We start from the raw sequence: 101,424 nt of genomic DNA, 5'->3' as shown, positions 1-101,424 counted from the left end.
TGGTATGTTTTCACTCTTATTTAATTAAAGATATTTTCAAGTTTTGACTTTCCGTTTGACTCGTGGATGAGATTTAATTTCCAGCTACTTGTGGATTTTCCAGTTATTGTTCTGTGATTTCTAGTATAGTTTTGTTCTGGTCCAAGACCATGTTTTGTGTGATCTATATTCTGTGATCTTCCTTACTATTGCCATGCTCCCCACCCCTATGCACACTCGATTCCTCTTGCCTGCTTTATTTTTCTTCTTTTTTCTGCTTACACCTACCTAACAACATTTCTAAGATATATTTTTTATTGAAGTATAGTTGGTTCACAATATTATACTAATTTCAAGTGTACAACATAGTGATTCAACATTTTTATAGATTATACTCCATTTAAAGTTATAACCGAACTTCCCTGGTGGTCCAGTGGCTAAGAATCCACCTACCAATGCAGGAGACACAGGTTTGATCCCTGGTTTGGGAAGATCCCACATGCCTTGGGGCCACTAAGCCCGGGTGCCACAGCTACTGAGGCCGAGCTCTAGCGCCCTTGAGGTGCAGCTCCGAGCCCAAACGCTGCAACTACTGAAGTCCGTGCGCCTAGAGCCTGTGCATTGCAGGAAAAGTCACCAAAGTGAGAAGCCTGTGTACCATAAGGAAGAATAGCCCATGCTCGCTGTAATTAGAGAAAAGTTCAAGCAACAACAAAGATTCAGTGCAGCCAAAAAAAAAAAAAAAAATTACAAAATACTGGCTGTATTTCCCGATGCTGTACAATATGTACTTGTTGCTTATTTATTTTATTCATAGTAGTTTCTAGCTCTTAATCCTCTACCCCTGTCTTGACCCTCTTCTCTTCCCCCTCCCTGCTGGTAACCACTAGTTTGTTCTTGATACAAGATATCTTATTAATTTATTTTATTCATTATCTCTACTCCCAAGACTCTTGAGAGTCCCTTGGACAGCAAGGAGATCAAACCAATCAGTCCCAAAGGAAGTCAACCCTGAATATTCATTGGAAGGACTGATGCTGAAGCTGAAACTGCAATACTTTGGCCACTTGATTCGAAGAGCTGACTCATTGATTTATGACTCCCAGCATGAGTCATGTCAGCTGACTCACTGACATGCTGGGAAAGATTGAAGGCAGGAAGAGAAGGGGGTGGCAGAGGATGAGTTGGTTGGATGGCATCAGTGAAGGAAAGTTACTGGCTCAAAATAGCCTGGAGCTAAAACTCCCCTCCAGGTCCTCCCCACCATTCTATGCAAAACAAAGAACCCTCGCACCGAAGGAAAAAAAAAGATGTTAAAAGTTGATTACGCCCAGCTCCCAGCCAGTCCAGCCTCTGGCCGGTGTCCAGAATTCCTTTCCCCAGCCCTTTAAGAGATAACTACTCCAAATAACCTTGGAGAAGGACAGGCTCCCTTAAGACAGTAGCTTTCCACATACATGCCTATATATACCTACTCTTTTCTTGGGTTAGTGCCGCAGCTCGCTAATCTGACTGCTGCCCCTTCTCGCCTCGTTAAAGGTGATCTGTTCCTGTAAAGTGCCGGTCTCATTCTTTTTCCGAACCTCGCCTTCTCTAACTCCCTTGCCCTACATTTACCAACTCAATGGACTTGAGATTGAGCAAACTCTGGGAGCTAGAGAAGGACAGGGAAGCCTGGCATCCTGAAGTCCATGGGGTCGCAGAGAGTCAGACATAACTTAGCAACTGAAAAACAACTACTCCCATGGGTAGGGATTTCTTTTGCTATTGTTGTTCACCAATGTCTCCCTAGTTCCCAGAGCAGAGCCTAGCATGTAGTAGGCGGTCAGTACACATTTGTTGGATGTATAAATGAATGGATAAATGTTGTTGAATGGATAAATGTTCCCAATTTCCCCTGGACATATAAGGAGACCTTTGCTCAGAGATGTTGTTCTACTCGCGTGAAGTCACACAGCAGGACAGACAGAGCTGGGTCAGCCTGGGCCCATGGCTCTATGTTATACCCAGTTGATGGGAATGGATTTCACGACCAGTTCCTGCATAGCTACTGTGCGTCAGGTCTCCAGGCAGGACCTTGGCTGCATGGAGATCACCCTCGCGTAGTGAGACCACCCAGCCTTGAGCCCGTCTACCTTCCCCAGGCTCACACACCTTAAAGGATGCTCTTGACGGCCAGAGATTCTCTCCATCCTCTGGGCTGGTGCCTCCAGCCCATCCCTTCCTCACCCCTCCACCCTGACCCCCCATATCCATCTGGAATCTGATCCTCGTTGCTCAGTGGGTATGTGCTGGGCAGACAGGGTCTTCCCTCTCAGGTGAGCCTCCATTTCCCCATCCGTAGAATGGGAACAGCACAGCTACACCTCAGGTAGATGGGAGAGGTTCTGTGTGTGACATCATGGCACCTGGGGAAACTCCAGCCCCTGGGGTGAGCTTTCTCAGGAGAGGGGGGCTGGTCAGCTGCCGCCCTCCCAACTCAAGTAGGGCTGGGGCCATCCCCCTGTGCATGTGCTGGTGAAGAGTTTCCAGTGGCGGAGACTGAATTGCTTATTCTGAGACTGTGAGGTGAGAAGTAAATTCCATCTCTTTTAAGCCACTCTTGTTCTGAATCTCTATTAAAAACCACCCAGCCCAATATTCTAACATGTACAAGGATGTGACCGACGGGGTTTCCTTATTGTTTAAGCCAATCTGAGTTGCATTTCCTTTCACTTTTAGTGGAAAGCCCCTCAAAAGAGGAATTGGGGTCTTGCTGTCTGGGGTATATAATATGCTATGCTTACTGAAACAAATCATCACAAATGTAGTGGTTTAAAACAATGAAAATGAATTCTTTTATAGTTCTGGAGGTCAGAAGTTCAAAATTGTTTCATGTGACTGAGACCAAGAGGTCAGGAGGACCACTGAGTGTCTGAGGCTTTGGTGGGAACATCTTTTATTTTCTTTCTTGCTTTAAAAAATTTTTATTTATTTTTGGCTGTGTTGGGTCTTCATTGCTGTGCTGGGCTTTCTCTAGTTGCGGCAAATGGGGGGTACACTAGTTGCTGTTCAAGGGTTTCTCTTGTTGCAGAGCATGGGCTCCAGGGCATGCAGGCTCAGGAGTTGTGGTGCATGGGCTTAGTTGCTCCACATCATGTAGGATCTTCTCGGACCAGGGATCGAACCCGTGTCTCCTGCATTGGCAGGTGGATTCCACTGAGTCACCAGGGAAGCCCAGTCATGAAGTTTTGGGGGTTATGTCTTATGTAGCTATAGGGAGCCTAGAACCTCACTGTGGAATGTGGGAGTACTTAGCACCAATCACTTTAACATCTTGTTGCAAATGTCACTGCTTCCAGGAGGCCTTCCCTGATCACCTCTCTACATTAGCCCCCATCCCATCCCTTTACCCTATTTTATCTTATTTTAAAATAATACTTTGTTGCTACTGGAAATAAAATGAAAAACCAAACTATATCGCTTATTTCTGTATTTCTTTACAGGTGTATCATCTTTCCTGTCTCAACTGATGGTTCCTTGAAGACAGGAGCTGCTCCATATTTTTCACCCAGGGCTTGGTCTTTGTGGGAAGTCAAATGCAGGGGCTGTTGTCATTGTTACTTCTATGCATGAATTCAAACTGGGGGGAAATATGTGTGTGTGCATGGTCTGGGGTGTTGCCCTCCAGATGGATTTGCATGTTTTTGACTGTTTAAGAAAAAGAAAAAAGGAACTGAGAAAAGCCCCAGACACCTGAGCTGGGGACACAAGCAGTGGAAGCCGGCAGGCTCTGCCTGCCCCTCCTCGGGCTCCTGGAGTTAACTGCACCCATGTGCGCCCTGTATACCAACGCTGGGTGCCGGGACCTGCCGGGTACGGCCCTGGCCAGGCGTGGGCTGGGGGCCAGGGGTGGTCGGGACCCAGGTTGCAGTATTCCCACCTTGGGGCTGGAGACCAGGGTGTGAGGGACAGAGGAAAGGGTGGACTGGGCTCTCACTTGCCTTCCCTCTAGAAGGGTCCAGGGAAGAGGATGATGACGACTATGAGAACATGACGCCACCCTACAAGGACCTTCCTCCCAAGCCAGGTAAGAGGACCTCTCTGAGGCCAGGTGAAGAGATGTGCAGCCTGAGGGATGAAGGGTGGGGAGCAGGCTCCCCGGGGGGAATTAGCTGGGCGTAGCAGACACACATGGTCAGCCTGCTCATGCTGGGCACCATAATGGTGGGAGCGCCCATGCCTCCCTCTTGAGGGTCTCTCAGTCTGACGGGGGAGGCAGTTGTGTGCACAGGGGTTTCCCTGGTGGCTCAGAAGGTAGAGAATCTGCCTGCAATGTGGGAGACCTGGGTTCGATCCCTGGGCCAGGAAGATCCCCTGAAGAAGGGAATGGCAGCCCACTCCAGTATTCTTGCCTGGAGAATTCCGTGGACAGAGGAGCCTGGTGGGCTACAGTCCATGGGGTCGTTGAGAGTCAGACATAACTGAGCAACCTACACACACACACACTCAGTTCTGTGTACAGTCTTGGGTGAGCAAGTCAGAGGGGGGAGGGAGTAGGAAATTGGGGAAATCCTGAGGGTAATTGAGGGCTCTGCCTGCATTAGTGGGAGAATTGGGGGTCAGACGAGGGTCATTGGAGTGAGACTTGAGGAGTGAATAGGAGTTTGTTAAGGAAAGGAGCTCCCAAAAGAACTGGTGGATGCAAAGCCCTGAGACATGAGTGCCAGGCTTTTAGAAGCTGTTCAGGGACCAGTATTTCCTCAATCTCTTTGCATTCGCACCCAGGACCCAAATTAGACTTGAATGATCCACGCCTGGCTGGGGACTCAATAAGAGTCCGATAAGGGTATATAAACATGGAGGCTTTAGGGATTCCCTGGTGGTCTGGTGGTTAGGACTTGGCGCTTTCACTGCCACAGCCTGGGTTCAGTTCCTGGTTGGGAAACTAAGATCCTGAAAGCTGTGTGTATGTGTGGTCAGTCGTGTCTGACTCTGCAACCCCACAGACTGTAGCCTGCCAGGCTCCTCTGTCCATGTATTTTCTCAGGCACGAATACTGAAGAGGGTTGCCATTTCCTTCTCTATGGTATCTTCCCAACTCAGGGATTGAACCTGCATCTCCTGCATTGGCAGTTGGATTCTTTACCACTGAGCCACCAGGGAAGCCCTGACGGCTTTGTGGTGCAGCCAAAAGAAAAAAAAAAGTGGAGGCTTTGAGGTTTCCCTAAACCAACTCCCACCAGGGTCCCTGAATGTCATTGGACAGGGTCGGGGCGGGGCTGGCATTCCAGGTGGATCCACGTCCCCCACTTATGAGTCTAGAGCGGAGTCAGTCTGGGAGGTCCCAGAGCACCATGGGGCTCGGTAGGAGTTAGGAGGTGCCCTGGGCTTGGCTCTTTTACTGTCCATCTTCAACTCCAACTTGGTCCCAACATGATCCCCAAGCCCAACTCCATTCCCCCCACCCCATCCCTGTCTTTTTTTTTAAATAGAAAAAATCACATTTATTTGTTTTGGTTGTGCCACGTGGCCTAGGGGGTCTTAGTTCCCTGACCAGGGATCGAACCCTCAGCCCTGCAGTGGAAGTGCAGAATCTCAGTCAATGGATTGCCAGAGAGGTCCCCCATCCCTGTCTTCAAGGTCACCTCTTCCCCAGATTTAGACCCCATCATCTCCAAATTCAGGCCTGGCTCCATCCCATCTCTATGTCCAGATCCAAAGCCATCACCAAGCCCCACACAACTACAAACCAGCCTCAGCTTCTCCCCTGTCCCCAAATGTAGCTACAACCACATTCTTCCCCTCAACCACATCCTGAATCGTCACCCCCCCCAACCACATCCTGAATCATCACCCTACTCCCCTGAGCCTTCTTTCAGCCCCATCCTCACTGCAATCCAAACCCTTATATCAACCCTAACCTTTTTTTAAAAAATTAATTTATTTGGCCAAGTCGGGTCTTAGTTGAGGCGTGGGGGTTTCTTCCTTGTGGTGCTCAGGCTCTAGAGTTTGTGGGCTTAGTTGCCCCATGTGTGATCTCAGTTTCCCGATCAGGAATCTAACCTGTATCCCCTGCATTGGAAGGCAGATTCTCAACCACTGGACCTCCAGGGAAGTCCCCTAACCTTAAAAAAAAATTGTTTATTTATTTGACTGCAACAGACCTTAGTTCTAGCACATGGAATCTTAACAGTTTCATTTAGCTGTGGCATGTGGGACCTAGTTCCCAGACCAGGGATTGAACCTAGACCCCCTGCAATGGGAGCATGAAGTCTTGGCTGTTGGACCACCAAGGAAATCCCCCAACCTTAACCTCACTCTATTCTCATATTCAACCTCACTTGTGTCTTTAACTTAGAGTAATCAACCGTCCCAGTTTATCCAGGGATGAAAGATTTCCTGGAATCTGGGACTTCCAGCTTTAAAATTAGGAAAGTCCTGGTAATTCAGGAAGCTGGTCATTGTATATTTTTCTCTTTTTTTGGCTGCACCAGGTCTCAATGGTGGCACAGGGGATCTTTCTTTAGTTTCAGCAAGCCAAATCTTTGTGGGCTTCCCTGGTGCCTCAGACTGAAAAGAATTTGCCCTCAAAATGTAGGAGATTTGAGTTCAATCCCTTGGTCGGGAAGATCCCCTGGAGAAGGGAATGGCTACCCACTCCAGTATTCTTGCCTGGAGAATTCCATGGACAGAGGAGCCTGGCTACAGTCCATGGGGTCTCAGAGTCGGACACAACTGATCTACTAACACTTTGACTTTTTTCTTTCTTTTATGGGATCTAGTTCCCTGACCAGGAATTGAACCCGGGCCCCCTGCATTGGGAGGACCACAGGGAAGTCCTTGGTCACTGGATCTTAACCCTGTCCCCATCCCTAAGTCCAGTTCCATTCTCATGCACAACCCCATCCCTAAGCCTCCCTTGCAATCTCAATCCTGTTTCCATCACTGGCTTCCATCCCAGTCCCATCCTTGGACCAGCCCTGACTCTGAACTTCTCTTCCCCAGGTTGGATGGCTCCACCAAGACCTCCCAGGACAGGTGAGCTGGGACTGGGGGTATCAGAGACCCAGCGCTGGCTTGGTCCTGCTCTGAGCCTGAGCAACCGTTCTTCCCTCCTCAGGAAAGAAATCGGAGAGGCCCCCACTTCCCTGTAAGCTCCCGAAGAACACGGGTGAGGATCCAGGGCCGGGAGCATCCTGTTCCCTTGGCTGAGGTCCTGCTGTGCCTGACTTCTGTCTTTCTGATCCCTTCCAGGCCTGGATGTCACCCCGGTCACCAGCTTGACGCTTCAGCTGGGTGAGCTGTTGGGATACCCATTACGACACCCTAGAGGGGCACTTGGAAGTCCTTACTCCAGTCCCCAGTTCTGACCAGAGAACAGATCAGAGGGCTTGGGGGGAGGCTGTTGATCCTGGAAGACAAAGTCTTTCAGCTAGGTCTTCTTTGCTGCCCAGGCTTTTCCCTAGTTGCGGCGAGCGGACGCTACTCTCCAGTTGAGATGGGTGGGCTTCCCTTGTTGCGGAGCCTGGGCTCCAGGGTGCGTGGCTTCAGGAGTTGGCACACTTGGGCTCTACAGCTGTGGTTCCCGGGCTCTAGAGCACGGGCCCAGTAGTTGTGGTGCATGGGCTTACTTGCTCCGAGGCATGTGGGATCTTCCTGGACCAGGGATAGAACCCATGTCCTCTGCGCTGGCAGCCGGATTCTCATCCACTGTGCCACCAGGGAAGTCTCCTCCATTCCCCAATTCTGATCAGAGAACAAGTCAGAGGGCTTGGGGGAGGTCGTTAATCTTGGAAGACGAAGTCTTTCAGTGACTTCTGAATAAACTTCTCTTGCCTTTCTCCCAGGCACTGATCTGACGCATCTTCCATCCCAGTCACCTGTAGCCAGTAAGTCCTTTGGGTGTGCTTCTGTCTCCCCTCCCATGGTGGCCAGTGTGTGTAAGCTCTGGAGTTAGGCCCTGGGAGAGAAACATTTCCTTTCCAGGCTCCTCCTTTTTGAGTTTAGACCAGACCCCTAGGGACCCAGGATGTCTACCAGGTACTCCTCAAGCCATACCTTCCATTTGCATGTAAGTTAGGGGATGCAAGTGTCCATAGTTTGGGCCCCTGGGGAGCAACTTGGGTGGGGGGCTGCTGGAGCATAAAAGACGATACATCCTAAATGTTAAAGAGAAGAGCTGGGTACTATTTATGATAGCCAGGACATGGAAGCAACCTAAATGTCCATTGACAGGTGAATGGATACTGCAGGTGTGGTACATATATATCATGGAATATTACTCAGACATAAAAAGGAATGAAATTGGGTCATCTGTAGTGATGTGGATGGAGCTAGGGTCTGTCATACAGAGTGAAGTAAGTCAGAAAGAGAAGAACAGATACTGCATATTAATACATATACATGGAATCTAGAAAAATGGTACAGATATATGCAGGGCAGGAATAAAGACGCAGGCATAGAAAATGGACATGTGGACACAGTGGAGGAAGGAGAGGGTGGGATGAATTGAGAGAGTGGCATTGGCATATATACACTACCCTGTGTAAAAATAGATAGCTAGTGGGAAGGGCTGTATAGCAGAGGGAGCTCAGCCTGGTGCTCTGTGATGACCTAGTGGGGTGGGGATGGGGGGTGGGGGGGAGGCTCAAGAGAGGGAATATAGATATACTCTCTATATAGTATATATATGTATACACTGTATATGTACTGATATATGTATATAGCTGATTCACTTCATTGTACACCAAAAACTAACACAATATTATAAAGCAGTTATACCCAATTAAAAAAAAAGGATAAAAAAGAGAAGAACTGGGTCCAGGTTATGCACAACCTCTCTACGCCTGCAGTTTACTTATTTGAAAAATGGGAACAATTAAACCTATGTCATAAGGGTGAGGATTCAAGAAGATAATAAGGGTGTGACAGGATGCTGGGCACACAGGATATATTCCACAAATGTTCTGGGCTTCTTCAGGGTTTGCTCTGTTTGGCATTCTCTTGCTGACCCCACCTGATGATCCAGCCACGACCTTAATCCTTTGCACCCCTCTGCTCCATCCCCTCTCTTGGAGAAAAGCTCAAGGGTCCTTTCCTCCCTGTCTGAAGCACCAGTGTCAGTGTCTCTGTTCCCATCTCCAACCCCCAGCAACTCCAGTGCCCGGGATCAGTCAGAAGTTCGGAGGTCTTATGTGTTACCAGGAGAGACTGCTGGTGTACCTGTGTCTGCTGGTGGTGGTGTCACTGCTCATGGGCTGCACCGGTCTGGTTGTGACTCTGATCAAGTGTGAGTAAAGCGAGAAAGGGGCATGCAGAGAAACTGGGCAAGGGGTACAGGAGGCCTTGGGGGCCACAGTCCATGGGGTCGCAGAAGAGTCGGACACGACTTAGTGATTAAACAAGAACAACAACAGCCAATGGGAGGGCTTGGGCTCACGTTGGACTCCTTCTCATAGACCAGGAGGTGGTGGAAGAACTGAGGATGTTGACCTTCCAGCAGATGGCATGGCGAGCGAATGGTGAGTGGTGTCAATCAATCCTTCCAGCCATGCTGAGCACCAACATGATTGGCAAATGCAGCTTCATCACCAACCCCAGCCCCAACCCCAACCGTGTTTGCCAGGCACTGTGCTAGGTGCCAGGGTGGGGGCTGGGTGCTTAGGAGGGTGAGCACAACAGAGAGTCCCTGTCCTTATGGAGTGTGTGTGCGCGCGCGCGCATACATGCGTGTATCTAGACCTCCACCGTGTTCCAATATGGTGGCCAAGAGTCACTGTGGTTGTCGAGTGCTGGAAATGTGGTCATTTTTCTGGGGGGTGATTGCAGAGAAGCATGACTTTTATTTCCTCCAGCGTTGTCACTTATTGTCCCAGCAAATCTACAAGGCAGGAATTCAGAACAGCTCAGCATGATACATCCACTCTTTGTGGGGTGAGCTGGGGTCATTGGGTAGCTGGGCTGGGCTGGAGGGTTCCAGAAAGCTTCACTCACGTGGCTGGTGCCTGGGTGCTCCTCTCTCCACATGCGTAACTTGAGCTTCCTCATAGCATGGTGGTGTTAGGGCTCAGCTTCAGAAATGACACAGCCACAAGTCCACTGCTCTCTGTTGGTCAAAACTAGTCACAGGACCAGCCTAGATTCAGAAGGAGGGTAGGTAATCCTGCCACTCCTTGGGGGAAGGACAAATAATTTGCAGCCCTCTTTAACTTACCATAGCAAGGGCAGCCTTTCTGCGCCTCCAGTTGAGGCTCAGACCCTGTTATGGTCTCTCCTTGCCTCTTGAACTTCTGTTTCATGACATTTATCATAAGTTAGTTATGTGGTGAACTGTCGGCTTCATCAGGAACCTTGTGGCCAATGAGGGCAGGGAATGCAGTGAATCTGTTAGACTCAGGAAATGGGGAATTAACTAGGTAAGGAGTTGAGAATCTTAGGCATGTGCAGAGGCCCTGTGGTAGGAGGCAACATTTAAGTACAAGGGAGGAGGATGGGTAGTTGAGAGAGGATGGTTGCTCCACTGAGGGTTGTGGCTCTGGGGTTGAAGAGAAGTAGGCAGAGTAGAAAGGTTTAGGAGGTAAAATTGACTGACCTTGGGGATGGGTGAGTGGGAATGGTGATGGGTGAGAGGAAAGAGTGTCAAGGATAACATCTGTGTTATCTGTCTATCTACTATTATCTATTTGTCAATCATCTATCATCTATCTATCTAGCTATCTATCTTCAACTATCTATTTCTTCATCAATAATCTATTATCTATTTATCAATCATCTATATATCATCTATCTACCTACCTATTGACTTATTTATCTAATATTTCTACTTTGTCTAATTGAAGTGTCATCTGTTGATGACCCTGGGGAGTATTGAAAAGTGAAAGTGAAGTTGCTCAGTCTTGTCGGACACTTTGCAGCCCCATGGACTGTAGCCTACCACACTCCTCTGTTCATGGGATTTTCCAGGCAAGAGTACTGGAATGGGGTTGCCATTTCCTTCTTCAGAGGATCTTCCTGACCCAGGGGTTGAACCCGGGTCTCCTGCATTGTAGGCAGATGCTTTACCGTCTGAGCCACCCAAGAGGGCAGATTTGTGTGAGAGTAGTGGGAACACATTCGTTGTAGAAGAGGCCTTCACTATGATTGGTGATATCTGAATATTGCTCCATTCCACACTCCCTCACCCCACACTTCAGACCAACCCACTCTAACACTGAAAAACCATCAGCTTCTCACTGCCCAGAGTCCAATACAAAACTTTTGGCTTGGCATTCAAGGACCCAAACGCCAGACCTCATCCCACTTGGAGCTTAAGCTCCTGTGAGATTCTCCTTGGCTTTTACTGCACTAGCCTTTCCCAACATGCTTGCCTCTGGATCTTTGCTTCCAAGGTGGCCCCTGACTATTGAGCCTCCTCAATAATACAGAACCACCATTTCCCTTTAAAACCTGCCTCCTCCAGGAAGCCTACCATCTCTACTCTTCCTCAAGCCTCAGGGATTAATCTCTCCTCTGAGTAACCCTAGGACTCCTCTTGGGCCCTGACCATGTTGCTTTCTGAGTTTCAGTATCACCCACTGGAACATGGGTATGATGGGGAACACAGCTCCTGCCTCTGCCTGGTGTGTCTGCAGTCAGTGATTGGTAGGTGGATAGATGGGGGTTTGGGTCTCTAACTGTTCAGCCCATTCCTGCTGACAGTGACCGGCATGGTGGGGTTAGCTGGCCTGAAGAAGGACATTGAGCGCCTAAGAGCTGACACCAACCAGTCCCTGCTGGAACTTCGGGGCTTATTAGGTAAGTGGGACTTGGAGAACTACCCTGAGCTGGGGGGTCATGGTGGAGCCAGTACAGAGCACAAATCCTTGGGAGTGATTTTCATTGCAATCTATGTGATTGGTTCCCTCCCAACCCCCGCTAGAGTTGAGCAGTGCACAGCCTGAACACTTGTACATGGCATACCATGTACATTACTCTGGTTCTAGGGCCACTCTGACAGAATCCTATCCTGTCCCCAGACTGTACCAGGGTCACCTGCCCTGAAGGCTGGCTCCCTTTTCAGGGTAAGTGTTACTACTTCTCTCCAAGCACCAAGACATGGGATGAAGCCCGGACGTTCTGCCAGGAGAATTACTCTCACTTGGTCATCATCAGTAACTCTGATGAACAGGTGAGCTGTCCCTTCCACACCCGTGAGAACCAGCAGGGCCAGCCTGCCTCTCTCCTAGGATTTACAGATCCTTCCCTGGCCTGAATGTAGAGAAACTGGAATTGTTTTTGAGTCACTAGAACTTTTAATATTGAGGTTACTGCTTGAGTTCAAATCCTGATTGTGTTGACTTATCCAATCTGAGTCTCAGTTTCCTCTCTAACATGGAGGTATAATAATGGCTATCTCTTTGGTAGCACTTTCTATTCTCTAGGCTCTATTCCAGATATCTTACACGCATTAACATAATTCTAACAACAGCCCTATAAATTAGGTGAGAGTCAGGAGAGGTTATGTTATGCTAAAATAACAGCCAGTCCCTGTAGCTCAATGGTGGAAGTGTTTGAGGCAAAATTTCTACCTGCGTGCATCACAAAGAAAGTCACATGGGCACTGTTATGTTTTAAGGTGATAGGAAAAGACAGTTTCATCTGTGTGTATGTACTAGGAGAATTGAAATAAGTGTAGGTAACTTTAATGACTTAATACTACCAAAGCTAGGTGAAAAGACCATTTGTACACAGTGCATATCATTACATATCAGTACTTCGCAGAGGACAAAGCTGAGGCTTATTTCACTCAAGCAGCTTGCTTGTTACAACTAGTAAATGTCAGAGCTGGGGTTTGAGCCCAGGAAGCTAGTTTTGTTCCTGACCATAAAACTCATAGCACTATTTGATTATCAGTGTTTGCCAGGTTTATTTTTCCCCATCCTTTTAATTTTAACCTGTGTCATTATTTTAAGTTTTCTTGTTGACAGCATATAGTGGGGTCTTAATTTTTTTTAAATTCAATCTGAGAATCTCTGGCTTTTAATTGGTATTATAAGATCATTTACAGATTTAAAAAAATTTGTTAATTAGAAGATAATTGCTTTACAATGTTGTCTTGGTTCCGTAGGGATGGAACCCAGGTGTCCTGCATTGCAGGTGTATTCTTTACCACTGAGCTATCAGGGAAGCCCAATCAGTCATAACTATATGTATATATCCCTCCCTCTTGAGCCTTGCTCCCCCTTCGCATCCTACCCTTCTTGGTTGTCGCAGAGCTCTAGGTGAGGCTCCCTGTGTTATACAACAACTTCTAGCTATCTTACATGTGATAGTGTATATATGTCAATGCTACTTTCTCAGTCTGTCCTACCCTTTGCTTCCCCAACCGTGTCCACAGTCCCTTCTCTACATTTATGTCTCCATTCCTTCCTTGCAGATAGGTTCATCAGTACCATTTTTCTAGAGTCCACACATATGCATTAATACATGATATTTGTTTTTCTCTTTCTGACTTACTTCACTCTTCATCCAGCTCACTGCAACTGATTCAAATTCATTCTTTTATGGCTGAGTAGTATTCCATTGTACATATGTACCAGATCGAGTTTATCCACTTATCTACAATGTTGATGCGAGTGTAAGCTGATACAACCACTATGGAGAATAGCATGGCAATTCCTAGGTGGCTCGGTGGTTAAAAAAAAAATCCGCCTGCCAATGCAGGAGGCATAGGAGACGTGGGTTTGATCCCTGGGTCGGGAAGATCCTCTGGAGTAGGAAATGGCAACGTGCTCCGATATTCTTGCCTGGGAAATCCCATGGACAGAGGAGCCTGGCAAGCTACAGTCCATGGGGTCTCAAAGAGTTGGACACGCCTGAGCTTTGATGCACACGTGACAATTCCTTAAAACACTAGGAATAAAGCTACTGTATGGGAACTTCTACCCACTGCAGTATTCTTGGGCTTCCCTGGTGGCTCAGCTGGTAAAGAATCTGACTGCAATGAGGGAGACCTGGGTTCCATCCCTGGGTTGGGAAGATCCCCTGCAGAAGGGAAAGGCTACCCACTCCAGAATTCTGGCCTGGAGAATTCCACGGACTGTATAGTCCATGGGGTCGCAAAGAGTCAGACGTGACTGAGCGACTTTCACTTTCCTGGTGGTACAGTGGCCAAGACTGCATGCTATCAATGCAGCGGGCCTGGGTTCAAGCCCTGGTCCGGGAACTGAATCCCGCATGCTGCAACTGGAGATTCCCACATGCCACAACTGTGATCCGGCACAGCCAAATAAATAAATAAAAATAGTAAATATTAAAAAAAAGAGAAAAAAGGAAACACTGCCATATGACCCAGCAAAAGATCATTTACATTTAATGTAATTATTGATTTGGTTGGATTTAGGCTACCATCTTATTTTTTCCCTCTGTATCTTCTCTGTTTTAAAAAAGTCCTTCTGTTTCATAGCATCATTTGTATTGAGTAGTTAATATAGGTTTTTTTTTTTTTTGAGATTAGATGATGTGAATGGGTCAGGTGTAAGTCATATTCCAACTAAACAACAATTAAACTCAGGTAATTAAGAAGTATAACTTTGCTTTAAATAACTCATTTCCTTCCTCTTTTGAGCTCCTGTTATACCAAGGTGGTGGAGATTTCATCTCAATCAGTTGGGATCATCTGTTTTTCTTATGAGTAGGGATGGCTTGGAGGGGAGTGCATATCTGGTCCTCAATATCTTTGTTCCAAGCTGGTATCCGCTGGGACATCCACTGGGTGAATGATCCTGGGCAAATTACTTAACTGCTCTGTGCCTCAATTTTCCCATCTGTAAAATGGGGTTAATAATCCTTGCTCCAGCGAGTCACCATGAAGATCAAATGAGATAACCTGTGCAAAGGGTGTAGCTCACTTTTCTAGTCATTAAGTCGTGTCCGACTCTTTTGTGACCCCATGGATTGTAGCCCACCAGGTTCCTTTGTCTATGGGATTTTCCAGACCGGAATACTAGAGAGAGCTGCCATTTCCTTTACTAGGGGATCTTCTTGACCTAGGGATTGAATCCGTGTTTCCTGCATTTGCAGGGGGATTCTTTACTGCTGAGCCACCTGGGAAGCCTGTGCAGCTCACTTATTATTTCAATCAACATTTCTTGAACACTTACTGTGTGCTAGTTGTTGTTGTTATCCAGTCACTAAGTCATGTCCGACTCTTTGTGACCTCATGGACTGCAGCATGCCAGGCTCCTCTGTCCTCCACTATCTCCCGGAGTTTACTCAGACTCATGTCCATCGAGTCAGTGATGCCGTCCAACCATCTCATCCTCTGCCGTCCCCTTCTCCCCCTGCCCTCAATCCTTCCCAGCATCAGGGGCTTTTTCAATGAGCTGGCTCTTCACATCAGGTGGTCAAAGTATTGGAGTTTCAGCTTCAGGGCACTATGCTAATTTGATGGGCTGAGCAGCGCTTTGCTCTTTCTGATTTCCTGATACTTCTCTGGGGTTTTACCCAAGAAACAAGGTCCAGAGTCCCTCTACTTTTTAGAGTTTTCATATCCATCTGGGGTTTTGGCCATCACTTCAGGCTCTACCAGAGAACGAAATGCAGAGCCCTCTTCCCGGCACCCACCGAGTCTACATCTCTGTGGCGTCTTTCCCATTGCCATCTCTCGTCTTTACCTTTTAGGGAGTCTTGGTCTTGAATAAGATTGAGTGCGTGAGATATGATTTGCGTAGAGTAAAATGCACAGATCTTAAGCGCACATTCACTGAGTTTTGGCATATGTAGGCATCTGTGTAACTGTCAACCCAGTCAAAATTTAGAATGTTTCCACAGCCCAGGGAGTTCTCTCATGCCATCTTTCCAGTCACCCCCACCCACCCCAGGAAACTACGTCTGGTTTCCTTACCATAGATCAGTTTGCCTGGAGAGGAGTTGCTTTATTTTTAATTTTTTACTTATTTATTTTTGGCTATGCTGGTTCTCTTCAAAAAAATTTTTATTGATTTATTTCAAACTTTAAGTTTTTTATTTTGTATTGGGGTATAACTGATTAGCAATGTCATGGTAGTTTCAGGTGAAAGGAACAGTGAAAGGACTCAGTCATACATATACATGTATCCATTCTCCTCCAAATCCCTCTTCCATCCAGGCTGGCACATGACATTAAGTAGAGTTCCATGTGCTATACAGTAGGTCCTTGTTGATTATCCATTTTAAATGTAGCAGTGTGTGCATGACCTTCCCAAACTCCTGAGCTGTCGCTTCCCTTTGGCAACAATGTTCTAAGTCTATGAGTCTCTTGTTTTGTAAGTTCATTTGTATCATTTCTTTCCAGAGTCCATGTATAAGAGATGTCATACAATATTTCTCCTTTGCTGTCTGACTTCACTCAGTATGACATTCTCTAGGCCCATCCATGGTGCTACAAATGGCAACATGTGGGGTTTCTCTGGTTTCATTGAGCAGGGGCCACTCTTCGTTGTGATGTTTGGGCTTCTCATTGCGGTAGCTTCTCTTGTTGTGGAGCATGGGTCCTAGGTGCATGGTTTTCTGTAGTTGCAGCATGCAGACTCAGTAGTTGTGGCACGTGGGCTTTAGTTGCTCTGCGGCAGGTGGGATCTTCCTGGACCAGGGATCAAACTGTGTTCTTTATGTTAGCAGGCAGGTTCTTACCCACTGTACCATTAGGGAACTCCAGGAGTTGCTTTAAATCATGATATATTATAAATATATGATAAATCATCTTTGATCCAAGTCCTTTCTTTCCTCCCAAAGGCCTGGGCGTTGGAAATACAAAAGCTGGGAATCTCCTATTTCTCCCCTCCCCCACGTTCTTTTTCTTAAGCAATGAATTCCTTTTTTGCCTGGATGTTGCTTAGGACTGCAGGGGTTGGGAGTGTGAAAGTACCAGGAAATCCAAGGTATCAGTTTTTATTATTAGAATGTTCGTTAAATTATCAGTTAAATGTTAAGATGTTGCAGTACTGTATGGAATACAGAAAAATAGTAGTGACAAACCTATTTGCAGGGCAAGAATAGAGATGCAGATATAGAGAATGGACATGGGGAGAGTGGTCCTGGGGTGGGGAGGAGAGGGTGCACTGAATTGAGAAAGTAGCACTGACATGTACACACCACCATGTGTGAAACAGATGACTGGTGGGAAACTGCTGCATAGTTCAGGGGGCTCAGCTCATTGCTCTGTGATGACCTAGAGGGTGGGATGGAGGTGGTGGGAGGGAGGCTCCAGAGGAAGGGATTTTTAAAAAAATTAACTTATTTATTTTAATTGGAGGCTAATTAAGAGGAAAGGGATATATGCACACACATAGTTGATTCACTTTGTGAGGAACTAACGCAATGTTGGAAATCTCAGTTCAGTTCAGTTCGGTCGCTCAGTCGTGTCCGACTCTTTGAGACCCCATGAATCACAGCACGCCAGGCCTCCCTGTCCATCACCAACTCCCGGAGTTTACTCAAATTCATCTCCATTGAGTAAGTGATGCCATCCAACCATCCCATCCTCTGTCGTCCCCTTCTCCTCCTGCCCCCAATCCCTCCCAGCACCAGGGTCTTTTCCAATGAGTCAACTCTTCGCATGAGGCGGCTAAAGGATTGGAGTTTCAGCTTCAGCATCAGTCCTTCCAATGAACACCCAGGACTGATTTCCTTTAGGATGGACTGGTTGGATTTCCTTGCAGTCCATGGGACTCTCAAGAGTCTTCTCCAACATCACAGTTCAAAAGCAACAATTCTTCGGCACTTAGCTTTCTTTACAGTCTAACTCTCACATCCATACATGACCACTGGAAAAACCATAGCCTTGACTAGATGGACCTTTGTTGGCAAAGTAATGTCTCTACTTTTTAAAATGCTGTCTTGGTTGGTCATAACTTTCCTTCCAAGGAGTAAGCGTCTTTTAATTTCATGGCTGCAATCACCATCTGCAGTGATTTTGGAGCCCAGAAAAATAAAGTCAGCCACTGTTTCCACTGTTTCCCCATCTATTTGCCATGAAGTGATGGGACCAGATGCCATGATCTTAGTTTTCTGAATGTTGAGCTTTAAGCCAACTTTTTCACTCTCTTTCACTTTTATCAAGAGGCTTTTTAGCTCTTCTTCACTTTCTGCCCTAAGGGTGGTGTCATCTGCATATCTGAGGTTATTGATATTTCTCCCAGCAATCCTGATTCCAGCTTGTGCTTCATCCAGCCCAGTGTTTCTCATGGAGCCAAAGCAAAAACAATACCCACTTGTGGATGTGACTGGTGATGGAAGCAAGGTCCGATGCAATAAAGAGCAATATTGCATAGGAACCTGGAATGTTAGGTCCATGAATCAAGGCAAATTGGAAATCTACTATACTTCCATAAAATAAGATGTCACAGTACTTGCAGCATGTCAGACACTGTTTTGAATTCTTTACGCATTTTAATTCATTCAATCCTCTCAATAACTCTATGAGGAGGTAGTTACAATTATCCCATTTTCCAGAGGTGGAGGCACAGAGTGGTTCATAGGTTTTTCGAGAAAGCAGCATGACTATTCTTGCCGCATGTGCTCAAGTGGGAGGAAGGTTTTGATCTTGTTCTGTATGCCATGGGGATTTGGGATGGGTACTGGGGTGGCATTCACAAGCCCTGAATATATGTGAGACAAGCAGGGTGTGTGTAGAAGAACTGATGGCTGAATGAAGTTTGTACTTGCAGGACTTTGTGGCCAAAGCGCATGGATCTCCACGGGTGTACTGGCTGGGGCTGAATGACATAAATGTCGAAGGGGACTGGAGGTGGCTGGATGGGTCACCTGTCACTTTGAGGCAAGTATCCAGGGCTTATTGGGTCTCTCCTCCTCGTAGGTCTTTGTGAAGTCCAAACAAGCCGATTCTTTAGAATCCCAGGTTGAATAAAAAGGAACGAAATGGGTCATTTGTAGAGACGTGGATGGACCTAGTGACTGTCATACAGACTGAAGTAAGCCAGAGAGAGGAAAACAAATACCATATGTTAATGCATTTATGTGGAATCTGAAAAAATTAATATAGACGATCTTATTTACAGAGCAGAAATAGAGACACAAATGTAGAGAACAAATGTACAAATACCAAGGGGGAAAGGGGTTGTGGGATGAACTGGGAGATTGGGGCTGACATACATACACTGTTGATATTATGTATAATGTAGATAACTAATGAGAACCTCCTGCCTAGTACAGGGAACTCAGTGCTCTGTGGTGACCTAACTGAGAAAGAAATCAGAAAAGGGAGGGCATATGTATATGTACAGCTGATTCACTTTGAAGATTTTGGTACATATACACAGTGGAATATTACTCAGCCACGAAAAAGAATACCTCTGAGTCAGTCCTAAGGAGGTGGACGAACCTAGGGTCTGTTATACCGAGTGAAGTAAGTCAGAAAGAGGACACCAAACATCATGTACTAACGCATAGATATGGAACCTAGAGAGATGGAACTGACGAATCTATTTGCAGGGCAGCAGTGGAGATACAGACATAGGGAACAAACTTGAGGACACAGTGGGGGACGGAGAGGGTGGGATGAATTGAGAGAGTAGCTTGGGAACACATACATTACCGTATGTAAAGTGGGTAGCCAGTGGGAGTTTGCTATATGACGCAGGGAACTCAGACCTGGTGCCCTGTGACAGCCTAGAGGGGTGGGAGGGGGCAGGAGGTGGGAGGGAGGCTCAAGAGGGAGGGGCCATATGTACGCCTGTGGCTTACTCATGTGATGTATGGCAGAGACCAACACAATATTGTAAAACAATTATCCTCCAATTAAAAAATAGATTAAACATGAAAACAATAAACAAATGCACATCAACCAATCACACACACACATACACAAAAAATCCCAGGCAGAGCTGGACAAGGGAAGCATAAGGGTGCTTTTTTTCTGATAGGGTTTCTGGTGCCTGCACTTTTTTTTTTTCCTCCTTACAACATCTCAGCCTTTCAGCACAACTGCTCAAACATATCAAGTCCTCAGACCAATGGTTGAGGGGAAAAAAAGAGAGAAAAGATGCCATGGCTATTGGGCAAGAGGAAGAGGAAGATTTTTTTTTAAAGATGCATGCTTTTTAAAGATCTTTTATTTATTTATTTTTGGCTGTGCCACACGGCATTTGGAGTCTTAGTTCCCTGACCAGGGACCAAACCTGTGCCCCCTGCCGTGGAAGCTCAGAGTCTTAACCACTGGAGAAGTCCCAAGAGGATGATTTTGATTTGCCAAAAGAATGAGCAGGATCTCATTTGGGGAGGCATGCTTTGTATCAACTCATTTATTTAATTTTCTTAGTAGTTCTGTAAGGAAAGTAGTGTTATCCTCTCCATTTAAAGACATGGAAAGAGAGGCACAGATGGGTTAAGCGATCGTCCGAGGTCAGGCAGTTGGCGGGTGGTAGGGCCAGGCACCCTGGCTTCCAAGTTCATGCTGTCAGCCATCACGCTCTATCTTCTTAAGGAGAATGTGTATTTGTACTTAATTTTATTTACTAAAATAATTTAACCAATTAGCACATTAATTTTTGGCTGTGCTGGGTCTTTGTTGCTGCCTGCGGGGTTTCTCTAGTTGTGGCCCGTGGGGGCTATTCTCTAGTTGCAGTCTGCCGGCTTCTTACTGTGCTGGCTTCTTTTGTTTGGGAGCACAGGCTGTAGGGGGTGAGGGCTTCAGTAGTTGCGGTTCCGGGGCTCTAGAACACAGGCTCAGCAGTCGAGGTTGCACGGGCTTAGCTGCTCCCCAACATGTGGGCTCTTCCTAGACCAGGGATCGAACCCATGTGTCCTTCCTTGGCAGGCAGATTATTTACCACTGAGCCACCAGGGGAATCTGTATTTATTTATACTGTGTGTATTAAGTTTGTATTTATTTAAAATATAAACATAGCCATGTCTGTATTTGTATTTTGAGTAAATATTAACAAATTGTCCCTCATATGATTATACCAATTTATTCTCTCACCAGCTTGACTTACATTTGTTTTTTTTTTTTTTCCCACACACTCATCAAACTTTTGGAATTTGGTTGTTTTAATTGTAAGGTGAAAAATGGAATATTAATGTAGTAGTTTTTAAAATAAATTTTTATTGGAGTATAGTTGATTTACAATATTGTGTTATTTCTGCTGTACAGCGAAGCGAATCAGTTATACATTTACATATATCCACTCTTTTTAAGATTCTTTTCCCACATAGGTCATTACAGGGTACTGAGAGGCCAATGTAGTATTAATTTGCATTTCTGTTATGCTTGAGGTTGAGTGTCTTTTTGCATATTTGATAGCCATATATATTAACTTCTCTGTGAATTATCTAGTCATCTCTTTTGTGTATTTTTAAGAAATATTTATTTGTCTGTGTTGAGTCTTAGTTGTGGCGCATGGGATCTTTCCTTGTGGCACATGGAAAGATTTTTGTGTGTTTTTAATAGTGGAGTTTTGGTCTTTTTCTTATTGACTTCTAGGAACTCTTTATATATTAGAGATATTAGTGTTTTGTCTGGAGATTTTATTTTTTTATTAAAGATTCCTGGAGGGAGGTAGAATTCTGTGAATAGAGATGGCATGGGATGGTGTGTCCCTGCAGGTCCTCAGCTCAGATTCCTTTTGGGGGCTGGTGCAGGCACCCCCCAGCAGGGGGCATTGGCTGCTAAAGGCTCACAGTTACGATTTTTTCAGAGAGGTGACCTCGGCTGAATGGAAGCCTGTTCAGCTAGGAGGTTATGCCACTCCCATTGAAGTCATGCCACAGACAATGACAGGTTAAGAGCCGCCTGGACCCCTTGTTTCAAGTTGGAAAAATTTGGTTGTGCTATTCAAATTCCAGAGCTCCCTGTGGGTTCAGGCTGAGTCTAGACCAGGCTAAACTCACATCCTTGCTCAATTCTATCCCCTGCCTCATCCTTCTCTCGGTCCCCCTCTCCTGAGAACACCCTTTAATAAATCCCATGCACCTGAATTGCCAGATTTGGCTCTGTGGACACGGTGGTCGTTGGGGAGGGGGGAATGGAACAAATTGTGAGATAAAAGCAGAACAAAACGAGTAAACCAAACAAATGACATGTATACACTACCATGTGTGAAACAGATAGTTAGTGGGAACTTGCTATAACGCACAGGAAGCTCTATGCTCTGTGATGACCTGAGTGAGTGGGATGGGGGATGGGGTGGGAGGAAGCTCCAAGAGGGAGGGGATAAATGTATACTTATAACCGATTGACTTCATTGTACAGCAGAAACAATACCACACGGCAAAGCAATTATACCCCGATTAAAAAAAAAGGAACATGACCTAAAACACTACGTTACTTGGAAGGTTGAGAGGGATGTGGTTTAACAAAAATGTTCTTTGGAAGAGAACAGAAACTGACCAGATGCAGGAAGCTGATTCAGGAACCTGCAGAATTTCTGCTGAACAGGGCGATGGGGCTGAGTTAGCACAGACAAGCTGCTGGGGTGGCCGGGACAACACGACATTTTCATGTAATTCTGAAAGACTGAAGGAATGATTTGGGTGGAAGAAAGAGCCCTGAACCATGAAGGCTTTTCTTGTTCTTTTTTCTAGTATTCTTTTTTTTTTTAATTAATAGACTTTATTTTTCCTTTTATCATTATTTTTAAGTGGAAGTATAGTTGATAAACAGTATTATATGTCACAGGTGTACAACATAGTGATTTGCAATGATTAACGTTATAAAATATTGGATATATTCCCTATGTTGTACAATATATCCTTATAGCTTATTTTAAAATTTTATTATTTTAAAAATTGTTTACCTTTAGAAAGTAATTTTTATTTAATTTTAAAGATTTTTTTTGGTATGGATCATTTTTAAAATCTTTATTGAACTTGTTACAATATTGCTTCTGTTTTATGTTTTGGCCTCTGAGGCATGTGGCATCTTAGCTTCCTGACCAGGGATCAAACCCACACTCCCTGAATTGGAAGGTGAAGTCTTAACCACTGGACTGCCAGGGAAGTCCCCAATAGCTTTTATTTTATATCGGAGTACAGTTGCTTTACATTTGCTTTCCAGGTATATCACAAAGTGATTCAGTTACGCATATACGTATACCTATTATTTTTCAAATTCTTTTCTCATTTAGATTATTACAGACTATTGAGGAGAGGTCCCTGTGCTACCAACAAAGACCTTGCACCTTATTTTATACCTAATACTTTGCACCACTTTCTCCCCTAACCCTATATTGCCCCTCTCCTCTCCTCTCCCCACTGGTAACCTCTAGTTTGTTCTCTACCTCTGTGAGTCTGCTTCTTTGTTGTTGTAGTCACTATTTTGTTGTATTTTTAAGATTCCACATGTAAGTGATATCATATAGTATTTTTGCCTTTCTCTGACTTACTTCACTAAGCATAATATCCTCCAAGTCTATCCATGTTGTTGCAAATGGCAAAATTTCATTCTTTTTGCGGCTGAGTAGTACGTTATTTTTTAGAAAAATTGAGCAGAAGGTACGGAGCACTGTTTCCCACATCCCTTCTCTCCTGCACACATTTTCCCCCAGTATTAACATCTTGCATTAGTATAGTGCGTGTGTTACGATCGATGAACCAATATAGACACATTACTATGAACTAAGTTCATAGGTCAGATTAAGGTTCACTCTTAGTGCTGTAAAAATCTATGCTTGCTAGTAGTGTCCGACTCTTTGGAATCCTTTGGACTGTAGCCCACCAGTCTCCTCTGTCCATGGCATTTTTCAGGCAAGAATACTGGAGTGGGTTGCCCATTCCTCCTCCAGGGGATTTTCCTGACCCAGGGATCGAACCCACGTCTCCTGCAGCTCCTGGATTCTTTACCTGCTGAGCCATTGGACCTTCCCAAAATTCTATGGGTTTTGACAAACTCATGATGTCATGCATCTACCATCACAGTATTGTATAGAATTGCAGCTTCACTGCCTTAAAAAATCTGCTGTGCTGCATTTATTCACCTCACCCTATATCCACTTTCTCCTTTGTCCAGCTTTTGGGACCCACAGGAACCCAACAACCTCTATAATAATGAGAACTGTGCCAGCATGAACAAGGGTGGCACCTGGAATGACCTCTCCTGCGACAAAACTACGTATTGGATTTGTGAGCGGAAGTGTTCCTGTTGAACCCCAGAGCTGAGGCTGGGTGGAGGTCCATCCGTACCCCATGCCCCTCGGCTCTTGGAGGTGAGAACCTCCTGCCCTTCTGGAACTGACATGAACAGTGGGAACTGGCAGTACCCAGGATGGAACCAGCAGCCCGGACGTAGCAAGTCCTCTGGGGTGCAAGTCAGATCACTTCTGGGGTGAGGACTTGGGGCTTGTTCAGTTGCATGGTGTGTTAGTCTGTTCAGGCTGCTGTTACCAAATATTGTACCCTGGATGGCTTATACATAACAGACATTTTTTTCCCCCTCGAGTTTTGGAAACTGACAAGCCCAGGATCAAGGCTCAGAGAGATATAGTGTTTAGTGATGACCTGCTTCCTGGTTCATGGATGTCATCTTCTCACTGTGTCCTCACATGCTGGGAGGAATGAGAACTTTCTGGGGTCCATTTTTATTTTTTAAAGACTTTTTATTTTGTATTGGGGTATAGTCAACTAACAATGTTGTGATAGTTTCAGGTGAGCAGTGAAGGGACTCAGCCATACATACACATGTATCCATTCTTCCCCAAACTGCCTCCCATCCAGGCTGCCACATAACACTGAGCAGAATTCCCTGCACTCTACAGTAGGTCCCTGTTGGTTATCCATTTTAAACATAGCAGAGTGTACATGTCCATCCCCAACTCCCTAACTATCCCTTCCCTGCATCCTTCCCCTGGGCAGCCTCAAGTTCATTCTCTAAGTCAGTGAGTCTCTTCCTGTTCTGTAAGTAAGTTCATTTGCATTGTTTCTTCTTAGATTCCACATACAAGGGCTGTCATATTATATTGGGGTCCCTTTTATAAAGACACTAATCCCTTTCATGAAGGCTCCACCCCAAGACCTAATCACCACTAAGGCCCTACCTCCTAAGAGCATCACATTGGGTTTTGGGATTTAACATGGAAGTTTTTTGGGGGTGTGGGGTTGCAGGGACACAACTCAGTCCAGAGCAGATGAGCGGGAGGGATATCAGGTCTTAGTAATGGTCTCCCAGTTCTGAGTCTGGAGGGAACTCACCAGGTCCCTGATCATGGCTCTTAGGAAACCATATGGACTCCAGGAGCTCCAAGTCTGACATTATTTGAGCTGGAACTGAAAATCCTATGGCTCCTTTGGACCATGATCATGATGTGATGGGACTCGGACCCTTTACTGCCTACCTAATGTGAATCAACCTCTGGGAAGCCATGCCATGCTCACTGCTCAGTCGTGTCTGACTCTGCGACCCCATGGACTGTAGCCCACCAGAATCCCCTGTCCATGGGATTCTCCAGGCAAGAGTACTGGACTGGTTTACCATTTCCTTCTGGGAAGCAGGTGGGGCAATAATTCCTGACATGCAGCTGTTTCTATGTCTTGGGGGAGGTTTGCCCAACCTAGGTGGTGGAATCAGACCTCTGCCAAGACTTGAGCCGTGGAACTTCTAGAAAGGGAGACCAGCTGAAAGTTAAAATTCCTCACCTAGGCCAGGCCATGACTTTGTGAGATCCTCAGGACAATAATGGAGACATCTTCCTACCTGCTTGTGCCTTGAGGTGGTTTGTGAAGTTCTTTGATGAAGTAATTCATTTTACTATGGATGGATTTTCTTGGACAATTAGCTCTTCTTTAAAAAAATTATTTATTTTTAATTGAAGGATAATTGCTTTACAATATTGTGTTGGTTTCTGCCATATATCAACATGAATCAACCATAAGTATATACATGTCCCCTCCCTCGTGGCCCTCCCTCCCACCTCCTACCTCATCCCACCCCTCTGTCGTAGCAGAGTACTGGGTTTGTGTTTCCGGCATCATACAGCAAATTCCCACTGGCGTATTTTACATATGGTAATATATATGTTTCCATGCTACTCTTTCCATTAGCTCTTGCAATGTTGTTGTTTAGTCGCTAAGTCATCTCTGACTCTTTGTGATCCCATGGACTGTAGCCTGCCAGGCTCCTCTGTCCATGGAATTTCCCAGGCAAGAATACTGGAATGGGTTGCCATTTCCTTCTCCAGGGGATCTTCCCAATCCAGGGATTGAACCCGAGACTTCTGCATTGGCAGGTGGATTCTTTCCCACTGGGTCACCAGGGAAGCTCTCTTGCAATGTTAGATCTTTTCAAAATAATCAGTTCACTGTGTGGTCCTTGCCTACTGTGTCAGTTTGCTGGGACTGTCATAATAAAGTGTCATAAACTGACTTAAACAACAGAAATGTCTTTTTATTTTTAAAAATCTTTGGCTGCACTGGGCCTTCATTGCTGAACGTGGGCATCTCTCTTGTTGCAATGTACCAGCTCTAGAGTGTGCAGGCTCAGTAGTTGCAGTCAGACTTAGTAACCCAGAGGCATGTGGGACCTTAGTTCCCTGACCAGGGATTGAACCCGAGTCTCCTGCATTGGAATGTGGATTGTTAACCACTGGACCACCAGGGAGGTTCCGCAGTTCTGGAGGCTGGAAGTCTGAGGTCAAGGTGTTGGCCTGGTTGATTGCTCGTGAGCCCTCTCTCCATGGCTGGACTGTGGCTGTCTTCTGTGTCTTCAGGAGGTTTTCCCTTTATAATTTCTCTTCTCCTTTTAACGACCCCAGTCATACTGGATTAGAACACACCCTGGTGACTTCTTTTAATTTGATTATCTCTTTGAACACTATCTCCAATGTCTTAACATTCTGAGATGTCAGTGGGACTCTAACAAGTGAATTTGGGGTGACCCAATTCAGCCTGTGACGCTCATTAAATTCCAGAGGTGCGCCTCCTAGTCACTGCCAATCAACCCCCCTCCCCCAGAGAGCTGGTACTACCCCCAGTTGGGCACAGCTCAATACATCAGTCTCTTCAGATAGTCCCTGCATCAGGGTGGGTGTATTGATCAACAAGTGCCCTGAGTTATCAGCACAGTCATTCCTCTTATGACTCAGAGCAAGTGATTAAGGCGAGCAGAATCTGAGCAGGGCAAGTAGTGGGAGGAGGGGATTGGCATTCACTTCACTTCCTGTTCCCTCTGTACTGTCTCCTCCCATTTCCACACCTGCCCCTAGCTCATCTGTATCGAAATTAACCCTCTATACAGCCCTTAGAGTTGGACCATTAAAAAGCTGAGCGCCAAAGAATTGATACTTTCCAACTGTGGTGCTGGAGAAGACTCTTGAGAGTCCCTTGGACTGCAAGGGGATCAAACCAGTCAATCCTAAAGGAAATTAACCCTGAATATTCATTGGAAGGTCTGTTGCTGAAGCTGAAGCTCCAATACTTTGGCCATCTGACATGAAAAGTGACTGATTGGAAAAGACCCCAATGTGGGGAAAGACTGAAGATGAAAGAAGAGGGTGGCAGAGGATGAGATGGTTAGCTAGCATCACCGACTCAGTGGACGTGAACTTGAACTCCAGGAGATAGTGGAGGACAGGGAAGCCTGGTGTGCTGCAGTCCATGGGTTGTAAAGAGGTGAACACACCTTAGCGACTGAACAGCAACAGCAACAGCCCCAATACTTCAAATTGGGTGGGCATCCTGTTCTAAGCTCTCCATCCAGGGGACCATTGGCCCAAGCAACTGTTTATCTGGGGTCAGGGGAAGTTAGCCCATCTCAGAAGAGGAAGCTCCAGTTTCTCCCAATACTGTGTGTTGAGAAATGGGGAAGCAAGGCGGCTGTGGTCACATTTCTGAGTTACACTGTGGGGGAGTGGTCCACAGTGGGACTATCTCCCTTCTGCATCTCTCACCATTGTCCAATTTCCGGTAGCGAGGAAAACATGAAGGAGGTCTTCTTTAACACTTTGGGTCGAGGGGACCAAGGGTTGGGTGTTCTTGGTGGTTAAAAATAAGCCACAGTTAAAAAAAATTATTATCGAAGGATAATTGCTTTACAGAATTTTGTTGTTTTCTGTCATGAAAACAACATGAATAAGCCATAGGTTTTAATTGGAGGAAAATTGCTTCATAGTATTGTGTTGGTTTCTGCCACACAAAAATGCAAACCGGCCATATAAAAGCTATGATCTAGCAAGCATATATTGTGCACTAGATAGATGGAGTAGCTTTCATTTAATCTTTATGATGATTCTTTGAGTTTGGAATAATTACCAACCCTATTTTATAGCTGGGAAAACCGAGGCTCAGAGGAGGCTCAAGGCTTGTCACTTGTCATCTAGCAGATAAGGGGCAGAGCTGGTGTTTGGGCTCTGTGTTTCTTGCTGTTGTTCAGTCACTCAGTCATGTCTGACTCTTTACAGCCCCATATACTGCAGCATGCCAGGCTTCCTGTCCTTCAACTACCTCCCAGAGTTTGATCAAATTCATGTCCATTGAGTCTGTGATGCCATCTAACCATCTCATCCTCTGTTGTCCCCTTCTCCTGCCTTCCAATCCCTCCCAGCATCAGGGTCTTTTTCAATGAGTCATATCTTCACATCAGGTGGCCAAAGTATTGGAGCTTCAGCTTCAGCATCAGTCCTTACAATGAATATCCAGGGTTGACTTCTTTTAGGATTGACTGATTTGATCTCTGTGTAGTCAAAGAGACTCTCAAGAGTCTTCTTCAGCACCGTAGTTCAAAAGCATCGATTTTTCAGCACTCAGCTTTCTTTATGTTCCAACTCTCACACCCATACATGACTACTGGAAACACCATAGCTTTGACTATATGGACCTTTGTTGGCAAAGCAATGTGCCTTGCATGGTTGATTTTTTTCTATAGCACCTGCTGCCTTTCAAGGGGCTATATACAAACCTGAATTTTACCTGAAAACTCTAACCTTGTAGTTCTTGCCTCAGACTGCAGTTCTAGGAAAGGAGCAATGTGATGTGGTAGAACAGACATCCTGGGTTGAGGTAGGAGAGCAGGAGCTGGGCTCTGGCTCTGCTGATGGTCCTCTATGGCTCTCCTGGGGCTGTTACAATAATGCGGGTGAGGAATGATGGGGACTTGGGAGCTAATGGCAAAGTCAGAAAGAATTCTACATCTGAAGATACAGCTAGTGGGACTGGCTGATGAACTGGATGCTCAGTGTGAGAGAAGAGCAGGCTGAAGAATGACTCCAAGGTTTTCAGCTCACATCATGGGAAAGAAGGAATTATTGTTGCTAGAGATGGGGAAGAAAAAATGCTCATGCAAACAACACATTTACATTTAGGTGATTTGTGAACTCCTGTCAGATTCTAAGAACTTCTCTTGCGTCAAGGGTAGAATCTTTACAAAATTTTTTAATTTGGGTATTTATTTATTTGGCTGTGCTGGGTTGTTGTAGCTGTGAGGGTTCTTCTCTAGTTGCAGAGAGTGGGGGTTACTCTCTAACTGTCCTGTGCTTTTCTCGTGGTGGTTTTTCTTGTGGAGCATGGACTTTAGGGGGCTCAGGCTTCAGTAATTGTGTCACATGGGCTCATGAGTTTCAGCTCCCTGGATCTAGAGCACAGGCTTAGGTGCTCCAGAGCTTGTGGGATCTTCGAGGACCAGGGATGGAACCTGCATCTCCTGCATTGGTGGGCAGATTCTTTACCACTGAGCCACCAGGGAAACAAACCCCAAGGATAGAATCCTGTGTGTAGCAAATGTGGTCACGCCCAGCTTACATCCTTGGTCCTCACATTTTCAGTGACTTCCAATGGCCAGCAGCTGCCCCCGGAGTCCTGCTTATCTGGCAGATGGCAGGTGAGAAGTGTCAGGGGGAAAATGCTTCCTAGAACAACCCTCAACCAAAACCTTGAACTTGGTGTACACAGCTCCCTCACCTCTCAGGTGAGATGACTCTGAGATGCTTGTCCTAGTTATTGCCCTGGCCCCTGTTGGGATTAAGCTCCCACCTTGTACCAGCTGTCTTTTCCCCCCTGATTCACTTCTTTGCACCCCTGCTGGCATTTACCAGGATCACCTCCAAAATAAACTGCTGTTGCTGCTAAGTCGCTTCAGTTGTGTCCAACTCTGTGCGACCCCATAGATGGCAGCCTACCAGGCTCCTCCATCCATGGGATTTTCTAGGCAAGAGTACTGGAATGGGTTGCCATTCCATTGCCTTCTCCCCAAAATAAACTACTTGCACTCAAATCCTTGTCTCATAGTTTTCTCTTGGGGGAGCCCAAACTAAGACACCACGGGAAAGGAGAAAGGTGAGTTTGCAACATGATTCTGGTTTTCCTGGAACTGAGTGCTTCCTGGGATGCAGGACTTTCTGTGCCAGATGTGGGAACGTCCTGGACAAGCTTGGACAGGTTGACCACCATTCTAGGAAGATAGTGTCATGTTCAGGAAGCCCAGAGAAGAGAGTGCTTCAATAAGGAAAGGGGGGACTTCCCTGGTGGTCCAGTGGTCGGGAATCTGCCTGCCAATGCAGGGGACATGGGTTTGATCCCTGGTCTGGGAACTAGGATCCCACAAGCTGGGGCAACTAAATTGGTGTGTCACAACTACTGAGCCCAAGCTCTAGAGCCCAAGAAGCACAGTTACTGAAGCCTGTGCACCTACAGCCTGTGCTCTGCAACAAGAGAAGCCACTGAAATGAGAAGCCCATGCACCGCAATGAGAGAGTAGCCCACACTTGTCGCAACTAGAGAAAGCCTGTGGGCCGCAATGGTGATCCGGCACAGCCAAAAACAAAAACAAAAACAAAAACAAAAAAAAAAAAAAGAAGAAGGAAAGAGGATATGCATATATAGATAAATCATCATATTGTACATCTTAAATATATAAAAATTTTATTTGTTAATTAAATCTCAATAAAGCTGGGGGGGAAAAACCCAAAAAATATTTGATTGTCAAAAAAAAAAAAAAAAAGAAGAAATGAGGGTCAACAGAGTGAAATGTGACCCAAATGTCAAGTTAGAAAAAATTGAGAAGCAGTCAGTGGACCTGGTGCTGAGGGAGCGTTTGGGACACTGAGTTGCTCCTGGATGTGCTGGAAACAGAAGTCCGACTGCACTGGGCTGAGCACTGAGGGGGTAGGAGGAAGTGGGGACAGCAGTGTGTAAACAGTTTTTCTAGAATTTTGGCTATGAAGAGAACTAGAATGGTTATTGAGGCAGGGAGAACTTCTGGGGTAGACGAGACCTGAACATGGGTGCCCCATACTCTTCCAACTCCTACTCCCAATTATTCCCATAGCAGATCTCCTGGGTCTTCAAGGCTGATTTTTTCCCTTCATGATTTTCATCTTTTGGCATTTTGCTCTTTTTTTTTTTTTTGAGATACTTCTTTCACATGGTCTTTTAACTCATTAATTTGTCCCTTAACAGGGATCATCTTCTTTAATTCATTCAGTAAAATTACTCTTTTTATTTAGTTCCATAGAACATTTGGTGCTGAACTTGAATCTCCTCGCATTCTTCTTTTTCATCACTCTTTTTTAAAAGAAAATAATTTTATTTGTTTACATATTTTATTTTTTGCCTGTGCTGGGTCTTTGTCGCTGCTCAGATTTTTCTCTAGTTGTGGGGAGCGGGGGCTGCTCTCTAGTTGTGGTGCATGGGCTTCTCATTGCAAAGGCATCTCCTGCTGTGGAGTATGGGCCTGGGCTCTAAGGCACAGACTCAGGAGTTGCGGTGCTCGGGCCTAGTTGCTCGGCGGGATGTGGGCCTCCTGGGTCAGGGATCAAACCTGTGTCTCCCTAATTGGCAGGCGGATTCTTTACCACTGGACTACCAGGGAAGCCCTATCATTCTTTTTTAAAGTTGTTGTCTGTCTACTCTAGCAGCTCAGTTTTGCTGGGTGACAATTTATGTTGACCGTACTCTTTTCACCTGTTGAGTCTTTTCAAGGACTGTCATTTTTCTTAGGGACTCAGATTTGGGAATTGAGAACTCTGAGTGGTGATAGTTTCCCAAGTGATGAAAGAAGATGGATTCTTCACCCATGGGGGTCCATGTGTGTACTAGGCAGGTGTGTAGAGGTGCCTCCATGCTCCCCAATCTCCTTGCTTTCTTCTAGATTCAGGAGCAGAGCTCCTCTTGAAGTTCTTGGGATCCAGATGGATCAGAGATGCACACACATGGAATGATCTCACACACACACACACACACACACACACACACACACACACGAATGATGCTGACCTTATCCAGGAGGTTCATGGACCCTGAGGAGTCAAACTCTTCATAGGATGAACTGTGTCTAATTTTCACCCAGAGTTCTCTTCAGTTTAACTTGAAACTTTCCACCTGGTGCATGGGGGAGACATTTGAACCTCAGATTTCCCTTTGGGGCTTCCCCCCAGAGATATCTCTCTCATGCCCACCCATCTGCTATGGGTACCAGCAGATTTTGGGTTCAAAGAGGCAGATATATTAAGGTAGAGAGTGAAGGGGAACTGAGACAAGTGCAGGTGGCCATTTTCCTACAATTTGCCATCTTTCTTTCTTTATCATGGGGTCCAGCAAGCTATAGCCTGGGAAAGTGTGAAAGTGAAAACATTAGTCACTCAACCATATCTGATTCTTTGTGACCCCTTGAACTGTAGACTCTGTCCAAGGGATTCTCCAGGCAAGAATACTGGAGTTGGTTGCCATTCTCTTGAACTGTAGCCTCTGTCCATGGGAATCTCCAGGCAAGAACACTGGAGTTGGTTGCCATTCTCTTCTCCAGGGATCCTTCCGACTCATGGATTGAACCCAGGTCTCCTGCATTTCAGGCAGATTCTTTACCGTCTGAGCCACCAAGGGAGCCCATAGCTTGGGATGGGGCTGTCAAATCCTTCCTGCAACCTGTCTTTATATGGCCAGTGAGCTAGAGGAAGTTTTTGCATTTCTAAAGTGATATACACATATAACACTTTATATGTATATCACACAAATGTATTTATGTCTGTCTATTCTATCATCTGGGCTTCCCCGGTGGCTCAGTGGTAAAGAATCCACCTGCAATGCAGGAGACGCAAGAGACACAGGTCTCTTCCCTGGGTCGAGAAGATAACCTGGAGGAGGGCATGGCAACCCACTCTGGTATTCTTGCCTAGAAAATCCCATGGACAGAGGAGCCTGGCGGGCTACAGTCCATAACATTGCAAAGAGTCAGACATGACTGAAGCAACAGAGTGCAAGCATGATTCTGTTATCTATCTATCACTGAATCTAGCCTGAAAAATCTAGAAAAGGTTTGCTCATCCATCTTTAGCATGAGCAAAGAGCATCTTTCCTCACGTGAGGAATGTGAGGATGTGAGAAAGGTGAAAGACTCAGGAGAGAGGGGAGATAATCGGTGGAGAAAGGTCCCCAAGGAGGCATGAGGGGGACAAGGTCCAAAGCACAGAGGGGGAGGTTAGTTTTAAACAAGAAGAGGGATTCCTCTGCCATTGTGGAAGAAGAGAGGAGGTGATGAGCATCAATGGGGGAAGGAATCAAAGATGAGTATGGATGTAGGTATATCTGTAAGAGATGTTAGAAGGCTGAGGGTGTTTCCACCAGCTGGTGTTTATTTTCTCTGAGAAGTAGGAAACAAGGTCTTCTACCTTATATAGAGAAAGGGGATGCAGATTGAAGAAAGAACTGAAAAACTGGAACTCCCCACATGGGGAAGTTGACTAGGGATAGGAAGAGTGAGTTCCAGGTAGCTTGGGAGGTCTTGTTTAGACCAGAAAGCACACATTTGTAATGGCTCTTAGATGAATGATTCTGGGATCTCACTGCTTTGATGGAGAGTGGAGAAGAAACATGGTTGGTTCATAAGGAAAAATGCTTTTGGCTACAAGTAACAGATTACCTGACCCCAAGTGACTTAACAAAAGGAGTTCATTTGTCTTACATATGGAAAATTTCAAGGGTTGGTTACAGTCATAAGCTGACAACATCATAAAGCCCAGCTTAATTCTGACTTTTCATTCTTCCATCCTTAGTATTTCCATTCTATCTCCTTTGTAAGGATCATATTATTACATGATAGCAGCTAAAACTAGGGAGTAATTGGCAAACCCTCCTTGAATTTGTCTTTGTTTTTTATCAAGGAGAAAAAGTATGTTCCAGTAGGTGTCTCTTACATATCAGTGGCTAGAACTGGTCCAAATGTCTATCCTAAACCAATTTCTAGCAAATGGGAAGGAGGTCACTATGGCTAGTTTATACCAGGGTTTTTCAACCTCATCACTACTGATATTTAGGGATGGATAACTCTGCTGTGTATGTTAGGGCTGTCTAGCAGCTGTTTAGCAGCATCCCTGACATCTATTGCTTAGATATCGGTAGCATCCCCCTTTGCCCAAGTTACTGAGATCAAGAATGTCTCCAGACATTTCCATATGTCGCTAATGGTGGGGATAAATCATCTCCAGTTGAGAATCACTGGGCTGAGATCAATCTCTACTGACCCCTGGGACCAGGTATGTTGCTGTCCTAAATATTAAAACAATCAAGGTTATATTAAAAGGAACATGTAATGGTGGCAATGACTGCTGAGTAGACAATCCACAGTGCCTCCTACGATTGGATCAGTCCTGGATGCAGATGACACCGTCCTTATGGCAGAAAGTGAAGAGAAAATAGTCTTTTGATGAGAGTGAAAGAGGAGAGTGAAAAAGATGACTTGAAACTCAACATTAATAAAACTAAGATCATAGCATCTGGGCCCATTACTTCATGGCAAATAGAAGGGGAAAAAGCAGCAGTAGTAATAGATTTTATTTTCTTAGACTCCAAAATCATTGTAGATGGTGACTGCACCCATGAAATTAAAAGATGCTTACTCCTTGGAAGGAAAGCTACGACAAAACTAGTTGTTGTTTAGCTGCCAAGTCATATCCAACTCTTTGTGACCCCATGGACTGCAATACACCAGGCCTCCCTGTCCCTCACTATCTCCCAGAGTTTGCCCAAGTTCATGTCCATTGAATCGGTGATACCATCCGAACATCTCATCCTCTGTTGCTCTCTTCTCCTTCTGCCTTCGATCTTTCCCAGCACCAGGGTCTTTTACAATGAGTTGACTGTTCACATCAGGTGGCCAAAATACTTGAGCTTCAGCTTCAGCAACAGTACTTCCAACAAGTATTCAGGGGTGATTTCCTTTTAGATTGACAGGTTGGATCTCGCTGTCCAAGGAACTCTCAATAGTTTTCTCCAGCAACACAGTTTGAAAACCTCAGTTCTTCAGTACTCTGCCTTCTTTATGGTCCAACTCTCACATCTGTACATGACTACTGGAAAGACCATAACCTTGACTATCTGGACCTTTGTCAGTAAAGTGAAGTCTTTGCTTTTTTTTTTTTTTTTTTTTTTTTTTTAGCACAGTTTAGGTTTGTCATAGCTTTCCTTCCAAGAAGCAATTATCTTCTAATTTCAAGGCTGCAGTCACTATCTGCAGTGATTTTAGAGCCCAAAAAGAGGAAATCTGTCACTGCTTCCACCTTTTCCCCTTCTATTTGCCATGAAGTGATGGGACAGGATGCCATGATCTAAGTTTTTAATATTGAGTTTTAAGTTAGCTTTCTCACTCTCCTTTTTCATCCTCATCAAGAGGCTCTTTAGTTCCTCTTTGCTTTCTGCTATTAGTGTGGTATCATCTGCATATCTAAGGTTGTTGATATTTCTCCTGGCAATCTTTATTCCAGCTTGTAGCTCATCCAGCCCAGCATTTTGCATGTATAAGTTTAAATAAACAAGATGACAGTGTACAGCCTTATCATACTCCTTTCTCAATTTTGAACCAGTCAGTTGTCCCATATAAGATTCTAACTGTTGCTTCTTGACCAGCATACAGGTTTCTCAGGAGACAGGTAAGATGGTCTGGTATTCCCATCTCTTTAAGAGTTTTCCACAGTTTGTTATTATCCACACAGTCAAAGGCTTTTGTGTAGTCAAGGACATAGATAGATGTTTTTCTGGAATTCCCTTGCTTTCTCTATGATCCAGTGAATGTTGGTAATTTGGTTACTCTGCCTTTTCTAAACCCAGCTTGTACATCTGGAAGTTCTTGGTTCATCTACTGCTGAGGCCTAGCTTGAAGGATTTTGACCATAACTTTACTGTCATGGGAAGTGAGTGCAATTGTCTGGTAGTTTGAACATTCTTTAGACAGTGTATTAAAAAGCAGAGACATCACTTTACCGACAAAGGTCCATATAGTCAAAGCTATGGTTTTTCCAGTAGTCATGTATGGATGTGAGAGTTGGACCATAAAGAAAGCTGAGCACTGAAAAATTGATGCTTTCAAACTATGATGCTAGAGAAGACTCTTGAAAGTCTCTTTGACTACATGGAGATCAAACCAGTCAATCCTAAAAGAAATCAACCCTGGATATTCATTGGAAGGACTGATGCTGAAGCTTCAATACTTTGGCCACATGATGTGAAGAGCTGATTCATTGGAAAAGACCCTGGTGCTGGGAAAGATCGAAGGCAGATGGAGAAGGGGGTGACAGTGAATGAGATGGTTCAATAGCATCACCAGCTCAATGGACATGAATTTGAGCAAACTCCAGGAGACAGTGGAGGACAGAGGAGCCTGGAGTGCTGCAGTCATGGGGTTGCAAAGAGTCAGACACGACTTGGGGAAAGAACAACAAAACTAACTATGGAATCAGAATGAGGAAGCAAAGGTGTTGAAAGTATGAGGGAGAATCATTTGACTTGGGTGATCATGAGATTTAGCCTGGATAAGGAAGGAGGTAAAAGTGATGGTTTGGAAGAAGCTGATGGTTTGAGTTTAAAAAGCATGTTTAGGATGAGAGAAAGAACTTGAGAAAAAGGCCTTGACAAGGGCTCCCTCATTCACGAAAAGTCTGTGGAGTATTTGCAATGGTCATGATTTGGGTATCCAGGAATAAGCATTGATTGAAAACATAATAGTGAAGAGAAATCCAACCGAATGCACATTTATTGAGATCCCATTATGCAGAACAAACACTTCAGGAAGTAAAGATTAAACTTTTCCTCTCCAGGAATGACATGTATAATGATTCTCCTTGTCTGCACCTTCATTCTTCATGATGCCAACCAGATCCACATGCATGACATGTAGAGCTGAATGTTCTAGTTTTAGTATTTTCTTTTCACTTGACCTAGAAAACATCCCACCCCAAAGATGTTTAGATTAAAGCTAGATGTCAGGATAAAAAAAACAAAGAAATGAACAACAAAAGAGACAGGAAGAGTTGGAGTGAGTTAAAGCCAGAAAGCTCCATTCAGCAGGTAAGGATGGCTTGAAATCCTAACATTTTGGGCTTCTTTAGATTATAGTGGGAGGACTTTAGCGTATAGAGGGAGGACTTCTCAAAAATCCAGGATGAAGAATTCTTTTTTTAAATCTTTTACCCAGATTCACTTACTGTTTTTTTTTTTAATTTTAACTTTTCATTTTGTATTGAGGTATAGCTGATGTTGTGATAGTTTCCAGAGAACAGTGAAGAGACTCAGCCACACATATACATGTATCCATTCTCCCCCAAATTCCCCTTATACAGGATGAAGAATTCTTTTTTGGAAAAAAAGTGTGGATATAGTATCCCACTCTAGAATTTCAGCCCCGGGATGTTGGTTTTTTGGTTCATAAAGAAAGGCTAGACTCTAAGTTCCTTGAAGGCAGCTACAGTGTTGGTATTGTTGCATTTTGTATGTTCGCTGCTTACCATAATGTTGGACATATGATAGAACTCAGTAAGTATTCTCTTTGTCCCCTACAAGTTGTAGCTTGGTTTAGAAGCTTCAGGCTCCGCAAGGGAGCAAATATCTCCCTACAGCTGCCCACGAGGATAGGAGTTCCTGACTCAGTTATTACAGAAAGTCCAAAGCTATGCCTTCCCTCCTGGTATTTATTGTTCACTCCAAGAATTTCTTGTCCTCAAGTAAGACTTTTCCCATAAGCAGTATTCCCTGGTTATACTACCGACCTTCCAATGTTATCAAGTTTGTGGGGAGCAGAACTAGAACGCTAACCCAAGATCAAGTTTGTCCATAAAGGACAAAGGGTTTTGTTAGCTTTTTACTCATACTCTGTGCATAAAAAAAGGAAAAACTTCAGAAATTCTTCTACTTAAAGCAATTGTATTTCTTAAATGTAGCTACATATAAAATATATCATAAATATATAATATATAAATATATCATGTATTCTTTCCTTTATAAAGATACACTCATTTAATTTCCATAGTGTTAAGCAATAATAATAATAATAATAATAACGTTTCCTTATTCATTGTGGGAAACTAGTAGTTGGAGTGCTGGCAGCTTTGGGAATTCTTTTGGGTTATCTGGGAGACATTTCAAAGGTCACAGCCAGTGGTTAGCACTATAACAATTTTACTCTTATTGAGAATATTAAGCTTAATGTTTTTTCTTATGACTTGATTGGCTCTATTCTCTGTAAGCTTAATATTTATACAAAATTTTTCCAAAAAGAAATTTTCTGATCAGTTGACATGCCTGCCCTAATACTTTTTCCTGGTTCCGTTTTCTTCTTGGTCTTTTGGAAAGATTTAGAATGAATTCCCCTTCCCTTCCTCCAAGAAGGAATTTGGAGATCACTGTTTTCTTCAGTGACCTTGATATTTCCACTGCTAAAGAAAATTCCGCATTTTCTCAAGAAATGTAGAAAGAGTGTTTCAGAAATTTCTCAATTTTGTTTAGCTTAAAAGTAACATATTCTAAGGCTTTTTGGTTAGCAGATGTGGTAGGCATGTACATGGAAGACATAAAGCCAAATGAGATTGGGAGAATTTTTATGGATTAGACTCTTTGGAGCCCGTCTAGTGACATACCTTCTTACAAGTATGTCCTCTCATTTCTATAAAAGATCAATTAGGAGACAACTGTGGAGAGAAGTCTCAGGTAGTACTGGGAGTGCATTTCTTGGTGCCATCAATCCTGAGTTAGCTCAATGGAAGAACAGACAAAACCAACAACCAAGTTCTAGAGAGGTTCTCTTTCTAACAGGACCATTTCCTCTCCCAGGAAGGTCCCATTATTACATGCACTCCTCCTCTATAATTATGTAGAACATCTGGGGTGGGCTTCCTCTTCTGGATCCCTTTCTGTAGTATCCACTACCTCCATGGGGCTCAAGTCCACCTCTTTCTGAAACAGCCATATTTTGGGGGACAATGACCGCTCTGCTATGTCTGTGATTGTAAGTCTCCCCCTAAAGGATTCTACTTTAGATGGTAGTGGTGCTGGTGATATGTTTTACCTGTACTTTAAAAAAAATTAATTTTTATTGGACTATAGTTCATTTACAATGTTGTGTTTATTTCTCCTAGTCAGCAAAATGCATCAGTTATACATATATCCACTTAAAAAAAAATTTGGCCGTGCCATGCATCATGCAGGATCTTAGTTGTCTGACCAGGGATCGAATCTGTGGCCCCTGCATTGGAAACACGGAATCTTAACCACTGGACGGCCAGGGCAGTCCCTGTAACCACTGTTTTAGATTTTATTCCCACAAATCATCACAGAGTATTGAGTAGAGTTCCTTGTGCTATACAGCAGGCTCCTATTAGTTATCTATTTTATTTATTTTTAAAAAAGCTTTTAATTTTATATTGGGGCTTCCCAGGTAGCTCAGTGGTAAAGAATTCACCTGCCAAGCAGGGGACGCGGCTTCAGTCCTTGGGTTGGGAAGGTCACCTGGAGAAGGAAAGGGCAACCCACTCCAGTATCCTTGCCTGGGAAATCCCATGCACAGGCGAGCCTGGCAGGCTAGAGTTCAAGGGGTCACAAAGAGTCAGACAAGACTGAACCACCACCACTACCGTAGTTGATTGGCAATGTTGTGTTAGTTTTAGGCGTACAGCAAAGTGATTCAGTTATATATATGAATGGATCTATTCTTCTTCAAATCATTTTCCCATTTAGGTTATTACATAACATCCGTCAGAGTTCCCTGTGGTATAATAAGTAGATCCTTATTAGTTATCCGTTTTACATATAGCCGTGTGTACATGTCAATCTGAAATTCCCTAACTATCCCATACTTCAAATGATGAGAGTATATATTAATACAACAACCAAGTTATGCACTATTAGTGAGCAAGAAGGAAACAGTGAGAAACAGTATGATGGGAATGAGGAATGCAAACCAAGTCATCAGGAAAAGAACTCCCCACATTCGGCGTGAAAGGGAGCTTGTTCTAAGACAAGGAGAGGAAGTTTGGGGTGTCAAGACGTGACACATTAGAATAAGTCACAAGTCTTACCTCACTGGGTTTTGAGTCAGGACCAAACCTGCTGGAAAGTGTGTAAATCTCAGACTCAGATTTAGATTTGATGATCTCGCCAAACCACTTTTGGACCTGGAACATCAAAGAAAATACCAGGATTATTTTTGTTAATATTGGAAAAGAGAAAAGTCAGTGAGTTAGGAAGAGGATGGGAATATTATGAAAAACCTTTTCCTACAAAATGTGGTATATGCATACAATGGAATGTAATTTAGCCTTAAAAAGGAATAAAATTCTGAAACAGGCTACAACATGGATAAGCCTTGGAGACATTACACTGAGTGAAATATATGTGTTAAAAAAAACGGTTAGTCACTCAGTTGTGTCTGACTCTTTGAGACCCCGTGGACTGTAGCTCTCCAGTCTCCTCTGTCCATGGGATTTTCCAGGCAAGAATACTGGAATAGGTAGCCATTTCCTTCTCCAGGGGATCTTCCCAACTCACGGGTTGAACCGGGTCTTCTGCACTGAAGGCAGATTCTTTACCATTTGAGCCACCAGGAAATATATAAGCCAGATACCAAAGAACAACTATTGTATGATTCCACATGTTGAGAACCTGTAATAGTCAAATTAACTGGGACAGAAAGTAGAGTAGTGGTTACCAGGAGCTTGGCAGGGGGAATACAGCATTATTATTTAAAGCATACGGGGTTTCAGTTTGGGATGATCAAAAAGTTCTACAATGGATGGTGGTGAAGGTTGCATGACAATGTGAATGTACCTAATACTACTGATCTGTACAATTAACAAGGTTAAAATGACAAATTTTGTTATGTATAATTTACCACAATAATTTTTTCATATTACAGAATACACATTTGTCATAGAAAATTAACAAAATACACATATGCAAAGGAATAAGATAGAAGAAAATTGAGGAAGAAAATTTCTCAATCTAGCTCTCAGGGCTTCCCAGATGGCGCTAGTGGTAAAGAATCTACCTACCGATGCAGGAGACACAAGAGTCACGGGTTTGATTCCTGGATTGGGAAGATCCCCTGGAGTAGGAAGTGGCAACCCCCTCTAGTATTCTTGCCTGGAAAATCCTATGGACAGAAGAGCCTAGTAGGCTACAGTCCATAGGGTCCCAAAGAGTCAGACACAACTGAACGACTGAACATGAACACGAACACTAACACCCAGAGGAGCTTCCCAGGTAGATAAGTGGTAAAGAATCCAACTGTCAATGCAGGTTTGATACCTGGGTTGGGAGATCTGCTGGAGGAGTGAATAGCAACCCACTCCAGCATTCTTGCTGGGATAATCCCATGGACAGAGGAACTTGGTAGGCTACTGTCCATGGGGTTGCAAAGAGTCAGACACAACTGAACAACTGAGCACAAAGGTACACCCAAGAAACACCAGTAGATCCTTGCAAAAGTGAGCAGGGAAAGAAAGCTAGCTAATAAAAGAGGTATAATCCTTCATTCTGTGTTTCCACTGTGGACAGGTGGGATTCAGTGTCACTGGGGGGTTCTGGAGAGAGCATAGGACATGCTTCAGGGTTATTCACCTCAGAGACAAGGGAGCTGGGGCATCCGTCTACTAGCACCCATCAGTCACTGGTTGAGGCTGCTTTCAAGGGTCACTATTCTCTGAAAATACCAGCTTGCCCTGTGCATGAACCAGGCATGTCTTGTGGGCAGTAAGAAGCCCACTGGCACAGAGTCACAGGTGTTTATAATAAACTACCATGGGCACGTAGAATAGAAGGCCAAGGGCTATGAGAGGGCCATCAACAGCATCTGCTGGACTTCCCTGGTGGTACAGTGGATGGGAATCCACCTGCCAACAGGGGACATCAGTTCAGTCCCTGGTTTGGGAAGATTCCACATGCCACGGACCGACTGAGCCCATGTGCTACAACTACTGAAGACTGAACACCCTGGAGCTGGTGCTCCACAACAAGGGAAGCCTCCATGGGGAGAAACTCCTCCAATGTGGAGTAGGCCCAGCTCTCTGCAACTAGAGAAAGCCCGCACACACACACACACAAGGCGGTGAAGACCCAGTGCAGCCAAAAATAAACAGACTTAAGAAAATGAATAGACAGAACTAATTTATATACATAAAAAGAAAGAGGCCACTGTTTACCTGCTGGCTGAGGAGGCAGTACACCAAGAAGATGAAGAAACCCTGCAGGCTGTTGATGATGGTGAAGAGGTAGGCCATGACACGGGCAGCTGGTCCCACTTGCAGGATTCCCAGAAACCACGCGCATCCCAAGATGAAGAACTGAGCGGTGGCTTTGACTGTCAGCATCCTGGGTAGTAATAATTGATAATGTAAAGAAACCTGATAATGATTGTGACCATTCCTACAGCACAGTTGTTAATGGTGAGTACTCTGGAGCTAGAATGCTTGTGTTTTAAATCCAAGCCAGCGCTAACTAACTTGGTGACCTTGGGCAAGTTACTTTTTGGCTTTCTTTCCACCCCTCCCACCTTTTTTTGGCCATATCATGCAGCTTGGGAGGTCTTAGTTCCCTGACCAGGGGTCAAAGCTGGGCCATAGCAGTGAAAGTGATGAGTCCTAAACCCTGCACTGCCAGGGAATTTTCCTCCTTTCCTGCAACTCAGTTCCCTAATAATTATAATAGTCCTATTTCATAGGGTTGCTGCAAATATTGAGACTTAACATATGGGCAATATTTAGGACAGTATGTGGAACAAAATTGTGCGTTCACAGTTGTTTCAGCCATGTCTGACTCTTTGTGACCCCATGGACTGTAGCCCGTCAGGCTCTTCTGTCCATGGGATTCTCTAGGCAAGAATACTGGAGTGGGTTACCATTTCCTATTCCAGGGGATCTTCCTAACACAGGGATCGAATCCTTATTACCTGTGTCTCCTGCATTGGCAGGTGGGCTCTTTACCACTAGTGCCAACTGAGAAGCCCAAAATTGGTACCATACATATGTAGAACATTCTAAAACTATAAAGTTCTTTGTTTCATTCTGTCTATATCACTAACAGATGGGGGAGGTCTTATAATTTGTTATTCAAGCAGGAAGGCTTTTGAGATCAAAAGGGGTGCAATTCAGGGGAACTATATTTATTATCTTGTAATAATCTATAATAGAAAAGAATCTGAAAAAGAATATATATATGTGTGTGTGTAACCAAATCACTTTGTGGTACACATGAAAATAACAGAACATTTTAAATTAACTATGCTTCAATAAAAAAGGGATGATATTAATAAACATAATGGATCAGCAAAACATAAACTGGGACCATCCCAGGAAAACTGAGATGTAAGGTCACCTTATTTATATATCTATATATCTCTAAATTTAAAATATAATATGTAACTGAGAAAAGCTAGTTGAGGAACAGTTTGTGTAGTGTGATGCTATTGTATGTATGTATGCCTGCCTGTTCTATAGAAAATGCACAGAAAAAGGCCTGGGAAAATATCAGACACATCATATCATACAGTTTCTTACCTCTGGATTTCCTGGTTGGTAAAGTAGTAGGAAAATTGGAAGCAAGCGGCTGTCACTTTTAACTTTATATATTTTGAAAACTTTTGACAAAAAATAAAAAAGTAACAAATGTGCTATTTTTGTGATTACAATGAAAACCTTAGCAAACTACAATTAAGATGGGTGGTGCACACTATTTACAATAGCCAGGACATGGAAGCAACCTAGATGTCCATTGACAGATGAATAAATAAAGAATTTGTGGAACATACATAACAAAGGTACAATGAAATATCACTCAGCAAGAAAAAGGCACAAATGAGTGTCAGCTGAACTGAAGCAGATGAACCTAGAGCCTATTAACAAATATCGTATATTAACCCATATATATGGAATCTAGAAAAATGGTGCTGATGAACCTATTTGCTGGGCAGGAGTAGAGAACAGATTTGTGGACACAGCAGGGGAAGGAGAGGGTGGGACAAATGGGAGAATAGCATGAAACATATACATTACCATGTGTAAGATAGTTAATGGGAAGTTGTTGTTTAGCACAGGGAGAGCAGCTCAATGTGATGACCTAGAAGGGTGGGATGAGGGGGACTGAGGGAGGTTCAAGAAGGAGGGCATACATGTGTACTCATGGTTGATTCACACTGTTGTATAGCAGAAAGCAACGCAACACTATAGAGCAAGTGTCTCCCCTTAAAAATAAATTTAAAAAAAGATGGATGCTGCAAAATAAAAAAAAATACTCCCAATTTTTTGAAACAATATTATACAAAATATATTTTAACTTAAATCCTTCCTGAACTATTGCCTCTTGTATTTTGCGGCAGGGAAGTCCCTCCTCTTCTTCCTTTTAGTGTTAGATCTCTTTCCTTTCTGAGATTCATCAAGGACACGTGCCTCCCCAGTTAGAAACTACATTTCCCAGCCTCCTTTGCAGCTAGGCGTCACCACATGACCAAAGTCTAGCCAATGGGATGTGAATAAATATGGAACTTGCAAATTCCATGTCACTTTCTTCCCATGGATGGGATACAACATCCTAGGGGTTAGTGGGGCAACAAAATAGAAAGAGCATGAGTCCTGGATCACTCTGTGGAGCTCTGTTCTGTGGCTTGAGAATGAAATAAACCTCTATCTCACTTTCTTTTTTTGAGTCCCAGCAATTGAATATAGCTTCTCGTTGTGGCAGTGGAAGACAGTAGTGACCTTGCTAGTTCCTAGAGGCTGACTGTTCATATATGTCTCTGTGGATATGTAGGAGGGACCAGTAAGAAGTGAGTAGAAGAAAAGGGAGTTAGGAAATACCATTTTATTTAGAAAGTACCATAACTTACTTTATGTTCCGGATGGTTGACACTTCACTGTTGAGAGAGGAAAGTTTTCTTTTCAAAATCCAAAAAACCATGAGAAAAAATACAAAATTCACCTGCAAGAGTGACACAGACCATGGAGAATACAAGTTAAAATGTACCGTGTCTATTCAATTTATGGTAACATACTGTAGAGCACAATGTGGTCTTCTAACTGGGAGGGAAACCCAAAATGGAAGGGAGATATATATATATATCCCTTCCATTTTATATATATATGGCTGATTCATTTTGCTGTGCAGTAGAAGTTAACAAAACATTGTAAAGCAACTATACTGAAAAAAAATTGAAAAGCCATTAAACAAAATGTACCATGTCTGCTGTAAATTGCATACAACCCCTACCTCCCTGCACATGAATATGAATTGGTAGCAGATGGAAAAATCAAACCATATAGCTGAAAAAAATGTGTGTCCCTTGTGCTATCCTGCACCCAGAATGTCTGGCGCTTCTGCTTAGGTCAGGAACACTGGAGCCACGTATTCACTCACACAGAAAATGGCACACACAGGTCCAAGGAAAGCCCAGATGAATTTCTGGTCCAGGTGGAGCCAGCATCTGGGAACAATGGGAAAAGGGACATGAAGGGAATCAAAGAAAGCACATGAAATGGACATGAAATGACATCTTTTTCTAACAGAAAACTTTTCCAGTATTTCTTGAAAATGTCAGTTGGTGACAATGCAGGCTTTGATCGTTTGCTTCCATGTATTACTGCTACATGAAACAGTTTACAAGCACAGACCAGTTGAATTTTCATACCAGTATTTCGAGGGTGGGAACCATGGAGATGACTATTATCTCCATTTCACTAACGAGGGTATTGAGACTTGTGGGGGCTTTCCAGGTGCCCAGTGATAAAGAATCTACCTGCAATGCAGGATATGCGGCAGGAGCCATGGGTTTGATCCCTGGGTCAGGAAGATCTCCTGAAGGAGGAAATGCCGACCCACTCCAGTATTGTTGCTTGGGAAATCCCGTGGACAGAGCAGCCTGGCAGGCCACAGTTCGTGGGATCACAGAGTTGGAACTGACTTAGCAACTGAGCCTGAGACTTGAGGACTTGAGGTCACAAATTATGGGAAGGATAAACCTGGGACCTAAGTGCAAAATTTCCTCCTTCCAGAACTTTCCACATCATCTTTCCCTGCCTCACTGGGAAAGAAGTTAGAGTCCTTACACTCAAAGGGAAAATAGAGTGCATTTGTTGTGTTTATCTGAATCATTTCCATTAACACTGCCCTCGAATCTGTCCATGGCACAGGGTGAGACTTACCGCTCAGGTGTCCCATAAAGATGAGGCCTGGAGGCTGCAGAAATGGCCACGATCACAGCCGGGACTCCGTAGCCCACTGGGAACATAAGCCACTTCATGAATCTGTTGACACTGGAGTAGTTGACCACCGTCAGGTTGCGTGCAGTGAGGAAGAGGTGCAGGCCCTCCAGCAGCATCCAGGTGAAGGAGGCCAGGTAGAGATAGTGTAAGGCACCTGCGATGACGGCGCACAGCACCTGGGGGAGGAGGAGGGTGTCACCAGGAGGGACTGTCAGGGTGGAGCATGGCCCCAGGACCTCTCCTTTATACTGGCATTGATTGAGTTCAGAAGCCCTGCTATTAGATCACGGTTGTTGAAAGTAAAGGTGGTTGATCATGCCAGCACTGCTCACCTCACCACACATCCTCCCTCTAGGACCCAAGGCTATTTTATTGAGGGGTCCGAGGCAGCATGGCCCCATGAATTCAGCATCCCCCGATGTAGGCACATTCTGGGACAGTATAAGTACCTTGTTCTCAGTTCTGTCGATGGCTGTGAGGAAGAGCAGGTGGGCCAGGAAGAGGCAGAGCGAGAGCTGCAGGTGGAGCGAGGTGCTGGTGTTCTGGATGGCTTTGCACAGCAGGAAGGTGAGGGCCGCCAGGAGGAGGCACAGCAGAGAGAAGCTCAGCCCCACGTAGGTGATCACAGTCAGTGCGGGATCCTCCTTCTGGGATCCAGCAGAGAGGAGACCACAGTCATGCTTTCCTGCCCTGGGATTATATTCTCCCACCCCTTGGAATGTGGCATCCCAAAATAGGCAGACCACCTGTATCTCTGCAATGAGGGGAGGGGTGCAGACTTCCTGCGTGCTGTCACCCAGCCTATGTCATCAACAAGTCCTCTGAACCCACCTTTAGGATATGTGTGCAGTCTGACCTTTCCCCACCAACTCTGCAGCTGCCATCCAAATCCTGACCGCCATCATCTCTCTGCCGGGCTACTTCTGCTGCACCACTGACCATTCTTGACTCAGGGGCCAGAGATACTTTCTAATAACATAAATCTGTAGCATCCCTGATGCAAATCCTCTACTATCTCTCCATTGCAATTAGAATGAAATCTAAACTCCTGACTATGGCATGTGTGGTCTGACACTTTTCCCCTGCTCCCTTCTCTCCAAACCTGACTTTTCCCACTTCCCTCTCATCCATTCTATAATTTCTAGAACACACTGGGTTTGTTTGTTCTGTCTCATGGATTTGCCTATTGTAAATATTTATTGTTTAATTTTATTTTATATTTGATTGTGCTGGGTCTTCATTGCTGCTTGTGGGCTTTCTCTAGTTGTGGCCGGTGAGGGCGGCTCTCTTGTTGCTGTCTGAGGGCTTCTTATTGGGCTGGCTTCCCTTGTTGCAGAGCACAGGCTCTAGGGCGAGTCGGCTTTAGTACTTGTGGCATGTGGGTTCAGTAGTTGTGACTTGGAGGCTCCAGAGCACAAACTCATTTGTTGTGGTGCACAAGTTCAGTGGCTCCTCAGTATGTGGGATCCTCCCAGACCAGGGATCAAACCCATGTCCCTTGTATAAGCCAGATCCTTAACCACTGACCACCAGGGAAGGCCACATTTGTCTATCCTAGACATTTCATATAAGTGGAATCCTACAGTATATGGTCCTTTGTGTCTAACTTCTTTCATCCAGTGTGATATTATTGAGATTCATTCACATTGTAACACTGCTGACTTAATATTCAGATTTCAGCTTGAGTAACTCATTCTCCTCTGATCACTCTATCTAAAGCAGTACACTTCTCCTATCACTCCAGACGTGGTCTGTTAAACTTTTTTTTATAGCACTTATGGCCACCTAGTAGTGTAGTAGTGTTAGTTTCTCAGTTGTGTCTGACTCTTTGCGATCCCGTGGACTATAGCCTGCCAGGCTCCTCTGCCCATAGGATTTTCCAGGCAAGAATTGGAGTGGGTTGCCATTTCCTCCTCTAGGGGATCTTCCCAACCCAGGGATCGAGCCCACATCTGTTATATCTCCTGCATTGGCAGGCAGGTTCTTTACCACTAGGGCCACCTAGCAGGGCCTCAAAAGGAGTTAGCTGGAGGAATTCAATAGTTACGTCCTACCTGGTCATGGAAGGCCATGAGAACAGCGAAACTGGACAGGTGAGTGCAATTGCATATCGTGTGAGTCTTGTTCTCTTGTATCAGACCACAGCCATCCTTGGACCAGCGGTCGCCCTCATTTGTGCTTTTCCAGTAGACGCAGATCTTCTTGTCCGTGGGATTCACCTGAAAATAGAACAGGCTCATCATGTCGTTCCTTGGGAGGGACAACTCTGAGTGTCAGCCTTGGCTGGTGACACCATGGGTTAAGAAGGATCAGGTGATTTCTATTTTAAGTGAAGAGGATGACCACCAGTATACCTGCCCCCAGAGTCCCAGTTCTACTGGGATTCCACCTAACAGAAAACAATCTCATCTCTCTCTCTGGGAGTCAGAATTTTACAAGATTTTACTGGTTTCAGGACTTTGTCCTCCACCATGGGAGTCAAATAGAAAAAGAGTCTAAGACCCACCTGAAGTTTTCTTCCAAGTACTCTCTAATCAAATTTCCCTGATTTCTACATCAATTCTGCCCTGACCTCTTACAACACAGTATTGCTCATGCAATGACAGGGCTAGTGTAGGGAAGAAGCATCACCAGGAGAGAGAAGAAAGTCAGTTTTCAATTTCTCTCTCCCTTTTTTTTTTTTTTTTGATCTCAAGGATGTCCACAGCATCATTTGATTGGGCCAAGGAGATGAGTTGGATGCTTTCCTGTTTGGGTGCTATATCTCCTTTGATAATCCACTGGACCTTCCCTAGATATCTCACTCCACTCCTACTGTCCCATGCCCTACATCAAAAATTTCATACCTAGATTTCATGCATCAGATGGAGAAAATCTATGTTTCTTCATCTTCCCTCACTTCATTTTTGCTTTGTTAAAATTTAAAAAATATTAATTTTCCTAGTTTGATTGAGATTTGGGATATAGCACTGTGTATGTTTAAGGTATACAATGTAATGATTGATATATGTATTTATTGCAAAATGATTACTGCAACAAGGTTAGTTGATATCCATCACTTCACATAATTACAATTTGCATTTTGTGGTGAGAACTTTTAAAAGCTATTCTGTCAGCAACTTTCAAATATACAATACAGAATCGTTAAACTAGAGTCATCATTCTCTCCATTACATGTCCGGAACTCATTCATCCTGTAACTGGAAGCTTGTAACCTTTGATCACGAGTACCCGGTGCCCTGCCTTCCGTCCCTGGCAACCCCCAGTCTGTCCTTTGTTTCTGTGAACTTGGTTTTCTCAGATTCCACGTATAGATGAGATCATTCGGTATTTGTCTTTCTCTGTCTGACTTCACTTAGCCATAATGCCCTCAAGGTTCATCTATGCTGTGAAACAATGGCAGGATTTCTTTCAACTCTTACTTTCTAAACAGAGTTGGCTATGTCTGGCTATTAACCCTCCTGCCTTTAAGAGTTTGGGCAGAGAATGCGAGAAGGCAAGGGTTTATATAAAAATTTTCCTTCTAATTGAATTATGTAGTCTTAGCAATTAATTCCACATGTCTCTGCAAGAATAAATACTATGTCTCAATTCAGATTTCACAGATGTAGGAGGTACCTGCAACTAAAATCATTCCATGTACTAGAATGACATTGCCCGAGAGAAATATCATGTAAATCACTTATGTATTAATAATTTGAAATTTTCTACTACCACATTAAAAAAGGAAAAGGAACAGATCAAACCAATTTTAGGAACCTATTTTATTTAGCCCACTGTTTTTTAAAATAGGGCTTCCCAGGTGTCACTAGTGGTAAAGAACCTGCCTGCCGATGCAGGAGACAAAAGAGACGCAGGTTCGATCCATGGGTTGCGAAGATCCCCTGAAGGAGGGCATGGCAACCCACTCCAGAATTCTTGACTGGAGAATCCCATTGACAGAGGAGCCTGGTGGGCTATAGTTCATAGTGCACAAACAGTCACACATGACTGAAGTGACTTAGCATGCATGTATGCATATTCAAAATAATATCATTTAATGTGTCAGAACTAAAGAGCCTCTTGATGAAAGTGAAAGAGAAGAGTGAAAAAGTTGGCTTAAAGCCCAACATTCAGAAAACTAAGATCATGGCATCTGGTCCCATCACTTCATGGCAAATAGATGGGGAAACAGTGGAAACAGTGACTGACTTTATTTTTCTGGGCTCCAAAATCACTGCAGATGGTGATTGCAGCCATGAAATTAAAAGATGCTTACTCCTTGGAAGGAAAGTTATGACCAACCTAGACAGCATATTAAAAAGTAGAGACATTACTTTGCCAACAAAGGTCCACCTAGTCAAGTCTATGGTTTTTCAAGTGGTCATGTATGGATGTGAGAGTTGGACTGTAAAGAAAGCTGAGCACCAAAGAATTGATGCTTTTGAATTGTGGTGTTGGAGAAGACTCCTGAGAGTCCCTTGGACTGCGAGGGGATCCAACCAGTCCATCCTAAAGGAAATCAGTCCTGGGTGTTCATTGGAAGGACTGATGTTGAAGCTGAAACTCCAATACTTTGGCCATCTGATATGAAGAGCTGACTCATTGGAAAAGACCCTTATGCTGGGAAAGATTGAGGGCAGGAGGAGAAGGGGACGACAGAGGATGAGATGGCTGGATGGCATCACCGACTCAATGGACATGAATTTGGGTGGACTCCAGGAGTTGGTGATGGACAGGGAGGCCTGGCGTGCTGCAGTTCATGGGGTTGCAAAGCGTCGGACATGACTGAGCGACTGAACTGAACTGAACTGAATGTGTCAATATAAATCAATATATGTAATCACTATAAAATTATTGAGAAGCTTAACACATTGTTTTTCTTACAAAATCTTCAAAGTCTGGAAATACTAATTCTAAACCTGGAAATGCTAACCCTTCAAAAATCTCAGTTCAGACTCACATACTTCAAATGCTCAGTAACTCTAGTTTGCTCCTGGTTATGGCACTGGACAGTGCAGGTCCAGAACCACTGACAGGGAGTATACGCAGATTATTTGGTCTAACATCCGTGAAACCCAAGCAAGGACAAATCGCAGCTTTGACCCACCTTCACGTGCTGAAAACTTAGAGTCACAGGCTGGGAGAGAGATGTGATCTTTTTGGGTCCAATAGCAGCACTTACTACCTGAGAGTTCAGGTAAACTTTCTCATTCATTTCTTCAAAAGAAGTTGCATTTATGATCTTTCCAAGGGAAGAGTATGAAATAAAGGCAACTGCACTAGAACCTGAGGAAACAGAACAAAGGAGATTGGGATTGACATATATATATATATACTCGTGGTGCAGGCTCAGTCGCTCATTTGTGTCTGACTCTGTGTGACCCCCATGGACTGTAGCCCACCAGGCTCCTCTGTCCATGGGATTTCCCAGGCAAGGATACTGGAGTGGGTTGCCATTTCCTCCTCCGGGGGGTCTTCCTGACCCAGGGATTGAACCTGTGTCTCGTGCATGATAGGTTGGGTTCTTTACCACTGAGCCACCAGGGAAGCCCTTGGTCATATTAATACATATATATTTAGTTTGTTGAATTCAATTAATGTGATGTTGAGCATCACATTATATGCTATGCTGAAGAGGAAAAAAGTTAAAATTTTACATAACTTCCTCCTCCTTCTGCTTCTATAACTCAGCTTGCCCCTTGCAAAGTCTAGGTCGTGCAGGTCACATAGTCTCAGAAAGTGGGGACTGGCAATACTAGGAACTAGAGTTTATCTCACTCACCCTTGTCCTGCTCTTTGCAATCACCCAGCCCCTGCAAACCTGCTTAATCATGCCTGTCCAGGTCAGGCATACCCCTGCCCATTGTGACCACAGTTCCTGAGCACACGAAAACCCTTGGTTTAAACCAGCCTATTAGCAGCTAATGTTGCCCATTACAGTCTGTCTATAAAAACTCTGTAACCCCTTTGTTCGGGGCTCAGAGCTTGGAGTGTTAACTCCTCTGGACCCGCTGGCGTAATAAGCCTGAGCTCTTCAACTCTCCGAGTGTAGTGTTTGGTTTCTTGAGTCCTGGTTTCTGCAACAGTGCCACAATTTATTTCTTGTAAACATAAATGATGCAATTTTGATGAGAAAAGGACAAAAAAGAAAGTGAAATTTTTATAAAAATACACACTTAGAGATAGCTGCTGTTTAAGTTCTGGAGTTTTTTTCTAGGTATATATATATCTATATCTATCTATATATATACATATATCTGTATCCAGATACACCACGTGTCCAAGATTTGTTAATGGACAAAAGATAACATTGCAAGGAAGAGGCAATTCTGACTCCAGGTTGGATCTGTTACTTTAATCTTTGCTTCCTGTTGCTTTTGTTCCCTGCTTGTACATAATGGCCTGCCTCAGGGAATCCTGCCCTACTGCCTGAATATTAAACTAACGTGTCTTTGTTCAATATCCTGTCCACCTGCAGATGGCTACAGGAAGGAAGAAATTAACACATCTTCCAGGAGATATTTGCAAGATTAACGGACATTTTAGGGCTTCCCTGATGGCTCAGTGGTAAAAGACTCTGCCTGCAATGCAGGAGACATTGCTTTGATCCCTGGGTTGGGAAGATTCCCTGAAAAAGGACATGGCAACCCACTCTGTATTCTTGCCTGGGAAATCCCATGGACAGAGGAGCCTGGACTGAGCACACACACTTGCAGTGGGCTTTTTACTTTGCTTCCTTAGCCCCCGCCCCACATCTCTTTTCTATAAAAGAGCCTGGCATCTAGACCCCAATAAGATAGTTATTTTGAGACATTAGTGTACCATTTTCTCAATAAACCAGCTTTCAAATAAAGTCATTTTCCTTGCCCCAACACCTCATCTCTCAAATTTATTGGCTGGTTGTGTGGTAAGCAGAGTGAGCCTGGACTCAGTAACAATGTGACCGAGTTTCCTTCTATGGAGAGCTGAGTATCAAGGATTATCTGATTCTAAGGGGCATTGTGATTCACCTTTTATGGACTTTCTATTGCCAAGCAATTTCACAACTCTGTAGGCGTGGAAGATAACAGGTAGAAACTTGATAGTAGTGGAAATGGTTCTTTCCCTAGAAAAAGATGCATTTTGTCTGGTAGATATGTAGTTTTCTGTTATAGAAAATATAATTCTGAACATTGCATTGTAGTATTGCCCTGTAGAATATTAACCAGCTTTTGCATCAGTTAGCATATCATTTCAGAATTTGTGACTGATTTATATAGGAATATGTTTGTGTACATGTGTATCTGCTCTTTGAATTGCCTCTGAGCATGTTTTAACATTTCATAGATTCCCTCATCAATTAATGAGCTGATGTAATCTTTTTCATGACTTTGAAAAAGTCTTTATTGAATTTGTTACAATATTGCTTCTGTTTTTTATGTTTTGGTTTTTTGGCCATCCCAGGGCACATGGGATCTCAGCTCCCAGACCAAGGATTGAATCTGCACCCCCTGCACTGGAAGACGAAGTCTTAACTGCTGGCCCACCAGGGACGTCCCATGAGTTCATATGATCTTTGATGTACCTTCATTTATATTTGAGAATGCTATTTACCTTTTCATTATTTATTTCTTTGAAAAAGGTATATAGGTGTATACACATACACACACAAAAACACAAACGTATATACACACACATAGGCACACTTACTCACATATATGAGGGTCAAAATAAAAGACTTTCAGTGTCTCTTCTCATATTCTGAGGCACACTTTGTACTTCTGGCCCTGAATCCTTTGTTTTATTGAATAGGGTAAAACTGGAGGGACAAGAGAAACTGGAAAAACTAAGAGAGGCTAAAGTGATTTACATAAGAAAGGACACGAATCTACACTTAGGAGAAAAAGATATAAAAGTTGGGTTGTCAATGGCTGATTCCTGTTGATATTTGGTAGAAACCAATGCGATACTGTAAAGCAATTATACTTCAATTAAAAAAAAAAAGTTGTGTCATTGTTGTTTTTCAGCTGCTGAGTGCTGTCTGACTCTTTGCGACCCCATGGACTGCAGCACTCCAAGCTCCTCTGTCCTCCACTATCTCCACTATCTGGAGGAGGAAATGGCAATCCACTCCAGTATTCTTATCCCATGAACTCCATGAACTGTATAAAAGTTGGGAGGAGGGGGCAGAGAAGAGGCAGGTGGAATTTTGAAGGAGGAAGAGAGGAAAGAGACTGGGTCAGCCATAAGGAGGAAAAAGAAAGTAAAGTTAACCCTCTATATCTGCAGGTTCTGTATCCGCAGATTCTATGAACCATGAATTGAAAATATTTTTAAAAATCCCAGGGACTTCTTTGGTGGTTCAGTAGCTAAGACTGTGCTCCCAAAGCAGGGGGCCCAGGTTCAATCCCTGGTCAGGGAACTAGATCCCACATGCTGCAACTAAGACCCGGTGGAGCCAGATAAATAAATAAATATTAAAAAATTCAAGAAAGTCTCAGAAAGCAAAACTTGAATTTGCTTTGCTTCCGCAACTATTTTCTTAGCTTTTGCATTTTATTAGGTATTATAAATAATCTAGAGATGATTTAAAGTATAAGGGAGCATGTGCATAAGGTTATATGCACGTCTATATCACATACTGTTGATATACCGTTTTATATATGGACTTGAGCGTTCGTGGATTTTCATGTCTGAAGGGTCCAGGAACCAATCCCTCTTGGAGACTAAAGGACAGCTATAAAAGGAAATTGGGTAAATCTTGTGTGATATCATTCCACTTCCTCTGCTGTCTCTTGAAGACTTAAGTAATGACTAACTTGTTTTGTAAGACCTTTAGAACTGGTTTTGTGTTTCTTTTGGATGAAACAAAATGTTGAGGCTGGACCCAAGGAAATCCATTTGTAGTTGGTACAAGAATTTCTATCTCTTTAGATATATTTCTTTTCCATATATATATATATATATATATATATATATATAATAAAGTTATAGGAGGAGAAGGGGACAACAGAGGATGAGATGGTTGGATGGCATCACTGACTCAATGGACATGAATTTGAGCAAGCTCTGAGAGTTAGTGCTGGATGGGGAAGTCTGGTGTGCTGTGCAGTCCATGGGGTTTCAGAGTCTTACATGACTGAGCGACTGAACTGAACTGGTATATATTATATAGTATAAACCAGATATAGATAACATATATGGAAATCATTACTTATGTGCTTACTCGCTCTGTTGTGTCCGACTTTTTGCGACCCTACGGGTTGTAACCTGCCAGGCTGCTCTGTCCATGGGATTTCCCAGGCAAGACTACTGGAGTGAATTCCCATTTCCTCCTCCAGGGGCTCTTCCCCACCCTGGGATTGAACCTGCATCTCCTGCATTGCAGGCAGATTCTTTACCTGCTGAGCCATCGGGGAAGCCCTCTATCTATCTATCTATCTACCTATCTACGTTTTTTTTTTCAGTGCCTACTGTGTCCAGACATTATTCTGGGAATACAGTGGGGGACAAAATAGCCTGAATTTCTTCTCTTATGGATCTTACTTTCTTGTGCAGGAAACATAAACAAGCAAATAAAGCTGTTAGATAATCATCGACTGAAACCCCCCACCTTGGCCAGGCATGATGATAACCACTTGGGTGAGTTATCTCACAACAGGAGGTCCCAATGAAGAACTTGGTACTGCCACCCGAAAACTAACCAGGAGAATTTGGGAGGGGCCAAAAGAGGGAGGAGACAACCATCCTCCCAGAATCCTTTGCACTGGAATCCATCTTGGCTGAGAGTTGCTTGGGCCACCAGGAAGGACCCTGACTCAGACTATGGGCCAAGGATGATGACGGACCAGAGACAACCTAGAAACTAATTGCATTAGCATAAAACCTGAGACTGAGCCATGTGGCAAAGCAGTTTTCCTGCTGCTCTCTGCCTGGGGACCACTTTCCAATAGAGTCTCTTGCTGTCCAAGCACAGGTCTCCTTGGACAACTCATTTCCAAGTGTTCGGAGCCCACTCAACAAAGGGATATATCAGAGACACCTTGCTCTGATATAGGATTGGTGCTCAATTCTATGGAGAAAATTAACTGAAGTAGGGGACAGTGGGGCTTCCTAGGTGGCCCTAATGGTAAAGAAGCTGCCTGCCAGTGCAGGAGGCGTGGGTTTGAACCCTGGGTCAGGAAGATCCCCTGGAGGAGGACATGACAATCCACTCCATTATTCTTGCCTGGAAAATCCCATGGACAGAGGAGCCTGGTGGGCTACAGTCTATGGGGTCAGACAGGATTGCAAAGAGTCAGACAGGATTGAAATGACTTTAGCACTCATGCTAGGGGACAGCGAGAGGTGGAGGATGCTATTTTAGAGTTTTCAGACAGCAGGGTGGAAGGAAGGAGGATATCTGAGAGGAGAGTGCTCTAGGAGGAGAAAATAGCAGAGGAAAAACCCCCAGAGACATGACTGCCCACCTGCTCAGGAATCAGCAAGGAGGCCAGTATAGTTGAAGCAGAGTGAGTGAGGGGGACAGTGGGAGGAAGTGAGTGCATGGTGGGGGTTGATCTTGTAGGGCCTTGGGGAGAATTTTGCTTTTATTTTAAGCCAGTGGGAGAACTTTTGGAGGAGAAGGAAATGGCAACCCACTCCAGTACTCCTGCCTGGAGAATCCCATGGAGGGAGGAGCCTGGTAGGCTACAGCCCATGGGGTCGCAAAGAATTGGACACGGCCGAGCGACTTCACTCATTCACTCACTTAAGCAATGGAATGGCATAATTTAACACAGTTTGATAGGCTAAAAATATATAGGCACATGATGTGTTTATATCGCACATTTATAATTTTATTACATATTAAGGCATGCACGTGACTAACAGTAAGCCCCTACATATAAATGAGTTCTGTTCTGAGAGCATGTTTGCAAGTCCGATTTGTTCCTAAGTCCAACAAGATTAGCCTAGGTACCCAACTAACACGATCAGCTGCATCATACTGTAATGAGTTTCTAATACTTTTTACATGAGTAAAACATAAAAAACAAACACAGAAAATAAAGGAAACATTTTAAATCTTACAGTATGTTACCTCGAAAAGCAGTGTAGCACAGTACAGTAGGTGACACGCAGTGGCTGGCATCGAGGGAACAGGCAACAAGAGTTATTGACTGGAGGAGGGAGAGCAAGTGAGATGATGCAGCAGAAGGAGCGTCAGCAACAGGAGTCGGAGGGAAAGCTGCGGTTTCACTTGTGCCTGATGTTGATGGAGTGCAGGTTCCCACCTTGAAGGTTTATATGTAGTGGACATATTGTATATCAATAGTGTAATGGGCTCAGTTGTGCTCCTCTCCAAAATTCACATGTTGAAGTCTTAATGGTACTTCCCAATGTGACCATTCGAAGATAGGGCTTTCAAAGAGGTGATGAAGTTAAAACGAGACTGTTGGGGTGGGCCTTATCCAGTCTGCCTGGTGTCCTTAGAAGGGGAAATTTGGACACATGAAGAGAGACTAGGGACATACGCACACAGAGGAAAGGCCGTATGAGGACAGTGTGAAGATGGCCATGTTCAAGCCAAGGACAGAGGCCTCCAGAGAAACCAGTCTTGCCAGCATCTTCATCTTGTATCTCCAGCCTCTACAACTGTGGGAAAATAAATTTCTCTTGTTTAAGTCACCAGTCTGATATTTCATGACAGCCTAGCATATAACATGGGCTTCTCTGGTAGCTTAGCTGGTAAAGAATCCTCCTGCAATGTAGGAGACCTAGGTTTGATCCCTGGGTTGGGAAGATCCCCTGGAGAAGGGCATGGCAACCTACTCCAGTATTCTTGCCTGGAGAATTCCCATGGACAGGGGAGCCTGGAGGGCTACAGCCCATGGGGGTGCAGAATCAGACATGACTGAGCAATTAAACACACAGCACAACATATAATGTATATACACACATATACTATATATCAATTGTATGTATGTATATGTATACACACATATGCGATAAGATGTTAACGAACTTGTCAATATTCCCATGTCAGTAAGAATTCACTATTGTAGCTGCTGAGAAGTACCCACGACAAACAGGTCATATATAATGAGTGGTTAAGGACCTAGAGAGAAGAATCGTGTTTCTGGATTCAAACTCCATCTTTGTCACATACTAGCTGTGAGGTTCCCAGGTGGCTCAGAGGCAAAGAATTCACCTGCTAATGCAAGAGACGCGGGTTCGATCCCTGGTCCAGGAAGATCTTCTGGAGGAGGAGGTGACAACCCACTCCAGTATACGTGCCTGGGAAATCCCATGGACAGAGGAGCCTGGCGGGCTGCAGTCCATGGGGGTCACAAAGAGCGCAACTTAGCGACTGAACAATGATAAGAAACAAGTTTTGTGATTCATCCTACTGGAAGAAATCCCTGAGCAGGTGTCTCTGACCAGGTTTTTCTGGCTTCTCTCGAGGGATGAGAAGTAAGAGATTCACTTCTGCTTCTGAGTTGATGGCAGTTTCTGTTCATCAGAAACAGCGGTGGGTGGTTGGAAGGCATCAGCAGGTGATCAGGCTACCTGATCTGATGCTCGGAAAATTGCTTATTTTTGAGCTGAAATATTCTGGTGTAAGAGTAAATCACAAGTAGAAAAGAAAGGAATGGCTATTGAGGTTTCCAAGGTTGACCTCTGTGGCCAGGGTTTTTTCTCTGAGATAGTTTATAGAGAGAGGAATCATGTGATTGTATGTCTTGGGTTACCTGTGACAGTCCCAGTTTATACCTGGTGTCATGGTGTAACTTAATAGGATCCCTTCTGGTATTAAAATTATCCACCTTTTGGAGATAAATTACAAGATTGCTTTAGACTGGAGGTTCTCAACTGCAGGCTATCCTGCCCTCTTACCTCAGCTGACACTGGGTGGCGTCTGGAGGAATTTTTGGTGGGCACAACTGGGGAACTGCTATAGGCGTCTAGTGGATAAAGGCCAGGGATGTTGTTTAACATCCTACAGGTCACAGGATGACTCCCTACAATGAAGAATGATCCAGTCCATGACAGAACCCGAGGGACAGAAAAATGTCCCTTTACGAGTTCATCATGAACCCATCAATGCGTTCTTTTCTCTCTTTTCTCTCTTTCGGTCCTCAACCTAGATGTGGATTTAATTCGATGAACATTTCTGTTCTCCGATTCTCTGCTGGTAAAGGACTGCACAGAGAAAGAATTCTTGGTTTTTACCCTGAAGGTATGGCAGTGGGGGGGATGGGGGGGAGGGGACATGTTGAGGAACAGATGTTAACACATTAGATGCCGGGATAAGGTAGGTTCAAAGTGCTGCAGCGGCACAGGAGAGGGAAAGCCTGACTCTAGTGCTGCGGTGGAAATAGGCAGTCCCGGGAGGCGTCATGGAGGAGGAAAAAGTTGAGCTGTGTCTAAAGAATAAAAGCCCACCCTGTGGAATGTTGGTTAACATTACTCGCAGAGGGACAGCCAGTGCAATGCTCCGAGATGAGACCACAAGGGTCATTAGGGAAAGATAAATAGCCTGCTGCTGGGCATGCCTATGGTTCTTCCCCGGTGGCTCAGTGGTAAAGAATCTGCCTGCCAATGCAGGAGATGCAGATTTTAACCCTGGTCCAGGAAGAACCCCTGGAGGAGGAAATGGCAACCTACTCCAGTATTCTTGCCTAGGAATTCCATGGACAGAGGAGACTTGTGGGCTACAGTCTATGGGGTCACACAGAGACACCACTGAGCATGCACGAATGCACGCCAGGTGCTCCCCGAGGCACATGCATTCACATTATGAGGTCTGCAGTTCATATAAACAATTCAGCCTAGACAGTTGTTATGGACTGAGTTCTGTTCTCCTCAAATTCGAATGTTCAGTTATGGTTTTCTCAGTGTCTATGTCCAGTCGTGGAATTGCTGGGTCAGTTGACACTTCTCTGTTTAGTTTTTTTAAGGAATCTCCATACCGTTCTCCACAGTGTCTGTACCAATTTACATTACCACCAATAGTGTAAGAGGGTTCCCTTTTCTCCACACTCTCTCCAGCATCTATTGTTTGTAGATTTTTTTGATTATGGCCATTCTGGCCCATGTGAGGTGATATCTCTTTGTAGATGAAACTAGAGCCTGTCATACAAAGTGAGGTACGTCAGAAAGAGAAAAACAAATATTGCATATTAAAGCATATATATGAAGTCTAGAAAAACGGAGCAGATGAACCATTTTGCAGGGCAGGAATAGAGGCACAGACAGAGAATAGACTTGTGAACACATGAAGGAGAGGAGCGACAAGCTGAGAGAATAGCATTGAAATGTACACATCACCATTTGGATAACTAGTGCGAAGCTGCCTTACAGCACAGGAAGCTCAGCTCAGGGCTCTGTGATGACCGAGACGGGTGGGATGAGGGGTGGTGGGAGGGAGGCTCCGGTGGCAGGGGATATATGTATGCAGCTGGTTCATGAGGTACACAACCTTGTAAAACAATTATATTCTGATAAAAAAAAAATTGTTGACATCCTAACCCCTAGTACCTCAGAATGTGACCAAGGAACAAACTGGATTGTAGATAAGTTTGGTTTGACCTGCACCATAAAGCTTTCAGGCTCCTCTCCACACCGTGAGTAATGGGGGAGCCTGGTGAGCGTGCAAGCGTGAAATCACATGGATGGAATTTGGCTCCCATTCTCCTCCTGGCCCATCCTCCAATGAAGGCAGATTCATGTTCTTTATCTTCTTGGGGGAGGAGAGGAAGTGAGAAGCTAATTGCCACATGAGACTTTCTCAGTTCAGCATGTGCTTCCTTGTCTAAGTTTTATCATCTTTACTTTGGAACTTTGGGCGATATCACAGACCAGCTGTCTGTACAGGCCCCACATTCATGTAATTGGATTTTAAGACTGTCATTTATTGTGCTACAGCAATTGTAACATATGGCAGATATAACAGAAGTCTTCCTGCCAAATTAAAAAAATATTGGAGGTGTTCATGCAGACAACCCAAATTTTGGTTTCTCTTGAAAAATCAGACAGTCTGGCAATGCTGGGACAGTTAATAGTAACAATTTCTTTCTTTCTACACAGGCTGTAGCAGATGCTATAGGCACCCTGGCTTTATTCCTTTGGCACTTTTTTTTTTTTTTTTTTTTTTTTAACATGCTGATGGATTCTACTGCAAGCAGCTGCGACTCTGTCTGGGAGCTTTCCCTGGAGTGAACATGTTTGATCTGTACACAGAGCAGGCTGGAAGAGCCTAGAAATTCACTTCTGCCTGCAATCCCCAGAAGGGCTCTTAACCAGTGATGAATCAGAGCAGGTGGATAAAGAGCTCAGCTCAGCTCCCTCTCCCTAACTGTTATTATTATTTTACTTTTGGAATACAGGATCTTCATTGCAGCGTGTGAGATCTAGTTTCCTGACTAGGTATTGAAGCCAGGTCACCTGCATTAGGAGTGCAGAGTCTTAGCCACTGGGCCACATGGGAAGTCCCTTTTATTATTAAAAAAAATTTTTTTTGACCATGTCGAGTGGCATGTGGGATCTTAGTTTCCTGACCAGGAACTGAACCCCTGCCCCCTGCATTAGAAGTGCAGAATCTTAACCATTGGACCACCAGGGAAGTCCTCTAGCTGCCTCTTTTTGAAAGGGGAAACTCAGTGGGATTGAACCCAAGTCACCACCAGTAGTAACGTGCTCACTAACGTAATAATCCCTGTATGGGCTGCCCTTTCTTCCTTGTCTTACAGCCTGTTTTCCCTGTTGGGATGATTAATTTTATGAGTCAACTTGGATAGGCCTTAGGACCCAGATATTTGGTCAAAGACCAGTCTGGATATTGCTGTGAGGGTATTTTTAGATGAAATTAACATTTAAATCAATAGATTTTGAATAAAGCAGATTACAATTCCTATTGTTGGTGGGCCTCATCTAATCAGTGGAAGGTGTTAAGAAAAAGACTGACCTCCCCCTGAGGAAGAGACTGCTTTTGGACTCAGGCAACAACAACTTTTCCCTGGGTCTTTCAGCCTGTTGGCTAGATTTTAGATTTGCTGCCCTCCACAATCACGTGAGCTAAATTCTTCTTCAATCTCTCTCTGTCCCTGCCCATCTCTCTCTCTATCTCTGTTTCTCTTTCTCTACATATACATATCCTATTGGTTCTGTTTCTCTGAAGAATCCTGATTAATACACTTACTGATTCTTTCTGGGATCACCTCCCATATAAAATCATCACACTTGTTCCCCTTACACTTGTCCAGGCACTGCTTCTAAGGGAACCCAAACTAAGAATCAGATAGAACAGCCCCTAAATTACAAAGAAGTCTCTCTTTCATGCTGAAGAACAAAAACCCTCCATTTTAGGTAGAAAGATTTTTTTTGTAATTAAAAAAAATTTTTTTAAAGGAAAGACTCAAATGGCACAGTCTTAGTGAAATGGAGCAGAACCCTATAGTCCTTGATCCCCAAGTCCTCAGCCCACCTTTTGTCTGTGGAAAAACTTGAGCCAAAAATTAGTTTAATCAGAGAAGTGAGAACATAAAGAAACAAAGGAGAATAGTCAAAGGAGAGCAAATGATAAGAGTTTAGTCAGTAAGCAAAGTCAAGGACCTTTAGTTCCTTCTCAAGGGCTATAGGTAATATTCTGAGCCATATCCTTTGAGCTGTCTTATAGAGATCCCCACCAGATGGAGAAATTAGCTACATGATGACCAGATTGTAGCCATGACATAAGCTGTCGCAGTTCCAAGAATTGGCCTCAAGTCAATCAGAACAAATCAACCCTGGAACCAAGACTACCTGCTTAGGACTGACCACCAGTGACCAATTTCAAGATGACCGTCTGAGCTACTCTGCTGCTTCTGCACGTAGCCCTGTCTCTCTGTCTAGAAAAGCTCTAGCACCCTGGTTTTTGGGGTGGGGGCTGTTGGCCTTTGGACTGGTTTGGATGCTGTGACCCTCCTCCCCGGTCACTAGCATCCAAATAAAGCAAACTTTCCTTTCCACTGACCTAGCCTCTTTAATGACTTTTGAGCAGCACGGAGCTGGACCTGGGCTCAGTAACATCAGGGTAACAGACCCAACAGAGAGAAGCCCACTGGGGACATTTTCCTCACTATCACACAGCGATGTTGCCCTGCATGTCTTAGGGATTCTGAATGCAGCCATCCCACATACCTTGTATGTCTCCCTGGATGACATCTTTGCAATGGATTTCCATGGAGTTCACTTGGGCGTTCAATTTGAGGATGACTCTCTTGGAGCAGTTGTCTGTGACAACTTGAGTTTCAACAGCTGGTAAGAAAAACAAAGGGAAAGCTTACTTTTAAAAATGTGCATAAGCTAATAGCTTAATTTTACTGAGTGTCTAGAATGTGCCAGGCACTGGGCTAAGAGCCTTACATTGATACATTGCCATCTTATAGCAGCCTCATGTAACACAATGAAGGACCTTTCAGAAGAGCAAACTGAAATTCAGAATTTAAGTAGGATTCTAACTCCTGTATACTTGCTGAGAAAATCTCATGACAGAGAAGCCTGGCAGGCTCCGTGGGGTGCAAAGAGTAAGAACTGACTGAGTCATATGTTCTTTTTTTAAAGATTTCTTTTTTACTGTGGACCATTTCTAAAGTCTTTATTGAACTTGTTACAATATTGATTCTGTTTTTTATGTTTTTGTTTTTTGGCTGAGAGGCAAGTGGTATCTTAGTTTCCTGACCAGGGATTGAACTCACACCGCCTGCATTGGAAGGTGAAGTCTTAACCACTGGACTGCCAGGAAAGTCCCCTGAAACCATATTCTTAACTAGCATTCTTTAGCACATTGTCTTTGAAGCAATTATTCTGTTTCTAGGAATTTATTCTTGGAAAACAGTAATGGCTAAGAGGGCAGAATTAGCTACGAGAAAGTCCATCGCAGTAAAGATGTTAAAGGTGAAAATGAGAAATGACCTAAAGTTTAAGAAGGAATTGGTTAAATAACTTATGGCTTATCTCTATAATGGGGAACCATGCTCCCAGTAAAAATGAAGTCACAGAATAACAAACAATAAGATCATGAAAATATTTATCTTAAAAATCAGAAGGTAGTTGGAAATTATTGAAGCTAGGTGAGGGGTGCAATAGTCTTATTATGTCTCCTTTTGAGTGTGTTAAAAAAGTTAAAAAAGCAATTATAAAGAGTGGAAAGTTATGGCAATTACCAGCCTTCGTTCTAAGTGCATTGAATGCAGCATTACTATCTCATTTTACAGGTGAGGTGATGAAAGCTCACTGAGGTAAGGGTACTTTATATCACCAATTAAACAATGAGGGGGACTTCTCTAATAGTCTAGTGGTTAAGACTGTGCCCTTTCAATGCAGGGGCTTCAGGTTTGATCCCTGGTCAGGGAAATAACATTCCACACGACTGACTCATGGCTTGGCCAAAAACAAAACAAAACCAAAAACTCGATTAGGAACTGGCCAAATCAGAAAATATAAGAATTACTTGTAATGTGGTCTAATTTTAAATAAAAGTGTCCAGATTCTGGTTTCCTGAGAAGTGTAAGCACTGGATTTTATTTTATTAAAAACTATAAAGAATAATTATTTTTATGAAGTATTTTATCATGAAAATTGCTAAAACAAAATGATTAGTTAGGCATACACAAATACATTAGCATCTCTGACCTGATATTAATAAAAAACACAGTAAACAGCACTTTTGGAGGCCAATATAGTGATATGTATCAAAAGTTCATAGAATGCTTTCTTCCTTTTGATCTAACAATTCCTCTTCTATGAATTTATCCTACGAAAACATTTAACGAATAGATACAGATAAAACTTTTATGGTCTTTGTCACAGGGTTGTTTTTAACAACCCACATTTCTCAGAATAGAGAAATAAATTATAGTGTAAATAAGTTATATGTACAATGCAACTATATGAAATATTGAAGACAATAACATAGGTAATGATATATAGGATGTGCATGGAAAGATGTTAGCCATGTAATGAGTGAGAAAGCAAGTTTGGCAAGCGTATGTATGTGTAACATACACAACAAATATGTGTCTCTTCATCAGACATATACCTACATGGGTATTGGATTGGATCACTGAATTGTGGGCAGATTTGGCTGGTCTCAGTTTAGTTTTGTGTATGTTTTTTCCTAATTAAAAATTTAATACTTGGCTTTGCTTGGTATTTCATTTTTTATTTTCAAAAACAAAAATTATATATATTTAAGGTGTACAACATGAAGATTTGACACATGTGTGCGTGTGTGTGTGTGCTCAGGTGCTCAGCTGTGTCTGACACATATATATAGTTAAATGATTATTGCAGTCAAGCTAACTGACATATCTGCAGCACATGGATATATAATGAATATGTATGACAGGTATAATAAAAGTTTTTTTGGGGGGTGGCTATGCCACATGGCTTGTGGGATCTTAGTTCCCCAACCAAGAATTGAACCCTGGCCCAAGGCAGTGAGAGTGTTGAGCATTAACGAGTGGACAGCCAGGGGATTCCTTAATAAAAGTATTTCTATTTTAGAAAGAATTCAGCACATTTATTTCACTGTTGTCAGAGCTCTGCTAGCAAAAGTGAAAGTCACTCAGTCACGTCCAACTTTTTGTGACGACATGACCTATAGTTCTCCAGGGTCCTCTGTCCATGGAATTCTCCAGGCAAGAATGCTGAAGTGGGTTGCCATTCCCTTCTCCATGGGGTCTTTCGATCTAGGAATTGAACCTAAGTCTCCAGCAGATTCTTTACTATCTGAGTCACCAGAGAGTTGAGCAGCAAATTGAGGCCATGAGTCCAAATGACCATGACCCGAAGAGGTCTTTAAATAAAAGTTTGCTTTCAGTTCCTTAAAAAAATGTATTTCTATTTTAAAATTATGTAGTAAGATGTTCCTTCTGGGGTGGCTTAAGTCACATCACCGTGACATGTGCTGTTAAGTTCTGTGAGCACTGAATCATTAAAAAAAAAAACAACTACCTTTAAGCCAGAGTCTCAGACTCAGGATTAGAAACCACTGACAATTTTTGTTTATTCATGTATTTATTTGGGCTTCCCAGGTGGCACTAGTGGTAAAGAACCCACCTGCCATGATAGACGTGGATTTGATCCCTGGGTTGGGAAATTCCCCTGGAGGAGGGCATGGCAACCCACTCCAGTATTCTTGCCTGGAGAGTCCCATGGACAGAGGAGCCTGGAGAACTATAGGCCATGGGGTTGCAAAAAGTTGGACATGACTGAAGTGACTTAGCATGCAGGTTTTTATTTAATTCTAAATATTATCAAAACAAACTGTGGAAAATTCTCCAAGAGTTGGGAATACCAGACCACCTGACCTGCCTCCTGAGAAACCTGTATGCAGGTCAAGAAGCAACGCTTAGAACTGGACATGGAACAACTGACTGGTTCCAAATTGGAAAAGGAGTATGACAAGGCTGTATATTGTCACCCTGCTTATTTAACTTATATGCAGAGTACATCATGAGAAATGCTGGGCTGGAGGAAGCACAAGCTGGAATCAAGATTGCCGGAAGAAATATCAATAACCTCAGATATGCAGATGACACCACCCTTATGGCAGAAAGTGAAGAGGAACTAAAGAGCCTCTTGATGAAAGTGAAAGAGGAGAGTGAAAACACTGGCTTAAAACTCAGCATTCAAAAAACGAAGATCATGGCATCCAGTCCCATCAGTTCAGTTCAGTTGCTCAACTGTGTCTGACTCTTTGTGACCCCATGGATTGCAGCATGCCAGTTCCATCCCTTCAAGGCAAATAGGTGGGAAAACAACAGAAACAGTGACAGACTTAATTTTCTTGGGCTCCAAAATCACTGCAGATGGTGACTGCACCCATGAAATTAGAAGACGCTTGCTCCTTGGAAGAAAAGCTATGACAAATCTAGACAGCATATTAAAAAGCAGAGACATTATTTTGCCAACAAAGGTCCATCTAGTCAAAGCTATGGCTTTTCCAGTAGTCATGTACAGATGTGAGCGTGGACCTTAAAGAAAGTTGAACTGTGGTGTTGGAGAAGACTCTTGAGAGTCCCTTGGACTGCAAGGAGATCAAACCTACCAGTCCTAAAGGAAATCAATCCTGAATATTCATTGGAAGGACTGATGCTGAAGCTGAAGCTCAAATATTTTGGTCACCTGATTCGAAGAGCTGACTCACAAGAAAAGACCCAGAGGCTGGGAAAGATTTGAAGGCAGGAGGAGAAGGGGATGACAGAGGATGAGATGGTTCAGTGGATTTCACTATCTACTTAATGGACATGAGTTTGAGCAAGCTCTGGGAGATGGTGAAGGACAGGGAAGCCTGGCATGCTGCTGTCCATGGGGTTGCAAAGAGACAGACATGACTGAGTGCTGAGCAACAGCAAAACATTATTTTTATTTAAAAAAATTTTTGGTCACACCACGAGGCTTGTGGAATATTAGTTCCCAGACCTGCTCAGACCTCAGCAGTGAAATTGCCAAGTCCTAACCACTGGACCACCAGGGAATTCCCCCACTGGCAATTTTTAAAAACAGCTCTATGCAGGTGTAATTGACATACAGCAAACCTCACATATTAAAGTGTGCAACTGCATGGGTTTCACTGAGTGTGTACCTCTGTAAAACCACCATCACAGTCAAGGTAGACAACATTTCTGTCACCGCCAACAATTTCTCCAAATTTCCTCACATTCCTTTTCCATCCCTTCACTGACTTGGCCCTCTGTGTCACTAGAGATTAGTTTGCATTTTCTAGAATTTTATATAAATGGATGTGTTCATGTGTGTTCAGTCATTTCAGTCATGTCCGTCTCTTGGCGACCCTAAAGACTGTAGCCCCCCCCAGGCTCCTCTATCCATGGGGATTCTCCAGGCAAGAATATTGGAGTGGGTTGCCATACCCCCCTCCAGGGGATCTTCTTGACTCAGGGATTGAACCCATGTCTCTTATGTTTCCTGCATTGGCAGGTGGGTTCTTTACCACTAGCGCCACACAGGAAGCCCCATAAATGGATGAACGCAGTCCTTATTTGCTTCTCTCATCACTTAATGGGGACCTCAGTTAGTAACAAACCCCCCGTGAGTTTCAGATCTTACTGTCTTCTTACCCACAGTGCTCTTTTGGACTTTCTGGATTTCCTGGTCTGGGGCTGCCAAGGCAGCGTTTAGAACATCTGATTCCACTTTCTGGAGAATTTCTGTGACTGTTGATGTGATGTTTCTCGTATCTTGCAATCCAGTCTTATTGATGAGAAGAGTCTCAGTATCCTCAATAACCTGTTGCATCTTGAAGAGAGAAAGAATTTAAAAAAATCCAGTTGATGGGTCCCACATCCCAAGGGTCAGAAGAAAACACAAGAAAGAAGGCGGTGGGGTCAGATGACTGGTTCAAATGCTGACTCCACCTCTCACTGGCTGTGCAACCTTGGGAAAGTCACTCAGTCACTCTGTGCTTCAGGTTCTCCATTTAGGATGAGGATGGTACTAAGACCCCATAAAGTTTGGGGGAAGATTAAATGAATGAAGAGACATTTTATTTTTAGAACAGTGTTAGCCTGGTAAACATCATAGAAGCATCAGTCACTCAGCTGTGTCTGACTCTTTGTGACCCATGAACTGTAGCCCACAAGGATCCTCTGTCCATGGGATTCTCCAAGCAAGAATACTGGAGTGGGTTGTTATTTCCTTCTCCAGGGGATCTTCCTGATCCAGAGATTAGACCTGGGTCTCTTGCACTGAAGGCAGATTCTTTACCACTGAGCCACCAGGGAAGCTCAAACATCATTTAAGTGTTAGTTATTATAAGCATCTTTTACCAACAAGGAAGTGGTAGGATTTCTAGAAATAGACCAGTGGTTCTCAACTGGGGGCGATTTTGATTCCCCGGATGGGAAGACATTTGGATTGTCACTGCTGCAGAGTGCTGGTTCTACTGATAATTAGGCCAGAGATGCTACTCAACATCCTATAATGCATGTGACAACCTCACAGCAGAGAACGACCCAATCTCAAATGTCAATAGGGCCAAAGTTGAGAAAATATTTAGTAGTATCATAGCTCAGAAGGAGCTCTAACTTGCCTTTTTATATCAAGAAATGTATTGTTTTTTTAAAAGCTATATTAAACTCATTTTATCCATCTATCCATCTTACTGATTTACCAAAGTATAGTTGATTTACAATATTATATTAGTTTCAGCCATACAATATAGTGGTTCTATGAAGAACAGCAAAAAAGATGGGCCAGTGACTGAAGAAGACTGAAGGGTCAAGGTGAAATTTTAAAACTGTTGTTATAGAAAACAAATTTATGGTTACCATAGAGAAAAAGTGCAGGGAAGGATTAATTAGGAATTTGGGGTTAACAGATATAGACTACTATATATAAAATAGATAAACAACAGAGACCTATGGTATAGCACAGGAATCTATATTCCCATATCTTGTAATAACTTACAATGGAAAAAATCTGAAAAAGATTACATGTAACAGAATCACTTTGCCGTACACCTGAAACAGTAAAACAACTGTACGTCAAATTGCAAGAGTAGCCCTGATAGGTATGACCTACCCCGTATAAAGTAGATGGCTAGTGGGAAGGTGCCGGGTAAAACAGGGGGCTCAGCTTGGTGCCCTGTGATGACCTAGAGGGGCGGGATGGGGGCGGTATGGGGGAAGCTCAAGAGGGAGGGGATATACGTGCACTCACAGCTGATTCAAACTGTTGTACAACAGAACTAACACAACATTGTAAAGCGATTACACTCTAATTAAAAAAAAACTCTACTTCAATAAAAAGTGTAGCATGTGTGATTTGAACAATTATTTTTATGTTGATCTCTACATGCTTTTACTTAAAGTATAGGCCCTGGACAAGCAGTATCAGCATCACATGAGAGCTTATTAAGAATTCAGACTCTTAGGTCCCAGTCCACACATTCTGAATCCAAACCTGCACTTTAACAAGCTTCTAAGGGATTTGTGGTGTGTTAAAGTACTAGAGGGCTTTCTTGGTAGCTCAGCTGGTAAAGACTCTGCCGGCAATGCAGGAGACCCCAGTTTGATTCCTGTGTGGGAAGATCCCCTTGAGAAGGGATTGACTACCCTCTCCTGTATTCATAGGCTTCCCTAGTGGTTCAGATGGTAAAGAATCTGCCTGTAATGTGGGAGACGTGGGTTCGATCCCTGGGTCGGGAAGATCCTCTGGAGGAGGGCATGGCAACCCATTCCAGTATTCTTGCCTGGAGAATCCCCATGGACTGAGGAGCCTGGCGGGCTACAGTCCATGGGATTGCAAAGAGTCAGACACGACTGAGCAACTAAGCACAGCACACAAAGTACTAGACACTAAGTCCCATTGGGATAGGACTTTTGTCTTCACGGCTATTTCCCAGTACCTAGAACGGTCCCTGATGAATAGTGCTATGTGGCTTCAGTTGTTTCTGACTCTTTGCGGCCCTAAGGACTATAGCCCACCAGGCTCCGCTGTCCATGGGATTCTCCAGGCAAGAATACTACAGTGGGTTGCCATGCCCTCCTCCAGGGGATTTTCCTGACCCAGGGATTGAACCAGCATCTCCTGTCTCTCCTGCATTGCAGGCGGATTCTTTACCGCTGTCCACCTTGGGAAGCCCCTTTGGTGAATGGCAGGGCCTCAGTAAGTGTTCATGGGTTAAATGGATGTTTTTAATAGGAAAATATCATGCCAAAGAGTTATAAGCAGAGTAATATGTAAAGAAGGATTGGAGTGGCTTTCAGAATCAGGTTCAAATAAGCCTTTTAGTGGTTTATTCTTTCAGTCTAACCTGTGTTGGTGGAAATTCTGAGCTGAGTTTTCTAGTGAAAGGGCAGCCCCCCTCCTCAGCCATACCTGATGTGAAACGCCTCTCTCTTTTCTAAATGGCAGCAGAAGTCTTCTTGGTTTAAATTCATTTGTACAGAGTAGGTGCCAGAGTATTGGGTCATCAGAATTGCTGTTTTAGTGTCTGATCTAAAGTGATGACTTTGTACCTGTCTTTCTTTGGCAATGCATTTTGTTTTTTTGAAGTGAAATTCATGTAACATAAAATACATTCTTTTTTTAAAGTAGTTTTTTTTTTTTTGGCCACATGGCATGTGGGATCTCAGTTCTCCAAGCAGGGATCAAACCCACACCCCCTGCAGTTGGAAGCATGGAGTCCTAACCACTGGACCACCACGGAAGTATACAAGTCAGTAATAATTTAGAATGTCCATGATGTTGTATAACCCTCACCTCTATGTAGTTCTAAAACATTTCCATCATTTCCAAATAAAACCCATTAAACAGTTACTTCCCATTCTCCCCTCCCCCAGCCTCTGGAAAGCACAAATCTGCTTTCTGTTTCCCTGGATTCGCCTATTTTGGACATTTTATGTAAGTGGAATCATATACCGTGTAATCTTTTGTGTCTGACTTCTTTCACTGAGCATAATGTTTTTGAGGTTCATCCATATTGTGCTGGGAATCAGAACTTCATTTTTTATGGCTGAATGATATTCTACTGTATAGGTATACCACATTTTATTCACCCTGTCATCAATTAGTGGACATTTGGGCTGTTTCTGTCTTTTGGCTATTGTGAATAGGACTGCCAAGAGCATAGTTGTGCAAGTATATATTTGGGTCCCTGCTTTCTCTCTCTTTTTTTAAAAATTTATTTTATTGAAGTAGAGTTGATTTACAGTGTTGTATTAATTTCTGCTGTACAGCAAAGTGATTCAGTTTTATATACACATTTTCATATTTTTTTCATTGTCGTTTATCACAGGATATTGAATATAGCTCCCTGTGCTATAAGTAGGACCTTGTTGTTTATCTATTCTATATATAATAGTTCACATCTGCTAATCCCAAACTCCCAATCCAATCCTCCCTTACCCCCTCCCTCCTTGGCAATTACAAGTCTGTTCTCTATGTCTGTGAGCCTGTTTCTGTTTTGTAACTAAGTTCATCTGTGTCATATTTTAGATTTCACCTACGCAACATCATATGGTATTTGTATTTCACTTTCTGACTTACTACACTTAGTATGATAATCTCGAGGTTCATCCATGTTGCTGCAAATGACATTATTTCAACCCTTTTTTATGCCTGAATAATATCCCACTGGGCTTCCCAGGTGATGCTAGTGGTAAAGAACCTGCTTACTAATGCAGGAGACATAAAAGATGTGGGTTCAGTCCCTGGGTTGGGAAGATCCCCTGGAGGAAGCCATGGCAACCCACTCCACATTCTTGGCTGGAGAATCCCATGGACAGAGGAGCCTGAAGGGCTACAGTCCACTAAGGCATGCAGAGTCGGACACGACTAAAGCGACTTAGTGATATTCCATTATATACACATACCACGTCTTCTTTATCTGCTCATCTGTCAATGGACGTTTAGGTTGTTATCATGTCGATTATTGTGAACGGTTCTGCTATGAATATAGGGATGTGTATATCTTTTTGAGTTCTACTTTTGTCCAGGTACATGTTTGCGTCCCTGCTTTCAATTCTCTTGGGTATATTCCTAGAAGTAGGATTGTAGAAAGTGAAAGAAAGTGAAGTCACTCAGTTGTGTCCGACTCTACGAGACCCCATGGACTGTAGCCTCCCAGCCTCCTCAGTCCAAGGAATATTCCAGGCAAGACTACTGGAGTGGGCTGCTGTTTCCTTCTCCAGGGGATCTTCCCAACCCAGGGATCGAACCCGGGTCTCCTGCATTGCAGACAGGCGCTTTACTGTCTGAGCCACCGGGGAAGCTCAGATATTTGTAGAGTCACCTGATAATTTTATGTTTAACTTTTTGAGAAAGCTGACAATGACTTTTATAATGAAATGCTCCTTTTGATAACACGATTATTTGTTCATTACTGCAATGAACAGATGTTGAACTCCCAAAGCTGGCTTGGTCTGATTCCCTTCCCCAAGAAGCTCACTGTCTAATGAGTGATAGCACACCATTTATATGTCATCAGTCTGGAGGAGATAACAATAGATAACATGGATGAAATGTGTACTCTGGACCCGGCACTGTGCTGAATACTATACATGTGTTATCTCATTTAACTTGCTCTTTATCCAAGGGTGCCATCACTACCCTCATCTTAAAGATGAGTAAATTCTTCTTAAAAAGTGTGATAGTAAAAAAAAAAAGTGTGATGGTTAATTTTGTGTCAGCTAGACTGAGTCATGGAGTTACCTGGATGTTCGGCCAAGCATCATTCTGGGTCTGACATGAAATGAACATCTGAATGGATGGAGGAAGTAAAGTTGATTTCCCTTCCTGATGAGGTTGGGGCTCATCCAGTCAGTTGGGGGTCTGATTAGAACAAGAAGTCTGAGTACGAGGGAATTTCCTCCTGTGCCAGGCTTGAGCTGGGACATTGATTTTTAGCTTTATTAAAAAAAAAAATTATTTATTTATTTATTTTTATATATTTATTTATTTTAATTGAACATTGTTTTTAAATTTTATTGGAGTGTGACTGCTTTACAATGTTGTTAGCTGCTGCTGTGCAATGAAGTGAATCCGCTATTTCTAACAAATATCCTTTCCCTCTTGAACCTCCCTCCCCCATCCAACCTACCTCTAGGTTATCCCAGGGCACCAAGCTGAGCTCCCTGTGCTATTGAGCAACTTCCCACTAGCTATCTATTTTACACATGGTAGTGTATCTATGTCAAACCTAATCTCCCAATTCATCCCACCCTCCCCTTACCCCTCTATGTCCCAACATCTGTTCTCTACATTTGTGTCTCTATTCCTGCCCTGAAAATAGATTCATCGGTACCATTTAAAAAAAAAAAAGATTCCATATATAATACATGAATATTTGTTTTGCTCTTTCTGACTTACTTCACTCTGTGTGACGGACTCTTTTTAAGCCCATCCGCATCTCTACAAATGACCCGATTTCGGGACTTTGTTGTTTTCCTTCTAACTCAGACTGAAACATCAGCTCTTCCTGGGTTGGTCTCAGACCTCTGGATTCAAACTGGAACTACATCATCAACTCTTCTGGGTCTCCAGCTTGTTGACTGCAGATTTTGGGACCTGTCAGCCAATTCCTTATAACAGGTCTCTTTATAGCTTATCTCCTATTGGTTCTGTTTCTCTGGAGAACCCTAATGCTGTGAGGTCATCATCTTGCCCCAGTCGCTTGCCACTGTGGTATTAGGATTTGAAATCCCCATCATAAGAGCATAGTCTGGTGGGGACTTCCCTGGTGGTCCAGTGGCTAAGACTGCTCACCCAGTACAGGGGGCCTGGGTTTGATCCTTGATTAGGGAATTAGATCCCACATGCTGCAACTAAGAATTCTCTCAACTAAGACTTCACACACCACCACTAAAGATCCCAGCGGCTGCAACTAAGACCCAGGGTGTGTGTGCTCAGCTGCTTAGTTCTATCTGACTCTTTGTGACCCCATGAACTGTGGCCTGTTAGCCTCCTCTGTCCATGGAATTTTCCAGGCAAGAATACTGGAGTGGGTTGCCATTTCCTGCCAGTGCAGCCAAATAAATAAATAAATAAGAACATACTGGGGGGATATTAACTCAGATGGAGGGAGTGATGGAGGCCATCCGGAAGGAGGTGACACCTGAATTGGGTCTTGAGTAAAGAAGAGTGGAAGGAAGCAGCCAGGTGAGGAACTGGAAAAGCAGTTTTAGGTAGAGAGAAAGGTGTTTATCTGAGACCTGGAGCTTGGGAAGGCAAGGCATGAAGAGTCCCTTGGGAGTAGAGAAAGGTGAAGGTGGGGAGTGGTGAGAGGGAGGGATGAGTTCAGTCTGTTAGACAATAGATGCTCAGAGGCATGCATCATTCTTTTTGTTAAAGTTCAGAGTCAGTTTACAGACACTAATGATTACTACCTATAATCATTTTCTCGGTCTCTCTTAATTGTCCTACAATATCCATTTCCTCTTCCTGTGTGTGGTTTTTTTTTTTTTTTGCTGTACTAGGTCTTCATTGCTGACCTGGGCTTTCTCTAGTTGTAGCAAGTGGGGGGCTACACTCTAGTTTCGGTGTGCGGGCTTCTCATTGGGGTCACTTCTCTTGCTGCAGAGAATGGGCTCTAAGGCATGCAAGCTTAGTTGTCCCACAGCATGTGGAATATTCCCAGACCAGGGATAGAACCCGTGTTTCCTACATTGGCAGGTGGACTCTTAACCACTGGACCACCAGGGAAGTTCCATCCTTCTATTTTTAATAGTTAAATAAATTTCTCAAATTTTATCCGGGCTGTGCCACACAATCATAGATAGCATTGTCCCAGCTTCCTTTCAGCTAGGTTTCACTGTGATATATGCAACTTCTGGATTGTCACCTTAAGACATGTCTCCAAAGAAGTTCTCCTGACCCTATTAGCACTTTATATAGTGAGTAGATGAGGAGAGAGGCCCTCTCTCCACTCTCCCCCTTCACCTGTACACCAGACAGCTTGCCCTGGATTTCCCCTCCCTTCCACCCATCAGTATGAATGCAGCATTGCAGCCACCCAGCTTTGACTATGCAGCTGAGGACAAGATGCCAGGGGATGGTGGAGCAGCAATATGGAAAGAACGTGGGTACCCAAATGACCTCATGGAGCAGAATTCCTTCACCAGCCTGAACTGCTCACCTCTGGACTAATACCTCAGAAAGTAATAAAGATCCATGGTTTTAAAGCCATTGGATATTTGGGTCTCTTTGTTGCAGCAGCTCATTGAATCCTAATACAGTCTTACTTAGTGTCTTTCTTTGTCTGGGATAGATCCTGTCTTCAGGGGGTAGTGCACACACACATACTCACACACACACCCACACTCATACACACACACCCATATATACATGTATAATGTATTGACCTATCATTTATCTCTATAGTGAGATATATAGTGATAAACATAGTGATATATATATGTATATATCACAGTTATACAACACATATTATATATCAAAATATAATAGGTTAATAAACATATGTCACAATTAGCATATATTACAATATTTGTCATAATCATATCAGGTATTTTATATTATCATGCATATGATATATGACATATAGCACACATATATAGTATTCACCTCCATTTCCTAACTTTGAGATTTGTAAATATTTGTTATCTGTCTAGGTTCCAGGACTCATCTTCCACTCACCTCTTTTGTGCCATTGGTTGTCTTGGGGGTGATTTCTGAAAAAGACATCAAGAGAAATTACTGTTGGAACCAAGAGTGAAAGTGTGGAGAAGTCAGCAGGTAAGGTGGGTAACTTTGCATCTAGAAGGGCTGAAATCATATACTTCATGTTCTCTGATGAGTTCATTTGCTCTTTAGGGGGATCAGAATCCCATTTCCTTGTTGTCGTGGAGAGCAGTTTTTTCAACTTCAGGTGATTTTGCCTCCTGGGGACATTGGCAATGGCTAGAGACATTTCTGGAGGTCACTCATGACCTTGAGTGGGGATGCTACTGGGATCTAGTGGGTGGATGCTGCTCAATGCCCTTTAATGCAGAGGACAGCTTCTGACCACAAATAATTTTGGGACCCCAAGTGTCAATATTGCTGTAGTAGAGATACCATGGCATAGAGGAAGCAGAAAATTGTAAGCTCCAAACTCTTTCATTCAGATCTGGCTCTGGCTGACCATTATAAATGAAATGGTTGAGCAAACAGAAGACTAGATGCTTTAGGTTTTAAAAGTCAGTCTGGCTGGGAATTATAACTGAGACAGGAATGTCAGTTTATAACCATCAGCTATTTTTGAAAATAAGTATTTATTTATTTATTTGGCTGCACTAGGTCTTGGTTGTGGCATGCAGGATCTTTGAAATTCCTTGCAGCATGTGGGATCTTTTTAGTTGCAGCATTAGAACTTGTGGTTGTTGCGTGTGGGATCTTAGTTCTCCAACCAGGGATTGAACCCATGTCCCTTGCATTGGCAGGAAGATTCATTTTTTTTTTTTTTTTGGCAGGAAGATTCTTAACCATTGGACTACCATGAAAGTCCACCTGGAAAGTATTCTTAACCATTCTGTTATATTGTCTCTTGAAGATGTGGATGCATCTGGCAGAAAAATGCACCATGCACAAAAATCACAGTTACCACTTGCTGAATGCCTCTTCACAGGCATTATTTCATTTAATCCTTGGAATAATTCCATGAGTCAGGTTCTGTTATTTAAGCAGATGAGGAAATAGGCACAAGTTGTTAAGGAAATATCTGTATACATGCGGGGGTAAGCAGTAGAGCCCAGACTTAAATCCATTCTTGTCTAAGTGCAAAACTCATTGTGGTGGTTGTTTTTAGTTGCTAAATTGTGTCAGACTCTTTGTGACCCCATGGACTATAGTCTGCCGACAGGCTCCTCTGTCCATGGAATTCTCCAGGCAAAAATATGGAGTGGGTTGCCATTTCCTTCTCCAGGGGATCTTCCCGACCCAGGGATCAAATCCGAGTTTCTTTCATTGCAGGCGGAGTCTTTACTGCTGAGGCACGGGGGAACCAAAGTTTGTACCACTTCACATGTGCAGAGACTGCACACACAAGAATCAGAAGGAGGTGTAAGCAAGTTCAGTCATTCACAGTCATCCTTGATGAAGACTACCTGTGGCCCCTTCGCTACCTAAGAACCCTGATGCGGAATAGCCAAGTCTCTGTAATTCAGTGCGGGTCTCTGGAAAAGGCATCTCTGTACCTGTAGGGGCCTTTGTACCACCGTTCCTTTCCAGTTTGATCTTGGAATCCTGTTTTAAGCTTTTTAAAGGGAGTTTGGGTCTTAGGTCCCTGAATAGGCCTGCTTTTAAAATAATTTTTAAAAATTATTTATTTATTAGTGTTTGTCTGCACTGGATCTTTGTTGTTGCATGGGGGCTTTCTCTAGTTAGGTCAGTGCACAGGCTTCTTGTGGTGCTTCTCTTGTTGCGGAACACAGGCTGTAGAGCGAGTGGGCTTCAGTAGTTGTGGCTCGCTTCCCTTTGGCATAATTGATCCTCTTTGTTCTGAGACTCAGTTTCTGGAAGGATTGTGGAGTCCTGGACCCTTCCATTGGAAGGAATCTCAGAATTGACCTGGTATGAATCCTAATGGTATAAAGATGGCCTGATAATTGTGATATGAGATTTCCTGATATCAAAGCTGAAGGCTTGTGCTGCTCATGACCCTGAGCTCCTTAGGGGATCTTGCGGGGTGAGTGGGATACAATGACCCTTGTTAGTCTTCCTTTAAGCTCTTTCTGCTGTGGAGTCTCCAACCTCATGGCTTTGATGCTGGATGGGCAGGAGCACGAGTTACTTAAATCTTGGGTGCTTCGGTTTCTTTATCTGTAATAACAGTGCTTACCTCATGCAATTATTGTAAATGAAATAAAGAATGTAAAGTACTCAGTGCAGTACCTGGTACGTGTGTGTCAGTTGTGTCTGACCCTTTGTGACCCCATGGACTGTAACCCGTCAGGCTCCTCTGTTCTGGCACATAGTACAGTTGAAATAAATATTGCCTATCAGTATTATTGCTTGGTGGCTCAGTGGTAAAGAATCTGCCAGCAATGCAGGAGGCACAAGAGAGGAGGGTTCGATCCCTGGGTCAGAAAGATCCCCGGAGTAGGAAATGGCAACCCACTCCAGTATTATTGACTAGAAAATTCCATGTACAGAGGATCATGGTGGGCTATAGTCTACGGGGTTGCAGAGTCAGACACTTCTGAGCACCCATGTATGAGTGTATATATATATATACAGGTCAATCAGCAATATTGTTTCTCCATGAATCAGTTTCCTAGCATTCAGATTTAGAAACTCTCTCTCTTATGACTTCAACTGTAGCCAGTACTTCATGGATAGTCTGCCAAGTCCTGTATTTCTTATGTATAGACTTTTTCTACCTATATGATTTCTATGACATTTACCATGCTTATCCAAGATCACAGATCCAAAGGTGGGCATATGATTCAAACTGTGTCAATTTTTACATTTCCAAAGAATATGCAATTATATTCAAGAGAGAGAATCAGTTACCATTCTTTTGGTGGTTGGATCAATAGCAATGGTAAGGTTTTGAGCTGTTAGTGGCCATATTTCCTATCCTGTGGAATAGGAAGCAGAGAAACGATTTTGCAAGGGGAGGAGAAGAAGCGGATTCAGAGTATGAGAGACTGGGGTGCCGTGACAGTGTTGGGTCCCCAACTTCAGTTCATTCCAGTACCCAGCAGTATTTTTACCCAAGACAAATCCATGCATCTCATCACACATGTGTGTGTATGCTCGGTGCTCTGTCACGTCCAACTTTTTGAGACCCCATGGACTGTAGTCTGCCGACAGGCTCCTCTGTCCATGGAATTCTGCCGGCAAGAATATTGGAGTGGAGTGCCATGCCCTCCTCCAGGGGATCTTCCCAACCCAAGGATTGAACTCGTGTCTCCTGCATTGGCAGATGGATTCTTTACCACTGAGCCACCAGGAAAGCCCCCGAACCTTATCATAAACTCATACTTTTCCTTAAGTTAACCTGAGTGGATTTCTCTACTTTGCAACTCAAAGAATCCTGTCTCAACCATCATCCTGTGACCTGTGACATCATCTCCAAAGTTCACTTGCATTCTTAATCCCATCATTTATCTAAATTTCCTTCTTTCCTTTTCACTTCCTCTTTATATCACCCATTTCCTTCCAGAGAATAGATATTCACTGGCCCCACCACAAATATATATTTTCTGACTTCCCAAGTGGTAGAGTGGTAAAAAAAAATCTGTCTGCCAATGCAGGAGATGCAAAAGACCAGGGTTCGGTCCCTGGGTTGGGAAGATCCCCTGGAGGAGGAAATGGCAACTCACTCCAGTATTCTTGCCTGGGAAATTCCATAGACAGAGGAGCATGTTGGGTTATAAAGACAGAGGAGCCATGGGATCACAAAAAATTGGAAATGACTGAGCACACACATGCTGGTGTTAGACTCACTTAAAAATTAGGAGGGGAGATAAGAAAACAAAAATTTTTCTTACTCTTACAAGTGTTCTCATTGGAATCCTTGAATTGTGGTTTCCCAGAGAGAAGTTTATATCCAGCAATACAATGACAGTAGAAACCTCCCTTGATATTCTGACACTCAGCATTCACTCCACAGTAAATACTAATGGGTGGTTTACATTCATCAATATCTGGAACACATAGGAGAAAGTTGGTCATTTGTTTGACAAAGATCTATTGAGCATCTAATATGTGTCAGAAGCTGTATTCTTCCCACCAGTCTATCCTGGCTTTTCAAAACAACTTGGTTAAGGTAATGGTTGTCTTTGTTGTTTCCTTTCTTTGCAGATTTTGGTTGGGCTTTCCAAGCAGTGGACTTTGAGACAAGGATTCTAGTGCAAGTATTTTATTTAGGAAATGATCCCAGAAAGCACCGGAAGGGAAATGGTGAGGAATGTTTACAGGTGATATAAACTCCCCGTTACTTCAATTTGTCCTGAGTGTGGACTGAGTGGTCTCCAGGAGCCAGAGAAAGCCTCAGACATCGTGTACAAAGGAATGGAAAATGCCAAGGACATTAAATGGGATACTGACTGTGTTTGCACCACCCACCAACCTACCCCGGCCAGTTCATATGTTGAAGCCCTAACTCCAGTCGTGGTTGTATTTGGAGATGGGGCCTCTTGTGAGGACATGGAAACACAGAGGGATGGATTAAAAAAATGTACATACATACAATGGAATATTAGTCATAAGAAAGAACGAAATAATGCCACTAGCAGAAACATGGATGGACCTAGAAATTGTCAAACTGAGTTGAAGTAAATCAGACGCAGAAAGACAAATACCATATGATACTGCTTATATGTGGAATCTAAAAAATGGTATTTAAAATCTAAAAAAAAGGTATTCTTATCTACAAAACAGAAGTAGAGTCATGAATGTAGAAAACAAGTTTATGGTTACCAGAGGATGGGGAGGGGAGGGGTAAATTGGGAGATTGGGATTGACATATTCGCATTACTAGATATAAAGTAGATAGCTAATAAAAACCTGCTGTGTAGCACAGGAAAATCTACTCAGTACTCTGTAATGACCTATATGGGAAAAGAATATAAAAAAGAGTGGCTATATGTATATGCGTGACTGATTCACTTTTCTGTACAACAGAAAGTAACCCAACATTGTATCTTTTTGTGACACAACATTGTAAATCAATAAAAATAAAAATTAAAAAATTAAGAATATATAATTAAAATATGTACAAAAAGTCTTAACTGTTTGGAAATTAGGAAGCACCCTCCCATATAATTCTTGGAGTGACAAAACATCAAAAGGAAATTACAAACCATTCACAGATTAATAAAAATAATACTTCTTCCTGTAGAATATATCTGAACCTTTACTACAGGAAAAGTTATGGCCTTAAATGTCCTTATTTTGAAGAAAGATGAAAAATAAAGCACCTGAGTATTTAAGAACTTGAAAAAAAGAATAGGGAGATATTAGAACTGAAATAAAAAAATAGTAAACGAGGGCTTTCCTGATGGCTCAGCGGTAAAAAAGCTAGGGTGCAGGTTTGATCTCTGGTTAGGGAACTAATATCCCACATGCTGTGCTGTGCAGCCAAGGAAATGTTTTAAAAATTGCACAAAATTGCATTGTGCTTTGTAATTCATGAAGTATGGTCACATTAAGTACCTTATTCAATTCCCCTTCCACCCTCATGAGGTCAGCATTATTATCCCCAAAATATGGAGGAGAAAGGTGAGACCTAGTTAAGTTCTGGAAGGGGGCTTCTCTGGTGGTGCAGCAGTAAAGAACCCGCCTGCAACGCAGGAGCTACAGGAGACGCAGGTTCGATCCCTGGGTTAATATCCCCTGGAGGAAGAAATGGCAACTCACTCCAATATTCTTGCTGGAAAATCCCATGGACAGAGGAGTCTGGCAGGCTATAGTCCTTGGGGTCACAAAGAGTCGGACACATGCAGGTTCTGGAAAAGTCTACTTTTCTGACACCATGAAAGCATTTTTCTTGGTGAAGGTTGAGTTGGCAGAGTTTTCAGCATTGCATATTATGGTTACTTCCTCACAGCGTTTATGCTGCCTTCCTTCCACATCCATCTCTGGGTGATTTGAAAATTACCCCTGGGATTCCCTGGTAGTCCCATGACTAAGACTCTGAGCTCCCAATGCAGGAGGCCTGGGTTCGACCCCTAGTCAGGGAACTAAGAGTTTGCATTCTGCAACTAAAAGGTCCTGCCTGTTGCAACTTAGGCCCAGCACAGTCAAAAAAAAAAGAAAAGAAAAGAAAAGAAAATTGCCCCTTTACCTTCACATCTCTCAAAGCGGAATCTGAAGTATTTCTTCCCGGATTCAGAATTGTATCCATGGTTGCAGGTACAGTGAGTAGCATTGACACAGAAAGCATCTTGGGGGCAATGGGTACAGGTCCCTGCAGGGAAAAGAGAGTTAGGTCAGATGTCATTTGAGTCAGACCTGATGCTGGGAAAGACTGAAGGCAGGAGGAAAAGGGGACAACAGATGAGATGGTTGGATGGCATCACCAACTTGATGGACATGAGTTTGAACAACCTCTGGGAGTTGGTGATGGACAGGGAGGCCTGGAGTGCTACAGTCCCTGGGGTCGCAAAAGAGTTAGACACGACTGAGTGACTGAACTACATTTGAGTCAAAAACTCTTCTGTTATTATTTGGTTTTGTCTTTGAGCCAGGGCCTCTCAAGGCTGAGGAAGCAGCACCCTTTTCCTTGTGCGAAATGCTAGTACATTAAAGAATGAAAGACATCAAACCCAAGCTATGCACATGTGATTCTTGTGCATGATAAAGGACTGGGGTTGGCATTAAACCAGTTAATTTTTAACACAAACCTTTCAGTGCAGTATGATTATGCTATTCTCAAGATCATTGCAGAATATAGAAAAGGGGATGATTTGGTTAAGAGCTTGGACAATGGATTTGATTCTGGCTCCACCTCTTCCAACCTGTGTGTCTTTGCACAAGCGTCCTAACTGCTTTGTGCCTCAATTTCCTCATCTGTAAAATGGGTTATTGTGAGGAGTAAGTGGATTAATCCATATAAAATGCTTTGAGCAATGCCTGGCACATAACCAGTGTCAGCTGTGATTACAAAAACTTGAATTTGTAGGGTACCACAGAAGGTATATTCTGATAAGGGTGAATGTTACCTTTGTTACCCTATGTATAACTTCATTTAGATGGAGATCACTAAGGATCTTATTTGTGGTCCATTGCAAATGAGTGGAGGGGGCTTTCCTAGTGGCTCAGTGGTAAAGAATCCACCTGCCATTGCAGGAGATATGGGTTCAATCCCTGGTCTGGGACCATCCCATATGCTGAGGAGCGACTAAGCCCTGTGCCACAGGTACTGAGCCTGGGCCTAAGAGTCTGTGAACCACAATTACTGAGGGACTTAGAACCCATGCTCTGCAACAAGAGAAGCCACTGCAATGAGAAGCCCGCGTCCCTACAACCCGACACTAGTCCCCACTGGCCATAACTAGAGAAAAGTGTGTGGAACAACAAAGACCCAACACAGCCAAAAATAAATACAATAATTATTTTAAAAAAACTTAAAAAAAAGAAAATGAATGGGAATAATGTAGCTGAGGAAGTATCTCAAGCTTTAGGTCTAGTGGAGAAATCTGGGAGCTTGCCAGGGCTCATGGGGAGTGGAGGCTGGGAATACAATGGAGGACAACATGCAGAGCCTTTACTCAGAATGCATCCTTTGGCTTTTGGCTAGAAATGCAGAATCTCAGGCCCCACTCTAGACTTGGTGACTCAGAATCTAGTGAGTTGGCCTAGGGATTAAAGTTAAGCTGAAACGACCTTGCTCATTTTTTGTTGACTTGCTTATGAATGGGATGAAATGATTATTATCATGCTCTGTCTCTCCCAACCAGAATGTTCACTTCATGAGACTTGGTGTGTTTGATTCACTGTTCTACTTCTACCTTGGGCACATAATAGTAAAATAGGAAAGATAACTGAGGACTTCCCTGGTGGTTTAGTGGTTAAGAACCCACTTGTCAACGCAGGGTACACGGGTTTGATCCCTGGTCTGGGAAGATTCCACATGCTACAGAGCAACTAAGCCCATGCACTACAGCTACTGAGCTTGTGCTAGAGCCCAGGAACCACATCTGCTAAAGCTCATGCTCTGCAACAAGAGGAGCCACTGCAATGAGAAGCCCACACATCACAACTAGACAGCAGCTCCTGCTCACCACAACTTGAGAAAGTTCTCCGGCAGCAACGAAGACCCAGTGCAGCCAAAAAAAGATACCTAAATCTGATGGAATGTTGAATTAAAAAGAGTTACAGGAGTGAGGCTGCCCCAGTTCTGTTCCCAGAAGCAGCCTCCTTTCTTTATCCTGATGGAAGATGTGAGTGGCCTCATGTGTACTGTTGGTCTACATACTCACTGGTCTCTGGCTATGGAAAAGTCAGGCTTTGAGTACTCACCTTTGGTTTGCTGAGCCACAACTCCTGAAAGGCTTAGCAGAAAGCAGAGTCCTGGAACAGTGAAACATAAGGGAGACACATGAAATGGTTGAAGAAAGAGTCCAGGATATTCCCCAAGGGCTGGGTATCAGTTATTGATTGACGAATAATGATAATTATTGCTTTAATAAACAACATTCCCATCATCAAAAAACTACGAACATTAAATGATGGAGAGGATGTGGAGAAAGGGAACATTTTTGCACTATAGGTGGGAATGTAAGTGGATATAATCAGTAGGGAGAACAGTAGGGAGATTTCTTAAAAAACTAGGAATAAATCTACTGTTTGATCCAGAAGTCCCACCCTGAGAAAAACCATAATTCAAAAAGACACATATACACCAATGTTCATCGTGGTACTGTTTACAAAAGCCAGGACACGGAGGTAACCTAGATGTCCATCAACAAATGAATGGATAAAGAAGTCGTGGTACATATATACAATGGAATATTACTCATCCATAAAAAGGAATGAAATTGGGTCTTTTGTAGTGATGTGGATGAACCTAGAGTCTGTCGCACAGACTGAAGTAAGACAAAAAGAGAAAAATATTGTATATTAACACAAGTATATGGAATCTTAAAAGATGGTACTGATGAACCTTTTTGCAGGGCAGGAATAGAGGTGCTGACATATAGAATGGACTTGTAGACACAGCAGGGGAAAGAGAAGGCAGGATAAACTCAGAAGGTAGCATTGATATATATACACTACCATGTAAAATAGATAGCTTGCGGGAAGATGCTCTGTAGCACAGGACCTCAGCTGGTGCTCTGTGATGACCTAGATGGGTCAAATGCAGGAAGTGAGAGGGAGGCTCAAGAAGGAAGGGATATATGTATACATATAGCTGATTCAGGACTTCCCCAATGGCTTAGTGGTAAAGAATCTGCCTGCAATGCAGGAGCCATGGGTTCCATCGCTGGGTCAGGAAGATCCTCTGGAGGAGGGCATTGCAATCCCCTCCAGTATTCTTGCCTGGAGAATCTCATGGACATAGGAACCTGGTGGGCTACAGTCCACAGGGTCCCAAAGAGTCGGACATGACTGAAGCAACTTAGCATGCTTGCATAGCTGATTCACACAATACTGTAAAGCAACTGTTCTCCAATTTAAAAAAATAACCTATGATAAACCATAATGGCAAAGAATATTAAGCAAAGAATGTATATAAAAAGCAACATTTATTCCATTATCTCTCATGATTTCTGTAATTTGGGGATCTGGAAAAGACTCAGCTGAGCGTTTGTGGCTTGAGGTTTCTTAGGCAGTTACTGCTAGACTGTGAATGGGCTGAAGTGGCTGGGAACTGGCAGAGCATTGCTGTCCCTTCATGTAACCTCAGGGCCTGGGATAGTTGGGCTTCCTCCCATCATAGCAGTGTTGGTCGGGCAGCTCCCATGGTGCTTCACAGCTCTAAGCATGAGTTTTCAGGCCAACCAGGCTATATCTTCTCTCAAGATCCAGTCCAGAAAGTCATGCAGCTCCATTCCACCATATGGACTGGTTACAAGCAAGCCGTATGTCCACCCAGATTCAAGTGTCTTCCTCTTGATGGAGGATTGGCAAGATTCCAGAAATGTATCTTGGAAGGGAAGTGTTGTTTTTGCCTGTTTGGAAAATAAAGGCTGCCTCTATGTGAAGTCTGCTTCTACTGTGGTTGCTAAAGTGCAGTTTTTTCTTCCCCAAACCTTTCCAACATCTGGTGGTGTCATCAGCCATGTTCCTGCTTCTGCAAAGACCTGAAGGTACTGGATGGATAAGTGGGTGTTTTCTTCCTTTCTTAATAAATCTTACACCATTCTCATTGTTAGTTCTTTCCTTATCTCTTTTTCATTCTCTTATCATATACTAATGTCTAGAATAATTTTCCATTGGCAAGTACAATATATTTAACAACTGGTATGACTGGAAAGGTAAGCTTTCATTCCATTACCAAATAAAGGCAATGCCAAAGAATGTTCAAACTACTGTTCTATTGCTCTCATTTCATATGCTAGCAAAGCAATACTCAAAATCCTTCAAGCTAGGCTTCAGCAGTATGTGAACTAAGAACTTCCAGATGTTCAAGCTGGATAGAGAAAAGGTAGAGGTACCAGAGATCAAATTGTCAACATTTGTTAGATCATAGGAAAAGCAAGGGAATTCCAGAAAAGCATCTACTTCTGCTTCATTGACTATGAAAAACCCTGGACTATGTGGATCACAAAGAACTGTGGAAAATTCCTAAAGAGATGGGAATACCAGACCACCTTACCTGTCTCCTGAGAAACCTGTGTGCAGGTCAAGAAGCAACAGTTAGAAATGGACATGGAAAAACTTACTGGTTCAAAACTGGGAAGGGAATACATCAAGGCTTTATATTGTCACCCTGTTTGTTTAACTCATATGCAGAGTACATCATGCAAAATGTCAAACTGGATGAATCACAAGTTGGAATCAAGATTTCCAGGAGAAATTTCAACAATCTCAGATATGCAGATGATACCACTCTAATGGCAGAAATTAAGGAAGAACTAAAAGCCCTTTTGATGAAGGTAAAAGAGGAGAGTGAAAAAACTGGCTTAAAACTCAACATTCAAAAAACTAAGATCATGGCACCCAGTCCCATCACTTTGTGGCAAATAGAAGGGGGAAAAGTGGAGACAGTGACAGATTTTATTTTCTTAGTCTCCAAAATCACTGTGGACAGTGACTGCAGCCATGAAACTAAATGATGCTTGCTCCTTGGAAGAAAAGTTGTGGCAAACCTAGACAGCATATTAAAAAGCAGAGACATCACTTTGCTGACAAAGGTCCATCTAGTCAAAGCTATGATTTTCCCCATGGTCATATATAGATGTGAGAATTGGACAATAAAGAAGGCTGAACACCGAAGAATTGGTGCTTTTGAATTGTGGTGTTGGAGAAGAGTCTTGAGAGTCCCTTGAACTGCAAGGCGATCAAACCAGTCAGTCCTAAAAGAAATCAACCCTGAATTGGAAGGACCGATGCTGAAGCTGACGCTCTCATAGTTTGGCTACCTGATGGGAAGAGGTAACTCATTGGAAAAGACCCTGATGTTGGGAAAGATTGAGGGCAGGAGGAGAAGGGGACGACAGAGGATGAGATGGCTGGATGTTATCACTGGCACAATGGACATGAGTTTGAGCAAACTCCAGGAGATAGTGATGGACAGGGAAGCCTGATGTGCTGCAGTCGATGGGATCGCAAAGACTTAGTGACTAAACAAAAATAACAATGGTTCAGAAACCAACCAAGTAGAATGGACATTGGAGACTCTCTCTGAGACAGCAAGTGTCAGTCTTTCAGCTGCTGAACTATGAGGCATTTGATGGGTTCCCAGGGCATGTTCTGGGCTGATAAGAGGGTCCTGGGAGTTGGTCTGGGGACATGATTACTTATAAATGATGTGGAGACATTTCAATATGAACAACCAGTGTGGCTCTTCTAGTGTACACTTGCTGAAATTCAAGTCCCAGGACTTCCCTGGTGGTCTAATAGTTAAGACTCCACCTTCCGATGCAGGAGGTGTAGGTTTGATCCCTGGTTGTGGAGCTAGGATCCCATACACCTTGTGATCAAGAAAACAAAAAAATAAAGCAGCAGCAGTATTGTAACAAATTCAATAAAGACTTTAAAACTGGTTCACTTAAAAAATATTAAATAATAATAATAAAAAAATTCAGGTCCAGTGACTAGTAACTTGATTGGCAACTTTGGTTATCCCCTAAGAAAGTGGGTCCTGCAGATTAATGGATAAAAGATATGGTACATATATAAATATACACAGAGACACACACAGACACACAGACACACACACATATATACATATGCATGATATGCACACACACTGGAATGTTATTCAACTTTAAAAATAAGGCAATCCTGCCATTTGCAGCAACATAAATGAACCTAGAGGATATCATGCTAAAGGAAGTTAAGCCAAATACATACTGTGTGATTTCACTTATATGAAGTATCTGAAGTAGTCAGATTCACAGAAGCAGAGAATATAAAGGTGGTTATCAGGGAATTGTTTTTCTACAGTTCTACTGCTTTTGCTGTATAAGATAAATATGTTCTAGAGATATACCGTAAAACATAACATTCCCAGTTTTGTATACTTTAAAATTCGGTGTTGTACACTGAATAACATATTTAAAATATGCTAAAAAGATAGATCTCATGTTAATCATTCTTAAAGAAAGAAGAAAAGAAAAACGTTTCCACCAAAGAACATAATGAATGTTTTAGGACTTCCCTGGTGGTTCGGTGCTTAAGAATCCGCCTGCCAAAGCTGGGGACACAGGTTCGATCCCTGGTCTGGGAAGATCCCACATACTGCGGAGCCACAAAGCCCACACACAACTAGGAACTCATGCTCTGGAGCCTGTGAGCCGCAGCTACTGAGCCCGTGTGCCTAGAGCTTGTACACTGTAACTAGAGAGTAGCTCCCATTCACCACAACTAGAACAACAACAACAACAGCAACACTAACATCACATCTGCCCCAGTGGTGACTATAGCTTGCAGAGGCAGCTAGTCAAACACAAGGTTGGACAGTATTTCTTGGTTCCTAAAACGCAGGCAGTCTGGGCACCATCAACTTTCCTGAAGGCTAGTCTTCAAAGGTCTCCTTTCAGCCCAGCCAGCAATCCTGTGCTCAATAATATGCACAGGAGACTTAACTTAGAGTTCTCAAAGAGTCATTAGCATGTCAGGATCGCAGAATTCTAGGAGACTTTAGAAATCTTCAGCTGACTCTTTCTGTTCATGAAGAAACAGGTCCCCTAGGGGTCAAGTGCTTCTGACACCAGTTGTGCAAATTTGAGCAAGTTGTTTAACTTCTCTAAGATTCCATATATGGAACAGGGTGACAGTGTTGCCTGTCTCCTGGGTTTGGGGTGATGACATAAGTGTGCAAAGCACAATGTTTGGCTGAAATCACTCCATAAAGGCTAGCTGCCTCTATTATCATTTTATTTGCAATAGATTTCTATTTCTTAACTTTTTATTTTGTGTAGGAGCACAGTTGATTAATAACATTGTGACAGTTTCAGGTGGACAGCAAAGGGACTCAGTCAAACATATACATGTATACATTCTTTCCCAAACTCCCCTCCCATCCAGGCTGCCACATACCACTGAACAGAGTTCCCTGAGCTATGCAGTAGGACCCTGTTGGTTGTCTATTTTAAATATAACAGTGTGTACATGTCCATTCCAAACTCCTTAACTATCCAATTCCCCCCATCCTTCCCCCTGGTAACCATAAGTGTAGAATTCTATTTTAATTCTTCACTTGCTGCTCATTCTATTACCCTGCCTATTCCATCTCGGGATGAGGGCAGAGAGTTAATGGAAAACTGACATTCACATATGATCCATCTCAGGAGTTTCCAGAACTCTGCCTGCAGTTGCCCCAAAGCAGGAAACACCTTGTTTGAACTTCTCTCATTAAAATAATTTTTAAACTTTTCTAGGCATAATTGATGGGCTTCCCAGGTGGTGCTAAGTGGTAAAGGATCCTTCTGAAATGCAAGAGCCTTAGGAGACTCGGGTTTGATACGTGGATCCGGATGAGCCCCTGGAGGAGGAAATGGCAACCCACTCTAGTATTCTTGTCTGGAGAATGCCATGAACAGAGGAGACTCACGGGCTACAGTCCATGGGGTCGCCAAGAGTCGGACATGACTGAAACAACTTAGGAAGCATGCATGTGGGCATAATTGATATATAAAAAATTGCACACTCTTTCACTTAAATTTGACTCCACAAATATATACCAGATCCCTCTTGCATGGAGATGTTGCAGAAGGGGCTGCAAGGGTAAGGGGACCTGGCATTTTCCTTCAAGTAGCTTATATTAATATTATACTATTTTGATAGACTTTATGGTCTGTTACCTGCCTCTGTAACTAAATAATTGTGAGATTTTGAGCAACCTCTCTGTGGTGCCATTTTTGTATCTGTAATATGGAGGTACTGTGTGATAATGAATATAGAACAATCTTAGCCTGATGCCAGCCTAAAGTAGGTGCTCAAATACATGTTAGTTTGGGCTGATATTGCAGCTGTTGATATTGTTATTTGATCTGGAGCCAGAGAATGGAAGGGATTTCAAAGTTGGAGAACCTTCTGCAGAGGTGAAGTCAAGGAGTCTTGAGATACCTCTAGAGAGAAAGGGTAGAAAAAAAGAAAAAAAAAAACCCAACCAAAAGCATATTAACAAAAGTCTGGAGTAAGTTGGCTTGGATTAAAATCCTAGTTCTACCATTTACAAGCTGTGTGACCTTGGACGATTACCATAATCTCTCTGTGCTACAGCTTTTTTATCCACAAGATGGAAATAATATTAGTCTTCACCTGATGAGCCCATTAGGGGGATTAATGGGTTAACATACAAGGTGCATAGTGAGTACTTGAAAATGTTGGTTATTGTTGCTAATATTCAGGAAAAGGGAAAAGGAGGAGGGAAAAATAATACCAGGAGAGGCAGAGGAAGAGTAGGGCAGGGCTGGATCACAGAAATTATCATGGAGGTGGTGGTGGTTGTTGTTTAGTTGCTAAGTCATGTTCAACTCTTTTGCAGCCGCATGGACTATAGCCTGCCAGACTCCTCTGTCCATGGGATTTCTCAGACAAGTATACTGGAGTGGGTTGTCATTTCCTGCTCCAGCGGATCTTCCTGATCCAGGGATTGAACTTGGGTCTCCTGCATTGGCAGGAGGATTCTTTCCAATGAACCACCTGGAATGCCCAATCAAGGAGGCTATTGTTCTGTTGCTCAGTTGTGTCTGACACTTTGTGACCCCATGGACTGCAGCATGCCAGGCTTCCTTGTCCTTCATCATCTTCCAGAGTTCTCCAAAAGCAGGAAGTCAAGAGATACCTGGAGTAACAGGCAAGTTTGAGCTTGGAGTACAAAATAAAGCAGGGCAAAGGCTAATAGAGTTTTGCCAAGAGAATGCACTGGTCATAGCAAACACCATTTTCCAGCAACACAAGAGACAACTCTACACGTGAACACCACCAGATGCTCAATACCGAAATCAGATTGATTATGTTCATTGTAGCTGAACATGGAGAAGCTCTAAACAGTCAGCAAAAAAAAAAAAAAGACTGAGAGCTGACTGTGGCTCAGATCATGAACTTCTTGTTGCCAAATTGAGACTTAAATTGACTTAAATTGAAAACCACTAAGCTTTTCAGATATGACCTAAATCAAATCCCTTATGATTATACAGTGCAAGTGACAAATAAATTCAAGGGATTAGATCTGATAGATAGAGTGCCTGATGAACTATGGATGGAGGTTCGTGACATTGTACAGTGGGTGGTGATCAAAACCATCCCCAAGGAAAAGATGCAAAAAGGCAAAATGGCTGTCTGAGGAGGCATTACAAATAGCTGAGAGAAGAAGAGAAGCAAAAGGCAAAGGAGAAAAGGAAAGATATATCCATTTGAATGCAGAGTTCCAAAGAATAGCAGGGAGAAATAAGAAAGCCTTCCTCATTGATCAGTGCAAAGAAATAGAGGAAAACAATAGAATGGGAAAGACTAGAGATCTCTTCAAGAAAATTAGAGATACAAAGGGAACATTTCATGCAAAGATGGGCACAATAAAGGAGAGAAATATTAGGGACCTAACAGAAGCAGAAGATAATAAGAAGAGGTGGCAAGAATACACAGAAGGACTACACACAAAAAATTCTAAATGACCAGGATAACCACAATGGTGTGATCACTCACCTAAAGCCAGACATCCTAGAGTGTGAAGTCAAGTGGACCTTAGAATGCATCACCAGGAACAAAGCTAGTGGAGGTGATGGAATTCTGGTTGAGCTATTTCAAATCCTAAAAGATGATGCTGTTAAAGTGCTGCACTCAACATGCCAGCAAATTTGGAAAACTCAGCAGTGGCCACAGAACTGGAAAAGGTCAGTTTTCTTTCAATCCCAAAGAATGTTCAAACTACTGCACAATTTCACGCATTTCACATGATAGTAAGGTCATGTTCAAAATCCTTCAAACTAGATTTCAATAGTATGGGAACAGAGAACTTCCAGATGTACAAGCTGGATTTAGAAAAAGCAGAGGAACCAAGGATCAAATTGCCAACATTCACTGGATCATAGAGAAAGCAAGAGAATTCCAGAAAAGCATTTACTTCTGCTTCATTGACTACACTAAAGCCTTTGACTGTGTGGATCACAACAAACTGTGGAAAATTCTTTAAGAGATGGGAATATCAGACCACCTGACCTGCCTCCTGAGAAACCTCTATGCAGGTCAAGAAGCAACAGTTAGAACCGGACATGGAACAAGGGACTGGTTACAAATTGGGAAAGCAGTATGTCAAGGCCGTATATTGTCACCCTGTTTGTTTAGCTTATCAAGGAGGAGAGGAAATCAGTTAGAAAATAAGACCTGTGAAGAGGAAGATGAGCAATTCATTGGATTGAACCGTAAGGAAAATTTTAGGGATATTTGAGAGTACAGTTTGAATAGCATGGTGAAGAAGAAAACCACAATCTAAGGGGGAAAGAAGAGTGTTCAAAGAGAACAGAAGATAAAGGAGAAGGAAAAGACAACTAATTATTCAACTAAGTAGCCCCTGATATGGGGCAGGTTAAGGTACAGTCATTGTCAAGTTTGCACATACCTGGAAGAAGCGATAACGCGCGCATTCCTGTGCAGGTAACCCTCACCACGGCTCTCAAGGCTCCCTATTGGGCTCTTGACACTTTTCCTATTTCAAGGAAATTTCATGAGTCTTGACACATATGTCAGCTGACTTAGAAAACCACTATCAGAAAAGTGAACTTCTTCTGTCTTTCACCATCAGACTCATGGTTCTGCTTTTCATCTGTTTATTTTATATACCTTTTCTTCACTTTTATATACATTTTCATATGCTCACTGTGTAGTAGATTTTCCTAGCTATTATTAATCATCTTTGGGATTACAGAATCAACTGACCCTAGGAAAGGAATGCCCTTTAGTTACAGAGCATCATCTGAGGAGCAGGAAGTGACTTTGGTGTCAAAATAAACTTTAAATAACCCTGTGGTTTTGAGCTGGATAAACCAGAATTTACAGTGTCTCTATTGTTACCTAAAATTTCTGAATGAGTCATTTTTTTCCCTAGCTTAATGCAGCTAAAGTGTATTTCTTTTTAAAAAATTTTAAGTTGGAGGATAATTGCTTTACAATGCTGTCTTGGTTTCGGCTGTATAAGAATGTGAATCAGTCATACGTACACATATATCTCCTCCCTCTTGAACTTCCCACCACCCCCCCATCCCACCCCTCTAGGTCATCACAAAGCACCAGGTTGAGCTCCCTGTGTTATGTAGTAACTTCCCACTGGCTATCTGTTTCACATATGGTAGTATGTATGTTTGCACGCTACTCTATCAGTTTGTCCCACCTTCTTCCCCCATTGTGTCCACAACTCTGTTCTCTCTCTGTATCTTTATTCCTGCCCTGCAAATAGGTTCATCAGTACCGTTTTTCTAGATTTCATATATATATATATATGTATATGCATTAATGTACCATATTTGTTGTTCTATTTCTGACTTACTTCATTCTGTGTAATAGGCTCTAGGTTCATCTACTGACTCAGATTTGTCCCTTTTATGGTTGAGTAATACTTCATTGTATATATGTATCACAAATCCTTTGTCCATTCATCTGTTGATGGACAACTAGCTTGCCTCCAGGTCCTGGCTGTTGTAAGTAGTCCTGGGATGAACATTAGGGTACATGAGTCTTTTTTGAATTATGGTTAACTCAGGGTATATGCCCAATAGTGGGATTCCTGGGTCATATGGTATTTTTATTCCTAGATTTTTAAGGAATCTCCATACTGTTCTTGACTGTGGCTGTATCAACATACAATCCCACCAATAGTGTGAGTGTTCTCTTTTTTTCTACATCCTCTCCAGCACTTATTGTTTGCAGATTTTTCCATATATTTACTTTTTATTGAATTTGTTAATGACAGAGAGTATTTGCACTGCCAAACCATGCCTAAGAATTCAAAGAAATAGTACAATGGTCATCCACCCATCATACAGCACATTGAAACTTGATTCTTATGCATTTTGATAATTCTACAGTCTTTTAAAAAAGTTATAACAAGGGTGGGAATTTTTAAATCTCCTGCAGGTCTTCAGATTTTTATGCCATTAAATAATATATTCATCTCAGTTCCTTAATGAAATAATCCCTGACAAAATTTTGCTGGAAAAAAAAATTCACTTTTCAGGGGAAATATGTGGCTCAAGGTCCAAGAGATGATTTGTTAAAAGATTTCTGGTTTCCAAATGAAGTCTTTAGATTAACCAAGAGTCCTGTGTTTCTCAATCATCCAACCTCTCCTTGGTTTGACGCGCTCTACTCACCCAAGCACATCAGAATGTAGACATCTGCCCGCCACCTCAGATAACCCCAGCATCGTTGCTCAGATACAGTTTGCAGGTCCCATCAGGTGATTCCGTAAGCCTCCCAGGAGTAGGATTCCTGCACTGACACTTTCATCAGGACTCAACTCCTAGAGAGAAATACTCCCACATCAGGACAGTTTTACTCACCCATCTGCTTCATGCTTGCCAGGAGCCAGTTGGCAGCTCCTGCATTTGGCAAAGGGATTTTATTATAGAGAAACCCAGATTCTGCATCAAGTGGTCACATGCCACTTTGAAATATTTCTACTGAACTGAAGATAAAAAACTAGGAAATTACCAGATGGAAAGACTTTTCAGTAATCCTGGGCAGAGTCCAGGTGTCCCTTTTCAGGACTAAAAATGACTGGATAGTTGAAGCTGTAATTATTAAAGACAAAAGTGCTACATCACCCGTCTTTCACCCCTGAGTCTCCAAATGAACTACGTAAAGACACCCCAGAAGGTTGATAACAAAGCTAGGCTGCGACAACCACTGCATCTACAGAATACCTAATACCTTAAATGTTTGGGTATAAATGCATCCGGAATTCTTGTCAAAGGTCATTCAAGATCTGTGAAACTTTAGTGTGTCTTAAGTTGAGGTTCTGCTCTCACTGCTTTGAATTTGAACACAGGTCAGTGACTCCTTTGGCCTGAGCAGAAGCTACACAAACTCTTTCCACCAGTTTACTCTGCAGTTTTGACCTGATTAGGGGAGGCTTTAGCAGCACCTGAACTAGAGCCCCCTTCATTTACTGTCCTTTACATTAAAGCCATTTGGTTCCTCTCTAGGGATCTGCAAATTCATGAGGCATTTCATAATTCCAATGTGTACTTCAGGTTATTTAACCAAGCGACATGCTCTGTCAAAGAACTATTCTAATAGCCAAAAAAAAAAAAAAAAAAAAAAAACCAAACAAAAAAACCCAACTTTAATATAGAACACAGAAAAACTACTACCCAAATAAAAAATTACTAAAAGAAATAAGATTATTCCCTCCTACCCTTTTGCCACTTGGTGACCCAAGTTTGGTTGAATTCAATTTGTGGTTATCTCAGGATACAAATCAAGTTTAAATTATAAATCAGAACCCTCCACTGATTATCCAAACACATCTGTTCTTTTGAGAGTGGAATGTTCCAGGAAGTCTAATCCAGCCACAACCTACTACAGAGAATTCCTTATGGATGGGGCACAGGACTGGTTAATTAAGGTCACTTAAATCTTCATCTTTTATAGCAGATCAGAACCCAGATGGCCTACTTTCTGCAAGATTTCTGATAGGAATCCAGTAGAGCTGATTTCTAGTTTCACATTGATGCTTAATATCTGCAATCTTTTTATCTAGAAGTTGTGATCCACATGAAACCCACAACGAGTGCAGCAAATCTGAGGTAGTCAACCCTTACGAAGTCGCAGTATTTCCTGCTTTTTACTTGCTTGGCAGTGGGCTGCAGGGATGGGAATGCTGATTCACTGTAGATTTCTGGTGGTCCTTATGCTGCTTTCCTTGCTGTGGTCAACCTGGCCCAGGAGGCCTAGACACACCACTAGTCATTGTCGGTTCCTTTTGCAGATTTTTTGATGGTGGCTCTTCTGACTGATGTGTCATGTTACTTCATTGTAGTTTTAATTTGCATTTCTCTAACAATTAGTGATATTTAGCATCTTTTCTTATATTTATTAGCCATCTGTATGTTTTCTTTGGAGAAATGTCTGTTTAGGTGTTTTGCCCATTTTTTGATTGGGTTGTTTGTTTTTCTGATATTAAGCTGCATGAACTGCTTGTATATTTTGGAGATGAATCCTTTGTCAGTTACTTAATTTGCAGTTATTTTCTTCCAGTCTGAGGGCTGTCTTTTCATCTTGTTATAGTTCCCTTTTGCAGTGTGAAAGCTTTTAAGCTTAATTAGGTCCCATTTGTCTATTTTTGTTTTTACTTCCATTAAAACAAACAACCCAGGGAGTAGGTCAAAGAGGATCTTGCTGCGATTTATGTCCAAGAATGTTCTACCTATGTTTTCCTCTAAGAATTTTATAGTTTCTGGTCTTATATTTAGGTCTTTAATCCATTTGAACTTATCTTTATACATGCTGTTAAGAAGTGTTCTAATTTCATTCTTTTACATGTAGCTGTCCAGATTTCCCAGCACCACTTATTGAAGAGGCTGTCTTTTCTCCATTGTATATTCTTTTCTCCTTTGTCAAAGATAAGGTGCCCAAAGGTGTGTGGGTTTATCTCTGTGCTTTCTATCTTGTTCCATTGATCTATATTTCTATTTTTGTGCTAGTACTGCACTGTCTTGATTACTGTAGCTTTGCAGTATAGTCTTAAGAAGGTTGATTTTTCCAGCTACATTCTTCTTTCTCAAGATTAGTTTAGCTATTTTGACATCTTTTGGGTTTCAATACAAATTGTAAAATTTTTTGTTCTAGTTTTGTGAAAAATGTATTTGGTAATTTTATAGAAATTGCACTGAATCTGTAAATTGGGTAGTATAGTCATTTTCATAATACTGATTTGGAAGAGTCATTTTTTATTTTTAGTTATTTAAAAAACCTTTATATTGGAGTACAGCTGATTAACAATGTTGTGATACTTTCATGTGAACAGCAAATGGACTCAGCAATTGGTATACATGTATCCATTTCCCCCCAGACTCCCCTCCCATCCTGGCTGCTACATAACACTGAACAGAGTAGAACAATATTTTTAAATGATGAAAGAAGAGACTGTCAACTTAGAATTTTATATCTGGTGAAAATATCATTGAGGAATGAAGGTTAAACAAAGATGTATCCTCATAAAGAAAAACTAAGAAAATTAATTGATCACAGAGATCCACGAAAAAAAATTAAAGAAGGAAGTTTCTTAGACAGAAGTGAAATTGTGCCAGAGGGAAATCTGGTGTAAGTCTTTTTTTTCTTTTTCTTTCTTTCTTTTTTTTTTTTTTTTTTTTACAAATCTGGGGATTCCCCTTCTCCCTCAGCAGACAGCAGTCATCAGATCTGGCTGGAGTCTCAAAGTATAGTAGAAGGTGATGAATTATTTGGTCTTTTGGGGCTGTCTAGACCAATGTAGTATTTGGGAATCATTCCCTCTCTCAGCAAATGTTTATTAAGATGAAAATTTTAATTCTTATTTTATATTTGTTTGTCTGTGCCGGGTCTTTGATCTTTAGTTGGGGCATGGAGAACCTAGTTCTCTGATGAAGCATTGAACCCTGGCTCCCTGCAGGGGGAGAGTGGAGTTTTAACCACTGGACCACCAAGAAAATGCCTAAGATGAATATATTGAATGACAGAGTCTGTGCTACTTTCTAGGGATATAGCAGTGAACAAAATTAGCACAATATTTTCTATATAGAACTATAGAGAAAGGATACATTTGAGGAAAAGCAGATTTGGGGGGAGAGGTAGAATTGAGTTTTGGATCAGTTGATTTTGAGGTGTTGTGATTTCAATATACATAGTGTATGTAATCTAGATCACAAAATGGAGGGTTTTCCCCTTCCACTCCTGGCCAATAGATGGCAATTATAACCATGAAAGTGAAAGTGTTAGTCGCTCAGTTGTGTTGGACTCTTCGCCACCTCATGGACTGTAGCCCTCCAGGCTCCTCCGTCCACAGATTCTCCAGGCAAGAATATTGGAGTGGTTTGCCCGGCTCTCCTCCAGGGGATCTTCCCAACCCAGGGATGGAATCCAGGTCTCCTGCATTGCAGGCAGATTCTTTATCGACTGAGCCACCAGGGGAGCCCAATTACAGCCATGACAATAGATTAAATCATTGAGAGAGCAACTGTAGACCGAGAATAATAGAGTCCTGAGTAAGCATTTTAAAAATCAAGGAGTGAAAGGACTTTCCAGGTGGTCCAGTGGTTAAGAATCTGCCTGCCAAAGCAGGGACCCAGGTTCAATCTCTAGTCAGGGAGGATCCCACATGCTGTGGAGCAACTAAGGCAATGTGTTTTAAGTACTGAAGCCCTTGTGCTCTGGAGCCTGTGCTCCGTAACAAGAAGAGCCACTGCAGTGAGAATGCTGAACTGAATGAAGAACTGCTCTCTGCTGTCTGCTCTCTGCAGCTAGAGAAAGTCTGCAAGCAGCAATGAAGATCCAGCTCAGCCACAGCCTCCCTCCCCCAAAAAATCAAGGAGTGGAGGAGCTGCTAATAGAGAAAACAGGGCAAGAATGGCCAGATAGATGGGACATGAGTAGAGTACAGTTTCATGCAGGACCACGGAAAGAGACCAAAGTGAATTGATTGAAAGCATTCAGAGGACAGAGCAAGAAGGAGGCTGTTCTGTTCTTGGGAAGAGCAGCTCCAGTGATTAGGATGACAGTGGTGATGAGGATACTGGTGGAGAAGGATAGTACAGGTGGTGGTGGAGGTGATGGTGGCAGCAGGGACAACTGTATTGGTGGTGCTGGTGGTGATAATGTTACTGAAAGGAGTGTGTGGGTCCGGCTGCTCAAAAGCCAGTAAACAGGCCAGGTAGGTGGAAAGGAACATTTGCTTTATTTCAGATGCTGGCCACTGGGGCAGGGGGGAGGGTGGCTGACATCTCTTCAAAGGCCTGTCCCACCCGTGCCGAGAAGCAGAGAGTGAGAGCATTTTAGCTTCCGGGGGTGGGGGGCGGGGTGACAGCGGTGGGGGCTCCATGCAGAAACAGCATAGTCATCTCTAACAGATATCTTTAAAGTGGTCATCAGTTGGTCTGACCAGCATCATCTGGGTTGTTTTAGATATAGTTATCTTCGGTTCCAGGATACACTTATTCCCATTTCTTTGCAGTCAGTTCTCAGAATTGTGGCAGCTCAAGTCCTGGGTACAGTCTGGTCATCATACAGCTAACTTCTCCACGTGGTATTTCTATAAGACAGCTCAGAGGATATCACTCAGAATATTATCTATAGCTCTTGAGAAAGAATAAAGGTCATTGACTATCCTTAATGACTACATTATTATTATTTTAGTCTCCTTTGACGGTTTTCCTTTGTTTCCACATTTCTCGCTTTTCTGATTAAACTTCTTCTTTGACTAAAGGTTATTACAGACAAAAGGCAGCGAGAGGCCATGTTGAGGGCAGCAAGGACCATGGGGTCCTGCTTCATTTCAATAAAGGTGGTGGTTGTGATGGTGATGGTACTGGAAACAGTGGAGGTTGGTGGCAGAGATCATGGTGGTGGGGGTGGTATGGTGCTGGTGGAGGCCGGAATGGAGTAGACTGAGGGAAAAATGGAAGGTGAAGAAGTGGAGACACCAAGGACAGCCAACATCAAGTCTAGAGAGAGCAGGAGACTAGTGTGTGAATGAGAGAAGATGAAGAGAGGCTTCCTTGGGCGGTTGGAGCATGGTGGAATTAGCCAGCTCTTGGGGTTGACGTCCCTGGTGGCTCAGATAATAAAGAATCTGCCTGCAATTCAGGAGACCTGGGTTCGATCCCTGGGTCAGGAAGATCCCCTGGAGAAGGGAAGGTCTACTGACTCCAGTATTCTTGCCTGAAGAATCCCATGGATGGAGGAGCCGGGCTGGTGGCAGTCCCTGGGTGATAAAGAGTCGGACATGACTGAGTGACTCACTTTTCACTTGGGGTCGACAAGGCCGTGACTCTTGCACAGTAAGACTGTTGGGTTCTCAACATCCCACTGGCCGTGCAGGCATGAGGTGGGCCTTCTTGTTCTTTCGCCCTAGTGGCCCTCTGGAGGTGGAGTGAGAGTCGGAGGTGAGAGTTGATCAGGAAGGACAGACAGTGCCACCTAATGGTCAGGCCAACGTTGTTGCAGAGGGGTGGTTCTAGAGCCAGACTGTCTAGTTTCAAATCTTGGCTTGACCAGTTGCTGGCTATGTGACTTTGGGAAAATAATTCCACTTTTCTGTCCTTCAGACATCTCTGACATGGCAGAACTTTAACAGTCTTCAGAATGGTTGTTCTCTCATCCCATTCTTTGTCCTGCAGCTGAGAGAGCTTTCAGAAGCATGAATCTGAGCCCATCACAGCCCTGCCTCACAGTCCCAAGATACTCTGCAGGCTAAATGTGCATCATAGGCATATAAGTCCCACTCAATCTGGCCCCAGTTTACCTCTCTAGCCTCATTTCCCACTCTCTTCCCTCAGGCTGCCCACCTTTCCTGAGCAACTCT

General features: G+C 43.2%; 2 protein-coding genes across 2 annotated transcripts; one reads left to right on the top strand and one right to left on the bottom strand.

Annotated features, from left to right (window-relative positions):
* The first annotated feature begins 3,791 nt into the window (after positions 1-3,791).
* On the top strand, positions 3,792-24,080 carry CLEC17A (C-type lectin domain containing 17A). Its single transcript, XM_065918547.1, has 12 exons — positions 3,792-3,834; positions 3,974-4,048; positions 6,967-6,999; positions 7,082-7,132; positions 7,216-7,257; positions 7,809-7,850; positions 9,113-9,250; positions 9,420-9,482; positions 11,659-11,754; positions 11,976-12,127; positions 18,648-18,757; positions 23,945-24,080. The coding sequence occupies exons 1-12, from the start codon at positions 3,792-3,794 to the stop codon at positions 24,078-24,080; spliced, it is 981 nt and encodes a 326-aa protein (XP_065774619.1).
* Positions 24,081-36,938: 12,858 nt separating this feature from the next.
* On the bottom strand, positions 36,939-93,571 carry ADGRE3 (adhesion G protein-coupled receptor E3). Its single transcript, XM_065932045.1, has 16 exons — positions 93,490-93,571; positions 84,780-84,830; positions 82,603-82,725; positions 80,306-80,461; positions 76,467-76,501; positions 68,432-68,609; positions 63,489-63,605; positions 51,457-51,635; positions 48,422-48,586; positions 46,817-47,014; positions 46,308-46,543; positions 45,523-45,589; positions 44,996-45,087; positions 42,318-42,486; positions 40,197-40,292; positions 36,939-37,064 (listed from the first exon to the last, which is right to left on the bottom strand). Exons 1-16 carry the CDS (start codon positions 93,512-93,514, stop codon positions 37,056-37,058), a joined length of 1,896 nt encoding a protein of 631 aa, XP_065788117.1. The 5' UTR covers positions 93,515-93,571; the 3' UTR covers positions 36,939-37,055.
* Positions 93,572-101,424: the final 7,853 nt, after the last annotated feature.

The sequence above is a fragment of the Muntiacus reevesi genome, chromosome 1 (assembly GCF_963930625.1).
Source record: "Muntiacus reevesi chromosome 1, mMunRee1.1, whole genome shotgun sequence".
NCBI lineage: Eukaryota > Metazoa > Chordata > Mammalia > Artiodactyla > Cervidae > Muntiacus > Muntiacus reevesi.
This window is presented reverse-complemented; position numbering and strand designations above follow the sequence as displayed.

Coding starts and splice junctions, on each gene's coding strand:
- CLEC17A (XM_065918547.1), top strand. CDS start 3,792: ATGTGCGCCCTGTATACCAACGCTGGGTGCCGGGACCTGCCGG. Junction 3,835..3,973: donor TGGGTGCCGGGACCTGCCGG/GTACGGCCCTGG, acceptor CCTTCCCTCTAG/AAGGGTCCAGGGAAGAGGAT. Junction 9,483..11,658: donor GATGGCATGGCGAGCGAATG/GTGAGTGGTGTC, acceptor TCCTGCTGACAG/TGACCGGCATGGTGGGGTTA.
- ADGRE3 (XM_065932045.1), bottom strand. CDS start 93,514: ATGCGCGCGTTATCGCTTCTTCCAG. Junction 47,015..48,421: donor TCATGGCCTTCCATGACCAG/GTAGGACGTAAC, acceptor GCTGGATCCCAG/AAGGAGGATCCCGCACTGAC. Junction 46,544..46,816: donor TCGACAGAACTGAGAACAAG/GTACTTATACTG, acceptor CTCCTCCCCCAG/GTGCTGTGCGCCGTCATCGC.